Source organism: Carassius carassius, chromosome 14 (assembly GCF_963082965.1).
Source record: "Carassius carassius chromosome 14, fCarCar2.1, whole genome shotgun sequence".
In the NCBI taxonomy this organism is placed as follows: Eukaryota; Metazoa; Chordata; class Actinopteri; order Cypriniformes; family Cyprinidae; genus Carassius; species Carassius carassius.
In genome coordinates, this window is record NC_081768.1 from 8,619,016 (window position 1) to 8,736,593 (window position 117,578).

A 117,578-nucleotide genomic window follows, 5' to 3' on the forward strand; every position below is an offset into this window, starting at 1 on the left:
TTGTCCTTTTTTGAGCAAGATGTTAATGTTCTAATCAGATTCAATGATCTATGCTAAGCTAAGCTAAAAATGCTACTGCCAGACCCAGAGATCGGCTGAATGGATTAAAAAAATGGTAAAACTTAACTGGTTAAATTTAAAATTAGCCAATTTTCAAAAGAAGATCGTTCCTTTAATGTACTGTGATTAGCCACTTGATAAACTTTTACCCATCCTTTTCACCATTTTATTTAAATATAGGCTTATTAAAATATTATTTATATTTAAATAAAATAATATATATATGGGATTTATTAAATGTGAAATTATTGTTATGTAGTAATACAACCCCATTGGTCCACATTACGGCAAATTTAAAACTGAATATTTGCTCAGCAATTTAATCAACTTTCATTCTTCTGTTACACACACAGCACGACTAGGACAAGATTTCCCATTTGTCTCCAAGAAAGATTTCTATGCAACCTCACCATAGCAACCAGAATGGAGCACAGAATTGGACAGTTTTGTTTTACCTGCTGTTTAGCTGCAAGTAAAACCCATAATAAGCATTTGAGTACAGTGAAAGATAGATAGATAGATAAAATCCCTTTTCTGTCAAAATCAAAAGATCATCATCAAACTAACATCTTCACTCCTCACCATCAGTAAGAATCAGAGATAAATCAACACAGCATGGACATAAAAAAACACACTCTACTATGTATAACAATGACCACAGTTTTATTTTTCCTACATGCTTTTGTATGCGTGTCAGACTGTGATTGATTCACATGCTTAGACTCATATCCACTGAGTGTGTGTGTGTGTGTGTGTGTGTATGTGTGAGATCTTTCCCACTGCGATTTGAATGGGGGTGTTAAGTGAAGAGTAGGTTATATAGTAGTATGTGATTGGCATCGTTTCACTGGTAGTGACACTTGACTACACTTCAAATGAATGAGCTGCATGTGTTTCTAGCAAAACTCTAATAAAAACATATTTGTCATGATCTGGAAACAATATGCAAATGAAAAAGCTGCAGGAATATGTAAACTATGTTTCACCAGCCACAAAATGATCTGAGGGTGTACTGTGGAGCACAACTTCAGACCACGACCACTTTCAGAGACCTACATCTGTTAGTTTTTAGCTTAAATATAACCAAGGAATAAAAGCAAACATTTTGACAGCATTACTGTACTTCAAAAAGCATAATAAATGCCATTGAGATCTCTGGTGGACTCCATCCTTGGTCTCCACAGTTTACTGCAGGACACAGCACACCTGATTCAGCTCTTCATTCTGAGCCAGAGTGTTTCTGACAGGACTGAGACAAGCGTGTTGACCCGCACTGGAATAAAGTCTTCTGTGAAATGCCGAACCTCATCCACAGAGAGTGCGATGAGGGAAGTGTGGGGTGTCCGCAGTGGAAAGCTATTCGAGTGGGAGCTGCTGTTTTTATGGAACTTCTGATTTCTCTCTCTGGGCATTTCGTCGAATCTTCATTTCCGTGAGCTGGATGTAGCGGATGACGTTTGTGTCTGTTCCACATGCATAGACAAACAGGATACAACTGTTTTAACTGAGAAAACATGGAAGTGTAGTGAAAGAAAAATCTTTTCGGTTTATTTCTTTTTCTATTTTTTTTTAAATTTCTTTTCTTTTATTTATTATTAATTTATCAGCACAATCACTGTTGTCCTGAAGATCAGGTGTTTTGGGTTCAGAAGCTCCTTCTTGTACTTGCACCTGAACACATAAGACTTGTGTAAGAGCTCAAATGAAGCCCTGAAATGCTGAGATAGTGTTTTGTGAATTAGTATAGAGTATAAAAGAAGATGATTTACAAATAATACAATATATTATCATCCTACTGGCAAGTGATTCAGACTACACTAGCATTTTCTAAAATCTTTTTCACTTGTTCTTTGAGATGTTTGTTGTAAAATGACCTCATTGGTTTACATTGTTGCAAATGTAATATAATTACTTAATCTGCATTATAATGTCATTTAAGAGCAACTCACTCTTTACCAACTTTGCAATTCTCAACAATATATCATATTTCTGACAAATAAAATGTTGCAATGTTGTGGTTCATTTCAGAGCGTGGTTATGTTCCAACGCTAACATTTATAAAGGTACAGTAACTAAATCGATAGGAAATGTATAATGGAACCAAGGCCACTGGAAAAGTTAACATTTGGTGTTGCACTCTCACTTTCCGTGGTTGTGCAGTGAGATCTAAACCAGACTTACGAGGTCCACGAACCTTAGTGTAGTGTGCGAGAGTTTGATCCAACTGACCTGTGGGCTGCTGTTTGTGTGACTCCTTCAGGTAGTGCAGGGCTTTGTTGAAGTCTCCCAGATGATAATACGCCACACCAGAGCGATACAGGGCTTTAAAATTCTCACCCTCCTTTCTCAAAACCTTCAGACAGTACTCTTTCACCCGTTCATAATTCACTAGCTCCATCTGCAACAGACATGCTACATGCAAACACAGACAGAACGAATGGCACCAATGCAAAATTGATGATTCGTGTTTATGATACTTAATCATGTTTTCTGCAGTTTAATAATCAAACGTAGGAATAAGACCTGTAATCTAGACAGATCATGACGTCATTCTACATGCAGAATTGAAGACATTCACTCGCAGATTAATTTCTTTCAAGGCATACTCAGGGTTGGAGAAACCAAATCTAGCAGTTTGCCGCTGAAACCTAGCACTAATTTGAATATTATGGTCTGCTTGCCTTGCATTCAGTCTTAACAGGTGGCATACATAGAAAACAGAGTGACCTAAGTGCACTGAAAATCCTCTAGTCAAAGTGGAGAAACATGATGTGTGTTCTCACCTGCCAGGCTGTTGTAGCACTCCAGCTCCGCGTTCTCCACCGCGCCTTTCTGCTCGTCTGTCAGGCTGGACTTGCTGATGCTGGTCAGGACGGTAGAGGGAGACTTGCTGGTGTCAGGGTCCCCCAGCACGCGACACAGACCCTTCATTTCCAGCAGCGCGCGGTGGTACTTGCCGATGGCCTCGCGGTATTTTTTATCCTTGTAGCACTGGGTGCCCTGCGTCTTGAAGTCCAGGGCTCGTTTGACCAGGTCCGCCGGCTCGTTCTGGGGTTTCACCATCATCGTACCGCTCTGGTGGGGCGCGTACTGCGGGTAGCGCGAGTCTCCACGGCTCCGTCCACCGGGAGGCTGCGTGATGGTGGAGTTCGCGCTGCCGCTCATGACGCTCATCGTGCCGTTTCCCTTGCGTATCATTCCTTCAAACCTCCCCTGCTCCACGTTCATCCCACCGATTCGATAATTCTCTAAAATTCACGTTTCCGAGGTTCGTTCGTTGCCTCTTTGCACGTTCACATGCTCGCGTCTTCACGGTTCTGTTTTAAAGATGGATTCCCGGATGATTCACGCACACAATACTGTGAATTTTTCCTCTTTTTCGCCGCCTCTCTCTTTTATTCAGCAGTCTAGCGGAACGGTCAGGGATCTGCACGTCCTGCTCTCACCAAATGACTCAAGGGGAGTGAGCGAGCGTGCGCATGAAGCCACAGCTCGCGCTGCCCTTAAGAAATGCGGTCATCACGGATGGAGCGCGATAACCGGTCTGTCAGCCCCCCTGCGCGAACTCTCGTTTCCATTGAAATCCAGCTGAGCACAACTCAGCCGTTAACAAACGCATTTTACGTGCTCAAACGATGATTTCGTGTGACGTGATTTCTGTCCCCAGAACACAGAACAGAAAACCATCTGCTGTTGGACACTGAAAAGAGCTGTTTACAGTTTCATTCTCTTACTTTGATCTTCCCTTTATTCAGAAGACCTGTACTTCTCTCTTTCATTATGCTCACAACAAAGTTATTGTCAACCCACTTTAATTTAATTAATAAGTAATATTGTGAAAATCTGCGTAATGGAATGAATCACTTTGGGAAACGTCATGTTTGTCCCACAGGTGTGTGTGTGTGTGCGTGCGTGTGTGATGTACGCGGGTGGCTGGTACGGTTGTTGTGTCTGGGTGTGTCGTGATTGCGGTAAATCGTGCCGGGTGGGGAGTTCTGGCTTGCTCAGTCTGTTATTTTTATACTCTCAAACACATGTGAATGTCATATGCTCATAAACTAGAGTTCGATCTGTCTGAGAAAAACAAGTGCTTTCTTTCTTTATATTCTTTCTTTCTTTCTTTTTTCTTCTCTTCCTTTCTTTCTTGTCTTGTCCAGTATTTTTCTTCTACTATCTGACGTTTTTTTTTAATTTATATATATATAATTTTCCCTCCTGTTTTTTCACAACTCTTAATCTCTTGAATGGCGATTGAAAGTTTAAGGAATGTCAGCTTCTATAAAAAATGTGTGACTGCATGGGTGGTGGTTGATATTACTTATGTTACTTACTTATATATTACTTATTATAAATATAGTTTTAAATACATCAACTGACAAAATCCTGTTCTACGTTTGCTGACCAATATGTATTAATAAAATGCAGTCTTTTTCATATATACCTGTATTTTCCGGACTATAAGTTGCACTTTTTTCATAGTTTGCCTGGTCCTGCGACTTATAGTCAGGTGCGACTTATTTATCAAAATTAATTTGACATGAACCAAGAGAAATGAACCAAGAGAAAACATTACCTTCTCCAGCCACGAGAGGGCACTCTATGCTGCTCAGTGCTCCTGTAGTCTACACTGAGCAGCATAGAGCGCTCTCTCGTGGCTGTAGACGGTAATGTTTTCTCTTGGTTCTTGGTTCTAAATAAATGCGACTTATAGTCCAGTGCGACTTATATGTGTTTTTTCCTCATCATGACGTAATTTTGGACTGATGCGATTTATACTCAGGTGCGACTTATAGTCCGAAAAATACAGTATATTTATTTATTTATTATTACTTTGGGGAATATATGTTACATATCCTGTATGTTGCCAAAAGAGGGCAGGTTTGTGACATTATTAGTTATATACTTATAATTGCTCCTAATACCCTTCTTATGATTATTTTAAAAATAAATGTTATAAAATCTTCCTGAGGATAATGAATTAATTTGGTCCTAAAATAGTTTTTGGAAATGTTAAGGCACAGACAGAATTATTATTTTTCCAAACTAAGAAAATGTTGTTAAAGTCAGGTCTCAGATCAGGGGTTGTTTTCACCTTGTTTTTATTGGATGTATTTATTTATTTTGAAGTAATTGTATTTTTTTTATCTTTCTTACATGTGGTTTGCAATGTGTACATTACACTCGACTTTGACTGAAACCAACTTGCTGAGGGTACTATATTGCCATCTCTTGGTAGGTGGAAGGGATAGTTCACCCAAAAAAAATCATGTTATTAATTACACAAATAAGATATTTTTGATGAAATCCGAGAGCTCTCTGACCCTTCATAGACAGGAGTGCAACTGAAATGTTCCCAGGCCCAGAAAAATAGTAAGGACATCGTTAAAATAGTCTGTGACATCAGTGGTTTTGAACAACATGAGGGTGAGTAATTATTGACAGAATTTTTATTTTTGGGTGAACTAACCCTTTAAGGATTAGTGGCATTTGAGCTTGACTGGCATTGGGGTTGTGGATTATGACTGTGGCTCATGTATATGTGGAATGTAATAGACCTTTTCTGGAATTTTTATGGGTATAATCCTGTTTTTGCTCTGCAGGCATTATGTGGTGTTTTCCGCTGCACTACACTCATAGGATATTCTTGCAGAATTCTGCCTGCAGGGAGTCTGTTGGGTATTTGTCCCATCTAATGAATTCTTCTGTAGTGACAATGTTCCAGCCAATATAGTTTTAATTATGTCCAGAGGCATCTTGCCTAATTCTTGCTTTCGTGGCCATGTTGACTATAGCCTTTATTATTAAGAATACAATTATTTTTGTCTTAACTGAACTCCTTAAAAATCTAAAATGTTGTGCATCATTGTGTGTGTATGACTGAACACTTGTAAACATAGCAAGACTGATCTAAGATTGATCTTAGTGAGATCCCAAGGGCTACTTGCTTACTTGCATAAACATAACTTTTAGAATTTGCCTATTTTATGCATGTATACATGTATGTATGATATATATAAAATGTGTATGTGTATTACAAACATTATTAAATAAACTATCCCATGATGTATGATTTAATGTTCTGCACAATGGAGATATAATAATACAGCTTATTAAATAGGATTTGCTTCAATACTTTATAAGCAAACTATGTTTTAGCAGCAAATCAAACAATTATTGATTGATAAATTAAACAAAAAACCAAAAGAAATAATAAAGCACACACAATAATCAGATGTTCCTCAGTATAGGAATTTCATAAGGAGCAGGGAGCATTTTCAGCATTGAATTTTAACCATGAAACGAAATAGAAAGGCATTTAAAAAAAAAAATTTTTATTGTTAATTTTTTTTTATTGCTGAAAATAAGAACATACAAGACAGTACAAAATGCAAAATATCAACATTAGTGACACTTGAAAGACAAGATTCTGCCAGAAATTTCTATACAAATGAGAAACATTATATTTGGCCATTTTGACTTAGACCCAACAAAAGAAAATAATTGTTTTATTATACATGATTTTTTTTTATTAGCAAATTTTACTTTCACAATTGCAAATTCTCAAATTGTAAACCGTTGTGTGTGTGTGTGTGTGTGTGTGTGTTTGGTCGTTTTAAGGGTTTCTTTTGACTACAATGGAGTAATTAAAAGGGAAGTGTCATAAAGCGGCGACAGTTATTGTGTCATCAGTCTGCGTCAAGTGCGAAGATGGCGTCGGTGGATTTAAGAGGTTGTTTGTTGGTTTCTCGAAATAATTAGCAGATAGTTTATTTTATTTGACAAATCTATTCCTAACAAATCCCATTTGCCAGCACGTTGAAATGCCGTGTACGAAATGTAAAATAGTTTAACAGAATGCTGTCTTTCTCTGGCCAACATAACAACTTTGCTCTTTAGCATTTTCGCTTTAGTTTGTTGTTGTTGTTGGAGGCGTGCAGTATTAGCTGAAATTTCTACGATATATTTTATTGTTTTTATTTTCCTTGACGTAAATATTCTCATTCATATATGAATTTTTTGTTTTGTTTTTGTCAGAAAATTTGCTGGGCATCTCGTGGGTGGACAGTGGCTGGGTGCCCATCCTGAACCCCAGCAATGTACTGGAGTATTTCTCCGAGAGGAGCAACCCCTTCTATGATCGCACCTGCAACAACGAGGTGGTCAAAATGCAGAGGTTAACCTTGGATCACCTCAAGTAAGAACTGCACTATGTCATTAAAACGATGTTATACATGGTATACTCAGAGTCATGTCGGTTATGTTTTGTTATGCATGTATTATACATTAATGTGTGTTTATTTTACTGCCAATACTGATTGTTTTATTTCCTATTTAATTTAAATAGGTAGAGCTGTGTTGTTTGTGTCTAATTGTGTTTTCTATCTGTGTAGTCAGATGGTGGGTGTGGAATATATTTTGCTTCATGCTCAGGAGCCGATTCTGTACATCATCAGAAAACAGCAGAGACAGTCACCAACACAAGGTGAGTTTCTCCGCTGCTGTTCAGTTTATCCTGTACTGGTCAGATTCTTCTTTCTGTGTTGGCATTTTTGCTTTTAATACAGTAATTTAAGAATATTGTTAGCTTGGTGTATGCAGTGTATTTTCAGATTATGTTTTTTTTGTATCAGTTGCAATGTTGACAGTTGCAATCCAGGTCAAGAATAGTAAAATGATACTTGCTGACAATGTGGAAAAATGACAATGTTTGTTTGATACAGTTACAAAACTATTTAAAGAGTACATGATGTTGTTGTTAGGGTTGATGATGATGATAAATGTATTATATTTAACTGGTTTATCTTTCTAAATCTTCAGTGTCAATGTGATGTGGACTGAGACACTCACTAATACAAAAAAAATTGAGTTCTTTTTAAACTCCTGGTACAAATCAATGTATATATTTTTGTTCTGTTTAAGATGGACACTGTAAAGGTTCAAGCTCTTAATTTTGCTCTTAAAGTGCTCCAGAATAACAAAAAGGACAGTGATACAATTTCAGAACATTTTAAACATAGGATGTTGTTGCAGTATATTTGAAAACTCGTTCTATATGTGTTTTGCTTAAAGACTTTATGCATTTTGCATACTGGCGTTAAAACTCTCAGGTTACCTAAATATATTTTACTATAAAAGCAATAATCATTTTGCTTTGAATTTACATGATTTTTTCATTTGCATTTATTTTACAGTGAAGTGGTATTACAAAAGTAATGCCTTAGGCATTTTTAACATTTAATAGATTAATAGCTTCTGCTAATCACTAATGCAACCAGTTTTGATCTGTGTGGCTGCTGTGCTTACACATTACATCTTTGTCCCCCTTGTCCTGCAGTTACTCTGTGTTCATTTATATTGAGAGATTGAACTGCAAGAGAATTTTAGGTGACAGAAGTTGTTTCAGAGGTTGTTACATTTTATTATTACATATTATAATTATTATTAGTAGTAGTAGTATTTTTTTACAATACTATTTTTGAATTCTGAAAGACTGGGGCCTCATTTATAAAACTCTCTGTAGACTTAATCCTAAAAGTGTACGTACGCTCAAAAACTAGATTGTGTACACACAGAAGTTTTCAGATTTATAAAACCATGCGAACACCAGAATCTGCACAAAAATCCCTTTATAAATCCCAGTCAGGAAAAGATTGTGCGTACATGCCTTTCCACCCCGTCTCCTCCCCAAAATCACTTACAGCACCTTGTTTTACTACACATAAGCTCATCCGCATATCATTTCCATGCTTATTCCCATTCACGTAGCACCATGTTTAACACAATCAAAGATAAAAGATATTAAGGAGACATGGACTATAAATGCAATTTGTGCCATACAATAATTTGTCTTTCTAAAATTCATCCAGGATCATTGTTATGTTTTAGAATAAATATATCAATATAAAAACAAACATAAAATCAAAAACTGTTTAAAATGGTGGTTACAGATAAATATTTTCGAATTTCGAGTTGATCTCATTCTTAAACTTTGACCAAATAGTAGCCTATTTCAATTGTTTTAAACAATTCAAATCAAACTAAATTTATGCAGTTTTGTTGATAAGGTGAATATCTTTTAGCTATTTGAGAGGCCTATTTATAGCAGTGTAAATGCGGCACATCACTAACAAAGTAGTTTAAAAAGGAGACGTATAAATCTTACCATTTTTTTCAAGTTGTAGCCTTCAACTACAGTGGTACATTTCATAATGTTGTAGAGATGTTTTCACATGACATCAATACCTCTGTGAAGCTGCGGTTGTACAGTAAGATATTATCATTGGTCCTATTCAAACTGGATAATGGACCATTCGACCACTGAATCCAGCAGAGTCCACCATAATATCGAAGTGCACATCATTGATCCTTGTTCTCACTAAAATAATATTTTCTCATAACATGAGATCTGCACTTCAGTTTAACGTTGAATTATTGTGCACCTATAGCACTCCTTGCTGTGAATAAAAGAGTAAAAGTGATCAAGTGCATTTACTACAAATGCCTAAATTCATATAATTTGTTTAAGTTCTGTGTAATTTATGTAATTTCAGTCCTTCCCCATATGAGAGTGGAATATTTAAAGTAAATGTATATATTGACTAGGGCTGCACGATAAATCGAAATGGAATCGAGATCGCGATTCGACTGAAGCTGTGATTCTCATGCGGATCTTTCAGTGAAGCACGGTTCTGTTATCCGCAGTAAATCTCCATCCGAAGGCGCTCTCTCTCTCTGAAACTCCCAATATGTCTTGCAGAAGAAGCCCAGGAAATGACTATAGCCGTAGCTAGATAAGCAGAAGATTTAACTGCTTATATTGATTTAACGTGACTAATAAACACACGATTATGACAATATAGTTTGAGTTATTATTATTATTATTATTATAATTTTCACTCAAATAAAGTATATTTATAATGCAAAACCTTTATCACTGCTTCAAATACTATGAAATGTGTTGCGTGCCTTATTTTGTGTAAAAAAACACAGCATCTCATGGAAGGATTTACTTCAAACACTCGACTGACGTTATGAATTGAGTTTGGAGTAAAAAACATGTTATTAAATGTGGTATTTTAACATGCTTTCAGATGGAGCAGCATTTACTACACAGCCGTAGTTCACTGAGAAGCTATGCAAACAGCTTTCATTATCACAAACGATTTTTTTGCGTAACTTGTCAGTGAACAATGGCTCTGTGTAGTAAATGCTGCTCCATCTGAAAGCACTTGATGATGATTTACTGCTGATTACAGAACTGGCTTTACTATCAAAATGCACATGACCGTCACATACAATTAGTCGTGCAGCCCTAATATCGACATGAAAACAGAGCTTAAAATCATTGTTTTTACCTCGTACATTTTCTCACTCCATGGAAAAGAGTTTGTACGCATTGGTCAGAGTTTGCTGTGGAGGTGCGCAAATTTTGCATCAAGTATGTTTTTCTAAATCCCACCGTTTACGCAGGAAGTGGTGTATGCCTCTTTCAGGGCTGTTTTTGTTATAAATGAAGCCCCAGGAATGTTCTTTATCATAATAAATGCTGTCCATTTTGCTGACTTTACATTCAACATGCTGACATTAAATTTCTTTGCAGAAAAAAAGAACTTTAAAATCTTTTTGTATGCTCTGTTTTCCTTGCTGCTATCTTCCTGCAGTGATCCCTCTTGCTGACTACTATATCATAGCTGGAGTGGTGTATCAAGCGCCTGACCTAGGATCAGTCATCAGTTCCAGAGTGGTGCGTTTATAACCCTAGAATTATAATCTCTCTTAACTCTTTTATTCCTCTGAAAATTAAATTTTGTTTGTTTTGATGTGTCCTAGCTCTCAGCAGTTCATGGGATTCAGTCTGCATTTGATGAGGCGATGTCTTTCTGCAGGTACCACCCATCCAAAGGGTACTGGTGGCACTTTAAAGACCAGGAGGAGAGAGGTGAGAATACACACGCACACACACACACACACACACACACACACACACACACACACACACACACACAGCAGCAGCAGCAGGAAGCATCTCTCAACAAGTACAACTGTACATGTCAGAAGTGCTAAAATAGTGTTGTTTATGTGTTATTTATAGAAAGGGTAAAGCCTAAATCTAAGCGGAAAGAGGAGCCGAGTTCTTTGTTCCAAAGGCAGAGAGTTGACACACTGCTACTGGATCTGCGCAATAAATTTCCCCCAACTTTCTATCAGGTATTGCTAATATACTCTAAACAGGTTTCCGAATGTTCTTATTAGAGCAAAATATTCTATTTAAATCCTCATTTTATGTTTATTTCAGCCCAAACCAGGAGAGAAGCCTGTCCCAGGTATGCAAATACTTGACTCACTCTCATCTTATCACACGCTACTGATGAAAATTAGTCTGATTTGCTGTAGATGGTGTAGATTATGCCCAATGGACAAGGCATTTATTGTGTAAAAACATGTCTCTACATCATACTTGCATTTAAAAATATGTGAGTGTAATTACATCTGTAATTCATATATTTGAAAAAGCAGCATAATATAGTATTGTTTACATGTGGTTTGATTTAAGACCAACTATCAATTGGAAAATGTAACCGATTAAATGCTTTCATCACTAATACAGAAGAAAAGAAAAGCTTTGTAGACATTTGAAGTATGTGGCACTCAGTGAATAAGCTCTCTCTCTTTGTTCATAGTGGAGGTAAAGAAAGAACCAGAAGTGCCGGTTGAAACAGTGAAGCCTCCAGAAGAGCGAGAGATGAAACCTGCAGCCCCTCCTGGCCCTCCTCGGCCAGCTCCACAAACTACACCCAACAAACCACCTCCTGAGAAGCGTGCACGCCTGCAGTGACACACATGCTGGTCAGCCACAAACAACTTTGATGTTGCGGGATTTATGTGGATATTTCTCTGCACCATCTAACCAAGGGTTGACTGTTACGGTTATTGTATATAAATGCAGTTTCTTCATAATTTAATAGTTTTTGTAATAAGGGAGCTGAAATATGTCTGTATTTCATCTTAATGTCATTTTCTATGTCTCAGTGTTGCTGAATTGTAGTATTATGCCATTCCATCACTCACAGTAAAAATACACTGTTTTTCAAAACTTGTACAGTCTTTTTCTGATTAAAAATGTTTAGGTATGTCCTTTGTAAGTGATTCAATAACTGCATAATGATTAACATAGATTGGAAAGTGGTCTTCAAATGTGACCCTGGACCACAAAACCAGTCATAAGTAGAATGGATATTTTTGTAGCAATAGCCATCAATACACTTAATGGGTCAAAAATAATTGATTTTTCTTATATACCAAAAATTATTAGGATATAAAGTAAATAATATCATGTTCCATGAAGATATATTGTACTATATATTTCCTACCTTAAATATATTAACTTAATATTTGATTAGTAATATGCATTGCTAAAAAAAAAAAATTTTTGACAACTTTAAAGGTGATTTCCTCATTTTTATATCTGAATATTGCACCCTCAGATTCCAGGTTTTCAAATAGTTGTATCTCCGCCAAATATTTTCCTATCTTGACATACCTTGCGTCAAAAGAATTAAAAGAATAAATGACCCTGAACTGATTGGTTTTGTGGTCCAGGGTCACAAATAGAGATGCTACAGTGCGCAGCGCCCTCTTGTGTTCAGATCGGTGACGCATCTTTTGCGCTGCTGCGTGAATGTGAACAGCGTTCTGTTTTAGTGCTCCAAAACCTACAGTCTATGTCTAAAACAATTTTTTCGTGTACCAAGCAAACGACTAAGTGGACCGGGAGATGGATTGGTTTAATTCATACTTGGTGTAAAAAAAAACAAAAAATCACAGTAATGCCCCAGATGTTTTTGTTCGCGCGGTGGCGCTGCAGAATTACTCGCATCCGTAGCACGCGCAGCGCCACTCTCTGCGCGAGCAACCGGGTGCGCGCAGAGCACGATGGGACGGGAAGCGCAGCGCTGGAGGACCACAGAGAAGAATATGGCTGCGACGGGGCTCGGCGGGCTAGCGCTGTACCTCCTGCTCCGAGACGGCTAGAAAGGGGATAGGGGGCAAATATGGGGTCGCAGACCCTCCAAATCCTGCGGCAGGGCGTGTGGGCGTCGGTGACGGGAGGATGGTACTATGACCCCCACCAGAACACCTTCGTGAACGCACTTCACCTTTACCTGTGGCTGCTGCTGCTCTGCATCCCGTTCACGCTCTACATGGTGAGAAATGCAGCCGTCGGTTTCCTCTTGTCTTCATCCTTCAGTCGTTATCAGCCCGTCTTTCTTCATACTTTACCCATCTGTCCATCCCCCTCTCTCTATCATGCTAGTTCTTCCAGCTCATCTCTCTATTTCCAGTAACGTTACGTTACACAGAGGCTATATGTCTCTTCCCTATTCCTTTTCATCTCTCTCACGGTGTTTCCTTGGTCATGGAAAACCTAGAAATATCAGTGAATTTTAAAACTGGGATTTCCAGACCTGGAAATGTCACGGAAATACATATTCTGTGTATTTTTTTCTGGTTATGCTCAGCTTTGTGATGTTGCGTTGCGCTGGTGCTCCGCGGTCGGTTTGGTTAAACCACTCAGTGTGTTCTGTTCTGGTTTAGGGAGCATTTGTTTTGGTTTTACTGGGTATCTTTAAGCGGAGTTTGATATTTCAGCCCTGCTGTCATGAGGTTTGGCCTGGGTTTAGCCTCTGTCTGCTTTAAAGGAATAACGTTAGTTCAGCCTAACGTGAATATTCTGTCATAATTTGCTCACCCTTATGTCCTTCAGAATATGTATGAAGATATTTTGAAGAATATTGAAAGAAAGAAGAAAGTTTTTCTGGGAAGAAAAACAACAACATCCCACCAACCCATTGTGGCTTTGTTCATAACATATCATCAGCTCATTTTTAATATGCTTTCCATCCATCAAAGTGTAGTACTCTCAACTCTGTTTGCTACGTTTTACCATATGTTAACGTATTCCACATTTTATTCCAAACTCATTGCAGAAAATGCAGGAAAAAAAATGACAGATTTAAACTTTTTCATAACGACTCTTGTGCAAAAAAAAAATAAAATATTCTCTCTTCACCATAAAATCTTATACTCTCGTTTTTGCATGATGTGTATTATTTTTTAAAGCCATGTTTGTTTTGTGGGTGAAGTATCAGGAGTATCTATGTGTTGGCGACTGGTGCCATTTTTAACGTCCTGCACAGGTCCATGCATCTAGGTTCTGCTTAAATACTCCGTTACCTTTCAACCACAGCTAAACAATATAATGTAAAGACCCACAGTAGTGCTCTGATCTCTACATCAATTAGCGGATATATATGTGTTTTTTGTGAATGAATATTGATGAATATTAGACTGGGTGTGTGTCAGATATGGACAGCTGTTTTAGGGCAGTTATGGTGTTGGGTGGCTGTGCTAGAGACACAGATGTCCGTTCAGTGCCAGGCTGTTTTTAGCTTCTGCCTTCTGGTTGCGACTGAAATATTGTTGCCCTTTTTTCATAACCCTGTAACTCTGTATAACACGGTCCTATATCTGTGTATGATATTTACAACAGAGGGATGTTAATAGGCTGGCAAATGTGAGCATATCCTAATATCACACCCCCAATGCTTCAGTTTGCTTGAATGTCAACATTTTGAAATACATTGGCTTGTTTTAATTCCTTGATGGGGAAAAATGATATATCAGTTATAGATCTAAAGATTGTGCAGTGCACAAATATTCGGAAGGTTTTTCATGTTTTTGAAATAAGTCTTTTATGGTCACCAAAGCTGCATTTTATAAAGGAAAAGCTGTAATATCGTGAAATATTTATACTAATGTAAACAAATGTTTGTTAAGTTAAAACATTTTCAAATGTAATTTATTTCTGTCTGGAAAAGCTCATTTTTCTATCCTTCTAATAGACTCGGATTTTCTTTATTTTTTATATGAATTATTTGATAAATACAGAAGAACATTATTTTATACAAATAAAAGATATACATATATCTTTTCATAACATTAACCTCTTTACACTATTGTCAGTGCATCCTTTGTTGAATAAAAGTGCTATTTTCTTTAAACAAAAGTAACGTATAATAGCTCAGAACCACAACAACTGCTTGTTTCCTATTCATTTAAAATCTCTTGCTGTGTCTCTCTCTTTCTCTGTAGGCCTTGCCCCCCACGATGGTGATTGTGGGTATGTACTGCGGGGTGATAGCAGGTATGTTTGCGCTGCTGAAGGCAGTGAATTATCGCCTGCACACTGCGCTGGATGCGGGGGAGGTGGTGGAGCTGCGGGGCAAAGGGAGCGAGGGACGGGGCCAGGGGGCAGAGCGCCAACGTGAGGGTACCGGCACCCAGCAGGACGACTCAAACAGGCCTGGGTAAGAATCATGGTTTACTTATAACCCATAACAAAATGTAGTTGCTGCACAGTAAACAGATCTGCTTTAGCAAGATCCCAACAAGATCCCATGTTGTGAATCATTTCAGGGTTTAAGTCAAGAAATGTTATGATTTGGTTCAGGAAAGTAATAATTATTTTGAATCTTTTTGGGAAAACTTTTGAGTCTTCACAGGAAAGATTCTGCTCAGAAAGGTTCTAGTTCAGTGCAGTAAAGTTTTGATTAAAGGCACAGTGCTGTTGCTCAGCGGTAGGGATGTTTCTGAGAACTAATCTGCTGTCATGCTAGATCCATTCGTCGCCCACTGAGAGAGAGAGAGAGAAAGGGAGGAGGGACAGGGACGAGTGAATTAGTAGAACTGAAATAGAGCCTTATAAACCAACACACACAGGCTGCTGCTCTTGGTCATTCACGGTCTGCAAACTATGTGAAATAATTGCTAGGTTGCATGTTTTCTATGAGAGCAAGCATTGCTGACCGAGTCAGAACACATTAAAACAAAGTAACTCAAAAGAACACGTAGCTTATGTTCTTGCATTCTTTTCTATATGTAAAAGAGAAATAGATTTAAGAGCCTCTTAAATGGATTATAACCACACTTCTGGAGGGGCATTCTTGGTTGTCCAGGTCTGTACATGGTAAGACGGCTCTAATTAAGAAAATAAATTTCTGCTCCGGGCCCTTGATATGAAGATCTAATGTGTTCCTAATTTTTCCAGAGCCACAAATACGTCTTGAATGAAATAAATAAACCGCCTCTAGCGGCACCAAATGGAATGGCAAAAATTATGAAATAGATGGATGCTGGTTTCTTGCTTTGGGATTACCCTTTACAGCTACATTTTATCCTTTGGGGGGCCAAGCAGAATAAACCTCCTAAAAATATAAAAAAATAGTATAATCTCCCAAAAAGTGAAGGGAGGAGGGGTGGATCTCTGCCTGGTGGTTGACAGACATTAGATAGAGAGATGCTAGAAATGATCTCCTCTCTGCCGTTGCCTGAGCGGCTGTGCAAGTTTGATCATAAATGACATTGTTAACTCTCTTGAGCCCTTGGGGCTGTTCCTCTGTTAGAGTTGCTAGGTAACTAACCTTTTGTGTTTGTGTGCGCAGGGATCCAGGGGGTGGAATAGAGATGTCTGATTTTGCACAGGAGGAGACGCCACCGGTCGACTGCAGTTCAAGGAACTCTTACGTAGGAATGGACTCGAACCATCAGGTGTGTTTGCTTTTTGTGTGCCTTTTTTTAAGCACTTTATCACCTGATTTGATTAATTAATCCGTTTCCTGAGATGTAATATAGTTCACAGAAATTCATTTCCACTGCAATTTGCCAGTGCCACCAAAGCCAACAATGTTTTTTTGCATTTTTCACGTTAACGTGTGGACAAGCTACAAATGTTATCCTATTTTCTAATGTAAAAATAATACTTATTTGCTTTATAATTAGATAATAACAAGACTGAAATAATTGTTTTGTGATTATGAAAAAGACCTCTGTGATAGTTACCTTGAATTTTTTTAATCTTATGTTCCGGAACATCTAAAATTACCAATGAGAACATTTATTAGAAACTGTATTATGTTATGTTCATTATGTTCATTGTAACCAGAGTTAGGTGTAATTCCTATGTAATTAATTACTGTAATTTAATTTAAAATAAATTATTCTTAAATTTTCTGTAATTTAGATCAGTATTTATTTATTTATTATTATTTTTTATTATTTTTTTGCAATACTGCGCTGATTATGTGGTCAAATTTGTGAATATTAGTGTTATTAGCTATTGGTGTTATTTGCTAAATGAAGCTGTCCTGGTTTAGAGTCTTTGTCTGTTTGAAAGCAACCCTTCAGTCAGAATCTCTGCCTTTCGCTGCAGTTTAATTGGTGAAACCTAAGGGGGGTGTTATGTTCTGGCTCATTGTACTGCTTGTCCCAGACTGTCTGTCTGTGTGTTGGGTCAGAAACTGTTTGTTGATTCCTGAAATCATAGAACAGAATCTCAAGCTTAAAATCATGTCCATTAGTTTTATCATGTGATTAAATGACTGTGATGTGTTTTTGTGCAAGTCTACTAAATTAGTAACAGTGATGGGAAGTTACAAACGTCATAATCTCATGTAAATGACTCATCAGGGCTGTTTCATTGATCTTATCCATCTCTCTCTCCCTACAGATAACATCCCATGGAGGATCAGTCACAACCAAACGTGAGACAGAAATATTGTTTTTAATCTTTTTGACAGTATTTGTATCTGGTAACCGAAAAAAAGGAATAGTTGAAAATTGAAAATTCTGTCATTATTTACTCAAGAATCTCAATGTCTCTTGATCAATCATTATTGATTGTCTCTCTCTGTGTGTGTGTGTGTGTGTGTGTGTGTGTGTGTGTGTGTGTGTGTATGTATGTATGTATATATACATACATACATACACACACACACACACACACACACATACACACACATATAGTAACCCTGTAGTCTAAAATGACAGCAGCAGGAACATTACAGGGTGCTCTTAAGTGTTCACTAGAGGTTGTATGACTTTTTTTGAGTTGTTAAAAACTCAGAGGGCACTGTGTTGTGAACCAGGTTTACCATAGCTATAAATAGAAGTGTTTGGGATCAAAGAGAAGAGGTTTTCTGCAGACAGCAGCGATATGTCAGAAGACCTGCAGTACTGCGGGCACAGGCCAGGTCAGGGATGTTTTTGAATAAAGTTGCACAACTGAGCAGGAGAGCGAGAGTGAGAGGGCGGATGTATTAGGTTAATGAATAAGTTATAAAACTTGACCTTCTCTGTCTCTCTCTCTGTCTGTTTGCAGGGGCAGGTGTAGTAAAGGCTCCTGATGACATCAGTTTGAGTTTGGCTCAGAGTTGCAGTCAAGACCAAGGTGTGAATCTTAATTAACATCAGCTATAAAATAATGCAATGCAAATTAGTCTCTTTTCACCCAATTCTGTCATTATTTACCCGCCCTCGTGTCATTCTAAATGTTTGAAGTTGTTTTTTCAATGCAACATCCAGACATGATGTATGTCAAATCTTTTTCTTATAGGATAGATTTCAAAGATAATACCATCAGGATTCAGTTTTTCCGTTCACTTTCTAATAGTAATGAAAATTTAGAATTTATGTTGTTTTTTTTCGAAACTGGCTCACAAGGTGCTTTGGTGGTGTGGGAAAGTTTCACAGAGTCATACATGCAAGAAAACGTCTTTGTGTCCTTGTGAGATTTGGTCGGTTAGGTTCGTATTCTTACTGATTGCAGTTTTATTCAAGTGTTTCATAAAAGCTGAAAACCTATAATATAGAGCTGAAACTTCTCTAAGATGAAAATGGATGTCTCTCCAAACCTACTGTTTGTGATCAGAATAAAAGTGTTTTGTGAATAATAAGATGACACAGAGAGGTAACGTGGGCTCAGACTTTCTAAAGCACATAATAAAAAGACCTTATGGAAAGTGGTTTTTGGATAGTGTGCAGAATGGATTCTTGGTAATAGAGTTGTAACTGATTTTGGCATAGGACTGTATCGGTTCTTAACACTGCATAAGTGCTCAAGAAACTGTGTCTTTATTATGGATGTACATAACTATATTTAGACTTGACCCTGATATATTTAAGCATTAATACATGTTTTTGTGTTGTGTATATATCTATTTTTTATTATTTAACCACTGATAAAATATTATACAATGTATGCACACAATTACATTTGGAAAGATGCAAGCTTTGCTTCTGAATGCCTAAACAAAAGATTGTTAACCCAGCAAGTCTACATTCACAATGAAATTCTAAACTGCAATATGTATATACAACTGGAAAGTGTGCAATATGTAAACAATATGATTTACGCACTAAATCCATAAGAAACTCCTGCACAATCTGCATATTTTTAAATTGTTTGTTACAGATACCTGCACCTTATTACAATTTTGACTTGATATTTATGTGATTTATGTTCACCACTTTCTCTGATCTGCTGTCAATCCTGCAATCAATCACACAAGCGTGTTGCTTGACTCCCATAGGAATTAATTGAAAGTGCCCACTCGCCTGCTCTTGCTCTGAGCCAATGTAAACACATTATAATTGACTTAAGTGAAAAAGGGAAAGTCACAATGAAGAGCAAGTCATTCGATTTTTATTACATAACACGGTCCGATAAATAGTTAGCAGTAAGACCTGGATTGTCCATTTTGCACATAGGGCCAATCTTGACACCAAGTCATTGTCATTTTCTTACACTTTTTAAAAATATTTCTCTCACCTTCTAGATTTGATGTCAGACCAAAAGATGTTCTGCCTCGTCTCCAATGACTCTTTTGCCTCCATGCAGCCATCAACCTCATTGGCTCAGGACCTTTATGGCTCCACCCCTCACCCTTTTAGTCAGTCCCTGTCCTCTTGTGACACCGAAATTACTGCCCATCTTTCCACCCACTCACAGTCTTTCCGGAAAGAGTCATCTCGACCTCGGAGATTGCCTCGCACCTCAAGTTCTGCGGGATCTGCTTTTCCAGATCCTTCTCTGCCCGAGTTCAGCCTGTACCCTCCACCCCGTCGGGGAGGACTGGATCCTGTCTGTGAAATGGAGGCCTCCAGGTCACAGAGGGCGACAGAGAGCTCAGAGCAGCCAGACTCTGGGATTCCCAGCACTTCAGGAACAGAGTGTCACAGATATCATCCAAAGGAACACTGCAGGATATCACAGTCTTTCTCCCGAGAGATAGGGGAAGGGGGATCTGGGTTGTATCAATTGGAGAGGGTACAAGGGGGTCAGGAAAGAAAAGGTGGACAGAGTGCTGAAAGTTTGCGGAGTTTAAGTACACGCAGTAGCGGCTCCACTGAGAGCTACTGCAGTGGGACAGACCGGGATACCAACAGTACTTTGAGTAGCCTGCACAGCGAGCAAACCAGCTCCACGCACGTAGAGAGCCTGCTGTCGCTGTCTGGGGATGAGAAGGTAAATGCGGGACATGCTGACCCGCGTAACTCTAATGTGGCCTCGGGGGAGGCTAATAAAAACCCACATGCCAATGAACTTGCTACCAAATTGCCCATTGGTGATGCTCCCAAACCCGTGAACTCAGAGGGCCAACAGGGGGAGGGAACTGTGGAGGCAGCATCAAGGACTAGCGTAGATGTCTCAGCTGGTTTGTCCCACCAGCACCAGGAGGCAGAACTAGACAAAAGGCTGCCAAAAACAGCCAATCTCGTTCACCGGGCTGCCTCCTCATCCGCTGCCAGCCGTAGTGGTCGGCGACGAAACAGTAAGCAGCGAGCAAGCAGTTTTGACGCCAGCAGACACCGGGAATACATTTGCAGACGTGGCATGGCAAAGCCTCGCTCTGCTGTGTTCATGAAAGGAGAGGAAGACTCCAGTGATCAGAGTGAACTTAGTTGTGCCTCCAGCCTACACTCCACCCACCAGCTCAGCACAGACTCCTCATCCAGCACACCCCACTTCTGCCCCTCTCCCGAGGATCGTCGTGGCCCTTCTCAACGGGCCAAAGCGAACGATGCGCAAACCTACGGTCAGAAGGACAAAGAAAAAGAACGGGAGAAAGACAAGGAGAAGGGCAAGCGCAAAGTTTGGCGACGCACTCCGAGTACAGGCAGCGCCAAAACTCATGCCCGGGTCTTGAGCCTGGACAGCAGCACTACTGCTTGCCTTAATGACCCCCACCATTTGGGGGCACCAGCAAGTTCCAGACTCCTTACCACCTCCAAGTCGGACCTAGAGGCAAAAGAGGGGGAGGTGTTGGATGCGGCATCCCTGCTGGGAAGAGCCTCTCAGATTGAGTCAGTGACCCGGTCGAGAAACAGTCTGCCTTGCCCTATTTCTCTTAGTCACACACAAGACGCAACCACAGGATCTCGAGGTGAGCACACAGTAATGAGATTTTGTACATGCACTTATTAGCTAAGGGCTGGGAGATGATTAAAGCAATAAATAATTCTGTCATTATTTGCTTACCCTCATGTCTTTCTAAACCTGTATATTTGCTTGCATGAACCGCAAGGAGAAGCTTATCAGGATGTTAATGCTGCTCTTTTCCATACATTTGAAAAGAATAGTGACCTGGGGCTGTCAAAGTCCAAAAATGATAAAAAGCTTTATAAAATACCCAAGCTATGAGACCGTATTGTGTCAGGAACAGAGTTGCATTCAAAGTCACATTGTAACAAAAGTTAACTCGGATCATTTCATTCATAGTGTGACATACATTTGAGTAAAAATCAAAAAAGAAAAATTGTAGGATGGGGACTTGGTTCAATCAATTGGTTGTTGATTGCATGGGGGCAGATCTGAATTCAAGCTTGCAGTTGGGTTGTAATGAGGGGCGATGTTTAAGTCGACTGAATGATTGGAGAAGTCTGACACCAGAGAGTCCAGAGATGTTTCAATGGAAGATTGAGTTATGACATTTTGATAAGAAATTACAAGGTAAATAAATAAAATATTTTCATAGATAAAATGCATTTCGTGTCACCATGTCATTCTCTTTCAAATCTCCTTGATGTTTGTATAAATATGACATGACAAGATGTGCCGTGGCAGGTTTAACATCAGTAATGCAGAAAGTCAATAGTACATCGCGATTTGTAACCAATGGTTGTATGACAAAGAGCATACAACATTCTGCCCAACATGAAATGATAGAAAATTGTAGAGGTTGGGTATGAAATAAGGGTGAGTAAATGATGACCGCATTTTGATATATATCGGAGTGAAATATCCCTGTAAGTAGTGATCTCCTCCTGAGATCAGTCTGAAGTGTTAGACACCTGATGTCTGCAGCAGGTCAGATGGATGTTTTTCAGCAGAATGTAGCTTGTCAGATAAACAAGCTTTGCTCAGAAGCTAGTAGATGAACATGTAGTGTGTTTTGCCACTGCAGCTGTGACCCTAAAGACACAGACCCCTAAAGAATTACTGAAGTCTTATTTGAAGTTTTTTGAGTCTATATATGGAAGATCTGCAGGGTTTGTTCTTTCCTCTGGTCAACAGTGATCATGCAGTCTATGTCCAGCATTTGCTGGTGTGAAAGTGAATTGCAGTGGGAATGTGGATTCAGTAATGATAAGTGAATGAAAATTGGTCCCTTAATTTCAGATTTAAACAGCCCTTTTCTTCATCTGTTTCTGTTTGGAAGCACAGAATGTGATGTATAGAGAGGTGTGTGATGTGCTGTGTGTATGATATCTTTTCTTCTGTGTTTGTGCTAATATTTTGAGGGTTTGACATTTTAGCACTGTACATTTCTGATGTGTGATGCACCATTAACTGGATCATGTTTGGGGGAGAACTGTCTAATGTTCATTGTCATGTTTCTGTTATCTTCTCTTAAAGCTCAAAAATTAATTGGTCTGAACATGGAAAAAGCATTGTTCTAGAGTAAACCATTCTGTCTCGGTTTAAAGCCCTTTTAGTCCAACATGAGATTGTTTAGAATGTTTTATTGTAGTAATAAAGTTTTACTTTCAGTGATAAGTCATCAGAAAAGTTAAAGTTCATCCGCAGTGGGAGTGCTGCAGTTAAAAGTCCATGTTTAAAACAGCTTGAATAGGCAATGTGATTAGGCAATGCTGGATGTAGGAAGATGACAAAGCAGACTTAGTTTATATTATGGGTTTATCACTGACAGTTTAGTTGGAAACACATTACCCTGAATTGTACTTTATTCTTTTAATCACAATAAGTTGTATGCAAGTTCCTAAGTATGTTTTTTTTGCCTGCACCAGATAATGTAAATATTTTAATATTGTAAACCTAATTCTTGAGCCTAAGATTTATTTATTTATTTATTTCCCCAATGCCATGTGGTATTAAATAACATGGGTAAGCATCAGGCACTTTGCATTTGTGTTTAATGATTCTTGTGTCTACTCTGGTCTGGCATGCAGCATTGCATGTTGCTAGTTCAATGAAAGCAAATTTTTTGGTGGCTCCTCTACTGATGGACTCCCCCCTGCCTTTCTCTTCTTATGGCAGCCCCAGGGAACGATGACACAGTCAAATTTCGCCGAGAGCGTAGTACGTTTCGTCGTCAAGCGGTGCGTAGACGGCACAATGCAGGAAGTAACTCCACCCCCCCCAACTCTCTCATCGGATCCCCGCTCAGGTACGACTCACACGGGGAGCGATTGGCTGGCTGCAGAACACCAGCTTTGACTCACCTGTGCTGATGTCCACTTAATTATTCTCTTCAGCACATTTCATATCCTTTCTCTTTTGCTTATACACCTTTAACTGTCATTTCCACACTTCTCTGGTGCATTGCATGAAATCTAATCTTTAATTTGCTTGCTGCCCTTTTACTACTGTACAGACCATTAACTCATCCTCAGAGAAGCCTAAGCTGAACTTTTTCTGAGCAATGTGCTGGTACAGAAAGCAAGCATTCTTGCACGTAACCTTTTCCATGCAATTCAAGTCTTATTTTTATTAATGCAGGAGTTGTTTCAGTACTTCTGTTTGTTTTTTCCCAGTATACATTTTTTTAGTCTTTCACGTGCTTTCACTTTTTTTTTTTTATCCTGTTCTGATGAACCACGTGACATGGTGTCTAACTTTACCCTCACTGTCACACACTTACACATGCTGCTTTTGGAGTCTCTCTCTACTACTGTATCCTGGAGAGTTACGGTCACTGCATACTTCTCTCACATACTAAATCTTTCCATAACCCCCAGACAAAGGCATCCTTGCCATCATAGACGGCTTGAGATGAAGAGAGAGCATTTGAGTGCTTTGTTTCATCATCAGGCCCGGGACATGTCTGTCTCTCTTGAAGTATCACAATGCTTTTACTTAACTAACTTTCAGTTAAGTTTTCTGAAATCACTCACAGGCTTTGTTCAGACAGGCAGCAAAAACCTAATTTATTTAGCATATCCAAATAATTTTGTTTAGTTGTTTTTTTGGCCAACATGCAAAAACTACATTTAACAGACCTGATCCCAACAAAATCCACACACTACCATTTAAAAGTTTAGGGTCATAAAGATTTTTAAAGAAATTAATAACTTTATTCAGCAAAGATGAAGTCTTTAAAGACTTTAACAGTTGACCTATTTATCAAAGAATCCTGAAATATTAAGCAGCACAACTATTTTTAGTGAAAAACGTTTCTTGAGCACCGAACCAGCATACTAAAATGACTGTGGCATTTATTTTCTATTGAATGGTGAATGAGCAAGCAAGTGTACGTTTCACACACAATATCTAAATGAATGTGTAAACACAGTGATGCCTCTAATGCTTATATTGCACTGATGAGTTCAGCAGTTTTCCCATCATCCCTTTCCAAAATGACAGTCAGCAACTCTCTTATTTCACTTGTTTTGCTGATGCTTATGTCATTTCTATGGCAACTTATGTAGATATTTGGAATGTGCCAAACAAAATTTTCTAAACTGACTAGTCGGTTGGTTGCCTGAGTGACTAGTCAGTTAATAAACAACAAATAAACATTTCTGATTTTGGCTCTTGCAAGATTAGATAAAAAAACAACTATATATATATTTGTGCATTGTGAACAAAGTCATCTATTATCCCTCACTCTGTTTTTACCTGGTGATCTTCTGTTTGCACATACACACACACACATAAACCTCAAAATTCGCTCTTGCTTTTTCTGGCGGTGAAATCGGAATACTTGTCCTCTTCTCTTCCCGTTCAGCAGCCCTCTCATTTTACACTTCCTCTCAGTTCTCATAACGCTTCCAGAACTCCTTTCCTCTATCTATCACAACCATCTGTCTGTTTTTCTCTCTAAAATGTGACCTTGCACTTCCTTCCTTATTCTGTTTTTGTCTGCCTTGTCTTCATACACACACACACACACACACACTCTTACTCTTACTTTATAGATGGGCACAAGTATTTAAACATTCAGTTCTTTTTTTTACCTTCCAAAACATTTCACAGATCAAAACTGACAAACTTATTTTGGCATTAAATTTTGAGAAGTCTTAATGTGACTCTTATTGCAAAGTGTTATATGGTATCATTATTTATAGTCTGTCACTCATACCGAATCATGTATATTTCTGCTCCTCCAGTCTGCAGGAAGCTCTGAGTCAGGTATCTCAAGCTTCAGGGTCACAGGTCAGAGGTCAGCCATCCCGTACGCCATCTCAGGTGACGGTATTGAGCACTAGCACCTCCCTGCTGGTCAGGAATGGAAGTGCGCAACTGGAGGGCTGTCTGGATAAGGTGTCTACAGTGGGCATGGCCAGCCTGCAGGACGACTTTGGTATGCACTGTAAAATTGCCTGCTGTCTGTCACATCATCTTGTTATCATCACACCTGCCTGTTATATTTGATTTGCATCCTGTGTGTCTCACATTTGCACGTTGTCTGTCAGACTATTTGTCACGCCTGCATGCTGTATCTTATCACATTCCATTTGCATGTCAAATTCGGTCAATGCGTGAATATTCAGTCAGTGTGCATCTGTAGGTTTTCATCATATTGACAAGTTGTATTGGCTGTGGGATTTAATCATTATTTATCGGTTTACTGATTTTTCTGCATCTATTTGTGTGTTTGGGTTACACTGATAATCATGATCTTGTATCAGATTTTGCATGCATGTAAATGTAACATGGTCTTTCGTTGACCAGTCAAACTCTTCCCTGGTGGTCTAGAGGTATTGATGCACTCCCACTGCTGCAGTTAAGGTTTGCTTCTGATCTGCATGCTTGCTTATTTCCTCTCGTGATTAATAAGGCATCCATAGGTCTATAAATATCTCTTGTTTTTGAATAGGCAAAAACAAAAAAAATTACGATATAGTAGTTTTTATGAGCTTATGAGGCTAAAATGTAAAATAAAGCAAAATGCATCTGTAGATAAAGGATACTTTAGGTCTTGTTTACAAATGGTATTAACTTCATTGAAGATTCACTCCATAAACTCATGCAATTGTGTTAATGGACTAAAGTTTTAACAAGTGTTTCTGAATTTGGTTTTATTTGGTCAGATTACTAAATGTTTTGGACACAATTTAGACCTGTCCTGCATTTAGTGTTTTCCACTTGTGATCAAATCACATAATGGAAACCATAACAATTAATGTTGTTGCAGGCTGTAAAGAGTTAATTTTTTAACTCCTGTATTGGGGGTCAGTGTCCTGTCTGTGGCAAAGGCTTAATTGCCACACTAATATGATCCTGTGTGATGTCTACTATGTGACCCCTGACCCCTTGTTTGTTTGTGTGACTCAGGGAAGCTGACCCCACCTCTCTATGAGGTCGGAGGATGTGACATGTCCCTGGTGAACTTTGAACCTGCAACCAGACGAGCATCCAACAACCTCTGGTGAGTTACAGCCAGTGTTGTTATTGTGGTACTAAAATAATTCGTATTAATATTTAGATTTATTTTTCAATATTTCTATAAAGAAAGTTCACATTTTAGTTTTAGATAAAGTTGTAGTAATATTGTGTTTTGCCATTTTCATTTTAAATACGTCTATATAGTTTGTATCAATTCATATTTCAGTTTTAGTCATTTTATTATATCAAGCTGAGCTTTGGTGACTAGCTAAAGTAAAGTAAGATAAAATATAAAACGAAGTTGGAACATTTTTTTTCTTTTATTACAGTAAACATTTATTTTATTTCAAGTAAAATGTTTTCTGAATGGTTTGAGATTTAGTTTTAGTTTACTATAATACAACATAGTGTACAGAACAACTAGAACCCATAATCCTTTGTTGAATATCTCAGAGCTAACAAAGTCTTTTTCTCTGCAGGGAAACAGACTCCCACCTCTCCAGTTCTACCTCAGTTCGTTTTTACCCTCATGACCTGGTGAGAGCTACTGAACACACACACACACACACTGAATTTTTTCTTTATGCAAACACTCAGAGATGTAATTCAGCCACAGACTATGAGAAAATACATTGACATACAGTATGAGATTATGAATTGCACACAATAGTACTTGTGTGAGAAGCAGCACAGTTGAGACAATGAGCTCAGTGTGTGTGTGTGTGTGTGTGTGTGTGTGTGTGTATGTGTAAACTCACCCTGGCTTAGTTCTCCTTTCCTCAGATGCGTCTGAATCGTTTGCTGTCCATGGACCCAGAGCTGTTGGAACAGCACGATGTGGACGGGGGTCCTGACCTTCAGGAGGCTCCACACCGCTCGCAGGACTCCACACATAATCACACACACTCACACACGCATCCACACAAAATCAAGCAGTACTACCGCCTGTGGCTGCTGCCGTACTTGTGGGTCGGGATGCACTTTGACAGACTCACACTACTTGCCCTCTTCGACAGGTACACACAAACACACACATTAATGTGAATTACTGATGTGTCTCAGCTCATATACTGATACATGTCTGTGTGTTTTTCAGGAACCGAGAGGTTCTGGAGAATGTGCTCTCAGTGGCTCTGGCGGTTCTTGTGGCCTTCCTGGGTTCTGTGCTGCTAGTTAATGGATTCTTCACTGACATTTGGGTCTTTCAGTTCTGCCTCGTTATTGCCAGTTGCCAGTACTCATTGCTGAAGGTGAGATTTGCACGTTTTTCAAATACACACCAATTTAACGAAACGTTTTTAATGAACATTTGTCTTTCTGTTCTTCAATCAGAGTGTCCAACCCGACTCTTCATCACCCCGACATGTGAGTAAAACTCATTCAAAAACAGTAACAATAACAATGAGCTAAAAGCAAGTAAATTAGTGCTGGAAAAATTAATTTTAATTTCGGTGATTAAAGGGGTGGTTCACCAAAAAATGAAAGTCATTCTGTCATCATTTAATTACCCTTAAGTTGTTCCAAACCCGTATTAATTTCTTTCTTCTGCTGAACACAAAAGATGATGTTTTGTATAATGTTGGTATCCAAACACAACCGTTTTCAACACTGAAAATGATAAATATGATTCTTGAGCACCAAATCATCATATTAGAATGATTTCTGAAGGATCATGTGACTTTGAAGACTGGAGTTATGGCTGCAGGAGATTAGGCTTTGCCATCACACAAAATTAAGTTACCTTTTAAAATATATTAAAATAGAATAAAGTTATATTTTAAATTGTAGTAATATTTCACAGTAATCATTTTTTTTTCTGTTTATTGTTGATCAAGTAAATGCAGCCTTGATGAGCAAAATAGACTTCTTTCAAAAGCATTTCAGTCATGTTGCCCCCAGCCCTTATTCCTATTCATGATTATACATGTTATTTAATTAATAGCACCTAACATGATAAAATGCAATTAATTGCAGAAAATGCATTACTTTTTGTCGAATATAAAAAAAAAACATTTAAAGTTAAATGACAGATCGGAGGTCTTAGTTATGATGCAGTGTTTTTCTCTCCCTTCTGTGCGTGTTTGTTTAGGGTCATAATCGAATCATCGCTTACAGCAGGCCTGTGTATTTCTGTCTGTGCTGTGGGCTGATTTGGCTGTTGCACTATGGGAGTGTAAACAGCAGCTCCACTGCAGTGTCTCTGTATGGAGTCACTTTCACCAGCTCTGTCCTGCTGTCTCAGGCACGCAATCTCCTCATTGGTAAGCGCTGATACATACGAGGACATAAATTCCCAGATGAATATGTAGCAGTTATTGTTTTGCTCTTTTATTGAAATCAGCATGCTGTACGATTTTTCTCAGCATTCCTATAAATGTGGAAAGACATTTCAGAGCAGAGTACAGAGAAAAGCCTATTGATGTGACGAGGCTTAAGCACTCAAGATTTACATTCTCTCTCTCTCTCTCTCTCTCTCCAGTTTTCATCCTGTGCTTTCCCATCATCTTCTTCATTGGGCTGCTTCCTCAGATTAACACTTTCGTCATGTACCTGCTTGAGCAACTTGACATTCATGTCTTCGGAGGAAATGGTAAAACATATGCACACTTTTACATTAGGACTGGGAAAATAAGCATATGCATTGTGATTGTTTCTGAAATGATTCCTTTGAATTTTATCAAATTATTAATTATCGCAATTAATTACTTTTGATTTAATAATGTATTAATATAAACATTAAGATTAATGAATGCTTTTAAGTAATTGTTATTGTTATTTTGCCTTAATGTTGACAAATAGAACCTTATTGTAAATTTCAGATAAAGGGACAGTTGAAAAAATTAAAATTCTGTCATTAATTACTTATACTCATGTCGTTCTAAATATGTAAGATGTTAATTCATCTTCAGAACACAAATGAACATATTTTTGATGAAATCTGAGAGCTCTCTGACTCTAGACAGCATGGGAACTAACACGGTCAAGACACAGAAAGGAAGTTAGGACATATTTAAAATAGTCCATGTGACATCAGTGCTTCAATTGTAATTTTATAAAGCTACGAGAATACTTTTTGTGCACAAAAAAAACAAAAATAAGGACTTCTCTTCATGCCTCGTGGTATTCTCGTGAATGGCGGCTGACTGACCTTGAAAAGAAGAAATCATTGAATAAAGTTTTTATTTTTGTTTTCGTTGTGCACAAAAAGTATTAAGGTAGCTTCATAAAGTTACGTTTGAACCACTGATGTCACAAAGTGCTCTCAGATTTCATCAAAAATCTCTTAATATGAGTTCTGAAGATGAACGAAGGTCTTACAGGTTTACTGTCTTTTAATAAACCACAAAACTTTTGTGCTTGAAAAGGTGTTTCAGGCACTCATTGTTATGTCTATCTTCACTCCCAGCATGCACCAGTTTGCTTTCAGCGCTCTATAGTGTTGTGCGCAGCATCATCACCATAGCGATGCTTTATGGGTTCTGCTATGGCGCCCTAAAGGTGATGAATCACTCTACATTTCTTTTGTGTTCTTTCTGGATTTCAGTTGTATTTGTATGGATGCTGGATTGTTCTGGGTTGAACACATTAAATATTCCTTATAATATTATGTTTGTTTTCAGGACTCGTGGGATCCTAAGCACATTCCTGTGCTTTTCTCAGTATTTTGTGGGCTGCTGGTTGCTGTTTCATACCATCTCAGCCGCCAAAGCAGTGACCCCTCTGTTCTCATGTAAGTCTTTCTGCGAGTGTGTGGGTTTGTGCAAGTTTTTGCAGTTTTCCTGCTTTAGGTACTTTAAGTTCTTTGAGTATTTACTGTCTTAGATTTGATGTTTACTGATAATATGCTGCCATTTTGGCCAGGTCTCTCTTGAAAAAATGAGATCATCTGGTTAAATAAAGGTTAAATAAAAAAAATAAAAAATAAAGGACCTTTTTTGTGTTTAGTTTGAATTTAGTGAATTTTAATATTGTCCCTTATATGTAGTTCATTAGTGCAATCCAAAGTCTTCCCTAATGTGAAAGAGAAAAATCCAGAGGATCCCCTTTATGAAGTTCAGGATCCTTTACCTGAGAAACTCCGCAGCTCTGTGGTGAGCAATATAAATCTCATAAACATAGATAGAATCAGACTTGAATGGACACAAATGGTCTCTTCTGTCTTGAATGATGCATCTGTGTCTCTTTCTTTCTCTCTGGCTACAGAACGAGAGACTACAGTCAGATGTGATTGTGTGTCTTGTCATTGCTATCCTGTATTTTGCCATTCACGTCAGTACTGTCTTCATTGCCTTACAGGTAAAACACTGAATTATTTGCATGTTGTGGCCGTTAACGATATATGGCCATATTAAAGTGCCCCTATTATGAGTTATGAAAGGTTCATATTTTGGTTTTTGCAGTCCCCAACAACAGGTTGATGTGCATGCAAGGTCAAAAAACACTTTCATTGTCTTATAATATGCATTTTTTTTTTACCCTACTTGCTCATCAACTCCCAAGTGATTCGCTTAACGATTCATTTTCCAAACCCCTCCTTTGCGTGACGCTAATCTGCGGTGGTTGGTCCCTTTGATCGATTTAATTTTCATTTCATAAAGCAGCGTTTGTGAGCGCAGTGCTGCTTTGTGTACAGCCATTATCGGGAAACAGCTATTTTTACTGCTCCAAAAGCAGCACATAGTGGCAAAGAATGAGTTTGCATTTTCATTCAGACCAACTCAAAAATTGTCCCTTTTTTCTTTTCCAGCCTTTTTTGAGCTATGTTCTGTACGGTCTAGTCGGGGCAGTAGGGCTGTTGACTCACTATCTGTTGCCCCAGATGAGGAAGCAGTTACCCTGGTACTGTTTCTCACATCCGCTGCTCAAAACCAGGGAGTACTATCAGTTTGAGATCCGGGGTAAGACACAAATTTAAGTTCTGTAAAGATAACATTGTTATTCTGATGGGACTTAGTTAGCATTAACAGTACTGAAGTATGAGCATATTTTCTATGTGCAGGTGCTGCCCATGTCATGTGGTTTGAGCGTACACATGTGTGGCTGCTCTTTGTAGAGAAAAACATCCTCTATCCACTCGTTGTGCTTAATGAGCTGAGTGGCAGCGCACAGGAGCTCGCCAGCCCCAGGAAACTCAACACAGAGTCAGTATTACCTCTTCTATCTGACCTCACTTCTTAATGTTTTTCATTCATTGTTAACAGTTGTTTTTTTATTGGCCAACTGATTGACTGTCTGCAACTTAATGTTGTGTATCAGCTCAACATTGTTCTGTGTTATCATTTACAAGCAGTCAATAAATTTGTTCTCTCTCTCTCTCTCTCTCAGGGTGGGGGCTCTAGTGATAACTATCGCTGGGCTGAAGCTGCTGCGTTCTTCCTTCAGTAGTCCAACATATCAGTATGTCACGGTCCTCTTCACGGTCCTGTTCTTCACATTTGATTACCGGCAGTTGTCTGAGACATTGCTGCTGGATCTTTTCGTTATGTCCATCATTTTCAGCAAGGTCAGCCCTCATTCCTCTAGCATTCATCTCTAGGAATCATTACCACAAAATAAACCCCTTAACTTGATAGACCCCTCTACTTCTCTCAATTCTCTGTAGCTCAATTCAATATTTTATTTTTCATTTCATGATGTTTTATGTAAAAAGCCATATAAAGCAGTGTAATCTAAAATCTTAAACAAATCATTAAGATGATACTACCTTTCTCTGCTTCTCTTACATTTTAAATAGTTGTTTTTCAGATACTGTACAAAATGTCTATTATATAACTGTGTGATATGTTTTCTTTTGTAGTTATGGGAGCTCTTTTATAAGTTGAAGTTTGTTTATACCTACATCGCTCCTTGGCAGATTACCTGGGGCTCTGCCTTCCATGCCTTCGCCCAGCCGTTTGCAGTGCCACGTATCCTAAACACACCAGATTTAACATATTTCATAGGCGTTGTCAAATTCAGGTGTCTTTGTGATTCTCTCTGTTCTTCCTTGACTCCGCCCCCTCCAGACTCTGCCATGTTGTTTGTACAGGCCATTGTATCTGCTGTGTTCTCCACTCCATTAAACCCTTTTCTTGGCAGTGCCATTTTCATCAGCTCCTACGTACGTCCTGTGCGCTTCTGGGAGAGAGAATACAAGTAAGACGCTCTTGAATATCAGTATCTCCAATTTCCTTTGGCCTTTTTAGCCCAGTCCACAAAACATTTAAGAGATTGTTAATTTAATTTGTGTATTTTAGTACTAAGCGGGTCGATCACTCCAATACTAGACTTGCTTCACAGCTTGACAGAAACCCAGGTACGACTAGATACATTATCTTCTGTAAATGTAAAATCATTTGTAATTTGCTCATGATGGACTAGTTTTGTTTTTACAGTCATCTCATCTCTCATGTTTTCAGGTTCAGATGATAATAACCTGAACTCCATCTTCTATGAGCATTTGACGCGGTCCCTGCAGCATTCTCTATGTGGAGACCTGCAGCTGGGCCGCTGGGGAAACTACAGCACCGGAGACTGCTTCATCCTGGCATCTGATTACCTTAACGCTCTCGTTCACCTTGTTGAGATCGGCAACGGCCTCATCACTTTCCAGCTCAGAGGACTTGAGTTTAGAGGTGAGGAGAGGAAGAGAAAAAGAAACAAACAATAAATCAAATAGTTACACTATACCATTCAAAAGTCTCGTGTCAGTATGATTTTTATGAAAGAAATTATTACTTTTATTCATCATGGACACATTAAATTGATCAAAAATGAAAGTAAAGATATTTGTTACAAAAGCTTTATGTTACTATTTCAAACCAATTCTGTTCTTTTCATGTGCACTTTCTATTCATTAAAGAATCCTGAAAAAATGTATCACAGTTTCCACAAAAAATATTAAGCAGAACTTTTTTCAACATTGATAGTAACAAAAATATTTCTTGAGCATGAAATTTATATATTAGAATGAATTGTGACACTGCAAACTGAAGTAATGGCTGCTGAAAATCCAGATTTGCCATCACAGGAATAAACCACATTTTAAAATATTTTCAAATAGAAGACAAATAGTTTTAAAATGTAAAAATATTTTATAGAATCACTGTTTTTACTCGATATTTGTCAAACAAAGGTGAACATTCTTTCAAAAACATTTTGAAACAAAATATTCAACTTTTGAACATCGGTGTAAAATCTGACCGTTATATTTCTTGAAAATGTAACATTATGGAAAAACTGGATTTTGCTTGCTCTTTTTAAATATTATGGCTCGCTGTACTCTAAATTTAAAAATTAAAACTTTCACCGTAGTCCACCGAAACCGTTTTTAGAAATTAAGCTTAAAAAAAACAGGTCATTCAGAAATCAGTTAGTAACAGTAAGATTTACAGTGCCCTCTTTAGTATTCAGCGACTAGGTGGGGGTGTGGTTGCTCAAATTGAGGAGGTAACTAATCAATAATAGAGATCATTTACATATCTTTAATGCAGTGTAGCTAAGACAACCCTTTGTATTTCCAGGGATCATATAATATTTTACATATGTTATTACTGAATTATATACAAGTCTAGTTAAAATATTCGGTCTCATTTCTATCTCAGGGACGTATTGTCAGCAGAGGGAGGTGGAGGCGATAACGGAGGGAGTTGAAGAAGATGAAAGCTGTTGTTGCTGTGAGCCTGGTCATCTCCCTCATCTGCTGTCATTTAATGCTGCTTTCGGGCAGCGCTGGTTGGCCTGGGAGGTTCTGGTCACTAAATACGCCCTGGAGGGCTACAGCATCACCGATAACAGTGCCGCGTCTATGCTGCAGGTGTTTGATCTGCGGCGAATCCTCACCACATACTACGTTAAGGTCAGCAGAAGGATCTTCCAATCCTGTTCCAAACTGCTATTTTGATAATTGGCTAGGCAAGATAAAAATAAAAAAAGATAATGTCCTGAATTTAAAAAAAAATAATTTATTCATTATTTCTGTTTATATGTTTGTAGGGCATCATTTACTATGTCATTGCATCTCCTACACTGGAGGAGTGGCTGGCGAACGAAGCCCTTCTGGAGGGCTTGAAGAGCTGCGGAGAGCGAAACTATGTTGACCTAGATCCGACTTTTAACCCCAATATTGATGAAGACTATGACCACAGACTGGCTGGAATCTCCAGAGACAGTTTCTGCTCTATCTACCTCAGCTGGATCCAGTACTGCAACTCACAGAGAGAGAAGGTGAACTTATGCTCAGCTACACGACATGTCTGATCAATATGTTAAAGCTGAGCAGTTTAAAATTAATCTAAGCTACCATTTAACAATTTTAGGTATGCTTTTAACAAACAAAGTGTTTTCTACTCAGCAAGACTGCATTTATGTGATAAAAAAGTACTGTACAGTACATACAGTATATATTACAGTAATACTGTAATATATAATTGCAATTTAAAGTATCTGTGTTCTATTTTAATATAGTTTAAAATGTAATTTATTCCTGTGATGCAAAACTGAAATTTCAGCTGTCATAACTGAAAAGTCTTCAGTGTCACATAATCCTTCAGAAATCATTATAATATTCTGATTTGGAGCTCAAGAAACATTTCATCTGAACTACTTAATATTTTCTTTTGGAAACCATCATACGTTTTTAAGGAGTTTTAGGATTTTTAGTTCAAAAGTTTTGGTTTTATTTCAAAAGAACCTCATTTAATTGTCTTTACTATTTTATTAGTAGTTTAAAAAATGTCTATTGTCATTTAATGCATTCTTGTTCGATAAAAGTATTTAAGTATTTCTTTTTAGAAGTTGCAGTGTTTGTAAAAAAAAAAAAAAAAAACCTTTCTGTCTATTTCTTGCAGCCATTGGACAGTGAGAAAGACTCTGCTTTGGTTTTGCTGTGTTATGGTCTGTGTGTTTTGGGAAGGAGAGCTCTGGGAACTGCATCTCACCATATGTCCAGGTGGGGGAGCAAAATCCTTTACTCTGCTCGAGTTTTTCCATGAAGCTTGTTATTAAGAAATTTTTTTGTGGTTTGTTTGTTCTAATGGTGTGTGTTTGTGTTACAGTAATCTAGAGTCTTTCCTGTATGGACTGCATGCCTTGTTTAAGGGAGATTTCCGGATCTCATCTGTAAGAGACGAATGGATCTTTACTGACATGGAACTGCTGAGGAAGGTGGTTGTCCCTGCAATTCGCATGTCTCTTAAACTGCACCAGGTGAGACACATTTGTGTGCAAGATTTAATGTCATCTGTTCTCTGTCACATCAAATGTGACTTTTATTATTTTATGCTTTTTGTGTATATTTGAACCAAATTTAAACTCTCTGCAGGATCACTTCACCTCCCCTGATGAGTATGAGGAATCATCAGTGTTGTTCGAAGCGATTTCTTCACATGAGCAGACACTGGTGATTGCTCATGAGGGCGACCCGGCCTGGCGCAGTGCTGTCCTGTCAAACTCCCCCTCTCTGCTCGCCCTCAGACACGTGTTGGATGAAGGGACCAATGAATACAAGATCATCATGCTTAACAGACGCTACCTCAGCTTCAGGGTCATAAAGGTGAGCGAGGACAAAAAGACAGGATCAAATGGAAGAAAGCGGACTGACAGGGAAAAGACAACGTATTACAGGGATCCTCAAATCTGGCCCACAAGATCCACTTTTCTGTTTAGCTTCGGTTTAGCTCTAACTATAATTAAACACACCTGAGCATACTAATCAATGTCTTCAGGATCATTAGAAAATCACAGGTTGTTGAGTTTGATCAGGGTTGGAAATAAATTATGCAGTGCATTGGCCCTCCAGGGCAAGATTTGAGGAACCCTGATGTATTATATTAACAAATAAATGATTGTCCATTTGTTCATGTTCTTAGGTGAATAAGGAGTGTGTGCGCGGTCTGTGGGCTGGACAGCAACAGGAATTGGTGTTTTTGAGGAACCGAAACCCAGAGCGTGGAAGCATCCAGAATGCCAAACAAGCACTACGCAATATGATCAACTCTTCATGTGACCAGCCAATCGGATATCCCATCTATGTCTCACCTCTGACCACATCTTACTGTAATACACACCCCCAGCTGGGACACATACTGGGAGGACCAATTAGCATCGCCAACATACGAAACTTTATCGTCAACACATGGCACAGGTGTGTGTTTGTGTGTGTGGTTGAATGAACTAGAATGGACATATTATGATTGTCATACTAACAGCGCTTTTCTCTCTCACTGCAGACTGCGTAAGGGTTGTGGCGCTGGCTGTAACAGTGGCGGGAATGTTGAAGATTGTGATGCGGGTGGCTTGTCGTCTGGCAGTGGGAATTCTGGGAATTCTCGGACTGCAGCGAGTGATTCCCAGCACAGCTCAGGACCCACAGCGCTGCACGCTTACACAGCTCATTCTCTAGGTAAACACACCGTCAGTGCTAAGACATCACTTACTGGTTGAACACGTTTACTGTGATTTGCATAAAAATATGATGTATTTGCAGATACTTTATCAGTGTTTTAGGGTTTAACATGACTCTTTATGGGTATAATATATGTTTATTGTCAAATTCTCTGCAGCAATAGAGTAAAACTAGAAAAGTTTATCAAAACAGTTGGCATGACAAAGTACTGTGAAAAGTTGAAAGATTTTAAAGTTTTTTAGGCCTAATTTAAATCTTGTAGGATAGACGTGGAAGGATGAATGGACAGATGGATGGATAGTTAGATGGATAAGAAGATGGATGGATGAAAAGATACTGTAGATAAATGGACTGAAGGATAGCATGATGGATGGATAAACAATAAATAAAAAATAAATAGATAATACACAGGTGCTGGTCATATAATTAGAATATCATCAAAAAGTTTATTTATTTCACTAATTCCATTCAAAAAGTGAAACTTGTATATTATATTCATTCATTACACACAAACTGATATATTTCAAATGTTTATTCCTTTTAATTTTGATGATTATAACTGACAACTAAGGAAAATCACAAATTCAGTATCTCAGAAAATTAGAATATAACTTAAGACCAATACAAAGAAAGGATTTTTAGAAATCTTTTTCACATTTTTGAATGGGTTTTGTTTCACAATCCTCTCCAGGGTGCGGTTATTCTATTGCTTGTACACTTATTTTCTACCACATCTTTTCCTTTCCTTCGCCTCTCTATTAATGTGCTTGGACACAGAGCTCTGTGAACAGCCAGCCTCTTTTGCAATGACCTTTTGTGTCTTGCCCTCCTTGTGCAAGGTGTCAATGGTCGTCTTTTGGACAACTGTCAAGTCAGCAGTCTTCCCCATGATTGTGTAGCCTACAGAACTAGACCGAGAGACCATTTAAAGGCTTTGCAGGTGTTTTGAGTTAATTAGCTGATTAGAGTGTGGCACCATGTGTCTTCAATATTGAACCTTTTCACAATATTCAAATTTTCTGAGATACTGAATTTGGGGTTTTCCTTAGCTGTTAGTTATAAACATCAAAATTAAAAGAAATAAACATTTCAAATATATCAGTCTGTGTGTAATGAATGAATATAATATACAAGTTTCACTTTTTGAATGGAATTAGTGAAATCAACTTTTTGATGATATTCTAATTATATGACCAGCACCTGTAGATAAATGGATGATGGATAAGATGGATGGATGGATGTATAGAATAAAAATATAAATAGATGGATGAAAGATTACAAAGATTGATAAGCAGAGCGGGGTGTGGATGGACTGATGGATAGATAGATTAATGGAGAGACTGATGCATGGATGGATGGATAAAAATGTAGTTAAACAGATGAAAGGATGATGATAAATTAAAAGAGAGATGAATGGATTAATAGATAAATTAAAGAATGGATAAAAATATAGATAAATGGAAGATAGATGATGATAGATAAAAAAATAGATATATAGATGGATAGATTAAAATGGATGGACAGATGAACAAATGGATAGATAAAAAGAAATTAACCAATAGATAAAAAGAGATAAACGGATGGATAAAATGAAGGATATATAGATAGATGAACAGATGGATATGGACAGATAAAAACAGATAAACGGATGAATTGATGGATAGATAGAAAGATAGATTATGGAAGCGTATGGGTAGCAATATTCAATTTGGGATGTAATATGCAAAATGACAATGCAATATGTAAAATGACAATGCAATATGTAAAATGACAATGCATACATTTTTCAATACATTTGTGCAACGTTTGGTGCAAAATGAAAATTAAATTACATAATTTTCATTTGCCATTTCATACACCAGTTTTAATATGTAAAATGAAAACGAATTTTAACGCTTTATAAGTTGCAAAATTAAAATGAAAATGTATTACAGAAAGGATTAGATATGTGTAACATGTTCAAGCAAAAACTGTGGCAAAATTATCATTTAAATGCTATTTTTCTTAAATGCATTAACACTCAGTCAAAACACTTACGATTGCATTTTCATTCAGTGTCCCGCAATGAATGTAGCAAAATTCAATGTGCACATTGAAAATGCATTCCGAGCCGATCACTTGTCCGCCCCCTCCCGCCATGTCAATAACTCCGTGAACAAGGCGGGGCTTGCAGAAGGTCAAGAGACTAAATACTCAAGAAGAGGATTCAAGTGAGAGAACATGGACAAGACAGTTGGTCCGTGTACGTTTTGATCATTACGGTTTATGGCTTCAATATTTCATTCGCACTTGTGGGCGGAGCTGAAACGCTGCTTTCATCTGATTGGTCGAATCGCTCCACCTTCAACTCGGTCTTTTCATTCTTTCAGGCAGAATAAGAGTCAGTGCGAGTAAAGCACTGTAATGTCTGAAACCACCGCTCACTGTTCATTAGCATAATATTTTAATCAGATGTAGCTGGGCACATAATTCGTGCTGCTGAGACCTGCAAATTATTTCTAGGTTGTATTATTGTATGAATATTGTCCCACTGATAAATACAGTGCAAATAGTTCTGTCTCTTTGGATAAAAGTGAAGTGGAAATAAAAATCAATAATAGACTGAACAGTTCCATGTCTGTAACATTTACCACTCTCATCTTTTAAGTCATAAGGCACTAGGTATGTGTGTGTGACATTAATAAATAATTGTATAAATTAATATAGTTACATTTCAGAAATAAAAATAGTAAAATTAGCTCTATGCTGCTCAGTGCTCCTGTAGCCTATCCCAGAGCGCCCTCTCGCGGCTGTAGACGGTAATGTTTTCTCTTGGTTCTGAATAAATGCGACTTAATAGTCCAGTGTTACTAATATATGTTTCTTCCTCGTCATGACGTATTTTTGGACTGATGCAACTTATACCGAAAAATATGGGTAACATTATTATTATTATTTATTATGAGTAATTGACACAGACTACAACTTTAATGTTTCACCAAATTCAGCTCAGATCTTCAGACTCGTCTGACTCGTGTTGCTGTATAACTGGCCAGACTTACCTTCCCAAAAAATCCTATTTAATTTTATTTCATAAATTTAACTATATTTATTTCCACTTCACTGTTATCCAAGGAGACAGAACTATTTGCACTGTTTTTATCAGTGGGACAATATTTATACAATACTACAACCTAGAAATAATTTAACGGGGTCTCTTGCAAGTCGCAGCAGCACGAATTATGTGCCCAGCTACATCTGATTCAAATATTATGCTAATTAACAGTGAGTGGTGGTTTCAGACATTACAGTGCTTCACTTGCACTGACTCTTATTCTGCCTGAAAGAATGAAAAGACCGAGCTGAAGGTGGAGCGACTCGACCAATCAGATGAAAGGAGTGCTTCAGCGCCGCCCACAAGTGCGAATGAAATATTGAAGACATAAACCGAAATGATCAAAACGTACATGGACCAACTGTCTTGTCCATGTTCTCTCACTTGAATCCTCTTCTTGAGTATTTAGTCTCTTGACCTTCTGCAAGCCCCGCCTTGTTCACGCAGTGATTGACGTGGCGGGAGGGGGCGGACACGTGATTGGCTAGGAATGCATTTTCAATGTGCACATTGAATTTTGCTACATTCATTGCGGGACACTGAATGAAAATGCAATCGTAAGTGTCTTGACTGTGAGTGTTAATGCATTTAAGAAAAATAGCATTTAAATGATAATTTTGCCACAGTTTTTGCTTGAACATGTTATACATATCTAATCATTTCTGTAATACATTTTCATTTTAATTTTGCAACTTATAAAGCGTTAAAATTAGTATTCATTTTACATATTAAAACTGGTGTATGAAATGGCAAATGAAAATTATGTAATTTCATTTTCATTTTCATTTTGCACCAAACCTTGCACAGATGTATTGGAAAATGTAAATGTAAATACAGAAATGCATTGCCATTTTACATATTGCATTGCCATTTTGCATATTACATTCCAAATTGAATATTGCTACCCATATGCTTCCATAATAGATAACCTACAAGAAGTAAGTAACCTACAGTCTCTCTCTGTCTTCAGGTACGAGTCAGAGTTCTCAGTCAGTGCAGTCTGGCTTGGTTCGTCAGTCTCCTGCTCGTGCGTCTGTCATCAGTCAGTCGTCCTCGTATCGTCACAGCAGCAGCCGCCAGTCTTCACTCCGCACGTCTGTGACGGGTCTGGAGCCCTGCAGACGTTCCTCCAGCAGCCAGCTCTCTCTCCGCACGCTGCCTACCTCCCTCCAACTCCGGCTGGGCACCAACGCCTCGGCTGCCAACCCCGACCCACCCGGCCCCTCCAGCTCCCTCTCAGCTTACTCCATCCCCCCCTGCAAACGACATGCCCACACACTCGCCAGTCTGCTGGGAAACGAAGCCTTAGGGCTGGGGACAGACAACCATCCTCACCCCCACCATCATCTTCACTACATCCACCATCATCATCACAATCCCTCGCTCTCCTGTCTGAGAAGGGATGACATCTCCTACAGGGTGCAGGTGAGTGTCTGACTTTCTCATATTTTGGATCTTAATTGTGTGAAATTCATTGTAATAATGAAGCATATGCATGTGTGTAGATTGTGGATGTGAGTCAGGTGTTGGATGTAATGAATCATCCCAAGAGGAAGGAGCTGGTGTGGCCAGATGACAGCATGAGACAGAGATCTGGACGCAACTTTTGGAGGGACTGGGGTCCCCTAGAGGGCATGGAGGGTCACGTGAGTACATCACACACCAGTGTTGTTATTGTTAACTGAAACTTATCAAAATAATAGACAAATGTAAATATGTACATGTACTGTACTGTATTACATTTCCACATATGAAATATATTGTCATAGGAAGTAAAAAGAAATTGGAGCAATTTACATTACAATTTGTAATTTAGCAGACACTTTACAAATAAATAAATAAATATATGTATATATATATATATATATATATATATATATATATATATATATATATATATAATGTGTATATATTAAAAAAACCTATATCAGTAATACATTTTATATTATATATGCTTTATTAAAACAACATACATACAAAAATCTGTAGTTTGTTTTTTAAATAATTGTTAAAAATGCATTTATTACAAAAGTTTTTACAAATTGTTTAAAATGCATTTATTACCAAAGATTTTTTGTATATATGTTGTTTTAATAAAGTTGCATTTATAACTAAAACATATATTACCGTGATATTATTTATCATATTACATTTCTGTATGGGTCTCACACATTTGGCTGCATCATCCCCTGGAATGATTTAGGATGTCATTAGATGTCCTTGTTGTTTTCCTGAGCCCATTTTAGTTGGAGATCCACTGGACAGGTGATTTTCAAAATGCATGGTTCTATTTTGATCACTATTTGTTGGTTGAGTCAGATGAAACCTATCAATGAACATGTCCACAGTCCAAGTCATATTTCTTTTTTTTCTTTTTTCTTTAAGAATTCAAGCATATTATAGAACTTTTTATGTATTTTTAAATGCCAGTTGAGTATTTTTTACCCAAATTCACCCTACTATCCTAACTTCCCACTGTTCACTCTCTCTCCATAGGTGGTTCATCGTTGGGTGCCTTGCAGTCGTGATCCGGTTAGTCGGTCTCACATTGATAAGACCATCCTGCTGGTCCAGGTGGATGATAAATTGGTTCCCATTATAGAGACAGGAGTGATTGAACTGGGGGCAGAAGTGTGAGGATGCACTCGTCTAATGTCAGGCCAGAGGAAGAATGAGGTCACACTCACTTCCAGCTGCTGATCAGGGCGCAGGAAGCCAGGGAATTGTGCAAATGGATAACATACACACTCACACACGCTGCAAGAAGCACATTTGCTCCAATCGGGACAGAGAGCTGCCTTGCTCTGTGTTCCTCAGATATGCTGCATGAGAGATCAGCTCCTGTAAACTCCCTCTTTCTCTCTCCTTTACAAGCAGCTGCAGTTTCCTTCGGTTTTTTAGGTTCTATGCATCTCATCAGCTGTCTGTAAACACATGCAAACTCACAGGGAACACTACGGCCGAGCTTGATGTACACGCAGAGAAGAGTTTTTTTTATTACAGCTATAATTAAGTTTTATTTCACATTTCTGCCAAATTAAGTCAGGTGCACAGTGCTGCCCTGGACATGCAGTAAATCATGTGACAGACTGTGTTTTACTAGCTGCCAAGACAGATGATCACGGTGAGGATGATGATAAAAAGAAGCAATTGCTTCTGATACAGAGCATCCCTACTCTTCATCCTCGTTGATTTTGTTGAGGATCCATTTGATAACAGAGATGTGTTATGAGAAACTTTAACTTGCACTATGATTTGATTTGTTTTTGATTTGCAGATGTGCACTACTCTTTAAGATCAGAAATTATTTATTCCTTCACGATTTGAATCGCCATGGTTACCGATGCCTTTGGAATGCAAAATGCGAAATCATTGACACATTCGTTTCTGCCGTTTGGACAGTTTTTCTTTAGCTTGAGGACAGAAGTGGTTTCTAACCACATGTAGTTATGTATGAATATATAAATGTGTCTGTAAAAAGATTTGGCTTTGAATATTTATTATTGTATTTACATTTTGTTATATTGTTTTTCATTTACAAGACAAATAAAAGACAATGCATTAATATTATTTAGTCCTGCTCCCGAGTGACTGATGGTGTTCTTTTATGAGAAGGATGAATTGAAGTGCATCTAGGACATGAACTCATATTCATGTGATTTGGGGACGAAGGCTGCTGCCCTGATACACCTAGGTACTCTCATACTGACAGAAGGAAACATCTGAATTTCCTCAGTAATGTCGTAATATGACACAAACAATAGACAAGTCCTGATTCTTAAGTAGCATATTTTTTCTTTATTTTTACATTTTCTTTACCGGATATTTGTAACATTCATTATATATAACTATGAAGCATTATTTAAAATACTTAGAAACGTCAACAACATTATTTAATAGATATTCAAATAGTTATGAATGTCATGGATCTTTGATTTATGTTTATATATGTGACAAAGTGAGTTTATTGGGTGACAAACTTTGTGATTGTTATGGAGGAATGACTTGTTTGAGACATGTAAGAGGTGATTTGGTAGTGTTTGTAGTGTTTTGGTAGTGTTTGTGCATTTTACTGCTGTGCCAAGCTGAAATATGGCAAGGAGAACTGAGTGCAGAATTCAGAGAAAGTGAAAGTATTAGGAAATTGTAATTAAAGTTATTAGAAAATCATGTTTTATAAGTAATCCAGCCATTTAGCTTTTATTGAGCAACACATGCTATATAATTTTTTTTCTTATGTTCTTAAAATAGCTTAGACTATCATGAGGTCTCTGATAATAGGAATCCGAGATCATATATGAAAATCTATTCAAATACTGAGGGGACTTTTTGAGCTTGCATGTGGCTGTCAACAGACATGTACACCTGCAGAAGAATTTACAGTGAATTCTAATATTAGAGGGACTTTAATACTTGTGTAATAAATTATTGCTAAGATAAAACGCACATATGGTGTCAAAGGTTTCACAGTTATCTGTGAGTTCCAGAACCGAGAGGTTTTCAATGTCATCCAAGTTAAATCTAGCATTATTAACGAAAATTTCGAGTGTTACAGGTGTAATTAATTATTAAATTATTGTCTCAATAAGCTAGATAAAGATAGAGAATCAGTATTAGTAAATTAGTTGAAAAGCTGCCGAAAGAATTTACGTTACCGGTATTAGCGTTACCATTACCATACGTTATCATGACTGATCTGATGGCTGCTAAAAGATCTATCAAGATATGCTTGACACCTGTAAAAACAGCACAACAGGTAAGACCAACCCAGCTATAACAATATGCGTGGGTGCAGCAGTCATATGACAAACGGATGACATGATCATGTGATCGATTATATTATGCACAGATAGTAAAAAAAAAAAGGAGGACAGGTATGATCCGAAAACTTTTTTTAACCAATTTTTAAATCCCCTAACAGAGCTGAGGCATTTCCCCTGAACTTTAAAAATTGTTAGACTTTCCTTGTCAAGTGGCAGACCACTTCAATGCATTACTCTACTTTTAAACTTCTGAAAAGAGACCTCTTTTTTTTGTTTTGTTTTCGTCTCACATGACCGACTAGTCAGGCGGTCAGTTGGGGCTCCGCCCGGGGGTCAAAAGTGATTGGATGCTGAACTGAGGCGTGATCTGATTGGATGGCGCATAGACTTCTTTTGCGCTGATTGGCTGATACCCATGCGTCCTAGTAGCGCTGTTTATAATAAAGCGTCGCGAAGCTCCAGTGCAGGCATCTCCGGCAGCGGGTACAGAGCGGGTAAGCGCAAAGAAGCTACTTCTATTTTTATTTTATAATAATCCTGCTTATTTAGTTTGGACGTGGTTTGTATAATTAACCAACTCGTGTGTAAATACCGCATTCAGCTTACATGAGTACAGTTTAATCTCCCATGGCCTGTTGTTTTTATTGTAATCTGATGTCCAAGTATGTTTATAGGATAATTACTACACCACTAACAAAAATATACTATAGCAAACATTTTTTTTTTAGTTTTTAACAGTCATTTATTACCACAATTAAATGCAGTATTTGATACCATTATCATCTAAAATGAGACATTTAACAAAATTATAGCTTTTTTCTGTTTGAAGAATATATACTATGGTTTTATAGTAGTAACAATAGCTATTTTAATTAACTAATGTTGAATTTTGTTAATATGAAAGGTTCGAAGTAACGAGATATAATTCAAAAGAACACTTATATTTTAAACACTTAATATTTTATCTCTGCCTTACTGTTAACAAACTTTATATAGGACGTTTTCACACGTGATAAAGCTACACTGCTTAATTATTTGCATAACTATAAAGGCTTAGTGATAAAAAAGATTTAAAAAAAGATAAAAAAGTTTAGTGGGTATTTACAGTATACCCATATTATAATATACATGTATATTATATTATTAGCTAAATGAAAGTTATCAAATTAAGTACTTTTAGTAGTATGACAAGTTTACAATGTATGACAATACATGTTTACAATCTTTAAACTTTTAATAGCATGCATTGTGTTTTTCTCTGATTACTTTGATTACTCTGATAACTCTGTTCCCGGTAGATTGTGAAGATGAGCCCACAGACAGTAGCAGTTCTAGGTCTTGCCCTGAGCCTTGGGCTGGTAGTGAGTGGTTTTCCTGCCGAGCAGCCAGAAAATGGGAAGCACTGGGTGGTCATTGTGGCTGGTTCGAATGGCTGGTACAATTACAGACACCAGGTGAGTGTGGAACTGATCTTTGAGGTGGAGAAAGTACATGGGTTTTTCAAAAGTGTTAGTCGGTTGTCATATCTGAAGTCTGTTAAGATATTTATTCTGTTGTATTCTTGTTTGTGTATAGGCCGATGTGTGCCATGCGTACCAGATTGTCCATAAGAACGGAATTCCCGATGAGCAGATTGTGGTGATGATGTATGATGATCTAGCTCAGAGCACTGAGTGAGTATGACTTAAATCTTTTTGGTAAAGTGTTGACTTACAAAAGCAGACATAAATTATTTAGCTTCACCGACGCATACATGGATGCACACACACAGAAACAAAGCTTTGAATCAGTTCCTTTGCAGAAGTTCATGCTTGTCTAATTTAACCACCAGACTGCCAACAGGAAAAATGCATGAATTGCGACTTTGTCAGGTTTTTCTCTCATGGTCGTGATAGTGACTGGCATTCATGATGTTTGTTTCATGAATGTACAGGTGCATCTTAAAAATGTGAATATTGTGGAAAAGTTCTCCTTCAAGTATCTGTATATGCAGTGTATGCTTCTTTTTTAGGGTCCATAAACCTAATGGAGCCTATGTCTATATAAGATTATAAAATGTATATAATCCTAATGTAAAAATCTATATTTGGACCATATACAGTATATACGCACACACACACACACATATTTGAACCTTTAGGCCTATATTTTTATTGGAAGTTGCACAGCTGTGACATTTATTGCTTAAGTGGCTTTTTTTATGAATTCATATGTAGGTCAAGTGTTCCTGCTGGATTAAACAATGAAAGAAAGCGATGTGTTATCGGATAGTTGGCTTATTCACATGGTTTAGGGGTTAAATTTTAACCTGTGTTTGATAAGTAGAAAAGAAAGAGGCCTTTTTATTATTGTTTGTGGTCTTTTTGGTAAAAATATATTTATGCTTTTAAGAATCAATTTCCAGTTTTGCTCATTAAAAACCAAAAGCCTTTTCTGTACAGAGGCTCATATGACCGTGTTTTTGTGTGTGTCCAGTAACCCTACTCCAGGAGTGATCATAAACAGACCCAATGGATCAGATGTTTACAAAGGAGTGCTGAAGGACTACACTGGTGATGTGAGTCAATACCTGCACCTCTGAATCTGAGATTTGAAGTAGTAAGTGTTGTGTTTGCCATCTGTTAAATAATGTTGTGTGTTTGTTATATAGGACGTGACTCCTCAGAACTTCCTGGCGGTGTTGAAAGGTGATGCTGCCAGTGTGAAGGGAGGCTCTGGAAAAGTGCTGAAAAGGCAAGTTTCCCATAAATAATGTTGTTGAAATGTAAATGAGCTTTTAGTAGATTTTAGTGTCTTACAAAATGTATTGCCCTCAGTTCCTGTGAAATCTCAGTCTCTTTTGTCTCTGTTTGTGCATGTTAGAGTCAGATATGTGGAAAAACAGGTCTTATGATATACTCTCTTTTCTCAGTTTATCTTAATTCTTCTTTTTCCTGGCAGTGGTCCAAATGATCATGTGTTTGTGTATTTCACTGATCATGGAGCCCCAGGTCTGCTGGCCTTCCCTAATGATGATGTAAGCTTTTTCTGCTTCCTGCGGTCATTTAGCTGAGACCGATCCTTTCGGATCCTTTTTATACACCCTACACCATTCTTTCCAAAAGTCTTAGACCACTAGTGTAAATTATTCTACATTTATTTATATTTATATATAATTGTTTCATTACAATTGATTTAATCAACATAAGTAAATAGTTTATTTGGGAAAACATCATGTTTTTTTTTTCATCCACCTCTGATGATACTCCTGAAGTAGGTCAGCTGACATAGAAATATCTCATATAATGAGTAACACATTTAACTCACAGGAGGTTTAGCTGAGTTGCACTGACAACTTGCTGCACTGACAACTTTTTCAGTAATTGTGCATGATCATCGGGTGGGAGAGTTATTGCTTCACTTCCTTATACATGACATGTTTATAAATTAATGGGAATGTTGTAAGTGCCACAGATGGGTTTCATTGGTAGAAACTTACAGTAAATCATGCTTCTACTTTTCTCTGTATTTAGCTTCTTGTAGATGACCTGATGAAAACCATCAAGTACATGCACCAAAACAACAAATACAAGAAGGTGACTGTTACATGTATATGCTCTTAAGATACAATCATTTCCGTTTCAAAATTATTACTATTTATTTATTTGTATAAATCCTTTCTCGCACGCATAGATGGTGTTTTATATTGAGGCCTGTGAATCTGGCTCTATGATGATGCCTCTGCCGGTTGACATTAATGGTGAGTGTTTCTTAGACACCATCACACATTCTGCTGTGTGTAAATAATGCCATACATATAATCTGTGTCTACTCTCTCTCTTGTTTCTCAGTCTATGCTACCACTGCTGCCAACCCTGACGAGTCCTCATATGCCTGTTACTTTGATGAAGCCAGAGACACCTACCTGGGAGACTTGTACAGCGTCAACTGGATGGAAGACTCCGATGTGGTAAGTACAAACATCTGATTTAAGAAAGCTAGAAAAGAAGAGCATTTATTCACCATGAGCAGTCTGATCATATGGATAGCAGAGCATCTCACAACCCTGAATACAGACATACAGAAAGAATCTGGAGTCATGCAGACCAGACAATGGCAAGGTGTTTTAAATTATGTTGTAAGTAAGCTAAGTAAGGTGATGTTTGTGTCTTTAGGAGGATCTGAGCAAAGAGACTTTGGCTAAACAGTTCAAGATCGTAAAGGCCAAAACCAACACCAGCCATGTGATGCAGTATGGAAACAAGGTAATACACTTGCACTGTCTAAGATGTAAAAGACATTTAGTAAATAATATAAAAAATTTGCACATGCATTAAGAAAAAGTGCACTGTATTTACACTACCAAGCACCAATTGCAAGGTTGATCAGCATTAGTGAGGGCAAATTACCGTATGCATGTCTGTACTTTCAAGATGTAACTCTTTTGGTTTGTTTGTGTTTTAGACGCTGTCCAACATGAAGGTGATTGCATTCCAGGGTAATTCGAAAGGTCTTGATAAGGCACCCGAGCCTGTGTCGTTGCCTGTGATCACTGAACGTGACCTCATGAGCAGCCCTGATGTGCCCCTTGCCATCATGAAGAGAAAACTCCAGAAGAGCAATGACATTAATGCTGTTGTCGGTTACATGAAAGAAATCCATGAACATCTACAGGTTTGAAGCACTGCTTTTTAAACGGATTTCAACAGATTCATTTTCAATTTAAACAGATAATTATTTATTAACTTATTTTAAGCATTAAAAGTTAACTTATTGTTCAGTTGTTTTTAATTAAATACTTTTATTGAGCAAGGATGCATAAAAATGATCAATTGATGGTAAAGAAATTTATAATTTCAAAAAAGATTTGCATTTAAAATAAGTGATTTTCTTTGGAACTTTCTATTATATAAAGAATCCTGAAAAAATATTAAGCAGTGCAACTGATTTCAATGTTAATACGTTGAAGATTGTTAGCATCACAGAAGTTTACTTTTTAAAATGTATTTAAATAATTTAAAATAAACTCTTAAATACTTCTTTCAAAAACTGAAATCTTACCGACCCCAAACGTTTAAATGTTAGTGTTTATAATATAGTATATATATACTGTAAGTGATGTGTGTGTGTGTGTGTGTGTGTGTGTGTGTGTAGGTGCGAGAGCTGCTTGCTAATACCATGCGTAAGATCGTGGAGCATGTGGTGCAGGAGAAAGAGGAAGTGCAGGATTACTTGGAAGGACGTGAAGAACTCACGGAGTATGATTGTTATAAAACTGCTGTCAATCACTACAAGAAACACTGCTTCAACTGGCACCAGCAGGAGGTATGAACAGTCCTTGTTCTCTAACATCTGTCTGATTTACTTTTGCTTTGCTGTGTGTGTGATGTCTTTTCTCTCTTATTGCAGTATGAATATGCTCTGAGACACCTGTATGCTTTAGTAAACCTTTGTCAGGGAGGATACCAGGCCCAGAGGTAAAGACACATTTTATGCCTTTTCTCTAGGTAATGACTGAATGATGCATTTATATAGCGCTTTAAAGGTGGAGAGGTCATAGAGCCGGTTCAATGAATGGGGATTATTAGGAGGCCATGATTGACAAGGGCCAGTGGCAGCAATGTGGCCAAGAAAAATGATGTATACATTTTTGTAAACAGTGAACTATAAAATCTGAAACGTGTGATTGCATGATAAATAGCACCCCCTGCCCACAATTGTGAGGTATGTAAAGTTTTGTTGCAGAATATATATTTAAATCTCTTATCTGTCCATTCTCACAGAATCACAGCAGCCATGGACGATGTGTGTTACTTCAGACAGTAGGAACATGAACATGTGAGCCACTGAAGACTAGATTTGGATGGACTACACTTTGCAGAAAAGAATCAGACCATGGGGAATTCTGTATCATCACACACAACTTTGATTTTTATCTTTTTGAAAATGTTTCTAATGAGGATTTGCACTTTTATTGTGATGTTTTACTGATCTTTATTTAGTTTTAAAGAAAGAAATGTGCTTTAAGATGCTGCCCAGTGACCCCTGTCAGACACTTTGGGTCGCTAATTTTCTTTTTTCCATATTTTTTATTTTCTTTTTTCTCTTCAGATGCCTCCTCAATGAGACCAACAGATTTTTTGACAGTGCAGCTTTAGAATGACACAATAGCAATTTTTTGCACCTCAGTTACTGTCATTATAATTAAAAAATATATATATAGATCTTAAGATGGTTTTGAAACCAAAGTATTCAAATGTGCAATCACTGAATAAAATCCAATCTTACAGGTTGTTGAATAGATGCATTCAAACAATGTGAAACAAACACTTGATAGTGTAGCCTGTGGCTAAATGTGTCTAAGATTTTTTTTAAATATTTTTTTATCTGCTTGTTGGCTGAGCCATGACAATACCCAATTTCTCTCCAGTAATAAAATCAAAGGAGCTCTTCTTTAGTTATTTGACTAAATGTATACGTATCAAACTAAAGTGCAAACTAACCTAACTGTCTGTGGTCATACTTAACAAAAGTGTCTTAAATAACTGAGATCACCACTCCAAAACAACTGCAGTAAGAGCAGGTAATGAACAGGTGTGTTTAGTGAAATGGTTGATGTGTCAGGCTGCGCTATTATGTCAAGTGCCCTCCGTTTAGAGTAATTTGAGGCTGAAGAAAGATGTAATGTTTGAGGAATGTTCGCTGGAGTTTAAGCTCTGTAAGAAAAGTGAGTTTGCACTGACAACATGGGTTAAAATACTCTGTGAAACAATACACTGAACTATTGTCAATGTTAAGCAGTGAGTTATTGATTATAAAAGCAAAAATAAACCTGAATTGTGTGATTTTGTTGAATGTATTATTTTGTTTTCTTTCAGTCCAAGTTATAGCTTAATTCTGTTGAGAAATACATATATGTTACTAGATGGAAATTTTAATTACATTGGTTCTTATAACAGAGTTTATTTATGTTGCTATACAAGATTAAATAAAATTAAATTCATTCTTATATACTGTAGCATCAAAACTAGGCTCATTAGTTGTGGGGAACATTTGCAAAAAGAGTGCCCTCCACTAATGTTGGTACCCTTGGTAAATATGAGCAAAGGCAGCTGTGAAAATAAATCTGCATTGTTTATCATTTTGATCTTTCACTGGAAACAACTTAATACAAGTAAGAGTAATACCTCATTCTAAACTGTAAAGGGACTAGTTTTATTTGTGTGCACACAATATAAACAAAATATTGTGCTTTTATAAAATAAAGAAAACAAATGTTTTCTGCCGTCGGGTTTGAACAGGAGCGCTTCACAAAGATTAACCTAAACTCAGCGAATTGCCTCATAGACCTGATAAAAAAATGAAAAGTATAGAAAGCTTTAAATAACTATCTTACTTTCAAAGTGAAAATAGAAACTCTTATTATGTAATCTGTGCATTTCTCTTTAAAGTCACATCCAATAAGGTGATGGCGAGTCACCATAATTGATGGATAGGCCTATGTAAAAATAAGGAAAAGCCTAAAACAGGCCAGATTATAATTTGCGTTTTATTTTACAATTCTGTACAATTAAAAAATAAAACACAAATTATAAAAGCATATATAGCCAGGCTATGTAAAACGTTGTCCTATAATTGTATACATAGCTTGCTTTTTTCTGATTTCTTTTATGTTGCTCTGTTCTGAAAGCCTGACATGTAAAGGATTTTGCAATTTTGCAAAATATGTGAATTATTTATTAGCCTCTTTTTTTTTTTTACCCATGTCATGAATTAGTTGTATTCCCATTTGTAAAATAGCCAACAAATTAATTGTTGTAGGCTAACCTGATTTCATTTTAGTGCTTATAGCACGATTTTCTGCTTCTTTTTGGAGTAATATTTCTATGCACAAATCTTCTTTGGTATGCAAAAGACTGATAAATTCATAATAAATGGCATGGCTGGTTCAGTCGGCAGAAATACGGGACACACACAGGCCTATGATAACTTCTGAAATGTTTGCGGGGCAAATCGGAGGTCAGTCTGAGCGCTCATGGTACTCACAGCATACAGCCATACACCTGCAGGCGCCACTGACTCAGACGGTTGTCGTGGTAATAAACACCATAAACAGCAACCGTTCACCTGTCAGCGCTTAATGCGCAACTCCTATATGAAAAGCAATTAAGGGAGCCCCCTGGCTTTAGGGAGCCCAAGGCGGTTGCCTACCTTTGTCTAATGGGTAAGTCCACCCCTGACTGTAGGCAAAACACAATTTTCTTGGTTCTCCTCACCAGGGTGTCGCCACACATGATGGACACCATCTGAGCCAAACAAGTTTAGTCTCATCTGCAAACTGATTAAGGGCTTTCTTGTGAGCCAGCTTCAGAAGAGGCTTCCTTCTGGGATGACTGCCATGCAAACTGACTTGTTGCAGTGTGTGGCCTTTAGTCAGAGCACTGACAAGCTGACCTTCCACTTCTAAAACCTCTAAAGCTATGCTGGCAGCACTCATGCATCTGTTTTCTGCACCTGATGCACAGCACAAGGTCTCAACTTCTTTGATTGACCCTTGCAATGTCTGTTCCAAGTGGAACCCATCTTTGAAAACCTCTGTATGACCCTGGCCACTGTACTTTAACTCAGTTTCAAGGTGTTATCGATCTCCTTATAGCCTAGGCCATCTTTGTTCTCAAATCCTCAGAGAGTTCTTTGCCATGAGGTGCCATGTTGAGCATCCAGTGGTCCATATGAAAGAATTGTACTCAAAGCACTAAATCTTAACTGCTCTAATACAAGATACACAAATTTGTATGGTCCTGTCAAGCAGACAAAAACATAAACATGATGAAAAGGACATGCACCTTTTGTTGTCACTTAGGGTGTACTCACTTTTGTTGCTAGCTATATTGACAATAATGGCTGCATGTTAAGTTATTTTCAGAGGATAGTAAATATATATACGGCTATACAAGCAGCACATTGACTTCTCTAAAATATATCCAAGTTTCATTTCTATAGTATTGTCCCTTGAGAAGATGTACTAAAATGGTTACTGAAATGTGAGGGCTATACTCACTTTTGTGAGATACTGTACATGACAAATTAACGTTGAACACAACTATGGGGCACCATTGGGCAGCAGCAAGCATCACAACAAAAATGAAAAATGTGAGAAAATGTGTGCAAATACACAGGGCCCCCATTCCAATATTTTGCCTGGGGCCCCCAATTCACTAGTCACACAGTGACACATTTCTGTTCTGATTTTGATGTTTGTTTGGATTACTGTCCTGAAGATCCAACTATGGCCCATTATATGATTTCTAGAGGCAGACAGGTTTAAATTTTAATATTTGATGTTAATATTTGATAGAATCCATGATGCCATACATCTGAACAACTTTTCCCGGACCTTTGGTAGAAAAACAGGCCCACAACATTAAAGATCTAGCAGTATATTGAATCGTAGACACAGGGTACTTTTTATCCTTGTTTGTACTAAACCCATCTGGTGGGTTTGCTGCCATTTTTTTTATGTTTCATATGATTATAGAAACCAGTGCCATTTAAAGTCATTTATTATTATTTTTATTTATTTATTTTTCAAAAAGGTTGCCACAAAAAGTCTATTTCATCAGGTGTGATTATTATTATTAGATTGTTGTTATTTTTTATTATGGGAAGGTTTGTGCTTCCATTTTCCCCAATTCAACTCAAATGTCTTTCTCTAAAGTTTCTAATTTTCTTCTTTTTTGCTGTAAAGCTATGATCTGTTTAGGTAGAAGTCTCATGAGCTACATAATAACATTTACTGGTAAAGTAAACAACATATTGGCAGTTCTCATGCATGCCCTACTGTATATACTGTATGTTATCTGAAAACAACAAATTAGACTGAAAGGCCGAAAGGTTTCTTACATAATATCTAGTACACTCATTGTTTAGTTTTTCTTTGTTTTCTTCACCTGGTAACTATTACACAAGAGTGATAAGCAATTGTAATGTAACATTTGTACCTTTAACCTGTAAACCTCACCTGACAAGAGAGAAAATGTGAAACAGTTCAGAATGAAGGTGTGTTTCACAGACGTCTTGAAGTCCATCTTAAACAAACAAGATAAGATGTTCTCAACAAGCAGACAATGCTCTCGAGAAATCAGTCTGAACTAAATAGTTGTATATCTACATATTTATATTTTTATTTTCTTGGACCTAATCTAGAATAATGGGGTTTGAATGATAGCATATTTCACGGAGGAACAAATAGTAACAACTAGCAAGTTTCTCATAATTCAACAGAAATATGAGAAATCCATAGCGGCTGGATCTGCCCATCCAAAACCAGAAAGTGATAATTCAAGAATCAACGAGGTAAATTTCAATAAGTTTCACAAAAAAGTAGCACGTTTCACAAGCCAGGAAACTTGACTCACAGCGGTTCCCATAAGATCATAGTGTTCATCATGGTGGGATTGTGTTTATACATGCAGGCAGCTCCATAATTTAGAACGTAGTTGTGGTGGGAATGACGTCATGTTCTTTGATGTATGATGTTGCGGTAATACCGATTCCTGATATTGATAAAACTACGACGAAATCCCGGACTAAATCTGCATAGCCGGAGCATTAGACCTCTGTAAAAGACACTTATATACATATATTAATATAATAGATAAATTATTTAAACAATATGTTGAATCTATGTTATGTATATTAACGTATTTAATGCTGATATATTTTTATCGTTTAATTACAAATATTTTTATTTATTTATTATTCTTAAAACGATGTCCTGGATGACTAAGCATCTCCATAGCAATACGTCCTGTAAGTCACTAATAACTCATAAATCATTCACGTAAATTACGTAAATCACGTCTATGGGAAGTGACTGTCCGTTCGTTGTGTGGTCGCGAGATGGCGCCACTGAGCGATAAAGACTTGACAGCGTTTGGAAACTCCCTTTTAATTCTCACCTGGAGCCTCTTGAGGATTGAGCAGAGTTTCTCAAGCCAGATGAGAGAACACTCTGCAAGGACTGTTCAAGACTGGTCGCTCTCCAAGGAACAAGAGTTTCCTAAGAATACCGGAATACCGTGGAGATGCCTCACCTGAACTTTCCAGACAACATTCACATGGGCTGTCCGATGTAACTTTAAAGGATTTTACAGCGCCAAACAAGGAAACTGAGGGATCCAGAAGTTACAGGTAATAACAGCCCTGCCCTGTCTGCCAACATGACACTAAAACCTGTGTCTTAGTTTAATGCAAATCAGAACTAAAGTTAACATTTTCTAAAACTTTTCTGTTCTCTTATCTAAAGGGTTTGTAGGATACTTTGTGTTTAATAATTAAATTGTGTGCTCCCTGATATTTTGGTCTCAAATAGATTTTAATTTCGGTAAAAAGTAAAGTGTGTGTGTGTATATGTGTCTTGGTCTCTCTTTTACTTGTTTGCAAAATTTAATTTTTTAATTCTCCAAATATTTCTAATTCTTAAAGTCTCAAAACGATGTTTATTAACGAACGAAAATATTTTTATTTATTTATTGAATACATAAATTCAGTTCGCACAGACAAATGTAATTCTAATATTTTTGTGGGACTTGTCTAAAATGACAAAGTTTTGTATCTTTTGGGAGATTAAAAAAATAAAATAAAAAAGAGGGTGGTGGGTCTTAAAAGCTTACATTACATTAAAATGCTGACATCCTTGAAAAATTAAATGTTGGCATAAGTAGTTTATTTATTTTTTTTTTTTTTTTCAATAAAGAAATTAGTGTACCAAATTACTGTCAGTGTGGTGCAACCTGTTTACAGGAAGCCATTTTGTTGCCATGTGACAACTATAAACAGGAAATGATCTAACAGAAAGGACCACTGTAGACCCTCATGACTGTGTGTCAGTAAGGTCTGGTGTTTATTTGATCTATATATATATATATATATATATATATATATATATATATATATATATATATATATATATATATATATAATTTTTATTTTTTTTATTTTATTTAGGGATTTATTTATGCATTTATTTGAGGAAAAAAAGGCAAAGGTTAACTTATTGGTATTACATTTTGTTGGTTTAGATTTATTTATTTTTTAAAGTCATGTTGAACACTCAAGTATGTTCAGGTTTGTACGGAAAATATTTTAATATTGCTTTTAACTTGTGTTGCACCACATAACTTTTTTTGGGAATTGTTAACAATTATATAAAAAAAAATAATGAAACGAACATGAATGCAAATATTTTGTTTCTACATTTTTTTTTTTTTTTGGTTCTCAACTTTAAAAAAAAAAGTCCCTTTTTTGATTGATTTTTACTTGTTTGTATCATCTCAGACATTTTTATCTCTCATTCGCCCATAGGATTTCTATAAATCACTTAATTCTTGGGGGGAAATCTGTAGCAGTTCTGGGGATGCATGTTTCTGCAGTGTGTTTTTCCTTTACACTTGTGTATCTCCAAGACACTTCACCTTGTGCAGGTTTGTACATTAACCTGAAACACAGAGGAGACCTGCAGGGGTTTGGAGGAGGTGGACTCCTGCTCTAATGCTCTCAGCTAGTGTGTTGTTGATCATGGGTGACTTCAGGGAGAGTGAGAGAGAAAGAAAGGTGATTGTAGGCATTGTTGATTTAGGGTGTGTCGCTGTACCCGTCAGGCTGCCATGCTAGGGCTTGTTACTGTAGAGATTCCAGATCAGTTGCGCAAGTGTGTGTCAAAGCAGGAAGTGTGTGTGTGTGTGTTCTCCACTAACCAACTGTAGGAAATAAAGTTACTGACTGATTTAAAAGACCGTCCCTTTAGTATTATTTATGGCTGATTTGCTTTTGCATGATCTGAATCCATCACTCACACTGTTTTGTAGTGTATCAGATGCATATATCTGAACAGCCACGTGGTGAGGTCAGAGCCAGTTGTCACGATGATGAGTTGTTTATGAAACGTGTGAAGATGACTGCCAGTGCTCATCTGAGAGTAAAACCTAACCTGTCACTGTGACAGGAATATTTAGGGTTGTCTGGCAAGCCCATGAAAGACTCCATAAAATCAAAAATGGAGTCTAGTGGGTTTTAGTCCATGTTTGTTGTCTTTTGGGCCCTTAGGCTAGTGTACACTCAAAAGTGGACAAAACTGACTCTTAGCAGATAAATGCATTAAAAATATGCTTTTTCTCTTCTGGAAAAACAGACTCATTCTGCAGTACACAGATTTTTGACCAGTCAAATATTCTCTAAAATGACCAGGTCCCTCCCCACCTAAACTGCAGTCAACTAGAAAGTAGCAAATTGTGGCTTTTGATTTTGAACTCAAAATTTGGCATGATATGAAAATCCTGTTTTCATTATATCTATATTTTAAACAAATGTTATAAATCTTATTGTGAACAATTCATCCAGGCATATACACCATTTTTTAAAAACCTTTTTTTTTTGCAATTTTAAATCAAAATGTCATAATTTGACCTTCTGATGAAAACGACAGCGCACTCTGGAGACATATACAGGACTTCTCCAATCATTTAGTCTGCCTAAACCCCACTCACATCTCAACATCCACTCAATAAACCGTACATAGATCCAGATCCGTGCCCTACATTTGTTTCGTTACTCTTGTATGTCACAATATGGGAAAAAAAATATTTGAAAATATTTTTGTTTCATCCTTATTTTAACTAAAGGCTGTTGGCTAATTATTGTTATTATTATAAATTTTTTTAAAGGGAAACGTGCTTCATTATGTCTCCTTCATGTCTTTATTTATTGAAAATAGCCACCACCACAGGACAAAAACAGTTTTAATGCCATACTGTACCAGTTGAGTTCTTAAAAGTATTTCACTGAAATAAGTATCCTTAGAATTCACACCTGTTTAATTAAAGTTAGTGCTTCCATCAGAAAGCCCGTCTGTCTGGTTTTGAAGGCTTGTAGTTGAATTCAGCAAAACAGATGAAATCACTTACTGCACCTTTAATTCAAAATAGAGAGAGAGAGAGCAATCTCTTTGAGGCAGTGTTGATGATCATTTTCCCACGCTAGCAAATGCTGCTTTATTCAGGGGAAGCTGTTTTTTGGCAGCTGATGTGAGGTAAAGTGGCTGACAATTGTCTGGTTTTGCTCCGGGCATCATGGGTTGTAAAGTAACTCTCAGTAAACCTTCAGCTGCACAACAGACTGTGAACCAATGTGCTGCCACCCTGCAGATGATTGATCACTGTGATAACTTCATCAACAGCTGGGAGATTTTATCACTTTGATGTGTGTGTTTGTGGAAGATGATATTAGTACAGAGCTTGAGTGGTTTCAATCTATAACTCTTGATGAAACAGGCCGATTTAACATTTGATCATTATATAAGAAGCCCTGATACCAGCAGGATTAACTAGGCGTGAGACATTCCTTTTAGTGTGTGTGGATTGTTTAGTAGAACATAGTGAATAATCCAAAAAGATTAGACAGTTGTTGGTTTTATTATACAGTGAGATTGTTCTGGATAGTGAAACAGTTGTGGATTTTATTTGAGAGACAGTTACAGGTTGGTTGAAGATGATACAGTTAGATGGTTCCAGACAGTTTGTGTTGAAACTCGAACAGCTATCTCCATTAAAACTCAATGTAAGAAGCATTGAGGAAAAACAGGATGAGAGGAAGAAGACAATGATGGACGGGAGAGGTGGAGCTGGAGGATGAACCCACGGGAATTATACAATTATCACAGTCATTTATGAATGTTACTCCTGCTCTCAACAAGCTGCTGCAAACCCCAGAACACACACACATTCTCTAAACAATAGCGCTGATCACATCTAAACATCAGAGTGTGTATTTTTGTGCAGATGAAATCAGACAGCATGTGATACGAATGTCAGCACACAACCACCTCTGACGTTTGGAAGTGAAAAAGTGATTGTATTTCATCGTCACAAGAAATCCTCTTCTATCCACTGGATTTATTTCAAGTCACATGGATATCTAATGTGAAAACATACCTCAGGTGGTCTTCTCAGATTCACATGTTTTGTGTCAGTCCGTGTTATTGTGTAAATGTACTGTAATGGTAGCTGTGAGGAAAGACAGACACTCCCATCAGGATATAATGTGCACTTAGCATGACAGCTATCAGCACTTTCCTTCACTGTTCCCCGGAAATACTGCAATGACCCTCAGCACTTAGGGAGGAATTCAGTTCCTTAACCCTCAGTTCCTCAGGTTTGGGGCTTTGAAATAAAAAAAGGTGTTTCCTAAATGCTGTTATAACAGTCTGCGTTTGAAAGACAGAAGTGCTCCTGTCTCACACAGTTGTGATTCTGCAGATAGTTGTGCACTTAATGTCTTATGTGTAACCAACTCAAGATGTATTGCTCATGAGTGAATGTCTCATTTCTTTGACTGGAAAACCCCTGTGCATGATATGTGTGTGTCTAAGAATACCAGTCTGTACCATCCAGCTGGTGAGCACCAAATCAAACTGCAGATAACGCAAGTATGGTTCAGTTCTGTCTGTGTGTGCGTTCATGTGACCACAGCTTTCCTGGTTAATACACCTCAGGCATTTTATCTTCAAGATTTACCTCCATTTCCTGTAACCCACATGAACAAACACCTTCTCCTACTTGGCACACCTGCACACACTACAGCAGAGAGGATACGCCAGGTGTCTATCTCTTGCACACACCTCACTCTTAGTTAAGGAGTGTAGTTATGCATACTATCATGCTAGTCCTGCCAAATATAGTATGTGCCCTACCATTAAAAAGTTTGGGGTATGTAAAACTATGAAGAATTTTCAACACTGATGAAGAGAAGTTTGAGCACCAAATAAGCATATTAGAATGATTTTTGAAGTATCATGTACGACACAGAAGACTTTGCAACAGGAATAAATTACATTTTAAAATATATTCAAATAGAAAACAGTTCTTTTACATTTTTATATTTTTCACCATATTGCTATTTTTAACTAATTTTGGTCAGTGCCTTGAACATTAAAAGACTCTTCTTTTAGTTTTACATATGCAAACATTTCCATTTACAATATGCAAAAAATGGATAGGGACCTTAGGCATTATTCCACGTTTCAAACATTAGTATGATATATTGTTGTCACATGACTCCTTCTGCATGATTCATTAAGTGTTGTTTACTTATCAGGGTTATCTTGTAAATAAACACATTATTTTAACCCTACTTTATGGAAAACATTTGCAAAAAACTTTTTTTTAGTTACATTTGATATTACTACTGATTCATCATCCCATGCAAAATGAAAGTCAAACCATTCCATTGCATCTCACATTTTGCAAAATGTAGTAAGACGTCTGTGCACAGGGTATATACTGAATACTGCAGCGATAGTAAGGGTAGTATGATAACATAGCACTGCTAAAATATACTAGTGCAGTTCTGTATCCTATAATGCAGTGCATTCAATGTTCCATTTCCAGTGCAGTAAACACATAGAAAGCAGTTACTGCATCTTTTAATGCCTTGTTTTGACTCATTTCTTTGGACTGGCAAGAGATGTTCTGATGTTTTTACACAAAACTGGATTAAAATTGCAAAACAGCCATCTCCGATAATGATGATGATAACATGCACCTAATGAGGTCATGTGATCTAGATAATAACATACAAGCAGCACTACTGTTTTAAATGTTTATCACTGCATAATGTGTACTGTTTCGTATAATTGATTTGTCATGGTAGGCAGCATACATAAAGCAGTAGTTTTTGGGGAATACCGCACATTGTTTTTGAATCCACCCTAAAACTGTTGAATCACATGACACACAGACACGCCTGTTGGAATAGCAGTGGATTTTTCTCAGGGCTGTGAGAGTTCCAGTATGGGAGTGTGTACAGTAATTGTCTGCAAGTGTGCTTGTGTGTGTATGTGTGTGCAGAACATCCAAACAAAACAGACCTGAGATGTCATGCAAATGAGTTCCTAACATGTATATTATAATAACTAATATTATGTAACTAAATGCAAATGAATCATCTGCAGCTCGCACAGAACATGTGAGTCAGTGTTTGTAACTGTGGATCAAAGTGATGTGATTACAATAAAGAGGGGATAAAGTCTGTGGCACCGCTGCATGCTGGTTCTGCTCTGTTTATTTCTGCACATTTCTATGGTGACGAAGTGAGTCAGAATGCTGCACTCTGATTGGTCTGTTGACCTGCTAGAGAGAGCTCTTCAGCCACGTGAGGATGTCTTGTTCTCACTCTCATTCACACACGTGAAATTCACTCATTTCCTCATTTTTAACAATGTGTTAGTGAGTCAATATACATTCCCTGGTTTTCCTTTTCGTTTACATCCTTCACTCTAGCTGTCCAGCTTCTAAGGAGCTGTTTATTTTAAACAGCATCATTTTTAAGTTTCCGTTTACTTTATATGCCGTGTGCATTCATGTGAGGTTCTCCTCTTTGTGAATGTTTGTGCATCTCTATTAATTGAGTAAGATGACCTCCTTTGGTAAATACATCTGCTGGGTGTGTTTATTCAAGATATAATGCCTTGTGTTTGAATGTTTTACACATCATGAATGTGTGTGCTGTGTGAGGGTGTGTATCAGTATCTGTGTGTGTAAGGGTGGAGCCCATGACTAAGGTGTTCAGGAATGAGACACAATTGCAATTTTGGTGTGCGACGTATATTATTAGGATCAGACCCTGACCAATGCGGACCAGCGATGTTAATAACAATTCATCTTCTGTTCTGTTGTTATAGACCTGTTTAAAACAAGAATCTTTTTTTGTTTCAAGTAGGATGCCATGGAAGTGTTTTTTTTTTTTTTAAAGGGAAACAGGTAGCAGTACAGGTTCATTTGGTTTCTTAAGTAAGATATGTTCAAAAAGGAAAAATAAACAGGTTTTAGAGACTTAAGGTATGTCATTTAACACTGCAGTTTTGTTGTCTGTCGCTTTAAATGCCCTCTTTTTTTTATCATTCATCATTCATCATTTCACTGAAACATCGTTTCCTGATAGTGACTCCAAAGATCTCAATATTGTTATAGTTGTTGCATGGACATTGCTATGCTCATAGTATTAGAATGACTATTAAAGCTATACAGTTATAGTCATCATTGGAGTTATAGTTATGTATTTTTAAATGTTTTAATAAACAGAGGAAAATTTGTAACACACATTTACTGGGGCAGAAAGTTTTGCTTTGTGTAAAAGAGTACATTTTATGGGTCTTTTCAGCAAAATATGATCGGTTGCATAAGATGATGATGATCAAATGATCTAGAAGCTGCGACTTGACTGGACTGATGCTACTTAAAGTCTTAATTAAATCATAAAATTAAATTTTGTAAATGCATGATATGTTACATTTTAATGTTTAATTTTTTTTTTATATTTGATCCTTGCAACTTTTAATCAAATTGTCAATCTTTTAGTGACAACTATAGATTATCTCCTTTGATATTTGCCAGATTTATCCAATCATTTAGTCTGATTAAACCCCAAGATCAGTTGGTATATCAGTTTCATCTGAACTTTAATTTACAAAGAAAAATATTTATTTTTAGAAGTTAGCTTACAAAAATCTGAAGGACATGTCTTTGCATTACACCAATACACCTATAAAAAATGTGTGAAGAAACCTACAGATGATTGTTGCCTGAATGCTAGTGAGCAATTCCTTTAAGCAATTCCTTGGTGTAGTATCCAGGTAATTTACAAACCTGACACAAAACAGTGATTCGTGAATTATTTTTGTTTTGTGGCAGGCTGTGCAATGTCATCAGGCCGTGATTCTGTAGGGGATCTGATTCCCCGAGATATGCTGCAGGTGTTCAGTGAGGACCGACAAGGTGGCAGGGGCAAAAGAGGCAGGAGAAGGGCAGCATCCTTCAGGCGTGCGTTCAAGTGGTTGAAGCGCCAGCGCAGGAAAACCCGCCGACGTGCTACAGAAATACACGGAGACCTGCTTGCCACTGGTTCACCTGTAGAGCTACCAAAATCATCACTTGTCACAGGTAATACTTTTGCTATTATGTTCTCTTTAGATGTCCGTCGTTCTTCAGAAGATTTGTTTTTAACTAGTGGCTCTATTTTTCTTTTCTTTCTCACTCAGAAGATTTGTTTTAATTTTAGCCACTAGTTTCACATAAATTAGAACATAAACCAGTTATGTAAGCAGGTGAGTCTTAAGGAAATTAAAGAAAGAAATGGGAAGTGCAGCTTGGCTAATGAAAGGTAGTTGTGGCCAGTGTGTTTTGGAAATGAATGTAGAAAGCCAGCAACAACATCAGCATGAATAAACCTATTTATAAATAAGTGTTTACATTTATGCATTTGACAGACGCTTTTATCCAAAGTGACTTGTATTGCATTCAGTTTATACCTTTTATCAGCTCATACATTCCCTGGGAATCAAGCCTGTGACCTTTGCATAGCTAGTGAGTTGCTCTGCTGTTTGAGTTAAAGGAAGTTTAAGATTATTTCCTACTTTCCTTCCAACATCGGTAAATTTAGAAAAGTACCAGATCAACACTGTTAAACTAGCAATTGCTTCCTTTTTTATATTTGCATATCAAACTGGGGTAAAATGTATTTTTAATATTGCACATTAAAGCTGAAATGTTACTATTTCAAAGATAAGCATTGTTTTAATCAAGATGACTGTACTCCAAATCATTTGGCCGGAGCATGCTCATTGAAGCATTTGATGATTAATGGTGTCACTAGCTTTTAATCGCTCATTAGTGGTTATAACAAGCTGTTTTGCCACATGAAAATACTTCTGTCAGTTTGAATTTTTTTTAGAATTTGCAAATAAGAATATTGCAGTAAAATGAAAGCCTTGGTGGAAAATGTCTCAACCATTTTATAGCATTTGATACAGCAACATGCCAACTAATCTAACCTTACTACTGTACTGATGAGGTATTGATTTAGGTTTGTTTTTAAGCAATGCTTAAAATGTATATGACATTACACACTTTATCTGTCCTTGTATTGCCCAACTAGTAAATGTTGGCTATGTTGTTTTGGAAGTGATTTCAGTAGTGGATAATATGTGCAGACATTCAGTCATTTCATTTCAGACAGTGTAATTAGTAGAGGAATACCTTTACAAGCTAGAAGTCATTAGTTTGGGTAACAAATTTTCAGCATTCTCTAGCATATAAGTTTTAACCCAGCAGTGAGCAGCTTTAAAAATGAGTCCTCATTTTTCCAACTTTGAATTTTTATAATTTCACTCCTTTACTGTGGTTCATTTATTTTGTTTTGGACCAGAGAATGGAAGGCTTACACATCAAATGATCCTTAAAGGGTTAGTTCATCCAAAAATAAAATTACTCACCCTTAAGTCATCCTGTATATGACTTTCTTCTTTCAGATGAATTCAATTGGAGTTATTTTAAAAATTGTCTTTTGATCTGTTTGATGTAACTCAAGGGTGTTGCACTCCATCGTTCCTTGAGAAGTTTAATAAAAAGTGAAAGTCCTGACATTTGCCAAATATGGTAACCCATTTTCTGAATTGATGCTCTGCATTAAACCCATCCAAGTGCACAAACACAGCAGTGAGAAGTGAACACACCGTGAACACACACCCGGAGCAGTGGGCAGCTATATTCAGCTCCGGGGGAGCAACTGGGGGTTCATTGTCTTGCTCAAGTGCACTTCAGCCATGGATATTGAGGGTGGAAGAGAGCACTGTTCATTCACTCATCCCCTACAAATCCTGCCAGCACAGAGCCTTGAACCTGCGACCTTCGGGTTACAAGTCCAATTCTCCAACCAAAAGCTCATCTCTAACCAAAAGCTCATCCCTTAAAAAAAATCTATGCGTTTTTGTAAGAAAAATATCCATATACAAAATGTAATAATCACTTTAATCTAACTTGCGGTCACAGTTGTAAATGAACCAGTTCCGGGGTAATGATGTATGAGGTCAGCTCTGCACATGTGCCGCTCAGAAGTGACACACACGGAAACTCAGCGGAGAGATTAAAACAAAACAATGATCACTAATTAAAAGTACAAAACGAGGATTTGTAAAGAAGAATGTCGGAGGATTTCGACAAATGATCAAACAGTTTGAAAGATCAATGATAGTTTTTAAAATAACTAGACTCGTATGAAAGAAGAAATCCATATATACATCTAGGATGACATCAAGGTGAGTAATTTATGGGCTAATTTTCATTTTTTTGGCTGAACTAACCCTTTAACCTTCTTGATATGTCTCTCAAATACCTATATATTATTGTGTATGTTGAGAGAGGTCTAGAAAATGTTTGCTTTGTTTATTGCAAAGTCATGAGTTTTCTAGAGCTGAGATTTCAACACGCCATGAAGATAAAATTTGGGCTCTACTTAAGGTCACTTTAAGTACTTGCATTGTGTGTACAAGTATAAAGTGTTTATTTAAAAGTGTGCTGTACATTTGTAGGGGAGCTTGGGATCAGAGCCAGGATTGAATGCATGTGAATTATGCCTGGTTTATGTTTTTTGTGTGTGTGTGCTAAGCAGAGGATGAATTGTAAAGGTTCCACATGGGCTGTAATAGCAGGGAGACCATTGTGAGACCACACCTCAGCCCCACCCATTTACTGAAGCATGAATCCACTCAATCACACACACACTCACGGCGGGCTGACACAACAGACTGCAGCTTTCTTAATGATCGATATGGTGCATAACCACAAAAAATAAACAGCTTTTATGTGATTGTTCTGAGGGTGCGGTACCTATCTGCTGCCGAAGACTGTACAAAAAGCCAACAGGATGGATTATTTAAACCTGTCACACTCTCCCCTAAATTAGGCTGAAATTAAATAAACAGCATGCAGACCATCATGATGTAATTAGTATTACGTATTGAAGAATGTGACTCACAGTTGATTTCAGTTGATTGACGTTCAGTCTCAGTAAGTGAATTGATTAGATTAGTTTGTCTGGGTAAATTGCTGATCTCAATTTGGTGTCTTGTGACCAGTTTGATTTTTATGTTATTATTATTATTTCTGCGTTTGACACAATAACTAAGTGATTATTAGATTACAATAATAAAAACATGCATTATAAATATTTTTTTATAATTATTAGGTCTACACTTTTTTTTTGTCTTTTAGAAAAAAGTTTGCATTTATTTGATCAAAAATAAGGACCAACAGTAATATTGTGAAATATTATAAACATTTTAAATAACTGCTTTCTATTTGATAATATTTTAATATGTAATTTAAACCTGTGATGGCAAATCATAATTTTCAGCAGCCATTATTCCAGTCCTTAGTGTCATATGATCTTTCAGAAATCAATCTAATATTGTTAACAATTTTTTTCAATTTTTCCATTAGTTCCTGAAGAATGAAACCACACATCATATTTTAGTGGGTTTTTGGATGTTTTATGCTTTGAAAACTTTCGTACCCATGAGGACCATTTTCATGGTCTCATCTAGGGCTCCTAGTATAAATAGTAATGCTTATTTTAGCAAGCACCGTTAATAAGAGGGCCACAGCTACTGAGCACACACATAATATTGTGTTTTGCATCCTGTATCCCAGACCTTGCAACATCAAAACGTCCTGTGGGATGCTGCCGGTTCAGTCTGAACAAAGAGCTGTAACCTTAAATCCGTTTCCCATGAAATGTTCCACTGACACACACACTGACTGCTTTCCCAATGTTTTTGACGTCTCCCATTGAAAGTTACAGGCTTGCCAAGGGTTACCCACAATCCTGACCTTTCTTCTGACTTTCTTTTTCAACTCATCATGAGAAATGCCAGTCATTCCTTGACACCTTTTTAAACACAATCCCTGTGAACGCTTGAAAGATGAAGAGACGGAGTTTATGTTTGCATTTGTTTATTGTTACGCGTGGGCGTTTGTGCAGAATTCCATACCTTCCTGAGCTTTGCCCTGGAGATTCTGAAACAATGAACAGGTGTAAAGTTGGGAAACTGGTTCTCTGCTTTTCTCTGTTTCCAGTTCTTGTGAACAGAACCCAGCTCTATGCCAGAACTAGATTGATTCAGACTGACTTAATATTGCTCTTGCTTCCAAAATGTGAATTCTTTATTACCTCCAACATCCATATTTAGCTTGGTATGCGTGTGTAGCCCCTTTAAGCGTTAGGTTGTAAAGTGTTGATTTCAAATCTGTTTCAGCTTGCCTGTAATATAGCATTTTTGCACCTGGTCTGAATTTAAACTGGTCTAAAAATTAATTTTCTTTTTAATAATAATTGCATAATAGGCAACTGTATATATAGCAGTAATATCCTCAGTTTGGTGTACTTGCACTGCATTAGGACTTGTTAGAACCTGATTTAAAGCAAAAGTGAAAGAAATTTCAATATGATATTTTGCATCGTGCAAGTGACACACATGGCATTATGACTATTGGGGATTATACTCTAATTTGCACCAAGCAATCAAAATCAGGTGTGAAAACATCGTAAATCAATGTTTCTTTAAAAAGTTACATAAAATGGACACACAGAGCTCACACTTTAATGTGATGCATGTCTGTGCTGCGGTTTTGTTTTTCAGTGATACCTGCGGAAGGAGCGAGTTTTATCAAATAAGACATTCTGTTAGCATGAAATGTATTACTGATCCGTTTTTACAGCAATTGTACCTCTTTTTCTGTGTGTTTCACTGAAAAAATGGCAAATATTATGTTACTGTTATGTGATATAGGTGTGGCAGACAGAAACCTTTCTTACCACTTTCTGAAAATCATCCAAAATCAAAGCGCAGGTTATGTGCATGTATAAAAAAAACCTGTAATCAGTCAACTTACTTTTCAAAGACATTTGTATCTACTTCAGATGAGGGATATTTGCCTCAGTTAAGCTTTACCTGCATTGTGAATGGATAAAAGCCTCGGGGACAAACGGACAGTTTTCCATGGGAGATTAGGTTTAAGGCCTGTTTTATACGTCTCACATCAGCAGCGTGTTTTCATTTCATTGTTCGTATTAACAGGTTATAGCATTATGCTGCATGTTTAAGCAGAAGCGTAGAAGAAGCAGCGGTACATGTAGAGTTTCTTCACCCAACCTATTTGCTGAGCGTCACACTGAACGCAGCAGAAAATGCACTTAGCATATTTATCAAGACAGTCTTTTGCAATACACTGTAGACTTTCATGAAGCAACACAAAATATGGAGTAAACCACTCACTCATTGTTTAATAAAAGATGTCTGTCAGACTTAATGAAAGTTATTACAGGTCAGAAACTATATACTATATATAACTTATATAACTTAACTTTATGTTAAGTAAGTCTGACTGAATACAGACTATTGAAGCAGTTTATAGACTGAAAAGTAATTTTTGAGTTCTGTGTAAGCCTTAGAACAATTTTATGTAAATAGATAATTTTTTTTTAGATTTGATTTCATGTCATCAAAATGTTTTTTTTTTATACAGCATTTATCAAAGAAAAAACTCATTAGGTAAATTAGAAATCATTTTATTTTCTGCATTAAATTATTAAAAGTATGAAGTAGTTATTTAAGCATTTCTTACTGTTAAATCAAATGAACAAGATATTAACGCCAATTTAGATACCTGTTTTTATAAAAAATTTTAAAGATTAATGCAAACATAATTTTTATGCTAAATATTTAAAAAATCAAAATGTAAAAATATAAAATCCAATATAAATGGAAAGTTAATATTTAAAAAAAAGTAGCTGAAATTGCCAGCACACTGACCAAAGCATGTCTTTAAGACACTTTGCACTTTTATAATTTTTTCACTTTTGCATAAGGAAAATAAAAAATATAATTTTTATAGACTTTTGTTTTTGTTGATCTGATTGTATTTTTCCAGTGTGCAGACAAATTCAGCTACCTTTTGGATTAAAACCTCCTCCTTTTTGTTTTACACACCTGAGAATTAATTGTTCTTTATTTTTGAGTGCACATAATTCCTGTTCTATGAATATTAAAAACAAAAAGAATTGTATTCATTTATAAATTGCTACTTATTTTTGTGCTAAATATTATAATCTTTAGTATATAAATGTGTTTTTAAATGATATATACTAAAATTATAAATTAAAATATATACATTATAATTTTGAATTTATCAATAAATTATATAATTAAAAGATTACAAAAAATCATATATTTAACACTTCCATATGAATATTTTATTTATATTTATGACAAGAAAGCTCAAAATGTACTTATGAAAGCTCAATGTATACATCATTGTGAAATTTGAGAAAAAGACTGGAATGCATTTTCTGACTTTATACAATAAAAATGAGAGTAGTCTTGTTTTGTATGACATGAAAGCAGCCCCAAAGTGCTGCCCCCTGCTGCCCAGATGCAACACAGCAGCTACTGTCAGGGCAGGGCAGTCCTGGCAGCACACACATTACCTGTGGCCAGTGATGAGAACTACACTGTGTTTACATTTCTAATCTCTATCATTCATTTTAGCACATTGTGTCTAAATCTATAGATTTAATAAAAGTTTTTAAACATTTAATCAGTAAAGTCAAACCAAAGGTGAAGAGACTGAGAAGTGAGAGAATAAAAGAGTATACTCTGAAGGACCGCAGCGTTAGGTGCCAGGATAAAGTCTCTCATTGCAACAAACTCAAGGTTTTTAACAGAACCGAGATAAGCTGATGTTTTCCTGTTGTTTTGTTTTTGAATGGTGTTGCCTCAGTTGAAAGCCACAACCACCATAACATGATTAAAATTAGGTCTAGTTTGATTGATTGTACAGTTAAAGCTGTTCAGGGAGTCTGTGAGTTTTATCCTGTTTGAGACTCCTTGCAGCTGTTCTGACATCTGCCCTCAGCAGGTCCAGGCATGCCTTAGCCTTTCTCATTCTGTGCAGCTTTTATTTGGCTTGCTCAGAAGGTTATCGGTTTTCAGAAAGTCTCTTAACTTCGGAGAAAACATTAAAAGATGATTTGTCATGGTACAGATTATAAAACAGACATAACCACAATACTTTATGCACACATACGTACACTTATACATCTACATGGAGTATTTACTATTGATTAGAACTTTCATATCAGATTTGTATCACTCATGTTGTTTTATAATACAGATTATTCTAAATTCTGAATGGATAAGCCATGTTCAGAACTGTAAAATGTTGAAAAATGCACACCTGAGACTGCACAGTTTTGTATTATTGCAGCATTAATAATCCATTGGCATGCAAATGTGGGTGGTCATGTAAATATTTTGAATTTTGAGTCTTTATTTATTTTTTACTGCTGCTGAATTAATATTGTCTTTCTGGACTGGAGCTTTATACAGCATATTTTCTGCCATAAATACTGAACATTCGTGTCATTGTATTGCTGCCATCTCTCTTGGCTTTATTATGCAGTATGGTATGTTCCTCAGGGCTGAAAAGCTGACCTCTGTGGTTGCTCAACTATTTTAATTGTTTAAGACCATTGCTAGGTTCATTTTATCCGTGGTTTGGCTGTCTTTATCTAAAGACGCCCATATATCACTAGTAAGACGAACCAAGTACTCCACCAAGGCACAGAAATATCAACGGTCAGAGAAAAGTTTCACTTACCTTCCCTTTCTATCACCCTTTCATTTTTGTTTTGATCATTCCGCATTATTTTTTGGTTCTTTCACTTGGTTGTTCTTGAAGGCATGTATTCCCAGTTTAAAGAATTTGTGAACAAAACTTTTAAATATCATTGCAGCTGGATGAGGTAGGCAAGTCTTTTGATAAATGAAAGGACTGGGCTTTAAGGAGGTGTCTGGCCTGGTTTAGAGGAACATTGATATGGAGATGGAGTGAGGTTGGTTTTTATCGTTCTTGCTGCAGAAATCAACTAGAAATGTCAATGAATAATGTATATGCAGTATTAAATAAGTGTCTGACTCTCAAATGTAGAGCTGTTATACAACTCTTAAGCATACCTGTGACCTCACTGATTCATTCATTTTGAATGAATCTTCAGTGTGACTTGGGAAGAACGAGTTGTCTTGGGGGGGGGGGGGGGTGGTGATTTGTTCAGTCATGCATGTGCAAAATTCTATAGGTTCTGTACTATGAGTCTAGTAGTTCACCTGTTTCAATCAATGCAGTCTGAGTCGGAAAGAGAATTGATTTGTTCATCTCTCGAGTCGTTCATTCATCACATGATAGAGCCATAAGCTTTAATCTATGCAGTCTGAGTCGGAAAGAGACTTAATAATAATAATAACCAACTCTTTATTATAGTTTTTAGTTTGGAAAATAACCATCATGACAGAAATTCTCACATTTATTAACTGTAATAAGTAAAAAGCTAAAATTTGAGACCAGAAACGCAGTGACTGTAAGAGTAATAATTATAATATTGCGTTTGTTGATGATGATGATGATGATGATGATAATAATAATAATAATAATAACTATGCACCCATTTGTAAGGAAGTTTGTAACTTAATTTCTCTATCCAGTGCTACCACCTCACATGACAAAAGAACGAATGATAGGTTAAAGACTTTTATACAGTCTATAGTTAAATCTTATGGGGCTATCATGTGATGAAAGAATGACTCAAACCCGAGGACTAATCAGATAAGACATGAGGTGAGCTAATCATAGACTGAAGACCCGTAAACAATGAATTCATCTTTTCTGTTTCTTATAGCATTTTGTATGGTTTGTAGTGTGATCAACGTTTGTGTATGTACTAGTAGACATGTTAGGGAAGTAAAACTTAATATTTTAATTACATTTTAATACAATGAACGAAATGACTCGAAAAAATTATTCGTTCTTTTTGCTGAATGAAACTCGAAGGTCCGAGTCAGTAAAATGATCCGAACTTCCCATCAATAGACCTCACAGTTCCTTTGTACTCCATCTAGTGGTGAGAAAGTAGGGATTGGACGATAACCGGTTTTATTGATAACCGTGATAAAATGTGCTGAAGGTTAGTAATATCGTTTAAAAATGAATTATCATTAAAACCGTGTTTGATTATCGCGGTTTTAATAACTCACTATTAAATCATGTCCAGCCAGCAACAGTCTGACGCAAGCGCAGCGCACAATGTTTTTTTTGTTTTTTTTCGAGAAGGAATGGCGAAAGTCAGTGACTTTCTATGCTTTTCTATGCTTCTACACTTTTCATTGTAAGGAAGGAAATGCCACAGAATTTAATCTTTCTTTAAATTAAGTGCATAGAGTTGCTTGTTTTATTAGTTGTTTGTTGATTATTAAATATAAAACTTGCTGAAATGTTTTCAGTGTGAGCAACAACTATTTTTGAACACTTTCAACTCGTTTCAACAAAACCGTGATAATATTGATAATCGTGATAATTTTAGTCACTATAATCGTGATATTAAATTTTCATACCGTCCCATCCCTATGAGAAAGTGAACCGGTCTTAAAGGAATAGTTCACCCAATCATTTAATCAATCCTTGTATTCTTTCTTCAATGAAACACAAAGGAAAGCTAAGGCACAGTGTTGTGCAAAGGTGACAAAAAATGATATCATAAATATAGTCTAAACGACTAAAGAACTAGTTAGCTTCATATTCAGTGAAGTCTGTTTACTACAATCAGGAACCTTAAGAAACAGTACATAATCCATAACTTCTTTTTCCCCCTGCAGTTACACTCTTGGTCTAGATTTTTTACTAGATTGGTTTACTTTTGAAATTTCTGGTGTATTTTAGCCCATGTGTTATCAGATATTTATCTGGATCAGGACTACTAAAGCTCTCCCAATACTGTTTGTTAGTTAGTAAAGCTCTTCACTTGGAAATTAATTATTATTAATATGCATGCTGCCAGCACATCAGTACTGGGTGTCCATCAGTACACGTGGCACCATGACACCCTAGGCCGTATGTCGATGATCGACTTTGTGGTCGTTTCATCCAACCTCCGGCCGTATGTCTTGGACACTCGGGTGAAGAGAGGGGCGGAGCTGTCAACCGATCACCACCTGGTGGTGAGTTGGATCCGATGGCGGGGGAGGAAGCTGGACAGACTCGGCAGACCCAAACGTACTGTGAGGGTCTGCTGGGAACGTTTGGCAGAGCCTCCTGTCAGAGAGATCTTCAACTCCCACCTCCGGCAGAGCTTCAACCGGATCCCGAGGGAGGCTGGAGATATTGAGTCCGAGTGGACCATGTTCTCCACCTCCATTGTCGAAGCGGCCGCTCGGAGCTGTGGCCGTAAGGTCTCCGGTGCCTGTCGAGGCGGCAATCCCCGAACCCGGTGGTGGACACCGGAAGTAAGGGATGCCGTCAAGCTGAAGAAGGAGTCCTATTGGGCCTGGTTGGCTTGTGGGACTCCTGAGGCAGCTGATAGGTACCGGCAGGCCAAGCGGACTGCAGCCCGGGTGGTTGTGGAGGCAAAAACTCGGGCCTGGGAGGAGTTCGGTGAGGCCATGGAGAAGGACTATCGGTCGGCCTCGAAGAGATTCTGGCAAACCGTCCGGCGCCTCAGGAGAGGGAAGCAGTGCCCTACCAATGCTGTTTACAGTAGAGGTGGGGAGCTGTTGACCTCAACTGGGGATGTCGTTGGACGGTGGAAGGAATACTTCGAGGATCTCCTCAATCCCGCTGTCACGTCTTCCATTGAGGAAGCAGAGGCTGAGGGCTCAGATGTGGACTCGTCCATCACCCAAGCTGAAGTCACCGAGGTAGTCAAGAAACTCCTCGGTGGCAAGGCACCGGGGGTGGATGAGATCCGCCCTGAGTACCTCAAGTCTCTGGATGTTGTGGGGCTGTCTTGGCTGACACGCCTCTGCAGCATCGCGTGGCAGTCGGGGACGGTGCCTCTGGGATGGCAGACCGGGGTGGTGGTCCCTCTTTTTAAGAAGGGGGATCGGAGGCGTCCCTGTACGCCCGGAGCAGGAGCTTGGTTCGTATTGCCAGCAGTAAGTCAGACTTGTTCCCGGTGCGTGTTGGACTCCGGCAGGGCTGCCCTTTGTCGCCGGTTCTGTTCATGATTTTTATGGACAGAATTTCTAGGCGCAGCCAGGGGCCGGAGGGGGTCAGGTTTGGTGACAACACGATTTCGTCTCTGCTCTTTGCGGATGATGTTGTCGTGTTGGCTTCATCAGGCCAGGACCTTCAGCATGCACTGGGACGGTTTGCAGCTGAGTGTGAAGCGGCTGGGATGAGAATCAGCACCTCCAAATCCGAGGCCATGGTCCTCAGTCGGAAAAGGGTGGCTTGCCCACTTCAGGTTGGTGGAGAGTTCCTGCCTCAAGTGGAGGAGTTTAAGTATCTTGGGGTCTTGTTCACGAGTGAGGGAAGGATGGAACGGGAGATTGACAGACGGATCGGTGCAGCTTCTGCAGTAATGCGGTCGATGTACCGGTCTGTCGTGGTGAAGAAAGAGCTGAGCCGCAAGGCGAAGCTCTCGATTTACCGGTCAATCTACGTTCCTACTCTTACCTATGGTCATGAGCTTTGGGTCATGACCGAAAGGACAAGATCCCGGATACAGGCGGCCGAAATGAGCTTTCTCCGCAGGGTGGCTGGGCGATCCCTTAGAGATAGGGTGAGAAGCTCAGTCACCCGGGAGGAGCTCAGAGTAGAGCCGCTGCTCCTTCACATCGAGAGGGGTCAGCTGAGGTGGCTCGGGCATCTGTTCCGGATGCCTCCTGGACGCCTTCCCGGGAAGGTGTTCCAGGCGCGTCCCACTGGGAGGAGACCCCGGGGAAGACCTAGGACACGCTGGAGAGACTATGTCTCCCGGCTGGCCTGGGAACGCCTCGGTGTCCCCCCAGAAGAGCTGGAGGAAGTGTCTAGGGAGAGGGAAGTCTGGGGTTCTCTGCTTAGACTGCTGCCCCCGCGACCCGGCCCCGGATAAGCGGAAGAAGATGGATGGATGGATGCATGCTGCCAGCACACACAGAGGATTTAATCACTTTAAACTCCTGCGGTCATGCAGACATGGTCCCCTTGCTAAATCAAAAAGACTGTTCTCTTCTGTCCATCTTTAAAACAAAAGGTAGGTTTATTAGATGTCACGTTTTGGTTAAATATGAATGGAAAGCCTTTTACAGTAGCTGTGTGCATTATGAAAAATTTTCTTAATTTCTAAATTTCAATATGGAGTATCAACAATGTATAATCATGTTTATGTGTACAAGCTGAATAACGTGTTTGTGAACAGTATTCTTTTTTTAACAGTATTAAAAGTTTGTTTTATAATGGCTTCAATAAGGAATTTGCATAGTAAGTAATTATTGGATTATTGCAGTACAGTAAATGGCAAACATAGCATTTCTATCCATAGCATCTATGGATTGAATTACTATGAACCCATCAAAAAATACTCCCAAAGATGCAAATGACCAGAAAATAATAATTGAATTAAAAGGGTGAAATCAGTACACATGGTAAATTCGAACATGGTCTTTGCACATTTAACATGCAGGTTAACTGTGTGATTGGCGATATAACCAGGTTACAGGGCAGTAAGTCTCTTTAGTTATCATATGACATAATGGGATGAGGCATTAAAACACGGGAGAAAACATATTAAAGTGAATGAGGCAATTGATTTTGCATTAGCAGTTACTGAAAAAGAGCTATCTTAGATCAGATATATTGCTATATTATTGCTATATTATATGCTTGCATGCATTTTGTGTGTGTGTGTGTGTGTGTGTGTGTGTGTTTAAAAAATATCCAAGTCCTCTACATTTAAACCATCCTATGCTGTCAGTGCCAATAGCCTTGAGGGCACATCAACAAATACTGTAGTGCAGTGGCGCTTTGGGTGCCTCAAGTTCTAATCCAGCCTGTCAACCTTTTTCCAAACTTGCCACCTCCCTTTCTTTCTCTCCTACTTCGCTTCCTGTCATTATACTGTCCTATCTAAATAAAGGCGAAATGCCAAAAAAAATCTTAAAATAGAGACATCCTATACAGTATTTGTCTATCTGACTATATATGAAATATTAAAGGCAATTATTTGTGTTTATCTCTCTGCAGGCCCTAAAGAGGAAGTTATGGGAGCTGTTTCTCTTCAGGAGTTCCAAGAAAATGTGTTTGTGGAGGGTAATCGGCCTAAATATGTGTTGGATCTGCACACAGAGGCACAGCAGGGCCTGAAAATGCAGCAGCAAGAAGGTGAGAAGTCAAATTTCAAATCAGTGTCTGTTTAAATTACACACTTTTACTCTGAACCAAACACATGCATTTCCTAAACATACAGCAGTTTATTTTTTTGGTAATGTTTAATAAGAGGTAATGTTTTTTGTTCCAGATGATAGTTATGGGACGGACTACCCTGATGACCAAAGTATGATTGTAAGTTTTCCTCAATGCAGGAACCCTCAGTTCCAGTTATGAATGTATTTACTTCTGTTCCCACCATAGTGACAGCCTGGTTTTTACTTGTGCACATGTGTAGTTCTAGAAGTGCAATAAAAATGCATTGACTACTTTTAAGTTGCTGATGAAGGAATATAAATTTGGAAAGTTAACTTTGCTGTTTCCTTTAGTCAACAGTAACAGCTCAGACTGAAAACAGCATGGCCTTCAGTGAGCTAAGAGGCTTTGAGTCTGAGAGCACAGCTGCCGATTCGGTTTCGATGCGCTCCTCCATCTCCTCACGATCAACACGCTCAGGACTCAAACGCCAAGGTGACACTTCACGGATAAACACATTACTAGTCATTTATACTATGGGTCCGTTTAATGCTTGAATCTGATTGGCTGATGAACGCACCATGAGGTGTGCAATTTATTTTCTGAGAAACAGAAGGCGAACATAGTTCCAGGCAGCTCTCTTAACTGCATTACAGTTCCATATAACTTCGCTTAGTAAAACTGTAATAACGATCACGCAGTTTGCACTGCCCTGATGATTTTATTAGTTAGCCTATGTAGTGTAGCAACTGAAAGGCTACACATGACATTTCCCACTAGCGAGGTAATAACAGAGCTGTTTAGAGATGCTGCAGCAGAAGAGTATCGAGGCACGCACAGAGGTATGTTAGCCTAATTCACACAAGCTCTCTCTCTGTGTGTCTCTGTCGCTCTATCTCTCTTTCTAATAACTTCATTAATAACTGCATTAAAATGCTATCAACGGCTCAAGCCTCCATTACCAGCTTTAAAATTACATTTTGAAACCGGCAAAAGAGGCATTGGATGAGATGTAGAAGAAATAATCCTACTCACAATAGTGATTTAAGTACAAAAACCAGATTAATCCCTTTTTAATATATCATCTGATCAATGTCTTGAGGTGTGGAAAAATAATGCACACCCGAGGTGCAATGGCCATGACGCGTGTCGTCAACAGCCCTGAGTCAATTATTCCTTACATCATTTTAACCATAAAAGCATCTTGGCCTGGTAAAGATAAATTTTCATAAAGTTATTTAAGAATTCATATCATGTAACAGCAACGTTTTCTGTTTCCTTTCTCCAGCCTCAACATTCAGCCCTCTGAAGCCAGATAAGACTGCAGAGAAGACGAAGTCTCGTAGGAAACATGGGAGACCTGTTGTAGGAATTCCTCGACATGTCCAGAAAGAAATGGGTATGTTGTGCTACAGTCTTCTGTAGTATAGAACACATAATTGAATTATTTAGTGGAAAACATACGTTTAATTAATTTTTATATATTTTATATTTGAAGGGTTGGACAGGGCAGCATGGATTACCACAAATCCTCTTGATGGTCAGCTATTCAATGGAGACATGATCCTACCTGCCATGATTTCCACTGTGGACAGTACGTCTTCCAGCTCTGAACAAGAAAGTGTACACGACCATATACAGGGCATACAGAACTTGTACACAGTTAAAAGATACAACACCGAGCTCCCCACACTGAAAAAACCCAAAGATGACATCCTCCAAGGGCTCATAAACCATTCTGTAGATCCAGAAAAGTCAGGAGCAGGCATTCTAGGTGTTCCTTGGACAGAGAACTCAACCGGTGCAGTGATGTCCATCTCACCTCAGGCCACATACATGTCTAAAATCATTCCAAATGCCGTACTTCCACCATCTGTGGATGTTGTGGAGCTGAGTCGCAACCGAAGTCGTAGCAGTGTCCGAACTGTCAGCAAAAGCAGCCTGGTGTCAGCCAGTCCAGCATCCACACGTGCTTCCTCCAGAGTCTCTTCACGTTGTTCCACAAGCCGCTCAAATTACTCTGGATGGACCAACTCGGGATCATCAGAAACGCTTGTATCCGATTCTTCTACCATCTCCAGCAGTAGCACTCCCCGTGTGGCCAGCAGAGGGAGTCAGGTTGAGAACACGAATAGACCCGTTAAGCTGAACAACGACGGTTCCCATGTTAAAACTACTCATGTGAATGGGGGGTCTACTGAGGTGGAGGACAGCGGAAAGACAGGATCTGCTGTTGCCTTTACACGTAACCTATCAGTGATTAAACGCGGCAAGAAACCTCCAGCTCCTCCCAGCAGGTCATACTCTTTACATAACAGGAAACAGACCTGGAAGACATCTGAGAGTCCTACCTACTTGGCAGATGACAGTACTCCAGATGGATCACCATACCCTGCTGTCATGAGCCCTAAAATAGGCATGCCTCCCTCCAATGGACCCACAACTGCCCTATCAGAGGTGAGCCAGCCAGTCAGCACAGACAAGAAAATGAAAAAAATGTCTTCCATTGCTGAACTGAAGATCAGCCTTCTGTCTGCAAAAAGTTTAATCAATGGTAACAATTCCTCACCAGTTGTAGTGGCTTTGTTGTCTCTGTTGGAGATTCCCAATCATCCCAAAGTATTGGCTCCACCAGCTCCTCCTCCTGAAACCTGGGCTCACAACCAACGGACTTTTGAACTGCTGTGTGGGCCCGGACCTGTTAACTATACACGCTGGGCCAAAAAGAGAGGTCTTAAAATTGCAGATGAACCAGTTGTGGCTTTGGCAAAAGCTGACAGAGTAGCACCTCTGTTGCAGCCTGTAGAGATAAAAGGCAAAGTTGAAACCGCAGCACCACTTGCCTGTGTCGCCCCATCTCCATCACCTCCCCCAGATCATTGCCCACCAACACCAAACAACAGCCAAGCCAAACCTCCTGACTTTGTTCCCTCAACTCCTACACTGGCTGCTAAAGCAATAAAAGACTTGACTTCTTGGATCCCTCCACCTCCTCTGTTTCCTCCTCCAGCACCTCCAGTAGGTATGACTACAGCAACTCCTGTTGCTTTGCAAAATGATACTGACCTTCCTCCACCGCCGCCAGCATTTTCGTCATTATTAACAATGACTCAATTACCTCCAGATATTCCACCTCCACCAAGACCACCTTCGGAAGCACAGAAAATCTCACCCCATTCGCAAGAATCCCAACTTTTGACACACAATGTGTTAGTAACATCATCTGAAACTTCTGAACAAATCAACTTTGCTCCACCTCCCCCACTTTCCACCGATGTAAGATCTCAAGTCACTGTTCCTCCACCTCCTCCACTACCTACTGATGTAAGATCTCAACAAGTCAGTGTTCCTCTTCCTCCACCCACTGTTGTAAGATCTCAACAACTCATTGTTCCTCCTCCACCCACTGATGTAAGATCTCAAGTCAATGTACCTCCTCCTCCTCCACTACCTACTGATGTAAGATCTCAACAAGTCAGTGTTCCTCCTCCTCCACCCACTGATGTAAGATCTCAAGTCAGTGTTCCTCCTCTACCTCCTCCATCCACCGATGTAAGATCTCAAGTCACCGTTCCTCCACCGCCTCCACTACCTACTGATATAAGATCTCAACAAGTCAGTGTTCCTCCTCCTGCTCCATTACCTAGTAATGTGAAAATGGAGGGCAGACTAGAGATGACAGAAACGGAGAAACGGACAAGCAGTCCCTCTCCGGCTAAAGAGGAGACCTCCAGTCCTGTGGTCACTCAGTCTCTCCTACAGATGGTTCGTCTTAGGTCCGTTAAGTCCAGTCAGAGCCCTGCTGTAGGTCCTGATAAACCATCACAACCCAAACCAAAATCAGGTGTCAATCAAGAGGCACCCCCAAAGCCAATCAGACGATCTTTGATTTTGACATCACTTCCCCCTGATGTAGAAGCTCTATCCTCAGAGCCAAAAACTGAAGCTCTGTCCCTCAACACAGACACAACCACTGTATCAAATACTCAGCAAAGATCATCCGAACCAGAAACTCAAATAACTCAGTCAAATAACATTGCTCAAAAAACAGAAAACACAATACTTGAGCCAAAATACTCATCAGCTACATGTCCACCTACCGAACCAAGTAACAATTCAGTTCCTGCTGAACCAGCAACTAAACAACCCTGTGCTAAAACAGAACCCAAACCCCAAACCCTCAAGGAACAAATTCAACCTACTGTGCCTGACCCAGAAACCCTGCCAAGCTCAACAGAACCAAAAGACCAATCAATCAGTGAGCCAAAGACTCAACATCAGGAACAAGAACCCAACAAGATCCCGGAGAATTCAGAGAAACAATTAAGCACTATTGAAATACACTCAAAGCCAGATGGTGAGCAGCCAAAAACCCAAACACCAATACCCATTGTCTCTTCCACACCTCCCATGGTCTCCTCAGCAGTTAACCCCTCCATGCGTCTCCAGGAGGCCATTCGTCTTAAGGCAGCTGCTATGTCTTCAAAAGACAACCAAGCCAAGCGGTTTGGTTTGCGCTCCCCTCCTCCAGCCACGGCTAATGGCACCACTGTACCAAACTCCTCTGCTTCTATGGCCAGCTTCATCTTCTCCAAAAGCCCAAAGAAGGTTGTAATAGAGACACCGTCGACCTTAGAGGTTCAGACTGACCCAAGGAAAACTCTGGTGGCAGAGTTAGCATCTGTCTCGGATTCAGCCAAGTCTAATGACTCGCACAAGATGGCTAACAAAGTTCCTCCACCAATTGCTAAGAAACCCAACGCTAAGGTTGAGAGCGTTGCTCAGAACTCTGCAGAGGCCGTATCTGTAGCCAAGATTGATCATGTGCAAACAGAGACTGTACAAACTGCCGGACAGGACGTACAGACAGAGAACTCTGAGAAAACAAATGAATGAATATGTGCACTAGAGCTGTGCAAAAAATTTAATGCGATTTTCATGCACATCTCATCAGTAAAGACGCTCCTGTAATTAGAAGTATATCTCCAGCACGTACATTCGGATCAGGGTTGCCAGGTTTTCACAACAAATCCTGCCCAGTTGCTTCTCAAAACTAGTCCAATCGCGCTGCAAGGAGGTTCCCCGATAGAAATTGCTTCCCGGGGTTACAATATAAGTTTTTTAACAGGGTTGCCTTGGTAAAATTCGCATTTTAGGTGCTAAATATCACGTTATTTGTATTGGGGTCGCTTCGACCCGCGGACATGAAAAACAACCACAGACTTGGCAACCCTGGTTGGCATTTACTACACCGAGCCATAATTCACTGACAATCTACACAAAATCAATGTTAAAATCGCAGGCGATTCTTTGTCAATTTTGAAAACGATTTTGTGTTAGTTGTCGGTAGACTACGGCTCTGTGTAGTAACTGCCGCTCCACCTGAACCAGTGTTGCCAAGTCTGCGATTGTTTTTCATGTCCACGGTTTGAAGCAACCAAATAACGTGATATTTAGCCCCTAAAATGCGAATTTTACCAAGGCAACCCTTCCAAAAAATTTATATTTTATCCCCGGGAAGCAATTTTTATTGGGGAACCTCCTGGAAACGTGATTGGGCTAGTTTTGGACTAGTTTTAAGAAGCAACTGGGCAGGATTTGTTGTGAAAACCTGGCAACCCTGATCTGAACGCACGTGCTGGAGATATACTTCTAATCACAGGAGCATCTTTACTGATTAGATTAAATCGCATTCGATTTTTTGCACAGCCCTAATGTGCACAAATGATTTGATAACCCTTGAGTTTTTTGCTTTATTTTGCAATTATCTGCAGTTATATATTGCTTAAGCAATTTTGAAATATAAAATCTAATTAAAAAAAAAAGTCTTTATGTACAGATAGGCATATTGCACTTTTTGTACATTGGTTTAGTGTAACTGATTCTCATTCATCATGGGAATGCATGTCACTGGTATTTGGAAATGTATAAATATTCTTATTTTATTTATGTGTCCTCTTTCTCAGACAGAAGCCATGCTACCTTCAAGTTTGTAGAACTTCTCCCTGCTGGTAGCCCTGTAAAAACTATGCTGACATAGCAGGACCAATTAATCTCTATGGTGGATTTTTAAGGTAATTAAGGTAAAGTACGTAAGTGAAAAGAATGTAAAGAAGCCAAACAAAAAAAAGGAGAACAGTTAGGAGAATGGAACACTGCTTTGGGGTGGGGTTTGTGAATAATATGTGTTACTAAGCCTATTTTTTACTTTTAAAACTCCAAGTCAATAAAGCTGATCATACACATTCCCCACCCCAAGTATATAGGAATGTGGAGAAGGAATCTGAGCAAGTATAAATGAAACAGAAGGATAGAGCTGATGAATGAAGCAAAAGCTGTTTCTCACTATTGTAAGTGGGCAAGTAGGGTCAAGAAGGTGGTGAGAAGTCCTAAAACCGCATAAAAAAAAGGTCCAAGGTGTTAATCTCTGTGTAATCCTTACTTTGGTTTTATTTTTTGTATTTTCACAGAGAAGTTCATTAGTTTACATAGTTGATGTATATTACAGTCTGCTACAATCTACAAATAAAAGCAAAAAGAATGTTTTTAATATATGAAATTTTCTCATGCACTATGCTGACATTTTTATTATTGTTTCTCTTTTTAAGAAGAATCTCTTTTTAAGAAGAAATATCTTATTAACATATTGTGTCAACTTTTTCTCTACAAATATAAAAAATTATTGTGTTTCATCATGTGATGAAAGTATAAAGTGTAAAATGGTTACTAAAGTAGCTTCATGGTGACTTCTGATCTGGCTATGTTGGGTTTTTTTTTTTTTTTTTTTTTTTGAAGGTTTTTTTGCTGCAATATATAAACATTATACATAATTCAAAATAAAGAACACCGACTGCTTTAGTCACATGGATCCGTTATATCAGGATGGTGGTAGACTAATCTATGTGGTTGTCATAGACATCATATATTCAGCAAACAGTATGAATCTCAAACAACAATCAAGTAAATCAAGAAGACTTAGATGTGAAGTCCCCCCCCCGTCCAAGGAGCTAAAAAAGGCCGTAAGACATTAATTTATGTACTGAAGGACATAAGAAAAGGGTAAAGTTTTTTACAAATTTGGCAGGCATTTTTGTCATTAGTGCATAGTCATTTGCATTGCAGGGTATAGATTATTAGTTTAACCCATGATTGCCATTACTAGAACGATCTACTCTGTACCACACAAGACTTTATAGACCTTAGTCTAAAATATAGACATTAGTTATTGGGTTGCACAGTTCTAATCAATTAAATTGTGCTGTAATTGTGACAGGAAACAATACAGCAAAGTGTCAACCAGGATAGTTTACACTATATAAAAAAATATATACTTTATCATCAATATAATATACATTAATTTGTGTGTCAATATATTATTAAAATGCAGTTGCAATTATTTGTAAAAGACTTGTAAATCATGTAAGGCTCTAGCTCACTGTACATTGCTGTTTTTGTTTGTGGTTACACTTGAGAGCACTGTCACTAATTTAAGAAGTGGTGAAATGCTTATAAAACCAGGCATACACTTGTCACTTTGTTTTTCTATTGATCATATAGCTATCCGATTTGTTTAAACTGTTCCATTTACACATTGCTACATAACCTTTGTCTTTTCAAAACGAATATAAATACGATTTTCAAATCATGCGCTTCTGTGCAAATTAAACCGTTCACATCACCGATATGGCGTCAAATCGATGACAATATTATTCAAGGGCACAACTGATGCTGGAACGCGGGCTAAATCGCTTCCGAATATGGAAAGCCGATCAGTTCACAATTCGTCATCAACCAGACGCCTGGTGTAGACGCCGCCGTCGTATTTTACGGCGTTTAAGACAAAAAGACGGCGTAAAATATGGCGTTTTGTAGCACAGACGGCGTAAATTACGGCGTTTTCACAGCAGAACCGCCGTTAACTTCGGCGTTTATTGATGCAATCCAAAACGCCGTTAATTTCGACCGTTTGGCCATCCATAATACGCCGTAATTTACGGCGCTCCGTTTGACAAAGACGGTGTAAAAAACTGCGTTTTCTGTAATATTATAATCAGCCCCTCCTTTTATGTGCAGTCCAGCCCCTTAGATGCAGTAGGCAGTCAGACATGAACAGTAGAATGTCGATGTGAATGGCGATCAACTTCAAGGATCCTGTTTTTTTTAACGTTATGTGGCCAATATTTGGACTTTCATCATGTGATGTTTTTACTTTTTCACTGGGTAAACGTGTGTCTTTGTCTTCTTTTTCATATGTACACAAATGGTACAGTTTTATTATAATTTTGTGTAAGTTGGGGTGTGTCAAATCTAGTGATCATACGCGTGACAGTGTCTGCTTTTGTAGTACCGTGGTCTGTGTTCCTTGCGACCATGCAGTGCTTCTTTAGTGACAGGAGTTCGAGTCTGAGGTCCGATGTTCTTTTCATTCTTCTTCGTTTGTTGTGTATAAGAATGTATTTTAAGTTTTGGAGAAACTGCCCTTTCTGCAAATAACAGGAAGAACAGGACATTTATTATTCAACAGCCTTTGCGAATCAGTTGAACTAAGCAGTGGCGTCGGTTTTTATTGTTCATTAAATTTGACTTCCCATGTGAAAGCGATTGTTTTGCTTGTTTAGGTATAGGCTTGCTTGCAGTATGCCTTGAGTACAATATGAGGATCTGCACGCTGTTACTGCAGGAGGGATCATAGACATACACGGATTTAAATGTATTTTAATGTCATGGTTTTTATTGTAGCCGCATGTTTATTAGGATTAATCAATCTGTCTACAATAAATATGCTAGCCTACCCAATAACTGCGCTCAGATCCAGAGAATATGACTCGTTTAAGATCATCAGATCAAAATAAACAGTTATTTTAAACCGGCTCTGGCCTTGGAATATTTCTTTGTTTGATTGACTCAAATTTGTAGTAACACCAAATCGAAATAAGAACAAAAAGAAATAAAGAGAAATGACAACGCCGTTTGTATTATTATTATTTTTAGCCTGTTGTTGTTATTATTATTATTATTATTATTATTATTATTATTATTATTATTTCGTTTTGTCCGAGAAACGGATAAACGAAAATCAAGCTAGTCGTATTTTTTTTATCTAGGAGTAAAATAATAATAAAAAAGCTTATGCTATTGTTTGCGGGCGGCCCTAAAAGGAACCTTTTCAAGTCTATGTCTTTCCCATCACGCAGGATAAGAGTTGATCTGAGGTGCCGCTCAATAACGTTTCTTCATGTTTGGCTGCTGCAGACTCTTGCAAATATAGGCTAGCCTTTCTCATACAAAGCGCAACACTGCACTTCTCGGGTCGGCAGCGCTGGCGCTATCCCTTGCATTGTGATAACTAACAGAGGAAAGAAATATAAATGTCTGGTTCATTTTGTGTACTTCCACAAAACGTTAAATAGTTTTGGTAAAACAGGCCTGTAGACCGCTTCAGTGGTCTACTTAAATGAAACAATCTAAAACAAATATATTTAATTTGTATAAATTAAATATATTTGTTAAATATATTTCTGCTTTTATATATAAATATAAACATATATATATATATATATATATATATATATATATATATATATATATATATATATATATATATATATATATATATATACATACACATACATATATATGAATTTTAAAAAGGTAAATATTTATATTTATATATTAAAGCAGAAGTTAAAGTTAAAAATAAATATTATTATAAAGCACAGACTAAGTAAAAGAGTAAAAAGGTCTTAAGACTAAAAGGGTAAAAAGGCTATTTTGATTACCCCATTAGACTTTACAGTTAGTGCTATCATACAAATACACTTACTTATAGGTTTAAAATTCTACATGCCACATTTAATGTCCAACTATAAATATTTCTGCAAAATGTATACATTAGAATTATTTATGGGGTTACATTTCAGTCAGAATTCTGCGCGCGCACAATCACATTTTGAGCATGCAAAATGGCATTTCGCACGCGCGTGAACTGAGTTGTGCGGAGAAATTTTCGTCTCGCAAATAAGAAAATATTACGAGCGAACGAAAATCAGTTTTGTATTTAAAATGAGTATTTGTATGTGCGCGGACGTTCTCTTTCGCCTGTGCAAAGTTTCACTTTCTTGCTCCAGTCATACCAGCCGTGCGCGCTCTCCAAGCGCAGATGGCTCGCTTGCTCAACACAAACCCAGCGTTACAATATGTCATAATTCTAGCCAATCAGAGATGAGACTGCTAAATTCTGATTGGCTGGCTTGAAAACCAATCACAAGACTGCCTGCATCACCGACTGCGGAAAAGGAAGCCCCCCACACACACAACACGAGAACCAGCTAGAACGTGTGCTGAAAAGGAGAGTTTAATTTTAATGTGCTAATTTAAAAAAAAGAAGAAAAGGAGAGAGACGATCTAATAAAATGTCCAACCAGGAGGGTAATACTAGTGATGGCAAAATCGAGGCCTCGTGAACCAATGAAACAGTTGAACCAAATGTGCCATATTGTTTCGAGGCTTCGAATCAATCCGACACCCGTCTCAACGGTGACACCTAGTGGTCACTTGCAGGTGTTGATCTGAAACAACCTTGACGAGCCATTAAAAAAATGTGTTGTTTTTTTATTATTATAATGTTCTAATATGTGAAGCTAGTAACCTATAGGCTCCTCACTGTGCATAATGTTATTTTGGTCATGAAAAATGAATATTAATAAAAGAAATCAAGCCACAATGTCTCACTTTTTTAGAGATTTTTATTCAAAAATATTAATTTATCTGCTGTGGAAGGACTTAGCCTACTTCTTTTTTTACAGATAATTTCTCCAGCCTTTGAAAAAATCCTCTCACAAGGGACACTTGTTGCTGGCATACAAAGATATTTTTTTGCAAGGACATACAAATGAGGAAAGATTACTGCTCTCTCTTTCCAGTAAGTTAGTGGATCATGAGTTCTGGGCAAATACGCATCGTTGATGTATTTTTTCACTTCCACTGTGGCATCAGCTGTAGCATTGTGTATCATCTTGGTTTGATGGATGCGAGTATCAAAAAGTTCCCATAAACTGTCCTGTGTTTCTACTGGTGTTGATGTTGATGGTGATGATGATGATGATGGGTGTGATGTTGACATTTCTGGGTCTGAATAAAAATGAAAACAGCAATTAGTAACAAATCCTAAACTGACGGCATATATGAAGGATATATTATATTACATGATTCAGATTACATAACATAACACAGACTGAAACTGCTCACCAGGATTTGTGTTTGAACGCATCAGTGAAGCACACTCCAGTGTGATATGCTTTTCAGCTTCCTGGGCTTTGGCAGCATTTCCAAATGCCACATTTTTGAACCTTGGGTCCAGCAGTGTAGCCAGTGCCAAGGCTCTAAAACTCTCATAACCTCCACATCTGGAGTGCAGACCTTCTTGCAGATGTGAGCCTATGAGCCAAAACAGGAGAAACACATATTTATAATAATTACAATAATATGACAGTTATGGCCAATCACATGGGTAGTATGGTCATTGTGGCCTACCTAATTGAACAGTTGATTCCTGCGTTGCATTTCCTTTTTTCTGTGCAAGCTTGTGCTGCAACATCCTGTACAGTGGTATAAGCTTTGAAGCAGACACTCTCTTTTCCTCTGACATCTCTGTTGTTGCGAGTTTGAATGGTTGCAGTATTGACAATGATTGTTCAATAATGTCATAATCAATACTTGTCAGGGGAGCAGTATCATTGTTTAAGTTGGAAAGTGCAGCAGCCACTGGTTCACGTTGGTCATACAAGCGCTGTAGCATGTCAAATGTGCTGTTCCATCTCGTGTCAACCTCCTGTATCAGTTTCAGAGTTGGTCTTCCCATCAAGCTCTGCATCTCTTCAAGCTTGTCCTTTGCTTTGCAGCTGGATCTGAACAACCCCACTATCTTTCTGGCCTTCTGGCGTATTTCATTGATGACTGGGGTTTGATCTAGTGCCTTTTTCACAATCAAATTTAAAGTATGAGCAAAACATGGGACATGGCGAAGGTGGAGTAGCTGGGCACTTAGGATCATGTTAGATGCATTGTCAGTCACCATGCACTGAACTTTGGAGGTTATTCCCCACTCAGCCATTAGCAAGGCTTTAGCCTCCATGAGATGCTGGGCTGTGTGGGTTTGGTAAAACCTCCTTACACCCAGTACAACAGTTGCCATTTTTGCCTCTGGTGTTATGTAATGGCAAGTCACACCAAGATATCCATCCATATTAATGGAGGACCACATGTCAGCTGTAAGGCTAACAAATTCGGCCTTTTGTAGGTCCTCCATTGTCTTCTCCTTGGCTTTGTTGTACTTTTCGCTGACCATTATTTTAAGCACCTTCCGGGATGGGAGGACATAGCTTGGATCAAGCTTGTTCACAAATCCCCTGAATCCCTCATCGTCCACGATGGTGAAGGGCTGCAGATCCTTCACCACCATGTTTATAAGAGCCTCATCCAATTCCCTCTGTCTGACTTTTAAAAGAGAAGACAAAACATACTTTCAGACAAATACATTGGAAAAATACAGCTTCAATTAGTGCACATCTATTAAAAGTATAGCCTACTGGTTCATTATTTGGAAACCTTCCAGTGTTTATAATCAGTGCTTTATATAACTTATAAACTTTATAAACAGTGTCCCAAAAGATTGTAATTATATTTCAATTATAATTATATCCCAAACAATGCATACCTTGCTTAGATGGCCCAGCAGTGTCAGTAGCAGGCCTAGGTACAGGGGGAATGCCATCCTCTGCACCCTACAAAATGGCAGGATGAGTGCTCCTCAAATGGCGCATCATGGATGATGTATTGTTGCAGTAGGCTAGCTGCCGATCACAATACACACATCTCACTTTATTTGGGGTTTCTAAATGGAAATGCTCCCACACCACAGATGTACGGCATCTCTTCTGGGGAGCTTCCATTTTATCTATCTATCCAAATCTATCTATCTATATATGAATCGATCTATGTATCTAGATATGTATCTATAATCTATGTATCTATATATGTATCTATCTATAATATATGTATTTATATATGTATCTATAATCTATCTATATATGTATCTATCTATAATATATGTATTTATATATATGTATCTGTAATCTATCTATATATGTATCTATCTATTAATCTAGCTGTCTATATATATTTATATCTATGTATCTATTAATGTGTCACTATATGTATACTCTGTCTGTCTGTAGCCTCTCAGTCAATGTGTTGTGTAAATTTAAATGTAAGTCTAAATTGCCTATAACTAATCAAATCGCACTATGTCACTATATCACCAAAAATCCGCTATCTCAAAGTCAAACTCCTCTCACAAAAACCCACGAGGTCAAAATGCGTTTATTTCACTTTTATACAGATGTGCGATTGTGTGGTCTGTTCCCGACCGTTCCAATCAAACGCTGATTCGGCGGACCACACCTGATGAAACAATTAGTGAAACACTTCGAGGCTTCGTTTGGTCATAGTCACGTGACATGGGTGTTTCGAATCACGCTTCGGATCAGTGTTTCGACACATCTGCGCTTCGGGATCTCGCAAAGCTTCGGAACGACTGTTTCGCTTCAGCCATCCTTAGGTAATACACCGCAGCGCCAAGTGAGTTGTTGGTTTGTTTACTATTGGGTAACGTTAGCTAGCTGTCTAGTTAAGTTAGCAGATGAGTAACGTTACTGCGATTTTTATGATTAGCTTATAGTATCCTGTTAGCTGCTATATCTTTCAACTTGTAAAGATCAATTTTTTTTCGGCAGTTATGGAACATTTGGTAATACTTTACAATACGGTGTTCAGTAGTTAACGGTAACGTTACATTAGTTAGCATGAACTAATAATAAACTGCACTTATACAGCATTTATTAACCTTTGTTAATGTTAATTTCAACATTTACTAATAACGTTACTTTAATTAAATATGGTTAACATTAATGTACCGTAAACTTACATGAAAAAAACAACGAACAGCTGTATTTATATTAACTAACGTTAACAAAGATGAACAAATACAGTAACTAATGGATTTTTCATGGTTAGTTCATGTTAGTTACTACATTAACTAATGTTAACTAATGAACCGTATTGTAAAGTGTTACCGAACATTTTGTTGCATAATTTTAATATAATGGTCAATCTAACTGTTTATAGTTGCTCTGATTTGGATAAAAGCTTCATCTAAAGACATGCAATTGATGCAAATGCTTCAATTTATTCAAAATGATTTAGGGGCTTGGAGAAATCGAGTCAGCAGCAAGGAACCTCGTGTCGTTGCTACTCAACTCAGTGAGCTCTGACATGCAGGCAGCAGAACCCGAGAGACCAGGCCAAAGTGTGACAGTGCAGAGACCAGGCCCAAGTGAGACAGTGCAGAGACCAGGCCCAAGTGTGACAGTGCAGGAGGAGATGGCTAGGTTCATGCTCACACTTTGTTCTGAAGGGATATTATGAGCTTAGTCAACATTGCGTTTAGTTTCTGCAGAGAGAATTAACTTTAGAAGTCCCACTGAAGTTTATGCTTTACTTGAAAGGAAAGGAATATTTCACAACCTAATTTAGTAAACAATGTTTTAATGTTTAGAAACATGGTTATGCTTTTCCAATTTGATATTGGATCTATTAGACTGTAAGAAGACTGTAATTCACATTATTTTCATGTCTTCTTGCAATATTGACAATGTATATTTGCACTTCCTCATGTATTTTCCTTCCTCAGGTCTTTTCCGGGATATTTTAGGCCGGGCATAAAGCGGGCCAAAAAGAGAGCATTATCTTTCCCTAAGCAAAGTAAATTAAGTAAGGTGATTTCACTAAATTTTTACCTGCTACCAAAAAACACTTCAATTACACCACTGCCAAATGAGGAGCTTGAACTCTTGCAAGCAGGGATGGGAAGACGGACCGTTTCCATTTCTGAAGACCGTAACCATGCAGAGGTACAGTTTACTAAAATGCTTTGAGACATTGTGGGACATTAAATGTAATGTCTCATAAATTAAAGCAACCTTTAATCCTGTTATATTTCTTTGACCTCTTTTATATTGTTTGCAATTATTCAAGATCTCAAGAATACTAACTCAAACATATCCAAAGATGGAGGGCCTTTCTGGAGGGTGGCTTTTACACAAGGCAACAGGTGTGCAAGATTTTAGCTGGTCTAACATGGTATCCTCCTAGCCAGTATGTACAGGTAATTTTTTTTTTTTTAAAGGTGGTAGTGGTAGAAGAAAGCTGGTGATCATTCCTCCAGAGGCAGAGGGATACTCTGCAAAAACATTAAAGTCTGTGTCCTCTGGAGGGAAAGCCATATTCTATATTGTACCACTCCAGGAGTCATTAGACACCTCTCCTCTAGCTCCTGACTCGCCTCGCTTTTCAAAAATGCCTAAGACGACCTGCTATCAATGTAGTGAGGTGATGCCACTGCAAATGTTAGCAGTGCACATAAAAACCTGCATTGGAAAATTGTCCTCTGATGAGGATCAGGTGAGAACAACTAAAGTAACCTCTTTTTTTAATTTGTGTTACTGGCAACAGATTTTTAGTGTAAGAATTGTCTTTAATCCTGCAGACCTCCGAAGATGTATGGGTAGTTGAGGACGAGAGTAAGGTAATCTCAACACATTGACCTCCAGCTTTACAGACAATGCTTAAGCTAGTCCCAGACAAAATTTAATGTTTGAGATGTTTTAACTGATATAATCTAAAAAATATATCAGTAATGTTTTTATCTAAGGCATGTTTATAAAAGCTACTTAATGGAATAGTTCCACCATAAATGAAGCTTCTGTCATTTACTCACTCTCATGTTTTTCCAAACATGAATGAATCTCTTCTGCTGAAAACAAAACATGGTATCTTGAAGAATATGGACAACCACCCAAGGATGTGTTGACCTCCAAACTATGGGGATAATAATATGGAAGTCAATGGGGTCCATTAATGGTTTGCTCAAAGAAATGTTTAAAACATATAATCTTTTGTGTTCAACAGAAGAAAGAAACTCGGTGAAACTTTCGGTGAACTATCCCTTTAAATGCCCTATGAACTAAGGCCTAATCCTGGCTTAATCTAAGCCCTGTCTGTGAAAAATCGCCCAATAGTATTAAAAGTGAAGTTTTTTTATTTGGGCCAGTATTCTCAAGTCTGTCATTGTTTGTAATGCATTCCTTTTTTTTAAATTTGTTTTTATGGGAAACCATTCAGGTGTCTTGTCCAATTTGCTACAGAGAATTCCTGAAAGAGGATATTACACTCTATGCAAGTGTCTGTGGAGAGAGGTGATTTGCATTGTGGTGTTTTATGTAACATGTTTGTATGTATGCCTGCCTAAATTAATTTACGAATGTATTTTTGCATTTGGTTTTATGTAGTTGTGTACAGTGACTTCTGCAGCAACTTGCGCTGATGAAGTTATTACAGTGCACACACCTGCATATACACCAAAAAGGTAAGAGGTTTTGTAAATTGCCATGTCTTTCCTTTCATTGAAGAAAAAAGTTAGGCTGTTAATCAATGCATTATACACTAATATTACATAAGTAACCATATCTTTAATAACTCCAAATACACATCATTTGATTTACATTTAGAAATGTGTAATTGGTCTAATATTATGTTCTTCACAGCCTTGAAGAGGTTCTGATGCTCCTTAAAGACAGAGTTGACACAACAACCGAATTCAAGTTGTGTGTCGACAGAGATTGTCTTCCAGAGAGAGGCATCGCTCAATGGAAGAGAAAAAAACAAGTAGTCTTTATAGGAGAGTCAGGGATTGATACTGGGGCTCTCAGAAAGGAATTTCTTACTGGTGAGTTATTTTCTTATTTTCTATATTTTTATCTGATGTAACAAAGCAATTAACAAAAAGATTTCTCTTTGCTTAAGACATGATTTCAGGTATTGAAACACGGTTCTTTGAGGGAGCTGGCAGCCAGGGGAAAAATCCCAAATACTCGTTAACTGACCTTGATGATGAAAATTTCAGGTGGGTAACAGTCTTTTATTAGAGTTAATTTAACACATTGTAAAGATGAAACGGGTTTTGTAGTTTTATAATTGGTTCTTTTGGTTTTTCTTTTAAAAACAGAATAGTTGGAGAAATATTTTGTGTCAGTCTTGCACAAGGGGGCCCTGCTCCTGCATTCCTGAGGGAGTGGTGCTACAACTTTCTTTGTGCAGGAGAAGTTAACTTCAGATGTCTGAGCAAGGAGGATGTAATGGATCTGGAATCTTCTCTTCTCATCTGTAGGGTAAGTAATCATTTGTTGAGTGTGTGTCAGGTTAATATTATATTTATGAATCTTAACCATCTCTTCCACTGTTGAATTTTGCAGGTTGAAGATGCTGCAGATACAGAATCTCTAATGATGTTGGCTGATGAAATTGTTAGTTGTGGGTACACTAGTCCGATCAATCATGAACAGAAAGAGAGCATCATTCGGTGAGGTTTTATTATTATTATTATTATTTTTTTTGGTAATTTATTAGTTTTTAAAAACTGTTTATCTGTTTTCTTTAAAGGGCTATTGTCTTACACTCTACAACAAGGCTAATTTCAATTCTCCAGCAGCTTCAGAGTGGCATGCAATTGTATGGCCTGGTGGCTCAATTGAGTAAAAACCCTGAATTATGCAAACCACTGTTTGTTCCGGGAGAGATAACACAAGTATTTAACCTTTTTTTATTGTTTCAATTCCAGTACAATTTTCTGTATTTATAGAAAAGTAATAACCAATTTTTATTTGTATAGCCTGATGCAGACTTCATCATGATGAACTGTCAGCCATTATACAGTGAGAAGGGAACGTCAAAAGAAAGAATTGAGAGGAAGGTGACTAACTTCCTTCAAGACTTCCTGCAAGAGCTTGAAGTGGCAGGTAATTAGTTTAATTAGTAAGTAGTTGCTGTTCTTTTCTAGCAGAATGATCTTATGTACTGATTTCTTTATGTAAAACGAGGTTAGACACTACTTTTATCAAAGCTGTACTGCTTTGTTTGAAGATCTAAAACAAGAACTTTGTTCCGATTTTCTATTTGAAGTTGATGCGTCCATTGCTGATGATGGAGATACAGTTCTGGGTGACACACAACCGCTCTCTGTCCAAAAGGTGCTCCAGTGGATGACAGGGCAGTCCCACATTCCCATCCTTCCAGATGAAAAGAGACGGTTTAAAATAGCATGTCATTTTGATCATGATTGCATAGAAAGACTAGGAAGTCACTCTGTATGTTATCCAGTTGTTAGTGCCTGCACTTGTACAGTAACATTTCCTGTTAAACACCTGAGCACATACGAGGAGTTTAAAAGAATTATGAGTGATGCTGTTAGATATGGAGGAGGATTCTTCAGAGTTTAAAGCATAGTCAGACAGATCTATCAACACAGCTCATTGTTTACAAAATTTATTTTATTTTATGCTGTTTAAAAGCAGCACTTAGACGATGTTGCACTTTTTCCTGTTTCTATAACATTTCCTGTTAAACACGAATTATGAGTAATGCTGTTTGATATTGAGGATTTTTCAAAGTTTAAAACATAGTAGTCAAAACAGATCTATCAACACAGCTCATTGTTTACAGCATTTTATTTTATTTTTTGCTGTTTAAAAACAGCACTTTAGACAATGTTGCACTTTTTCCTGTTTCTGTAACATTTCCTGTTGAGCACATACCAGGAGTTTAGAAGAATTATGAGTAATGCTGTTAGATATTGAGGATTTTTCAGAGTTTACAGCGTAGACAGACAGATCCATCAACACAGCTCATTGTTTACAGCATTTCTTTTTTGCTTTTTAAAGCATTTCTTTTTTGCTGTTTAAAAAAAAACAAAAAAACACTTTAGACAATGTTGCACTTTATCCTGTTTCTGTGGTTAATACAATAATAGGTCTTTGGAGATGTGCATTGCTGGAGATTTGCATTACTTAAATCACTGCAAATTAGACCTGCTCTAACTATATACATTCATGTGCCTTGACCAAAACTATTTAGGTCTGTAAACTTTTTTTTTTTTACAACTGTTTTCAAATGACCACTATTGAGAAGTCTTTTTGAACAAAAAGTAAACAGTGTTTGTATGAAAAAAGTGTGTAGTAGTTCCTTATTGACCTATACTATTGAAAAATTGGATGTACAAGTCTCGACCATGTGAAGGAGAGGGAGAAAGAGGATCAACAACTCTTTGCAGCTCGGTCAATGCTTGCTCGTCAAGTGGGCATTCAATTTCAGGGACCACAACTGCACCAGTAGCATTCTCTTGCAGTATGGCACTTTCCCAGTCTATGCCTGGATCTTGAAGATCGTATAAATTCATAGAAAAATAGAGTAATATTATAGTTCACTGATGGTTAAAGACTCAACTACTGGTTTAGATTTCTAGTCTGCTGATATGTAGCTTAAAAAGCCTTACAATTGTGTGTCATATCACTTTAAAAAAAATTCAATTTAATTAGTTCAACTTCCCAAAAAAAAAAAAAATCTAAATTCTATAATTTACTCACTCTCAAGTTGTTCCAAACCTGCATGTTTTTTTCTTTTTGTTGAAAACTTGTGACTTATACAGTGGGAGAAAATAAAATACTATGGAAGTCAATGGCTACTATCAACTGTCTGTCTGGTTACCAAGATTCTTTAAAATAACCAAAAAAAAACCTCATTTAGGTTTGGAACAACTTAAGGGTGGGTAAATTACAATTTTAATTTTTGGGTTAACCAAGTAAAAACAAAATATAGAAAATTTGGGACCTGAAGTCTTTCCTCTTCCAGATCTTGTGCATCTCCCAATAGCCATAGTTGTTCAGGAGATGTCCTTCTGTCCGCAGAGGGTGGTTGTTCCATCCTTCAATGAAGCAATGAAGGTCTAACCTAATGCGGGGAAGAAAGGTGTAATGTACCCCAAACAGGTGGAAGATGTCCGAGATGTCCAGCAGCCCGTCCTCCTCAAGAGTGTGCAGGACATCATAGTACTTGCTTGTGACAGCCACCCAGACATCTCGCCAAAGGCGCTCGATAGTAAAATTAAATGAATTTATTGAAATTAGATTTTAGGGAAGGACTGTTTGAAATTCCTAATGCTAATAATACAAATCTGAATTTGTCAAGGCCAATAATTTAAAGGATGCAAAAAAATACCGCTGATTGTGAACGCTCTTTCCAGAAATAAAGCTTGCCCTTCCTGTTCCACGTGTGGAAAACATGTAGTGAGCAATGTCAACATTTTCCACTCCCTGATCTCCCCTAACCCTACAAAACAGAAACTAGTAAGGAAGAATTTTGGGTGCAGTATACAAAAAAGCCATTAATGCTGGTTTTATGACTATAAAACTATGTAAATCTGTGACTTTATTAATATTTTATAATTTCAATTATGTTTCTGAACTGAGCAAAATACTTTAATGGCAAACCATGGAGGTGTACAGATTTCAGGAAAAATGAGAGTGCTGTTGAAGCTTTATTATTCGTAGCAGCGTCCAGGTACATAATCTGCAGTTATATAACAAATGAAAAGTGGCAAAGTTTACTCAGCCTTGTGTTTCAAATCTATATGACTTATTTTCCTCTTTGAAACACAATTGAGGTGGATTTCGTAGGCCCTGAGGGCCCTAATGAAATAATCTTAAAAAACAGTAATGGACTTAAAAATTGAACAATCAAATCATGAATGCTTACCTTCCGTGAGTAGCCATCTACTCCACCAAATACAACAATATTGTACCTACATGGGATGAAAATAAGAATAAATTAATTATTAGGCAAAAGTTTAGTCCTTTGATTTTTAACTAGACTTGACTAGCCGTAGCCTCTAATTTTCCACCACCAGTAAAATACAATATTACACTCAAAGACTTAAGATGTATTATGCCCTCAACATCTACTTCATACATTACTGTTTACATTGGAATTATACTATACCTTATCAGTTTATGATTGGTATCAATATGGACCAAGGAAAGGGGGCCTCGCACAGAATAGCTTCTCCGTACTACACATCCTAGTTGTGTGAGCCGCGAAAAGATACCCACTGCATCGACTCTATGCATGGATGCCATCATTCTCCACCATTGAACACGGTGTCCCATTGAAACCAGATGTCCCTGAACCATGCGGTAACCAGCATTTGGCATCTGAGACTTGATGTATGATATTACATTATCTAGCTCAGGGTCTGTGATGGAGCTGTATGTTCCTGTAACAGAAAGATCATATTCTTTCATTCTCCTTTGAACTGTACTTGTAGAAACACCAAGGCATTTGGCAATGCAAGAAACAGGTAGATGTGTATCCAGCAAATCCTTAAGTTTTTCTCTCTCAATTAAAATTTTTGGGCATCCAGCACCTGGACCAACCACTCTTTCCACTTCCACAATTGGCACACATCTGGCTTCAATCTCAGACCTTACCAGGTGATAAAGATTTCGTACTCCATCTATAATCTCTGGGGGAATGTCTATCTGTCCAGAAAATGATTCAAGTATAACAAGCTCATGGTGGCTCATGAACTCTAAGTAATCAAGGTTAAGTGGTTTCAAGGTTAAGTCTCTCAAGAAACTGCTGTTTCAGAATATCCTGTGAAATAAAGGTCAAATTATGTTTGTCAAATTACATTTGCTTTAAAAATTACACGTGTATATTTGTCATATAATACTCAAAATAGCAAACATGACAATGTAAACAATTAGCTGCCCGGTTTTGCATTAATTGTGTGTATTAGTCTACTGTAAAAAAAAAAATAGACTGGATTAGTAATCTTAAATACTATTTAGTATGGATAGTATGCACATTGGGATGCAGGCTTATTCTCCCTCACTGCAAAACAATTTATAAAACCCCCCACTAATATTAATTACATAAATTGAAGCTTATGTCTCGGACATGCCATTATGTACAGCAATAGTACGATTAGATTTTGATTTAAAAATAAATAATTAAGCTACTTACGTGTGGTCTTCGAATGGTAGACATTTTAACTTAAATTGAATTGATGAAAGTTATCAAACAAACATCTCTTCCACCCATAGACATATATCTCTTCCACAGGCATTTACCCTCTTCCGCAGTCGGTGATGCAGGCAGTCTTGTGATTGGTTTTCAAGCCAGCCAATCAGAATTTAGCAGTCTCATCTCTGATTGGCTGGAATTATGACATATTGTAACGCTGGGTTTGTGTTGAGCAAGCGAGCGGTCTGCGCTTGGAGAGCGCGCACGGCTGGTATGACTGGAGCAAGAAAGTGAAACTTTGCACAGGCGAAAGAGAACGTCCGCGCACATACAAATACTCATTTTAAATACAAAACTGATTTTCGTTCGCTCGTAATATTTTCTTATTTGCGAGACGAAAATTTATCCGCACAACTCAGTTTACGCGCGTGCGAAATGTCATTTTGCATTCTCAAAATGTGATCGTGCGCGCGCAGAATTCTGACTGAAATCTAACACCATAATTATTGCGCTCCTATTTCACTGAGCGCAGTCTGTTTGGCGCGCATGCGGAGAATCGCTAAAGCAAAAGCTCATGCACTTCTGACAGGAAAATGGAACTATTTCCATTGCTTTTTTAACATTTACAGATGGAGAATATACCTGTGCAATGTAATGCTGTGTTCACACCAAACGCGAATAGAGAGTCTGGCGCGAATGATTTTAATGTTAAGTCAATGCAATATGGAAGGCCAGGAGGGTCAAATACACGTGAATTTTAACGCGTCAACAACACGTTAAATACGTGTATTTCACGCGTAAACGTGTTGTTTACGCGTGAAAAATCAGCGCGTATTTAACGTGTATTTCAAGTGTTAAATATGCGTTAAATACACGTGAAATACACGTGAAGTACTAAAAATCAGTTTGAATGGGTCAATGTCATTGGCTGCTGAGGGCTTGGGTCAAACCACTTCTGTGAGCTTAGAGGTTTGTACCATTCATAGACAGGCAACCACTATTTAACATGCTATAGATCAGCTTATTCAGCCTTATTATTTTGTCTTTTTTTCTTTTCTTTTTTTGTATAGCCTATATAAATAATATATTTAAGTTTCAGTTTAATGAAAAACTTATTTTTTACCACTCATGCCTTTTTGTAAATAAACACATTAGTGGACATTCTATCTTTAATAGTGGTCACTCTTAAAGGGTTAGAAGTAAAGCAACAAATCTGTTTTATGGATGGTAACTGTAAAATTATTACTGAAATATAATTGGTAATTAGTTACACTACTAGTTACTGCAAAAGTAATATTATTAAAATAACTAAATTATTAGTAACTACTTACTGCTCAACTCTGACTTTCAGTAAAAAATATATATATATTTGAACATTCTCCTGCTGAGAAATAACTGATAAAAATGTAAGAAAAAATTTAGTGCTTAAGAGAAATTATTTATATCCGTCTTATTTAATATTCAATATCTCAGGACATAAATAAGGTAAGTTAAAGTGTATCTGTTTCAAATGTTTTGGTGATAGTATAAGACTTAAGTTAGTATCAAGCATTAACATTTGTGTGGGGGAAATAGTTACAATGGAGGTACAGTAAGCAATCAATTCAGGTTTAAGATACAAACCATTGAAATCAATATCTGTCTTTAGAAAACAATCATCTTAGTAATCAACAGCTTTTATTGTGCTTACATTTAAAGCTATCGCCAGCAGGTGGCACTTATTGAAACCTCTTTTTGTTCAGCAATTCTGCACTTTTTGTTCAACGATTATGCACTCATCAGACAATCAGTAATTAGGTACACAGGTGATGTTATAAGACATAAGCATTTAAGAGCTTCAGGATTAGAATGAGAGCTTGTACTAGGGTCAGGACAACAGAAGTATTCTACTGCTACCACCATAATAATAAATAATAATTCATTACATTTATATAGCACTTTTACATAGTAAGGGGGTATCTCCTCATCCACCACCAGTGTGCAGCATCCAGAATGCCCACCACACACCAGCTTACTGGTGGAGAGGAGACAGAGGGATGAAGCCAATCAGCAGATATGGGGATTGTTAGGAGGCCATGATGGGCGAATTTAGATTTTAGGGATTTTTAATGACCACAGAGAGTCAGGACCTCGGTTTAACGTCTCATCCGAAGGACGGTGCTTTTTGACAGTATAGTGTCCCCATCACTACACTGGGGCGCTAGGACCCACACAGACCACAGGGTGAGCACCCCCTGCTGGCCTCACTAGCACCTCTTCCAGCAGCAACCTAGTTTTCACAGGAGGTCTCCCATCCAGGTACTGACCAGGCTCAGCCCTGCTTAGCTTCAGTGGGAAACCGGTCTTGGGCTCCAGGGTGATATGGCTGCCTGCCGGCTATAATACCACCGTGAACCCCCCCAACCCCCCATCGCATCAATATTACTAATCATATTTTTCAAACTGCTGAATTAAAATCAAGAAAAAATAGATATTGAAAGCTTAGAGTCTGAGCATTACAATGCATTTAGCATGTTGATCAACTCCAAAATAGTGCCAAGTTATTTGCTGAGAAAAAATAATAATAATAATTTTGCCATGTATTCTAATATTTATAAAAATATCACACAACTCGGATACTCATGTGCCATATGTCATCTGAAAGGTCTCATGAAGTAGAATAAAACAACAGGGCTCTAGGCTAATTTTTTGCACTTGTTACACTAGTGCGCCTAACTTTTTTCTTACAAGTCCACTTTTTTTAAACAGCTGTCCATTTAAACAATATTCACTTGTAGCCTACATGATTAACTAACAATCTGGTCAACATAATGTTCTTTATTTGAAGCACAATTCTACAAGAATGGTAACTTACTGAAAAAGTTTTGGTGCTAAAAGTGTTTCACTGAGGTGGAATTTAAACTTAAAACATCTCAAGATATATGAAATAAAATGAAAATCTAAATGAAGGGTTTTAAGGGCTTCAAACTGAACATATCATGGCTCAATGTCTTATGGACTATCCTCCACTGCAGTCACATGCCCCTCGGATGGCCAACTCATGTAGTTTGGCCTTCTTGATCTTTGGCCTTGGCCAAATCTCACCCTCAGCAGACCACCAACCCCTCAAACTCACCACCACAGATGTCCACACTGCATTGAGCCGGATCAACGCACGCAAGGCTGCTGGCCCGGATGGCATTCCTGGACATGTGCTTAGGGCATGTGCTGAGCAGCTTGCAGGGGTCTTCACAGACATTTTCAACCTGTCCCTCACCCAAGCAACTGTGCCAACATGTTTTAAGTCCACATCCATTGTGCCATTACCAAAAAACTCCTCCCCAATGTGCCTGAATGACTATCGCCCCGTAGCACTCACACCCATCATCATGAAGTGCTTTGAGCGGCTGGTCCTAGCACACCTCAAAGACTGCCTCCCACCCACACTGGACCCACACCAATTTGCCTACCGTAAAAATAGGAGCACAGAGGATGCAGTATGCACAGTGCTGCACTCTGCACTCACACACTTGGACAATAACAACACATATGTACGGATGTTGACAATAACCTGCTCCTTAACACCACTAAGACAAAGGAGCTCATTGTGGACTTCAGGAAGAAGAAAGGAAGCACGCATGACCCCATCCACATTAAAGTGATGGTTGTTGAACATGTCTCCAGCTTCAAGTTCCTGGGAACCACCATCTCGGAGGAACTGTCCTGGACTACACACACCTCCAGCCTGGTCAAGAAGGCTCACCAGCGCCTCTTCTTCCTCAGGACAATGAAAAAGAACCAGCTGTCTTCAGCCATCCTGGCGAACTTCTACCGGTGTGCGATCGAGAGCATCCTGACCAGTTGCATCACAGTCTGGTATGGGAACTGCTCAGTGGCTGACCGCAAGGCACTGCAGAGGTTAGTGAAAACTGCCCAGCGCATCACAGGGACACCACTTCCTGCTATTGAGGACATCCAGAGGAAACGCTGTCTACGTCGAGCTCGCAGCATTCTTAAGGACTCCTCTCCCCCTGACCATGGACTGTTTAACCTCCTGCCCTCCGGGAGGCGCTTCAGGAGCCTCCGGACAAGGACCACAAGATTCAGGAACAGCTTTTTCCCTACAGCTGTCTCCTTGCTGAACTCTGACCTCTGACACCACACACACAGACTCCTCCCCCTCTTCACCGCTGCATCTGACTGATTTATTTACAACAAACAAAAAACAGTAAACTTGTTATTACTTGCACTACTGTCTGTTCATCCAGAAACACTGAGTAATCCATTTGCACACTGAAATATTTTCTATGCACTTTACTGTCCATTGCACTTAGTGTAAATTATGTTCATAGTTCTGCCTATAGTGTACATACAGTTTTACATAATCCATCTGTATAGTATGTTCATAGTACACCTACCTGTATATCATGCTGATAGTATTTAAAATCTGTAAATTATGTCCATAATACTTATCTGTATAGTTATTGTACATATTATAGACCTTGTATATTCTGTACTTACTGCTTATTGCACTTCTGGTTAGATGCTAACTGCATTTCGTTGCCTTGTATCTTACATGTGCAGTGACAATAAAGTTGAATCTAATCTAATCTAATAAAGCTTTAAATAACTACTTAACGAAATAAAACAAATCCAAAACAAAAACTCTTTCATTATAATCATAACCCATAAAGATGTACTTATCTCTAAAGGCGCTTCTAATGAGGAGATGACGGGGTTGGATTTCAACTTCATCCTTGCGGCACAGATTCAGAAAACACTAGTTTATTAAATAATTAAAATATCTTAAGCCTATTATTTGAACGCAGAACTGTTCAGCTGCGCTGCTGCGGGACACAAAACACCGTCGAGCCACTCTTTACAGTCGTGGCATCACGGTCTTGTGTTGTTTCCACCAGCGCAGCAAGTTTTTTTTTTCATTGCTAATTGATGAATGTCTAAAATATAAAAGTAAGAAGAAGTCTAAACAGACTGGAGGCCCGGCCCACATCTGAACAATCGAAGCCCGGCTCGAGGGGGTAAAAAAGGTCGGGGCCCGTCGGGCTCAGGCTAAAATGCAGGATTCTAGTGTCTGTTGTTGAACTACAGGGAGACCCAGGGCCGGCCCGCGGCATAGGCGGTATAGGCAAATGCTAAGGGCGCCACTCATCCATAGGGGCGCCAGAATGAGTGAACGAGTGAATTTTTTTTTATATATAATAGGCTACTATTTAAAAACCATTAATTCGAAATACTACCAAATAAAGCAAAAAAAAAAAAAAAAAAAAGTCCGGCTCTTCAATCTTCCCCCGCCCATCGAGTGCTTGAAGTGCGTCAGAAACAGAGCGCGCGCACGATCAGTTGTTGGTAATTTGTTGTGTAGCGTGCCCGACGCCGCATCCAATGTAGACAGCACTGCTTTTGTTAACACACAGCTCGTAGAAACGGGCCTGGCAGCTCGCGCCAGTTCTAGACACGGTGAAAGTTTCCTGATTGTGACGGAAGGCCGAATTTACATGACACATTATAAATGAGCATAGTCTGCGATAGATACAGTGCCAAATAGAAGAGAAGAGGATAAAGACAAGAGGTAAAGAGATGTAGTGAAAGAACAATTTATTGCATAGAAGTAAGATACTATAATTTCATGGCAGTTATTTTTACCTTAAACTTAATGTTAGCAGTTATTCTGAGTTCTGAGTCCCCAGACTGTGATTTTGTACAATCATGTCAGTTTTAAGACGCATTTTTTATTATCACTTTTTTATTAATGTTTTACTCTACAGTTGTGCAGTTTTGGGGGGATACAGTACAGGCCAAAAGTTTGGAAACATTACTATTTTTAATGTTTTTTAAAGAAGTTTCTTCTGCTCATCAAGCCTGCATTTATTTGATCAAAAATACAGAAAAAAATGTAATATTGTGATATATTATTACAATTTAAAATAATTAGTTTTCAATTTATTATACTTTAAATTATCATTTATTTCTGTGATGCAAAGCTGAATTTTCAGCATCATTACTCCATTCTTCAGTGACATCCGGTCTATCATATGATCCTTTAGAAATCATTCTAATATGATGATTTATTATGAGTGTTGGAAACAGTTCTGCTGTAATGTGTGTGTGTGTGTGTGTGTGTGTGTGTGTATATATATATATATATATATGCTAAATCATGAACACAATGACAGGGTGAAATGGGCTGTGATGCATGGGGCGCCAGGTAAAATCTTGCCTAGGGCAGCAAATTGGTCAGGGCCGGCCCTGGGGAGACCTTCAGAGTCGCAGAGACTTTTTTCCCCCTTGAATGGCTCGTTGAACACCGGTGCGACCTCAGAGTTTTTTTAGTCGCACCATTGAGAAATTGTTTGAGGCTTTGAATAAACTGGAGCGAGTTTTGTACAAGAAGTCAACCCCAGACCGATATAATAATAATCGGCCTATTGATGTCACAGTTTTACTTGTAACTTCATAAAACAAGATTTCATTGTAAAATTATGCACCATCATTTAGAGTAGATTCTCCTGATTAAAAGAGCCCAAAACTATCTGTCTAAACTGTCATTTATATCTAAAGATTTTCCTCATAAATTTATAACACACAAAACTGCACAGAGAGCATGTAGTTTAGCTAAAAATCTATGGTAGCTGTCATGTAGGCTTTTCACTCATAACTTCATGAAAAAAGCATAGGCTATATCATAAAAAAGACACGTATCTTAGCAAAAAAAAAAAAAAAAGAGGTTTCAGTCCCGTGCCGGTTTACCTCTTAACTTCACCAAACATGCATAGATCCTTTGATCAGATCGAAAGATTTCGTTCATAGAGCTGTGACACATGAATGCAGACTGGCGCACTGAGGGTGCAAAGAAAAACAGCTCGATACTTCACGTTTCGTTTTCATTCATAGCTTCAGGAATCATGCATAGATCATTATTTTCAGAAAATTATCCCAATTAAAATGAGCCCAGAGATACTGTACATGGATGAGATCCAAATATATTGTTCATATTGCTATAACACATAAACCCAACAGGCACAGCACGACAAATAACATAGGTTACGTTTCCATTCATAACTTCATGAAACATGCATAGCTCATGGAAAATTGAAAATTCTCTCGATTAAAAGGAGCCCAATTATACAATAATCTGTCATTTAGATTTGAAGATATTCGTCATCGAATTATAACACAAACTCCAAATGCGCACATGCTGCAATATTCTCATGGTTTTACCTTTGTAACTTCATGAAACATGCTCTAATTGTGAAAAATGGCATATCATTATTTACAGCAGATTCTCAAGATTGAAATGAGTCCAAAATCAAAACAATCCATTACGATCTTTCATATGTAAATAATAACTAAACCCATGAATCAGTTGGAGAGCTCGATTAAACATTTGACAGAACGTAGTGTTACAACCCCTTGGCTCAAGGAGTAGCAACATGTATGGAGAGTCCATACAACATAATCAAATTTGCACAAATATGTATTTTAATCAGAAAACAGACATAACTACATTAAGGTAAAACATAAAAAATCTAAAGATACAAAAACACAACATCAAGCCTTGTACTGGAGAGCGTGAGAAAGTCCGCCTGACCACCAAACAGCAAGACCAGCAGAGACCAAGCCCCAATCTCCTTCCCTCCCGAGGGTAAGAAAGCCAGCATCTTATAAGCAAAATGGTTAATCACAATCAATTTTCAACACCTGCATCACAGCACTTAACCTAAAGACACAAAAAGTGTTACCCCGAGACACCTGCTGGACAAAATAAAATACTACAGCCTTGGATCGTCACAGTAGAATCAGACTACAACTTTTGACTCTCCTTGCTGTATTCGTGGAGTTGTGAGTTGGTATTTTTGTGTATGGCATTCAGAGAGCAACAGTATTTAAATAGTATACTTCGGCGAGTCAAGAGCTAAGCAAAAAGTCCTGTTTCATTACAAAATACTGTAACTTTTATAAACTTTATACTATCACCACAAAATTAACTTAACTTACCTTATTTATGTCCTGAGATATTGAATGTCAAATAAGATGGATATGAAAAATGTCTCTTGAGCACTCAAAATTTTCTTACATTTTTATCAGTTATTTCTCAGCAGGAGAATGTTCAAACTATTTTTTTTTTTACTGAAAGTCAGAGTTGAGCAGTAACTAGTAATTTAGTTATTTTAATGATAATTATTTTGCAGTAACTAACTAATTACTAATAATATTTCAGTAACAATTTTACAGTTTCCATCCATAAAAAAGATTTGTTGCTTAATTACTAAGCCCCTCAACCACTATTTAAGCTAGAATGTCCGCTAATATGTTTATTTACAAAAAGGCATGAGTGGTAAAAAAATAAATATTTCATAAAACTGCAATTTAAATATATTTTTTCTATAGGCTATACAAAAAAAGACAAAATAATAAGGCTGAATAAGCTGATCTATAGCATCTGGGCTTCTTCGCCCGAAAACGGGCGAAAACTTGAACGTTTTGAAATGTTTAATTTTTTTGCTTCATCGGATGGGTATGAAACTTGGTGACTTTTGTTGTATTACCTATATGAACACACAAAAAAATCAAGGAGATGATTCTGATAAAGGGTCGTAAAAAAAAAAGTCACACTTAGCTTCCTCCCGCCCGAAAACGGGCGACATAGGAAATGAATGGGAAATACGAAAAAATAGGAAAACTCAGAGAAACTTTTGGTGGTACAAGCTACAGATCAGCAACTGTGCTGAAAAAAAGTGTACAGCAATGAAGGGGTGACACTCTAGAACATCAAGAGTGCAAATAAGACCCCCCCCCCCCCACACACACACACCCACGCACACAAACACACACACACATACACAGATAAACTGGCGACTGCAACAGCAAATTTGTAGAATATTCCACATAAAATCAATAAATGAAAAAAAAACTTGCTCAAATGCACACACACACACACACACAGAGAGAGAGAGAGAGAGAGAGAGAGAGAGAGAGAGAGACTGGTAAGACTGCAACAGCAAATTTTGAGAATATGCAAAAATAAATAAATAAAAAATACAAAAAGAGACTCTCGCTCAAATGCAACACACACACACACACACACACACACACACACACACATTCACTCACACATACACACACACACACACACATTGTGTTCCCTTTCTAACCAAATGCTATAGTTTGATTGTAATCATAATGCAAAACCTGATACTTATCTAAACATTTTTGTTAAGAAAATAAAGTAATCATCTTTTAGAATATCTAAATGTATATCTAAATAAAAAAAACGAATAAGATAGAGAAATCATGTCTAAAACAACAAAAGGAATCAAATAGCCTTTCTACATAGGATATATAGGAAGCTATAGACAGCCTACAGGCTGGTACAGGACATTACACAAAAGTGGCTATTTTTTAAAGCCACTAGATGAAGTTCTTCTCCTGGAACATTTTTTTTTTAGGCTGGCACTCTATTTTGATGTGAAATGCTGCATTTATTGAATTTTTTTTTTAAAATAAATATAAAAAAAAAAATTATATATTAATTCTAATGGAAAAAATAGCTCATAAAAATTATATAATTAATGCAAAGTATCATAAAAAAATCTAAAAATTCTAAATAATAATCAGAAAACATTATAGAACAAAAATATATTTGATTGGTTATCCTGGGAAAAAGTAAAGTACAATTTTAAGGCTTCGCCCGTTTTCGGGCGGGAGGAAGCTAAGTGTGACCCATTTACGAAGAAGCCCAGAGGGTTAAATAGTGGTTGCCTGTCTATGAATGGTACACCCCTCTAAGCTCACAGAAGTGGTTTGACCCAAGTCCTCAGCAGCCAATGACATTGACCCGTTCAAAATGATTTTAACGCGTACTTCACGTGTATTTAACGCGTATTTAACACGTGAAATACACGTTAAATACGCGCTGATTTTTCACGCGTAAACAACACGTATTTAACGCGTTAAATACGTGTTGTTCACGCGAGAAATACACGTATTTAACGTGTTGTTGACGCGTTAAAATTCACGTGTATTTGACCCTCTTGGCCTTCCATAGATACGGGGTGCATTTTGTGACACATCGAAGGCTTAGCAGGAGAAGGAGAAGGAGCAGTCGACCCTTCCGTCGCCTTCAGTCCGTGTCCATTTTTGAATGGGATTGAATGGGAGAGCAGACGACAGACCCGCGGCGACGTCATGGCGACGTCACTGTTGGAACCAATCATAGGCGGCGACGTGACGACGGCGTATGTAAGAAATTTATCAAAAATAGTACGTACTAAGTACGTCTGAACTAGCTACGTCGCCTTAGATGACGCCTGATATATACGCCGTCTCAATATACGTCGCCTCACAAGACGCCTGATATATACATCGTCTCAGTATACGTCGCTTTATACGACATGTAAAGTTTGCATTACAGTAGATGCATTTGTAACAGGTTGTTATTTAGATATTTCCCAAAATGTGGTAATAGTGCATAATAATAACTGCATAAAGTCTATTTTATGTTTGATAAATTATGTTTATCTGTTAAGTTGGTGTTGAAGTGAAGTACAGCACATTAATGTTCAGTTTGCTTGGATGCTACAAAAAGTAGGAAAAAACTGAGAGGAAATGCATGATTTCTGCTTGAATTACATTACTTTCTTGTTTCCTTGTGATCTTGACATAGAAGAGTGTAATTTTAACAGAAATAAAGTTGTATTTATAATAGATATTCATTAGACATTCGATCTTTAACATTAAATTGCGTAGAGAGTCGTTCTAAGCAAACATGCTTCGGTTTATTAATTTATAATATTTGGGACGCTAAGGCTGTGATATTAATGTTGTCCACTAGATGGCGCCATGGGATTGATTTTAACCCAAATGTGCTTCGAGAAGTTTTAATCCTTATGAATTGAAACAAACACGATGATCTACTTCATTTGCATAACTATGGTGCGCTGACAGTATAGTTTTATATAATTACAGTACATAGAAATCTTTGAATTTTATATTTATCATTACATTAACTTTTATAGACATCAATAAGACAAAAAACATCAAGATAAGATTAAATACAACCCCAAATCAGAAAAAGATTTTTAAAATGCAATCAAATCAAGATCTTATAATAAAATCGTAATTCTATTGTTTATTTGATTGAAAGAAAAGATTTTCAATGTTTTCACTGACCAAATAATTGGTAATCTGTAAATATAAGATAACTGGGACAGAGAAATGTTTACCACTGTGTCCCAGCAACTCTCTTTTAAATTACAATGTTTAATTGTTTGTAAATCGAAGATACTAATAGTTTTTTTACAAGACTTCAGCTGCTCATCAGTCTGTGGTCATCATTGCCTGGATGTCCTTTTCATGATAGGTCATACATGTTCAATATAGAAGACAGATCTGGACTGATCTAGCAAATTCACTCTGTCTCTACGAAACCATGAATGAGAGAAGGACAGAATGAGAGCTGGCGTTGTCTTTGTCTCTGTACAATACCAATGACATGTAATGCCTCCATGTCAGTGTACCCTCACACATGCCAGTCACCCATGCCTCTTGCTCTGATAAACCCCCATCCAATAACAAATGTTTGCATCTATCACTGGTAAAAGTCTGGATGGCCCATTGGTCTTTGGGACTGAGAACTCATCTGTTTTTCCCAGTGCACTCATCTGACCACATCACACATTTCCATTGTCTCTGACTATCTGAGAGAATCCGTGGCATCACTGCATAGAATTGATGTATAGCTTTCTGATAAGTCAACCCTGATACCCTGACCTAGTACCAATTTACTCTGATTATAGACTGTTTGAACCCTTTTAGCCCTGAGGCTTCACCTCAGTGAAGGTATTGTTTTTGCTTTGACATACACAAAAATAATGACTCATAACTCAAAAACTGTAGCAAGGAGAGTCAAAAGGATGGTATCATTTGATAGAAATCTTTCTATATTTTTAGGGGAAAAAATCTTTGCCCTCTGAATATTCTCATGTGGAGAAATAGATGATAAAATGTAAGAGAAATTTGCGTGGTCAAGGGATATTTTTTATTTCTCTTATATTTATCTCAAGATAAATCGAGCGCAGCATTAGTTCAGTCAGGCCATAGAGGCAAGGCTGTGAACAGCTGATGCGGTCAGCTGTCAAAACGCTCCAATCACCACCTCTCTCCTATTAGACACAGGACATATATATATACATATATATATATATATATATATATATATATATACACGTGGCACTACTGCTCTGTAAGTATGCTCAACGGCTCGCAACCCTCCCTCCCTCCCCATTATAAGTATGAGCACATTACTGTGCACCTTCTGACTGTCTTCTTCTTTGTTTCAGATCACTAAGGCTTCCAAAATCTTAGCTGGTGGACCTCACTGCAGAGAGACACCCATCTTCATAACCAGGCTACAGGATAGACATCCCTCTGCCACATCTACATGATTATCACTGTTTGCTTTAAAGACTTTATTAAAAGTCTTAATTGTTATGTATTTCTAAATTCATGGTTCCAGGGGGTTAATGTTAAAGCTCTTGTATGTTCAATTATTCTGGGAGCAAGAACCCCCATAAGGAACCATACTGTTTACACGTTCAAAACGCGTGTTTTGTCTGACTCAAAACGCACGTCTTGGACGCCCGTTTCTATTATGATAAACGCACGTCAAAAACGCGCGTTTTTGGTGACTCCAAAACGCACGCTAAGAACGCGCGTTTTTACTGCAAATCACACGTCAAGGACGCGCGTTTTGATGCACAAAAACGCGTGCTTCTGACGCGCGTTTTCCGCAATCCCAAAGCGCACGCTAAGAACGCGCGTTTTTATGGTAAATCACGCGTCAAGGACGCGCGTTTTGCTGTAAAATCGCACGCTTTTGACGTGTCAATGTGCAATCAGACACCCGAGCAGGCGTTAGTGAACACTCTGGCTTGCCATAATTTATCCCACGCGCCAGCATCAGTTGTGCGCTCGGATAATATTGTCATCGATTTGACGCCATACACCGAAAGCAATAGATACACACTGCATTTGATTAATCATCAGCTAATTTTAATATCAAAGACCGCAATAGGAGAGCGTGTCATCACTTGTGAGAATAGTCTCACTATATAATAAGATGACTGTGTTTTGAGCCCATGATAGAGCCTTGTGGATTGATTGGTCAAATGCATACCTCTCCTTTTCCCTCCTTAAAGGCAGGGTAGGTAAAAAAAAATGTATAAAAAACTTTTTTTCCAAATTTGTTTAAACTTTATTTATTTATCAATACATAATTAAAATGTAAGTACTCTGAAAAAGAAAGTATAAAAATCGAGTGTCTGTAGACCTCTCACGACTGTTTTAAAGAAAGCTCATTATTTCCATTCACTCCACCCCCTCCCTTCTGGGCTCCTTCCAAAGTCTCTACTACGGCTCGCTAAGTAATGTTATGTTAGCTATATTACGCAGCTACGTGTGCTAATGACACATGCTTTCTGAAAAAATAAACAAAAAAATATGTATGATCAAAATACAAAAAGAAAGATTTACCTGTCCAGCAGAAATAAAGCCATCAAGGAGTCACTTTTCAGCCCCTTGAGTTCCCTCAGTTCTCGCCATTGCTGGAAAGCCACGCCGAAATTAACTCAAGTTTTATTTCTTTGTTTATCCAAAGACTTTTTGTTCATTGCCTGTTCTTGTACTGTTACTGTCTTCCTTTTTTTGCCTGGTTTGCCTTCACTAACTGCATAGGCTGGTACTGTGAATTTTGCTTGCTGTTTCTCTGCCATTGTTTTGGTATTCCTAGGATCCGTGCCTCTTGAATTCCTCAAATCAAACGTGCGCGCGCAAGTGGGCAGGTCATGTGTGGCAAAAGGGTGGTTGCCATGGTTGCGAGAGAGTGACAGTCGCCTAAGCCAATCCTATGTTTCGTCCGGAAATGGAAATAATGAGCTGTGTTTAATACAGATTAAACGGTCTAGAGTCACTCGATTTTTATACTCTTTTTATCAGAGTACTTACATTTTAATTATGCATTGATATATATAGAAAGTTTAAACAAATTTGGAAGAAAGTTGTTTATACATTTACTACCTACCCTATGAAAACAATGAGCTATGAAAACAACCAAGTTTCACTTAGCCTACCCCAAGGAAACCAGGGGGGTATTCCAGAAAGCAGGGTTAACTTACTGTGAACTAAAACCTGAACTCTCGGTTGATTAACCCCAAACCTTGCTTACTCGAGGTATGTGGTTCCAAAAACTCGTCCGGGAGTAAGTTAATTCAACTCAGAGTATGTTCCTGGTTAAGACTCAAGACATTCTCAACAGAGCGACGAATCGACGAGTCACTATAGAAACGGGCGCTAAGAAAACACGCGCCATGCTGTTTCTTTCTTCTTCTTTTGTTAATTAGTTGTTTACATGCTTAGAGCATATCTCCACCTAATTGATGGCGGTGCAATCATTTTTATTTTTTTCCATTTAATCTTTAATACTTGAGAATGTGAATTATATTGTTTGTTTTATGCTAATTATACATTAAGTCATATCAGATATGTATTTTGATTTAGAATTTAGACATTATAGAAAAATGCCACTCCATGCAGTGAGATATAACATATAATAAATAAAATATATAAATATATATAAGTTAAACCTTACCTTGTCATAGTGTTTTATAATTTATACATACCTCTTAATACATAATTTACAGATAACTCTTATATATGCCAATAAAAGAAATAATCATATTAGAATAATATATTACCTTATTTATTACTTATATTAGCGCTTCCTCATTAACATATATATATATATATATATATATAATAGGCTATATTTCATATTCTAATATTATATAATGTTGTGCGGTATCTGTCACGCCCACTGAAGGCTCGCTGAAGTGAACTAATCGTGGATCATAACCTGCTCTGGAGCAGGTTATGTTCAGAGAGTGAGTTGCTATGACAACTAACATAACCTGAAAGTTACCTCTGTTTTTGGAACCGAAAGTTGAGGTTATCCATTTACTTACTCTTAAACATACCCGGGTATGTCACATAACCTGCTTTCTGGAATACCCCCCAGGGGTTCAAGGAAAGAGAGAGAGATACAGCAGGTAAAATAACTATTGAACATCAGCATTTTTCTCAGTAAAAATATTTCTAAAGGTGCTGTTGACATGAAATTTTCACCAGATGTTGGTAACAATCCAATTAATACATACAACGAAAGCAAAAAAATAAGTTCAGAAAATACGTTTTGTGTAAAAAAAAAAAAAAAAAAGTAGGATGACAGGGAAATAGTATTGAACACAAGACGAAAGGGATGTGCAAAAAGGCTTAGAAATCCAAGACACCAGCTGAAATCTATCAGTAATTAATAAGCAATCCTGCCCGTCCCGGGATAGTTTCCGGGGTGGGGTAGTCGAATCATTGCCATAATTGGTGTGGTGTAAAGCATTTGATGGCAGACTGCCACAATAACAGCAACGCCCCAAATATTGTGCTCTATTGATCTAGGCTATTGGCTACTGTTGCTATCATAAAAAAGCTCCTGACAAAGGCATAATGTGGGAGGAGACTGGCCAGCAACCAGTTTCAGGTGTAGGTGGTTAGTTCGATTATTAAGATCGCATAAAGGGTTCTTGCAGCAATAGGTGGTGGTTCTTCTGCAGTTCTGGCGTGTGTCTGTTGTGCTCAACGTGCAGCCGCCGTACCCTTTCATAGGTATGTTTTATTTGTTAGTTTGGGTTGTTTGCATGAAGTTTCCAACTGCTCCTTGATGGTGAAATTCCATCTTTGTTATTTTCTTCTTTTAGGCTGATTATTTAAGAGGTTTATTCTCTGTCTGGGAAATGAGGCAGACAAACATTTATTGCTGCGGTACCTTCAATGGGCTGATGGCCGTGTTGGAATGCTGAATAACGTACCTTTTATCAATCATGTTTGGGGATTGAGAGTTGAGATTGGGTAACTGTGTTGCAGTTGTACTCTCGCTGAAGTAGGTTTTGTTTTGTTGTTTTAAATTGTGGGCTGCATTGTGTATTAACATGCATGTCTCTTTATTGTTAAAGGGGCAGACCAGCCACTGTTTCTTGTATATTTTAGATTTGTATTGTGGTTTGTTATTGGTATTTGATATTGATTTTGATCTTGAATGTTATTTGTCATTTGTTTTGTTTTCTTTGGTACTGCTCTCCTCTTTTGTGTGTTCCAGTGGTCAGAGGCTTTGTACAGGGCCGGGCCTGCATCTACACTAGACCTCCTTCGGTGTGGGTGATTTGGGTGGTGTGACACTGTTGTGTGGTGTGTACTGGAAGTTGGCACTGAAATAGTGACTTAAAGGTTACTACTTATTTGCAGTGTATGCTGTGGGGTTTCTTCTGTCTCTTACAGGTAGTAGGAGGTCCACAAGAGCAGGCCTGACCCTCTTGCAGTCTTGAGGAGAGCCAATTCCAACTTCTGTGAATGTTATTAACAGTTTTTAACATTTGATGGTTCTATTGGAACAAAATTGTTACCATTTGTTACAAACTACATTTGTTGTCCATAATCCGTATTGTGACCCCTAGAGGGCTCCTCCTGCCTTAAATAAGGAGGTGGCGTAGTCCGCTTATATTTACTACACTACAATAAGCTAAACTCGCTTTTTAGTGCTTGTTTCATAACGCTTTTTATAGCTGTTTCATGATGTTATTTTGCATCTCTTATCCTTGCAATCTTTCTTTCTCTCTCTCTCTCTCTCTCTCTCTCTCACACACACACACACACACACACATTGATTCACTGGCACAAATCATAGAAGCAGTGTTTTATGGAGCCAAAAGAGTCTCAGTAAAGATAAATGCACACACTACATTCACATATGCACACATAGGATTCATACATGCACACACATAATTCATAAATACACACACAGGATACACAAATGCGCACAAAATTCACAAATGCACACACAAAATTTAAAAAGCACAGAAGATTCACAAGTGCACACAAAATTCAGAAATGCACACAAAATTCAGAAATGCACACAAAATTCAGAAATACACAATTCAGAAATGCAAACAACATTTATAAATGCGCTCAAGATTCACAAATGCACAGGACAAGATTCAGAAATGTATTTCTGATGCACACACATATATCTTGATTTACAAACTGCTTGCGGTCTGTGAACTTCACTGCATTTGTGTGTACATTTTGAGACTCCCCTGACTAGGCTCGACACACAAATGCCTTTTTTAAACAGGGAATGATCTGCAACCAATCAGATATCTCCCTTGTTTTAGCCAATCACAAGAATGCACTCCACTTGCAGTACAAGAATTTATTTAACCTGCAGTTACAAATGCAGTAATTCTGTTTTGATATTTTAAACATTGAATACTGATATTTGAAAGGATAAAAGAAAAAAGAAAAGAAAAAAATATTTTAAATATGAAATTAAAACTGTCAGTATGTTGCAGCAAGTCACTGTTAATAAGTGAGTCATTTGGATTGAACCGAATCATTTAAATGGCTGATTCATTCAGGAACAAAACAGCCTCATGTTGCTCAGAGACATAAATTGTAATTATATATTTGGCGAAATAGAGCAAAAACAGTCAATATTGTGTCTAAAACGTAAGTGTCTTAACATTAAATTCTTGTTTATTGAACTTCTGTATAAAATCAACATCACATTTTTAATCATGCTTCTTTTTGGTGAAAAAAAAATCTTCACGTGATGCTGATTAACTATATGAAATGATATAAATATATAAATGTTTGCCCCCATATCTTGAATTTTGTGATAATTCTAAATGCATTTTAATAAACTGAATCATGCAGCGAAAGAACGCCTAATTTACATGGTATAGCTCTTATGAGTTATGGATGTTAGAAAGACAAATTAACTATAATTGAACTTTTGGATACTTGGCTGTAAATTCGAGGCATTGGTAGCTTATTCTTTTGTTCATCACTACTCATCTCCAAAGCAAGACAGACACAACTGGAAAGGGAAGGACGCTCTCTCTGTGACTGTGATGTGCTGATACTGTGTGCTACACTGCTGTGCTGCGGCTCCGCGGAGGGGACAAAGGCTCAAAATTTCCCGAGCTGATATTTAGATTTTTATTTGACAGGGAAAGCTATGCACAGAAAGAAACACACACACACACACACACACACACACACACACACACACATATACATATATTCATTTGTAAAAAGAAAAAAAAAGGAATAAAGGGCATTTTCTCTGGTGGAAGAAAAAAGGGAGGTGCTCAAGCCCGCTTTGATTAGATTAGATTAGATTAGATGATTAAACTTTAATGTCACTGCACATGTAAGGTACAAGGCAACGAAATATAGTTAGCATCTAACCAGAAGTGCAATAAGCAGTAAGTACAGAATATACAAGGTCTACAGTATGTACAATAACTATACAGATAAGTACACGGACATAATTTACAGATTTTAAATACTATCAGCATGATATACAGATAGGTGTACTATGAACATACTATACAGATGGATTATGTAAAAATGTATGTACACTATTGGCAGAACT

At 37.8% G+C, this 117,578-nt stretch overlaps 5 protein-coding genes and 1 long non-coding RNA gene across 9 annotated transcripts; 5 read left to right on the plus strand and 1 right to left on the minus strand.

Annotated features, from left to right (window-relative positions):
• Positions 1–704: 704 nt before the first annotated feature.
• LOC132156866 (tetratricopeptide repeat protein 9A-like) lies at positions 705–3,576 on the minus strand. The gene is made up of 3 exons (XM_059565923.1): positions 2,844–3,576; positions 2,290–2,472; positions 705–1,523 (listed from the first exon to the last, which is right to left on the minus strand). The coding sequence occupies exons 1-3, from the start codon at positions 3,286–3,288 to the stop codon at positions 1,441–1,443; spliced, it is 711 nt and encodes a 236-aa protein (XP_059421906.1). The 5' UTR covers positions 3,289–3,576; the 3' UTR covers positions 705–1,440.
• Positions 3,577–6,765: 3,189 nt separating this feature from the next.
• Positions 6,766–12,154, plus strand: med6 (mediator complex subunit 6). Its single transcript, XM_059565924.1, has 8 exons — positions 6,766–6,790; positions 7,096–7,255; positions 7,452–7,543; positions 10,722–10,804; positions 10,891–10,999; positions 11,153–11,268; positions 11,357–11,384; positions 11,742–12,154. The coding sequence occupies exons 1-8, from the start codon at positions 6,769–6,771 to the stop codon at positions 11,894–11,896; spliced, it is 765 nt and encodes a 254-aa protein (XP_059421907.1). The 5' UTR covers positions 6,766–6,768; the 3' UTR covers positions 11,897–12,154.
• An 848-nt stretch (positions 12,155–13,002) lies between these two features.
• On the plus strand, positions 13,003–43,794 carry LOC132156869 (pecanex-like protein 1). Of its 2 annotated transcripts, none has more exons than XM_059565925.1 (36): positions 13,003–13,265; positions 15,214–15,428; positions 16,563–16,668; positions 17,627–17,660; positions 18,278–18,346; positions 19,734–21,341; positions 23,456–23,585; positions 25,528–25,721; positions 26,696–26,789; positions 27,226–27,283; positions 27,515–27,762; positions 27,843–27,996; positions 28,079–28,111; positions 28,836–29,007; positions 29,226–29,336; positions 30,153–30,244; positions 30,367–30,476; positions 30,732–30,837; positions 30,950–31,042; positions 31,494–31,644; positions 31,746–31,887; positions 32,072–32,249; positions 32,544–32,652; positions 32,752–32,881; positions 32,983–33,041; positions 33,145–33,360; positions 34,330–34,583; positions 34,721–34,951; positions 35,575–35,675; positions 35,782–35,932; positions 36,048–36,278; positions 36,595–36,869; positions 36,955–37,127; positions 41,195–41,649; positions 41,730–41,870; positions 42,721–43,794. In XM_059565925.1, the coding sequence occupies exons 1-36, from the start codon at positions 13,113–13,115 to the stop codon at positions 42,859–42,861; spliced, it is 6,918 nt and encodes a 2,305-aa protein (XP_059421908.1). In that variant the 5' UTR covers positions 13,003–13,112; the 3' UTR covers positions 42,862–43,794. The 2 variants fall into 2 exon arrangements, with proteins under 2 accessions (XP_059421908.1, XP_059421909.1); XM_059565926.1 differs by having other exon boundaries at positions 27,530–27,762.
• Positions 21,357–22,954, plus strand: LOC132156871 (uncharacterized). Its single transcript, XR_009437504.1, has 2 exons — positions 21,357–22,014; positions 22,134–22,954. It is a non-coding gene; the product is annotated as an uncharacterized LOC132156871 (long non-coding RNA).
• Positions 43,795–44,879: 1,085 nt separating the features above from the next.
• Positions 44,880–51,798, plus strand: lgmn (legumain). Of its 2 annotated transcripts, none has more exons than XM_059565927.1 (14): positions 44,880–44,980; positions 46,286–46,441; positions 46,563–46,660; positions 47,463–47,544; positions 47,638–47,720; positions 47,928–48,003; positions 48,500–48,562; positions 48,660–48,726; positions 48,818–48,936; positions 49,142–49,231; positions 49,431–49,640; positions 50,121–50,291; positions 50,376–50,443; positions 50,750–51,798. In XM_059565927.1, exons 1-14 carry the CDS (start codon positions 44,912–44,914, stop codon positions 50,790–50,792), a joined length of 1,395 nt encoding a protein of 464 aa, XP_059421910.1. In that variant the 5' UTR covers positions 44,880–44,911; the 3' UTR covers positions 50,793–51,798. The 2 variants fall into 2 exon arrangements, with proteins under 2 accessions (XP_059421910.1, XP_059421911.1); XM_059565928.1 differs by lacking the exon at positions 44,880–44,980 and adding an exon at positions 45,291–45,481.
• Positions 51,799–55,912: 4,114 nt separating this feature from the next.
• Positions 55,913–81,974, plus strand: si:dkey-157l19.2 (uncharacterized protein KIAA1522 homolog). Of its 2 annotated transcripts, XM_059565930.1 has the most exons (8): positions 55,913–56,159; positions 60,533–60,621; positions 63,713–63,961; positions 76,910–77,047; positions 77,184–77,227; positions 77,422–77,563; positions 78,357–78,467; positions 78,567–81,974. In XM_059565930.1, exons 3-8 carry the CDS (start codon positions 63,721–63,723, stop codon positions 81,962–81,964), a joined length of 4,074 nt encoding a protein of 1,357 aa, XP_059421913.1. In that variant the 5' UTR covers positions 55,913–56,159; positions 60,533–60,621; positions 63,713–63,720; the 3' UTR covers positions 81,965–81,974. The 2 variants fall into 2 exon arrangements, with proteins under 2 accessions (XP_059421913.1, XP_059421912.1); XM_059565929.1 differs by lacking the exon at positions 60,533–60,621.
• The last annotated feature ends 35,604 nt before the right edge of the window (positions 81,975–117,578 follow it).

Bases quoted from the DNA above. Each gene is read 5' to 3' on its own strand.
- med6 (XM_059565924.1), top strand. From the start codon at position 6,769: ATGGCGTCGGTGGATTTAAGAG. The intron at 7,544-10,721 runs GTGAGTTTCTCC...ATCTTCCTGCAG, and splicing joins GAGACAGTCACCAACACAAG to TGATCCCTCTTGCTGACTAC. The intron at 10,805-10,890 runs GTGCGTTTATAA...GATGTGTCCTAG, and splicing joins CAGTCATCAGTTCCAGAGTG to CTCTCAGCAGTTCATGGGAT.
- LOC132156866 (XM_059565923.1), bottom strand. From the start codon at position 3,288: ATGAACGTGGAGCAGGGGAGGTTTGAAGGAATGATACGCAAGGGAAAC. The intron at 2,473-2,843 runs GTGAGAACACAC...GTTTGCATGTAG, and splicing joins GTGCTACAACAGCCTGGCAG to CATGTCTGTTGCAGATGGAG. The intron at 1,524-2,289 runs GTCAGTTGGATC...CATGTGGAACAG, and splicing joins ACACAAACAGCAGCCCACAG to ACACAAACGTCATCCGCTAC.
- lgmn (XM_059565927.1), top strand. From the start codon at position 44,912: ATGACTGATCTGATGGCTGCTAAAAGATCTATCAAGATATGCTTGACA. The intron at 48,727-48,817 runs GTGAGTGTTTCT...CTTGTTTCTCAG, and splicing joins TCTGCCGGTTGACATTAATG to TCTATGCTACCACTGCTGCC. The intron at 49,641-50,120 runs GTTTGAAGCACT...GTGTGTGTGTAG, and splicing joins AAATCCATGAACATCTACAG to GTGCGAGAGCTGCTTGCTAA.
- LOC132156869 (XM_059565925.1), top strand. From the start codon at position 13,113: ATGGGGTCGCAGACCCTCCAAATCCTGCGGCAGGGCGTGTGGGCGTCG. The intron at 16,669-17,626 runs GTGTGTTTGCTT...CTCTCCCTACAG, and splicing joins GAATGGACTCGAACCATCAG to ATAACATCCCATGGAGGATC. The intron at 37,128-41,194 runs GTAAACACACCG...CTCTGTCTTCAG, and splicing joins TTACACAGCTCATTCTCTAG to GTACGAGTCAGAGTTCTCAG.
- si:dkey-157l19.2 (XM_059565930.1), top strand. From the start codon at position 63,721: ATGTCATCAGGCCGTGATTCTGTAGGGGATCTGATTCCCCGAGATATG. The intron at 63,962-76,909 runs GTAATACTTTTG...ATCTCTCTGCAG, and splicing joins AAAATCATCACTTGTCACAG to GCCCTAAAGAGGAAGTTATG. The intron at 77,564-78,356 runs GTGACACTTCAC...TCCTTTCTCCAG, and splicing joins CTCAGGACTCAAACGCCAAG to CCTCAACATTCAGCCCTCTG.